At 31.5% G+C, this 144,179-nt stretch overlaps 3 protein-coding genes and 4 pseudogenes across 3 annotated transcripts; 1 reads left to right on the top strand and 6 right to left on the bottom strand.

The window, feature by feature from the left end:
• Window positions 1–6,778: 6,778 nt before the first annotated feature.
• On the bottom strand, window positions 6,779–7,291 carry LOC145961774 (uncharacterized). Its single transcript, XM_083082236.1, has one exon. It carries the CDS (start codon window positions 7,289–7,291, stop codon window positions 6,779–6,781), a length of 513 nt encoding a protein of 170 aa, XP_082938362.1.
• An 11-nt stretch (window positions 7,292–7,302) lies between these two features.
• Window positions 7,303–9,189, bottom strand: LOC145961775 (uncharacterized; annotated as a pseudogene).
• A 26,191-nt stretch (window positions 9,190–35,380) lies between these two features.
• Window positions 35,381–52,853, bottom strand: LOC145961776 (aminopeptidase N-like; annotated as a pseudogene).
• A 4,633-nt stretch (window positions 52,854–57,486) lies between these two features.
• On the bottom strand, window positions 57,487–74,811 carry LOC145961778 (aminopeptidase N-like). The gene is made up of 13 exons (XM_083082237.1): window positions 74,351–74,811; window positions 72,498–72,950; window positions 71,850–72,030; window positions 70,807–70,945; window positions 65,943–66,024; window positions 65,105–65,463; window positions 62,149–62,429; window positions 61,127–61,317; window positions 60,569–60,907; window positions 60,413–60,482; window positions 60,205–60,309; window positions 60,109–60,135; window positions 57,487–57,649 (listed from the first exon to the last, which is right to left on the bottom strand). The coding sequence occupies exons 1-13, from the start codon at window positions 74,809–74,811 to the stop codon at window positions 57,506–57,508; spliced, it is 2,832 nt and encodes a 943-aa protein (XP_082938363.1). The 3' UTR covers window positions 57,487–57,505.
• A 1,138-nt stretch (window positions 74,812–75,949) lies between these two features.
• Window positions 75,950–77,589, top strand: LOC145961779 (uncharacterized; annotated as a pseudogene).
• A 22,663-nt stretch (window positions 77,590–100,252) lies between these two features.
• On the bottom strand, window positions 100,253–100,657 carry LOC145961781 (uncharacterized). The gene has a single exon (XM_083082239.1). It carries the CDS (start codon window positions 100,655–100,657, stop codon window positions 100,253–100,255), a length of 405 nt encoding a protein of 134 aa, XP_082938365.1.
• A 12,920-nt stretch (window positions 100,658–113,577) lies between these two features.
• LOC145961783 (nuclear RNA export factor 1-like) lies at window positions 113,578–116,741 on the bottom strand (annotated as a pseudogene).
• Between the last annotated feature and the right edge of the window lie 27,438 nt (window positions 116,742–144,179).

Below are 144,179 nucleotides of genomic sequence, written 5' to 3' on the forward strand. Positions count from 1 at the left end.
AAAAATGAATATTTTACAATTTATGTAAAATTAAGAAATTATTTCAAGCCTTATAACTCGAAAAGTACTTAATGAAAAAATATTTAATTATAGTGTTTTGGAAAGCTCTCGAGGAAGGCTACAAGAATATGCAAAAGTATATAGGGTGTCCCATTAAAAAGTTGGAGGTGACCTTCACGTGATCTTCGAACAAGCACAACTTGTCAAGGTCAAACCAATGAAACCATCTTATGGCCCCTCTTCAAGCCATACAATTTTTGTTTGAAACACTTTCTAGTAAAACTCTTCCTTATCGAGATATTCGACCATGTCTAAACTTTTTTAACACCCAGTATATCCCGGCCGTAGTCGCTTCTCTATATAATTTTAATTAAATTAATAATGTACCAAATAATTGACGGATAAGACAAATACACAATTTTCGCAATTAGCGCTCGAGGAGTCCCATCGAGCGTTGACGTCGAGGAAGGTTTTCATTTTCCTGTCACAGCTGATTTATATATACAAAATATCAAAAATATTTTAAGCACAATTGCTCGTGCTTAAATAATGACACTTATTAGAACCAATTACGCTACTAATTTGCTTCGCATTATTGCTCTTCACTCCGATATTCGAACAGAGAGAATTTGAAAACAGGAAAAAATTAATAAGATAATTTTGCTTAGAAAATATTCATCTTTCATTCAATATAAGATCTCTTGGAAGGAACTATTAAATATGTTTTATATAGGGGAGACCGGGGACATAAGTAACAACGTTATGAAAGTAACAAGCCTCGTAATAAATAACACAATATGTTGAATAATTTGTACTAAATATGTAGTTAAACGCGTACGTCCCGATTCTCTTCCTTTTCAGTTAATTGTTGTAGAACGATCGAGTTGCACATGCAGGAATAAAATTAGTGTATTTGCATTATTCACCTAAGTATTTCTTGTTTTAGTTTTTTTGTATCTATGCCTAATTAAAGTGTATATATTAACGTAATTATTTGTCGGTGGATTCTTCTAAAATGTATTCATAAGTTTTTATAGTTGATTTGGCTGAGTCTTGCATCATATTTAGGTTATAATGCTTTTATTCTAAAAAATGTGTTTGGGGACAAAAGTAACACGACACTCTGTGGACGAAAGTAACATGTTTCAATGCTTAAAGTATAAGGGAGCTGATCCCATAATAATTATACCAAAGACGATTCTTATTACGTATGCCATAATTGTGATTCAGAATAGATACCAATCTCTTTTGTATAAGTAGTTATCATGCAATTTTTACACTATTATTTAGAATTAAACTATTATTTAGACTTAAAAAAGTACAAGACTGGTGTGATGTTAAGTATAATTATTTTATGATATTACTTATAATTATTTTACTTAACGAAGATTATTTCTTTAAGTTTTTCAAAGATGATAAAAATAAATATTTATTTTATTTTTTATTTTAATATAATATAATAGAAATTTATAATAAAAGTTATCTTGCTTAATAAAAGATCATAATAAAAGTTGCCTTAAATTGAAAAAAGTCATATTTATTTTATTTTCCCGAAAATAAGAACTGATACTTTTATCCCCAGACTATGTTACTTTTGTCCCAGGCCCCCAGGATAAAAGCAACAGTCAACGTACTTGCGAAAAACTATAGTAGCTCTTTAAATATCCATCATTTGAGATTGAAACATAGGTATAATAATAGAGCAATAAATGGAGTTTTTTAACATATAATCTTTTTTTTATATCTCTAACGATAATTAATTAGTGACCTATAATATAAAAAATGTTATTTTTGTCCCCGGTCTCTCCTACGATCATCAAATTCTTCAGAGTTTATTTCTCGAATTTAATCATATGGAAAGTGTTCTTATAGAAGAGTGCTTTCCTTCGTTTTCTATTTTTATATTTTTTACGCGCGTTTGGATTTTTATTCCATCGTTGTCTTTAGCAGACAGATGAATTCTTTTTCTTTTCGCCGCGAAAGGAGGAAGCTAAGGTTTACAAATATCATGGTAAGGCAAAAAAGATATGTATCAATTCCGCCATTAATTATTCAAGTACGTAACGTTCTACATTCTCCTAATCTCTACCGTACGGACAATCTTTTTTTTCATTGACATTGAGTGTTGCCGTACATTGGGTACCGTGGGAGATAAGGGTCAGAAATAATTTCTCCTAGTCGTACTAGCCTTCGCAAGATAGTTCGGATTCATGGATTCATCTTTGGAAAAGTAAGTGGACCAAAATAAAAAACCGAAGGTTTCTGCGGAGATAGGCACAAGATAAATTTTAACATATCGATGAGATTTGTTTCCTTTGCATACGTATCAATTTTGCCTGATTCCATCGGACACACTATTCTATTATATTCGCGTTTCTTGGATTCTAAATTTGTACACAGGATAGGGGAGTCCGGAGACAAAAGTAAAATTTTTTGTATTATAGGTCACTAATTAATTAGAGATATAAAAAAAGATTATATCTTAAAAAACTCCATTTATTGTTCTATTATTATATCTATGTTTCAATCTCAAATGATAGATATTTAAAGAGCTATAGTTTTTCGCAAGTATGTTGATTGTTACTTTTATCCTGGGGACCGGGGACGAAAGTAACATAGTCTGGGGATAAAAGTACCAGTTCTTATTTTCGGAAAAATAAAATAAATATGACTTTTTCAATTTAAGGCAACTTTTATTATAATCTTTTATTAAGCAAGATATCTTTTTTTATAAATTTGTATTATATTATATTAAAATAAAAAATAAAATAAATATTTATTTTTATCATCTTTGAAAAACTTAAAAGAAATAATCTTCGTTAAGCAAAGTAATTATAAGTAATATCATAAAATAATTATACTTAATATTACACTAGTTTTGTACTTTTTTAAGTCTAAATAACAGTTTAATTCTAAATAATAGTGTAAAAATTGTATAATAACTTATACAAAAGAGATTGGTATTTATTCCGAATCACAATTATAGCATACGTGAATAACAAGAATCGCCTTTGGTACAGTTATTATGGGACCAGCCTCCTTACACCCTAAGCATTGAAACATGTTACTTTCGTCCACAGAGTATTGTGTTACTCAAACATATTTTTTAGAATAAAAGCATTATAACCTAAATATAATGCAAGACTCAGCCAAATCAACTATAAAAACTTATGAATACACTTTAGAAGAATGCACCGACAAATAATTACATCAATATATACACTTTAATATACACTTTAATTAGGCATAGATACAAAAAAACTAAAACAAGAAATATTTAGGTGAATAATGCAAATACACTAATTTCACTCCTGCATGTGCAACCGGCATGATCGTTTTACAACAATTAACTGAAAAGGAAGAAAATCGAGGCGTATGCGTTTGACTATCGTTATGAACGTAATCGCGAATATCGGGATCGTAAATGAGCTGAGCCACTTATCTAAGCTTAAAAGGATATAATACTTTATTAACACTGCGTGTATACAAGGGGTCGATCTTCCTACTCGCGCGATCCTTTCGCAACTCCTCGTGCTCTCGCAACGACGCCGAGATTCTCACTGTCTCTTTACATCCCGGACCGAAAATGCCCGGCGACCTATCTGTTCTATCTCTAACTCAAGTGCTCGGCTGTTTATTTCTAGAAAAATATTTCAAGTGCTCGGGCACATTTTCTACTATCCTTGCCAGGACATCCTCCCCCTTTTCGTGGGAACGAATATCTATAACTTATCGTAAAAGCTTAGTCTAAGATTGTACATATATCGAAATAGCTCAATACAGAAAAAATGAACTCAGGAAATTATACAAAGCAAAACGCTGAATATGTTCTTCTAATGCTTGATTTCAAAACGATCAGATTTCTTACTAACGCGTCCACTTTGTGTGGTTACAATCTTTAGATCGTCGACTTTCTCTTTATAAACAGATTGCTCCTTTCTAATACAATCAATTTTATCGCTAAGTTCTTTGGAGCTCGCTCGCCTGTCTAAATCTTTGATGAGGGTCTCAGACCTTCCTCGCTTTATTTCTAACGGATAGATTCTTTACACCGGCCTCTTAAACAAACCATTCTTGATTTTTAAAACAAACACTCTATCTTGACTGTCGCGGCCCGGAATTATTTTCACTACGCGTGCTAAGGGCCAATCTATGCGCTTGTGTATGTTGTCGCCGACTAGAACGACGTTGCCGATTTCTATTTTCCGCGTTTCTTTCTTTTTTCCTTCCTTCAATAATAATTGACCTAAGTATTCCGTACGAAATCTTTTTCGAAGGTCTTCGATAATTTTCTGTCTGTGTTTGAGTTTCTTTTCTAATTTTGCCCGATATAGTATATCGCAGTCGGATACACCGTATTCTCGATTTTCTTGAAGAAATACCGACGGTGACAATGGCTTAAGATCCTCGGGATCTTCTGAGATATACGTTAGAGGTCGAGTATTAATTATTGCTTCTGCATCACACAGAAATGTGTTTAAACTTGCGTATGAAAGACTCGCTTTTCCTAGTATCTTTCGCAATAGTGTTTTCAGAATTCCTATGAGTCTCTCCCACCAATCACCCCACCACGGTGCTGCTGGCGGATTAAAATACCATTCGATTTGTAATGCCTGTGTGCCGAACTGTGTTTAGCGATTTTTTCCCAGTCTAATTTGCTTAATGCGTTAGCGGCGCCCGTAAAATTAATCTCATTATCGCTATATAGATATGGTACGTGGTCGTCCGCGTCTTGCTATAAATCTACGTAAGCATTCTATGAAACCCTAAATCGATAGTGTTGATGCTAACTCGAAATGTACCGCTCGGTACACGGCACAGGTAAAAATACAAATCCATCCCTTCCCCCCATCCCATAAAAATAGTGGACCTGCAAAATCGATCCCAACTATCTCGAAAATTGTTGCGTCGCGAACGCGATGGGGAGATAAAGGAGGAACTTCGATTTTCATACGTTTCGTTTTCTGCCTCTTGCAGACTATACAATTGGCTATCATCGCTCTTATTATTTTTCGAAGAGAAATAATCCAAAATCTTTCCCGTAAATAATTGATAATAATCTGTGTTCCGGCATGGCCCATGGATTCATGAGTTTCTTTCACTAGCATATAAATTATGTCATGATTATTATCTAAAAGAATAGGACATAAAAAATTGAGATCATCGATTCGATTAAAAATCTTAGTCTTTAAGACGTATAAATCGTATTTATTCTTCATTATCTTAAAGGCAGATAATTTTTCTTTACCTTTTACAGTCGTAAACATTTGTCTTGTAGATATTTAAATAATCTAGTTTCTGCTGCTTTTATTTCCGCGAAAGTTAAGTATAATCTCTTTCGTTCTTTTTCAGATAAATATGCTTTTTTAGGCAATTCGTGCATATCAAGATCGTCGTTTAATTTCTTTCTTTTATCGATCTCTTTTTTCCTATTTAAAAGAAACCTATGCATCCATGCCAAAAAACGTATTAGCTTATTATAAGACGAAAAGTAATCATCGACTTTAAACGTAGTAGTTTCCGTGCTAATTGTATATACTAAAGCCGACTTTTTAATTTCTCTATTTATTTCTTCTTCGACAAAGTCGCCCTTTCCTTTGGGCCAATCTATATCTGGCTTATAAAGCCATGAGGAGCCTAACTACTACTCAGATCGTACTAGCTGAGCGGGACTTCAACCACGCGACGGAATTTCCGCAGGAAATTTAAATCCTCGGGTACATATTTCCATTCCTCTTGTCTACTGAACTCGCGTATTTCTTTTATTCTGTTCCGAACGAACGTTCCCCATTGCATGTCGCGTTTGATCCACGCCAACACTGTAGTCGAGTCGGTCTAACTAAAACGTCGTTCTAGAACTCTTTCGCGTTAAAGACTTAATAACAGAGGTTGTAAGTCTGACCGCCATCAATTCGAGACGCAGAATTGTAGCTTTTTCGGGAGCTATGCGAGATCTCGCACTCAAAAGTGTAACGTTTACTGCGCTCTCATATTCCATTCTCGCGAAAACAGCTGCTGCATAAGCCGAACCGCTGGCGTCGCAAAACGACGTATGTAATGTTAAATCATCCCTGCCGAGTTTTCGCGGGATGTCGATTCGATTCGATAAAGGTTCTCGTTTACCCAGTTCACGAATTTACTTGCTTGATTATCCGCGACCTTTGTGTCCCAATCTTTCTTTTCCGTCCATAATTCTTTAAGCAATAATTTAGGCAACAACGATATGGAACACGTAAAGCCGATAGGATCGAAAATTTTGTGCGTTGCGGACAAAATTACTCTTTTCGTTATAACGCTTGAAATATTCAAATTTAATACTGACGGATTGACCGAAATAGTGTCTTTGTTTTTGTTCCATAAAATTCCCAAAACGAGTGTTGTTTCGCTAGCTCTCGAATCATGTGAACTTTCCCAGCCACGAAGTTCGAAACCGCCCGTTTTCATTATCGTCGTGAATTCTGATATAAACGTTCTTCATTCTTCTTCCGAATCTACACTCGTGACATAATTGTCGACATAGAACGATTCTCTTAATTTTTCCGCTGATTTTTTATTCGCGTCAATGTTTGTTAAGAACGTCGATAAATGGAGTTGAATGATCGCTGCTAATATAAATGGGCTGCAGGCTAGACCGAATACTACTCGACAATGACGGGAAACTATCCTTTTACCGCCTACGATCCAAAAGAAACGGAGATAATCCCGGTCCGCCTTGTTTACAATTATCTGTAAAAACGCTTTCTTTATATCAGACACACACTACTCCGATCTCTCTTTCTCAAAATCTATTCAAAGACGAAGGTACTAACTCAATTAAGTTAGGGCCCTTTTTGAGGCATTGATTTAAAGACGGATATCCTCTCTTAGAAGCAGAAGCGTCAAACACCGGTCTTATTTTAGTCGTACTATTCAATTTTATCATTGGGCGATGCGGTAAATAATGGCCTAAATTGTCAATTTCATCGTCAGGTACTTTTTCAATAATCCCTTCCGACAGCCATTCCTTGAAAACATTATCATACGCTTCTAATAAATTTTTTGAAGCAAGTTTATCCAGACATCTTTCAAATTTATTGCGCGCTATATCGTAATTGCTGGAAACAAGCTCATGACTTTCCGTCCACGGTAATCGAACTTCATATCGACCGTCCGCGTTCAATTTAGCCGTCTCTATCAAAAACTTCCGCGTTTGTTCGTCTCTCGCTGCTTTATCCGTTTTCTCGATCGAATCTGTGATACCGATAGCATCTAGACGCCACAAATCGCATAGATTGGCCTCCTGCACGAACATTGTCGTTATCATTACCATCGCGTCAGATCTCGTGGATTCTTTCTCGTGGATAATTTGCCTAACACCGTCCATCCTAGACGTGTCTCGATAGCCGTTAATCCATTCTTTAAATCGCATTTCCTACCAGTTAATAATTTACCGGCTACATCCGCACCGATTAGCACTTCTATAGAATCACTTTTACTTCCGATATCCGTTAGATTAATATTCTTTGCTTGTAATTCATCGACCCATGCATCTCGCTTAATACTCGCGATCGGAGCGCAAATAATATCCCGGTTCATGGCCGAGAAATTGCACGCGTACGATTCATCTAAATTCTGAATGTGTATCTTAAACATATTGTGAATTTCGCTTCCCGATTTGATTCCGCCGAACAGCGAATGTGAAACTTTTAATTCACCAAGCGAAACGTAACCTAATTCTCTCGCAATATCTGTGCGGATATACGAACGTTGTGACGCCGTATCAAAAATCGCACTTACAATTTTCTCTCGCGTTTGAGAACACAATTTTATTCGAAGAGTTTGTAAACAAACATCCGGCGTCTCGCAAAATGAAGCTAGGTTCTGATCATCGACAATCTTTTCGTTATCGTTCGACTTATTTACAGAAACGCTCGGTTTAATTACGGAATTGTTCTCCTTGCGAACTATACTCGGACACATTAATAGAACGTACTGTCTCGATCACCAATCGCATTTTACTTTAGCTTTACATTTTTATGAAATATGTCCGCGTTTTAGACAATTAAAGCAACAGCCTTCTTTCTTAACAATGTCTTTTTGTTCATTTAATATTAATTTACGCGCAGATTCGCAGTTTAGACTATCGTGATTTAACTTACAGAAAATGCACTCTAGCCTCCATTGGTCCTTTGCCACGAGAAGCACACTAGCACTAGCTGCCTCCTTCCGCCGTCGATTCTGTTTTACCTTTCAGTTTCTTCATTTTCTCTTGTTCCGTCGATAAACCGAAGCCTGTCAATGCCATGTCGATGCGCTCCTGGCTTTCCATTTCCAACTGCAGGAATCTAAGAAGTTTTGTGAGTCGATCTATTGTTTCACGTTGTCCGTTTGTTTCCATCGTTTTCCGTTGTCCACTGTGTTGCCATGCTCGAAGAACCTCTTCTGAGAGAGACGACTTGACGAGCGGGTACAGCATAGCGGCACAATTGTTCGTCGTCACGCCAATGAACGAATGTAGCACTTGAGCTTATCGTATAGGCTCGTAAGGGACAACTTCTTATTTCCCTTTACTGCGTTTTGCAACACGAGACCTAGTAGTTCGCGCACGTAAAATTCCACAATGATATTGTCTCGTCCAAAACGATTTTTTAGGCTCGAAATTGCTTTTTTATAATTTTCCCCCGTAGGCGGGAAACTTCGCACGAGCTCGTTCGCGCGCGAATTCGGTATCATTTCTTGTTGTAGATATTGCATTTTATTTTCTTCACTAATTGAAGGATCTTCGCTTATCTTCTTAAACTGGCTTCAAAGAGGAAGCCAATCTTTAATATTACCGCCAAATTTTGATAATTTTAACTTAGGAAGCTTCGACGTTTTCAGGGTGTTCGTCGAGACCATTCTCGATATGTTGTCCGACGTCGATGGCGTTATCTTAGATATTTTCATTTTCGCTGTTAGGTACTGAATTTTGTATACATCGCCCGATTCTAACTCTCTGTTGATATCAGTCTCGTCCGCCTCTGATTCGAACAGTGTTTCGTTATATGCAGAATGTACTGCATCCAGCTCAGTCATTTTCGTTTCAAGGAATTGCAACGCCACTATCTTTTCTTCTCTTGAGCAGTCGCTCTCTAATCTTGTTGAGAACGCAGTGAGAGCCTTTGTAAAGGCTATACGAAGCGCCTTTCTTCGTTTCTTTAGGGCATCCATCTTCACGGCGTCGACACAACAAAGATTCAAATTCTAATTCCCGATTTCGCGAACAAATTGTCCTGTCACGGTCGCCAGTTGTTATGAACGTAATCGCGAATATCGGGATTGTAAATGAGCTGAGCCACTTCTCTGAGCTTAAAAGGATATAAAACTTTATTAACTGCGTGTATACAAGGGGTCGATCTTTCTACTCGCGCGATCCTTCTGCAACTCCTCGTGCTCTCGCAACGACGCCGAGATTCTCACTGCCTCTTGACATCGCGGACCGAAAACGCCCGAGCACTTATCTGTTTATATCTATCTCAAGTGCTCGGGTGGTCTATCTATTTACTTAATCAAAAATATTCAAGTGCTCGGGCACACTTTCTACTATTCTTGCCAGGACAATTTTAGTACAACAGTACGTGCTAACAATCTATCACTTAAATCATCACTTTTTATCTTTAATTTTGATCTAACAAGGAAAGGCACAAAAGTGTCCCCCTCCGATTTTGATGAGCTTTTAATATGTTGTTTTCTAGACAAAAATAAGGGACACGTATTCTTTTATACGTGCCCATACGCGTGTCTAGGGGGTAAAACACCTCTTTGAAAAAAATCTGTTTTTTCCTTTCGAGATGAATATTTCAGAAACTATAAGAGATAGAAAAAAATTTTCAAATTAAAAGATAAATGGCTTCAAGAGTACTTTACAATAATAACAAAAAAAATTTTTAGTCTTTTAATTTTTCAAAATACCCCCACCACTAAATATATTTTTTTTTAATTGTGAAATTTCATTATCACCAAGTGAAAGGTTATTTTTTTGCGAATCCAACCATATATGATTAAGTTATGTTTCGAAAAGTTATTTTCCAGAATTAATTATAAACCTCTCTGTAATACGCTATTCGTGTCCGTCTATGCGCTCGATTTTTCGCGCAACACATCCTGTTTTTCCATCATAAAAGATAACTAACACGGATGCATTTATCTATATAATTATGTTTTTTTCGCGTGCATAGTTAGAATAACATTGATAAACATTAGAATAACATTAAAACGTTAAATATAAATAAGCTCAAAATGTATGCATGAAATGACGCACGAGACTCTAAACTTGTTTAATTTAAGATGGCACAAGATGAAATAATAATAATAATAATAATAATAATAATAATAATAATAATAATAATAACACTTATGTAAATAATATTATAAAAGAAGTAATATATATGAAAATTTTGTAATTGTAACATACAATTTTATAAAGATCATCAATAAGAGAGGAGGAGAAAGGATAAGATAAAAGAAGGTGTAAATATATATCCATTTATTAAATCATATATAAATATATAATGCTGTTTATTAAATAGACAAATAAGAAATTTTATAACATAATTGTATAATTCAATTGCACAATATAAATGTGTAAATGCATTTGATATAATTATGTACATAAATAAAATTATGGTTTAAAATTGTTACAAAGATGGTGGATGAAAAAAATGTTTTAAACATAACGTTTTCTTACACCATATATATGATATACAGGATGTTCCATCTTAACTTTCACACTCGAATATCCCGAAACCATGGCGGTTTCGGTGAAAATGTTTTAAACAAAAGTTGTATGGTTTTAAGGGGGCCATAAGATGGTGTCATTGGTTTTACCTTGAAAAGGACTTCACCTCCAACTTTTTAAATGGGACATCCTATATACTTTTGCATATTCTTGTAGCTTGCCTCGAGAGCTTTCCAAAACACTATAATAAAGTATTTCTTCATTGAGTACTTTTCCGAGTTATGAGGCTTGAAATAATTTCTTAATTTTACATAAACCATAAGATATCTAGTAAAATATTCATTTTTCGATTATCTTACCTTAATACTTTTAAGTACAAAATAATGAGAGGAATCAATTGGTGTAAAAAAACACATAGTTGTTTCGAAGAAAAAATATGTAATTTGCAATTATAAATTACATATTTTTTCTTCGAAACAACTATGTGTTTTTTTACACCAATTGATTCCTCTCATTATTTTGTACTTAAAAGTATTAAGGTAAAATAATCGAAAAATGAATATTTTACAAGATATTTTACGGTTTATGTAAAATTAAGAAATTTCAAGCGTCATAACTCGAAAAGTACTTAATGAAAACTAACTTAATTATAGTGTTTTGGAAAGCTCTCGAGATGAGCTACAAAAATATGTAAAAGCATATAGGGTGTCCCATTTACAAAGTTGGAGGTGACCTCTACGTGACCTTCAGCTGACTCTTCAAGGTCACATTAATGGCATCTTCTTATGTCCCCCTCGAAACCATATAACTATTGTCTGAAACATTTTTCCCAATCTCTTTTACTTTAAGAGATATTCAGCTGCATCACTTAAAATGACACACCCTGTATATATAATTTTAATACATTTAATACATATATATAATACATACAATAATATTAATAATCTTAAACATAATAGGAATAAATAATAATTATGGATTATGAAAATTACAAATTTGCTGAAATGAGAATAAAATCATTCTTCTATTGTACTATGTGTTCTATTATATTATGTGCAGTGTGTTGCACTATATTTTACTTAACAACTCTTTTGTTTGCAAGGAGTGCTTATAAACAGTGTTGCGCTTAGGTAACTTAAAATAATCTAGATACAGATTAGATAAATCATATACTCATGTATCTCAGATAAAATAAAGATAATTCGGTTTGAGTGTATCTAGATAAAAGATGTATTAGTTAAATATTTTATCTAGATACTTTTAAGATAATATTTAAGACAATTTAGGATATATAAAAATAATACACTCCAGACAAAAAGTTACAGAAAATAAGCATGTATTCATTTGACAATAATAACGAGTATAGGCCGTGTCCACAATGTCAATGTCAATCGACCAATGTGATTATGGCTACGTTCCACTTAACAATCGCAACGCTCGCAAAATCATCTTCTCCTTGTTGTTCGCTAAAAGTTAAACAAAGACACATTATGTTTACGAGTTCCGCGATCATTAAGTGGAACGCTTTTAAATCCGTATTACACTATAGGTTGCGGGCTCGATTACGATTGAAATGTTGAAATTGACCGATTAGAGTAGCCGGCCGGTAAATTGCTAGTTTGAAGAAATTGTACTCAGTGCACACTGATTACATTATCTTAAGTGTTTTAATAAAAGATATCACTTTTCTTATATCTGAGATACAGATAAAGATACCACAAACTTGAATTATATAGATAAAAGATAAAATAAACAATAATTGCATCTAGGTGAAAATCTAGATAATTTTATCCAGATAACGGAAAATACTGCTTGTAAATAATACTTTGCAGGTAACTTTCAACAAATAAAAATCAAAATTTAGAATTAGAAATTTCAAAAATTAAATTAGAAATTTATATGAGCTGCAGCTGTCACAGAGATAATATCATTATAATATTATAATATTATAACTGTTATATCTAGCAAGTGCATTAATTCTTCTTAACTTATCCACCTTAATTAAATATTTATTTTAGTAAACAAATGGCTCGTGTAATATTAAAGTATGCGAATCACATTACGTAATACTTTCTCAATCATATTGAAAAACATTTAAATTTATTTAACTAAGAGCTGAACATCTAGACTAACTAAGATTTAAATCTGAAGCTTGTAAATTCTCTTTTTAAAATTTATATAAATCGATTTTCACTAAAATTTTCAAGTAAAGAAATTATCTTTCTCTTTTGCTTTTGTTTGGTCGATCACTCTTTCCCACTTTTTCATTCATTAAAAATTACATATTTTCAAAATAATATATTTTCGGAAATTAGAAATAAAAATACGCTTATTTTATAAAAAAAATTAAATGACATTAATTTCTGCTTATTACTTTGAGATACTGTGACATTAATATATTCTGTATGAAAACAAAAAGATCAATGATTAATAAATGAAATATTAGTATAATGATATTCATAAAATTTACCTTTACTTTCGTATTTTTTTCTTTCACAAAAAATTATAACTTCTTACATTCATTTAATTCAACTTGCGTCACTTTATAAAATTTATCTGTTAGCAAGTCGTTTATCTAAAACAGATCATTTTGATGATATTAAACAGCAATATTTGATGTCGCATCATGGTTATTTATTTTACATATATATATGTACATAAGCACATGCAATTTTTACCTTTTCGAGTTGATTTGTGGAATACACATGATTAATAATAATAATAAACGTTGCATACTCGCTGACTTGTCTGTAACAGTAAAACAATAAATTTATTGATACACAAATAAATTGTTGAATGATAGATATATATTTACGGAGAGAAAACTGTGTTACTTAGGTTTTATATGCTCAAGATTATGTAATATGAAATTGAGTATTACAGGATCCCTTGCATGCTTCGCAATTGTAAAAAGAAAATAATTAATATAATCTTTATCGGAAAAATCTTTTAAAAACATAATCGATGTTGTACTATCATTTTTTATTAGATTTAGATAGTCTTTCATAAATTGTGAATCCTCAGGGCAAGAGAGAAATTTTAAAAGTTTAGGTTTAAATTTTTCTTTTCCCAGACGATATACTCCCCACCAAGGAGAATCTTCATTGCTAAGAGAATAGTACAATACTTTTAAACCTTGACAGTATGTCCATTCTTTCCACCATGGCAAAAGCCTACGAGATTTAACAAAAAACCAATTCTAATATAAAAGTTTTGCACATATTAATCTTATATTTTGATTAAATAATTTAACAAATTATAATTTCATAACATAACATAATAAATTTCAATTTTGATATATAATTTTGATATATAAATAATGTAATAAACATTGCACATGTATCTACAAAACAATTAAATTAAAATAACCAAGAATATATAAGAAAAATTACGTGTTCTTTTCGGGATCTGCGAGATGTCGATTTAAATTATGTCGGGCATTTTCTATGCATATGCGACCATCAAGATTACATGCCCATTTCGCAGCCTCCATTCTTAAACTCTTTGTAAGATCGTGTTCATTAGAAACTTCATCGTATTTTAGTTTATCAAGCAAATCGTATAGTAAGTTTAGCATTTTCCCCTAAATATATAAATATATATATATATATATTTATATGTATTTATATTGTTACTTGATATAAATTTTATATTTTTCGATTCTTGCATTATATTTTGCCATACCGAAAGATATCTTGCGCAAATGTATTTTACATGGTTTTATATATTAAGAACGTTTTGTCTTGGTAAACAACTCTAAATTTCTTTTTATAAAGATATCTATTAGCTATACTTATATTGTATACGTATTTACGCAAATTTGAATTTTTCTTACGTGCACATTCACATATGCTTAACACATGCACACATGTCCATATCAAAATATACATACAAAAATGCATATTTTGTAGACATATAGACATACATGTAGACATTTAGACATTATATGTATAATATAATTTAATAACTTTTTAACTGTTTGTGTGTGTATTAAACACACAAATAACTAATGTACATATATGTTTCCTACCAATTTTCTACCTAAAAATTAATGATATTTAAATCGTCATTATGAATATCATGTTGTGATTAAAAATGGTAACAATTTTCATATTTTTCTCTATTTTCCTCTGCACTTTTTATAATTATTACATACTCTCTCTCTATTCGAATATTAATTTACTAATAGATACTTATCATTCATCCAAAATATATTTAAAAATCGTAATCAAATTTTTTTATCTACATGTATTTTATTGTATGTATCTTTTCGGAAAGCACTTAATAATTATTGTCATAAATGCACACAATATTAATATGTGTAATACATAAGTAATGTGTTTAAAGCGTTTTAATATATTTAATACATCACTGTTGATATTGTTTATAATATTTGTTATTACCTTGATGTTAAAATATATTGGTTCCCGAAATAGAAAGATATTGGACAGATATTCCAAAACTTTGAACATGGGATCCATGCCACGTAGTCTGTTTCTCGTGATAGATATTTCGTAATATTCCAGAATACAATGGAATTAAGTCGGTTTGTTATCATTAAATGGAAAGCGTCATCGATAATTTGGGCACGATTCAAAACATGTATTTTCATATAATTTTCAGAATTTAGATAATTTGTAATTCTTCGCCAGTTTTCGATATCGTAATTGACTCGATAATATCCTATCGATAACAAATGAATATATAACGATATAATTCTTTTAAATAGATTTATCAATATAAGGCCCAGTTCAACATACTAAAAAAAAATTCTGGGTAAATCTATGAGATGCATTTAGTAATGCATTTTTTGAAATATTTAGGTTTTATCATCAAGTATGATAATAATAACAAAATATTTAGTAATAGTTATAAACATTTTCCAAAAATAGTTATAAATATTTTACGTTTAATTGAGTTCACTAAATATTAAAAATAATTAAATAATTTCGTCTTAATCACCTATACGTTTAGTTGAAACTATTTCACCACAGCGGTGGGTAACATTTATCAAGTTTGGATTATTATAACCAAGCCTTTTTTTCAGTGCGGTGGCCAGTTAGCTTAACTAGTAGTTAAGTAGTGATGCCAACCACTGAAACAAAATTCGGTAAGCTATTTACAAGCTATTTTAATTAATATTCAGCTTCGTTCTCATACGATATTCATCGCAAAACGAAAATGGATATCACAAATCGTATACGAACACCAAATTTTTGTCATGAGGAAAAACTGGTACTTGTATCATTAATAAAAAAATATAAATTGATAATAGAAAATAAGCGGACTGATGCTGTGAGTGTCAGAGACAAAGAAGAGGCTTGGCTGAAGATATTGGATGAGTAAACTTGTCAAAATCTAACCTTGTAAATAGCTTACCGAATTTTGTTTCAGTGGGTGGCATCACTTAACTACTAGTTAAGCTAACTGTTGAACTGGGCCTAAGTATCTGTTTTTATACATTAACACACATAAAAAGATGTATCAAAAATTGTAAATAAATAGGAAAACCAGATTGTAAAATATTATATATATGAAATTACTTTGCACTAAAATTGAGTATATATAATAGTTGTACAAGAAATTTTATATAAATTTAAACCAATTTTTTAATTATATAAATAATGATCAATTTGCATTATATTACATAACATTATTTGTTATTATCTATATATTCATATAAAAACATAATCTAAAATTAAAATAAATAAGTTTTTCTATAATCATTACATTTTGTGTTAAACGGTAGGTTATAAATGGTTTAAAATTATGTAGCTTAAAATTTACACACACATACACACACAAAATGCTATTTAATAATGCTATGTAATACAAAATGTATGTATGGCCAAAATGATAAAATTGATAATAAAATTGATCTGCAATAGTTTGTAACATGATAAATAAGTTGATTAAATTATCAAATAATAAATTTATTAATTAGATAAAAAAATTCTTATTTTTATATATACATTCATCTATATAAATTATATCTTACTTTAAAGAATTATATTATGCATTTAAAAAAGCTATTTAAGCAAAATGAAAAGAAAGTTTTTGATGTAATTAAATTTTAATTAAAATATCCATGCTTAACAATATACAACATCAAAACAAACACAATTTTATTGAAGATTTAAATGCATTGCAGAAATTTAATGAAATTCTGAAATTACATATTTAAATTTAACACAGAAGATATATTATCTAATTTACTATACATTTGTAAGAATATATAACTTTGTTATCGAATATTATACAAAAAGTAGTATTTATCTTTATTACAAATGAAAATGTACTCTCTAAAAGTGAATCAATGAAAATATCACTAATTTTAAGTAAAATAAGATTCACTGACAAGAGAAGCAAGTCAGTGAGTATTGCACTGCCCCCCCCCCCCCCACCCTTCAGTGGAAACGATTATTTTTTGTTACTTCATCTGATATCTCACTGATTATGGTCAGTGGAAGCAAAATTCACTGTAAAACCAGTAAATTTCATTTTTTGTAAAACCAGTAATCGCTAGTTCGTTCGTTTACCGCTACGATGTGCTATGCACTGAAAAAAATTGTATTCTCAACTTAAGAATATGCCACTTATCTTTAGAATATGTACTAAAATAGGTGTCAAGAAGAGATGCTCTTGGCACCTATTTTAATATATATTCTAAAGATAAGTGGCATATTCTTAAGTTGAGAATACAATTTTTTCAGTGTATCTTTCATATTTAAGTTTTAGTCATGAGAATTAAAGTTTGCAAAGGGCGACAGATAAAATTAAAAATATTACTTCAATTTAATTTCTGATACAATCTGAACAGAGGAACTTCAGATATTAAATCGATTTTATAAGTCGGATACAAATCAATATCCGGCGAATAAACGAAAATGATCCATTCATTATCTATTTAATATAACAAGTTCAACATGCATATAAATAAAATAATATAAATAGTAATATAAATAAGTAATATAAATAAGTAATATAAATAGTAATAATATAAATAGTAATATAAATAAGTAATATAACATTTTTAATATAATAAATATAAATAAAATATTACTGATACTCTGATTGAGACAGTCAATATTACTAATTCTTTCAGTAAAATGGTAGTGATTTACAGTGCTGTATTTATAACTGCTATAATGAGTGACTATTTACTGTTTTTCAGTTATAATACACTGATTCACTTTTAGAGAGTAGCAGAATACTTATTATTATATTTTACAGTCAATCGTTTTAAATATATAACAAGTGAAAAATGTTTAAATAATTTAGAAGCTTATATATAATTAAAATAATATAAAATTTTCATTACGTTAAAAACATTATAAAGTGTGATAAGTTACATATTTACCAGTTTGTTGTATGTTAAATAGTATCCAGCCATTCTCTTTAAATTTCAAACGTAATCTAAAAGTCAGAAAATAGGACAATAAAATATTATTTAAAGTAAAATTATGATACGTCTGTGTAGTATACGTTACAGGTATTTCATAATTCGCCAATTTATTTAAATTGTGCATTGATACCTGTATCCGTTCTACAGGAGAACTATATTCTCGTGTTATTTTCAATACAAGATAATATTTTTGTGATAATATTTCATTCAAACAATTAGTTATCTTCCATATAAGTACTAAATTGTTTAGAGATATTTGTGGAGACGAAAAGTGCTTGAAAACTTCATCAACATTGGCAGCAGGCTTGCTAAAGTTACAAAATTTTGCAAAATTTATTGTTAAAGTGTCAAAAGTATTATAAGCAACATATACAATTACTACAATATTACCATAATATATAAAATTGCTACGTTAATTATACTTTTTATTTAATTTAATTAGTTATATAAATAATTATGTAATTAATCATATGATTTATAATTTCCATAAATATTTGATATGCTATAGTTTAAACTATAATTTAACTATAGGAATAGCCTAACTTGATTATTTTTAAAAGATAAGTGTATGTGTAAATTGAAAGTTTATCTTGAATATTTAATGACATTGAAGGTAAAAGAAATTGTGTATGGTTAATAATAAAGTATGTAAGATACGATCTAAGTTAAAATAAAAATAACTATAAAATAACTATAAAATTTGAGACTTTTATGATATATAATCAATCATTCATCATATTTAGTTTTCTGTAATACAGTAATTATAGTAGTACAGTATATTACTTACTTATTCTTTACATATATGCGGATAGTTTCTCAAAATATTTCTTCATTAACCACATGTTGAAACACACGCAATGCATTGGATCCTACATTTACATAATTTATATCAAAATATAAGATAATAATACATATAAGTTAATAATAATTACAATTATATATATACAGGGTGTCCCGAAACTAATGCTTGATATTTTAAAAGCAGATTCTCTGACCAATTTAAAAACGATTTTTCCTCAGCGAAAATGTCGAGGGAGATCATTATTTTTTGTATATTCCCAATTTTTGTCATCATGTATCTTTCTAACTAAGTCTTAAATTAAAATTCTATTAAAGTAAACTCTACCTAAAATTAACTAAAGAATGTGACTTTGTTAATATTTTATTCCCATAAGCCTTAGTTTGCGAAAAACCCTTTATTTTCAATCGTTTATAACTCGAAAACTATTAGTGCCGCGATATTTTCGCTGAGGAAAAATCGTTTTTAAATTGGCCAGAGAATCTGCCTTTAAAATATCAAGCGTTAGTTTCGGGACACCCTGTATATATATATATATATATATATATATATATATATACAGGGTGGCCCACGTAAAGAGTTACAAATTTATATCTCAGAAACGAAGCAATTTAGAGAAAAATGTTTCAGACAAAAGTTGTATGGTTTCGAGGGGGACATAAGGTGGTTAGGTCATTAATTTGACCTTGAAGAGTCACCTGAAGGTCACATGAAGATCACCTTCAACTTTTTAAGTGGGACACTCTTTATGCTTTTGCATATTCTTTTAGATGATCTCGAGAGCTTTTCAAAACACTATAATTAAGTTAGTTTTCATTAAGTACTTTCCAAGTTATGAGGCTTGAAATAATTTCTTAATTTTACATAAACCATAAAATATCTAGTAAAATATTCATTTTTCAATTATCTTACCTTAACACTTTTATGCACAAAATAATGGGGAATCAATTGGTAAAGAAAACGTACAGTTGTTTTTAAGAAAAAATATGGAATTGTTAATTTCAAATTACATATTTTTTCTTAAAAACAACTATGTTTTTTCTTTACACCAATTGATTCCTCTTATTATTTTGTATAGAAGTATTAAGGTAAGATAATCGAAAAATGAATATTTTACTAGATATTTATGTAAAATTAAGAAATTATTTCAAGCCTCATAACTCGAAAAGTACTCAATGAAGAAATACTTTATTATAGTGTTTTGAAAAGCTCTCGAGATAAGCTACAAGAATAAGTAACAAGAAATAGGGGGTTCCATTTAAGAAATTGAAGGTGACCTTCACGTGACCTTCAAACGACTTTTCAAGGTCAAACCAATGACACCATCTTATGGCCCCTTCAAGCCGTACAACTTTTGTCTGAAACATTTCTTTCTAAAGTGCATAGTTTATGAAATATTCGACCGTTCCGGGACTTTTGGGACACCCTGTATATATATATATATATATATATATATATATATATATATATGTGTGTGTGTGTGTGTAGTTAAATATACCTTCTAGAAATATATACATGGTGTCCCACTCTAACATTCTTACCGTAATAATTCGTAAACATGGCTTTTGGAAAAGAAAAGTTTTAAATAAAAGTTATAGGGTTTGGAGAGGGAAAGAGGATTATATTAGAGAATATTAATTGGACCTTGGATGTAGGTGTTAAGGTCATGTGAAGATCAATTTAGTTTTTTAAAATGAGACTACCCTCTCTCTAATTTGTCTATATAAAATGATTCCTCATATATTCCATGTAAAAGTTATAAGAGTAAGAGTCATAAATTGGATGGTTTATGAGATATTTTATACTTTATATATGTTGACAATTTTATCTAAATTATAAAATATCTCATGAAATATTTATTTTTCAATTATCTTACCTCAATATTTTTATACATAAAATAATGTGAAGAATTTGCAACATACAGCTACACATTTTTTTTAAGAATAATTATGTGTTTTCTTTATTAATTTTAATTAATTTCTTTTATTGTGTGCATTGATTGATTTGAATAGTAATGTAAGATAATCGAAAAATAAATATTTTATAAAATATTTTATGGTTTATGTAAAATTTTGGCAATTTAAAGTATAAAATATCTTGTAAATTACTCAATTTTTGGATATATTATCCTTATAACTCTTTACGTGGAATATTATAAGGAATTGTTTTATGTAAACAAATTAAGATAATCTCATTATAAAGAACTAAATTGGCCTTCACAGGACCTTGACACCTACATTCAAATAGTCCAATATATATTAATATTTTTACCTTCTTTCCCTTTCCAAGCCCTACAACTTTTATTTAAATTTTTTCCAAAACGCACTGTTCTCGAGTTATTACGGTGTAAATATTAAAAAGTGAGACCTACACATTTAAATCTATATATAAGTTTTACATATAACGCCTAACTTTTTAAGCATATTCAAAACTCAATTTTTAATTATATCTTTACCTTTAATGTAACGGGGATTTTTGAAAGCACTGTTCAATGATGTATTATAAAGTGATGTATCATATTCAGTATCAAAATGAAGGGATTCTTGTTGAAACTGTACCACAAACAAGTCTATTATTCGGGCATTTGGGAGAGCCTATAAAAAATAATTTTAATGTATTTAGTCATTTGATATTAGATTTACATACAGCAGCAATATGTACTAGGGCTGCTACTTTCTATGTAAAAAACTTTATTACTTATACTCTTAAAATATAAAATAAATAATATTAAAATAATCTTAAAATATAAAATAAATAATTCAAAAATAATATTAATAATAGCAAAAATGGCTACACAATATAACTTTTAAATTAAATATTTCTTATTTATAAAATATAGCAAAATTATCTCACAATTATATTACACAATTTCCATATGTATACATATGCTTAACTTTATAATAACTTTATCTATAATTTATGCAATCTGAATGATAATTTCTCTTTTATTTTATATAATAACTTAAAGATGTCGAACAAATGTAATATAATAGTGACTTTAATACATAAAAGAAACACAAAAGTATAAGAATATTTTATCTACGTTTGTTACTGATTTACTTGGAAAAATTAGCATTTTTTTTTAAATTATCATTTTTCTTTGTAAATATAGAATCTTCGCGTAATATTTTAATTCACCAAAAAAATTTATACGCTCTGATAAAGCTAAAATTATAAAGAGCTTTTACATTATATATGTACATACATATATCTTTATGTTTAACTCAAACCTTGCTCACTTGCAAACAATATGATACATATATATGTATATTACAAGTTAAGTTACAAAAGTAAGTTACAAGTTTTGCGTTAAAGAATGCTTAAATTAATTACTTTATCGGTGACATATAATTCAAGAAGTGCGATAATAGCCTCATTTAACGAAGAGGATAACGACCAAAGTGGATTTTCATAATAAAGACATTCCTGTACTACTTTATGGGCTATGAAGTGAGCAACTTTAATTTTACTCGCAACAGAATCGACATTCTGAATGTAGGTAACATCTGCATCTCTGAAAATTAAAAAAAAAATGTTTCATAGAAAACTTATTACTGTTGAAAACATTTTGTGCTTACAAATTTAATATAATTAAATAATTCTATAAATTAACATATTAATTATATATTAATGTTTTATAATGTTTGCGTGTATGAATGACTCATCACGAAATAATGCGATACTTACTTAATAATGCTTCCAATATATATATATATATATATATACATATATATACATATGTTTTTTAAATTTTGGTCGATAAAGAATATGAAAACTTTAAAATAATACGTTATTTAATTTTAATTATTTTAATGTTTTTATTTTATAATTTTTAATTTTGTGATTATAAAATATATATATATATATATATATATATATGTATATACCCACACAGAAGAAAATATCTAATGGATATCTACTGGATATCTACATATCCATTTAATATCCATATCCACTATGGATAACCAATAGATATCTAAAAGACGTCTAAAATGTTTATATCTCCTGAATAACCAATGATGATATCCATTGAATATCCATATAAAATCCCTATATCCATATCTACTGAAAATCTATGGAAGATATCCACTGGACATCCATATAAAATCCACATACTCATATCTACTGAAAATCTACCAAAGATATCCATTGAACATCCATATATTGTCCACATATCCATGTCCACTGAACATCTACCAAGGATATCCATTAGACATCCATATAATGTCTACATATCTATGTCCACTGAAAATCTATCAAGGATATCCATTGGACATCCATATAAAATCCACATATCCATATCTACTGAAAATCTACCAAAGATATCCATTGAACATCCATATATTGTCCACATATCCATGTCCACTGAACATCTACCAAGGATATCCATTAGACATCCATATAATGTCTACATATCCATGTCCACTGAAAATCTATCAAGGATATCCATTGGACATCCATATAAAATCCACATATCCATATCTACTGAAAATTTACCAAAGATATCCAATGGATATTCATATATTTCCACGAGCTTCATGCCTCGCCGCTAGGTGGCGAAAAGGAAAACGTCTAACCCGAAAGTGGGATTCATCTAAGACATTATATAAGGCCGCAGCACAGGTCCCACGAGTCACGGCTTATCGGTCAAAGAGCGCAGACTATTATAGCCGCATGTCCTCTAGCTTTTGCGAGGAGCTCCAGAGCTCCATATAATTAACCGCAGACGTTTAATTTTTTTTTCCGTTATATAAATTCCGTTATATATGGTATCTATATACAGAACATTAAATCAATATCCACTCAAAAATAAATATCAATATATACGTAATAAATGTATCTATATATAATAAATATCCACTGAATATTGTATAGATATTTACAGGATATTGGTTTAAATATTCTGTAGATATTTATAGAACATTGAATAAATATCCACGCAGAAATCTGATGAATATCCAGTATACATGCAATGGATCTACAGAAATATCCACTAAATATTGTATGAATATCTAATGGATATTTATGTAGATATCCTATGGATATTTATGAGATCTCGAATGGCGGACATCTGGATATCTAAAGCACGTCTAATAAATGTTTCCTATATATTCGTGGATATTCCTAATGCCCATTGAGAATATCTAATAGATATCTAATAGATATTATGTTCTGTGTGGGTATATACATATACATATATATATATTTTAATTTTATTTTTCGTATAAGTTGATACAGATTAAAGATATAATAAACATTTAAGTATGTTTCTCTCATTGTCTTATACAATTTTACTTACTTTCTAAAATATATTTAAATAATTTTTATTTTTAAAATAGACAAAAGATATGTAGATAATTTTAGGTACAAATTATTATCCTTTTTTCATCTTTCGAAATATATTAATATTTTTTAATTATATAATTACCTATAAATAGCAAGGCCCAGATTTATGATGTTTTCGTTTTCCGGAATATCCGGAATTGCAACATGATTTATTCGCCAAAATTTATTCAGGCGTCCCCATTTACGAAACAAGTATAGAGTTATATTTTGAACAATTTCGTGTGCAAATGCGCAGTGCATTCCACACCACATATCAACCTTGACCTTACTTTCACTTGGACCAGGCATGAAAGATATAGTCCGGTTAGACAGAAATACAAAATAATTAGGCCTTACAAACGTAGTATGAAAATGTGTTATCATCGTTATACTTTCATCATTCATTTCCATTTTTTCTATCGGTATATTTGAAAAAACTATATAATTTTGATCGTGTTTTAAACTAATATTATAATAGGCAGGCCAAGGGGACAATGCAACAAATTTGAGCACACGTGGAATTATGTATTCGTTCCCACTACTACCAACATATGTTGCCAACCTATTACATTTAGAAATATGAATTAACGATAATAAATTTTCAACAATTACATAGAAATATTAAAAATTGAATAAATAGAAGATATACGGATGCAATTTATATGTAAAAATAATATATATAGAAAATTATGGCATAGGGTTCTTCTTACTCTTTTGATCTATATCTTGTATAACATTACTTAATCTAATAATGATTTTGATATTATTTTGACATTAATAAAAAGTAATGGTCATGAAATGTTTACTTTAGGACATACAGGTACAAAATAAATAATTAATATTTAATTGTTAATATTTTAGTATCAAAATTATAAATTTCAATGAAATTAAAATTAAAAAAATTTCGTTCAATAAAATTAAAATAAATTTCAATATTACACAGTATTAGAACAATAACTTCTTTTAATTGATTTTAATTACTATACTGTGATTATTGACATTGACATATTACCTAACCATTCCATACATAATTTTATACATGTTAAAGAAACTGCATATTTTAGTGATAATTTGTTAAATGAATCACATATATATGTTTTTAGTTGTTTTTAAATGGGTACTATGTGTGCGCGTGTATGTAAATGTTTAAATATATAAAACAGCATAAATATAGCTTATATATATATTTAATTTTATATATTTATATTTAATTTTATATATAAAGTGTTTATGAAAATTGAGTGATTGTTCATGATCTAATCAAATTTTGTTAGTGACTTCTATGAAATATATGAACAAGAAAATTCATATAAACTTCATACAAATAATTCATACAAAATTCATACAAAAATTCATACATGTGTCTGGAAATGTTTTCGTTCCGAATTATTATAACTTTTAAAAAAATATTTTAGATCTGTGTCATCAGCTATATTATAGATTAATTTTATGTTATAAATGCCTCGGTAATAGGCTTTATTAAATATTAATAATGATTTCTCAAAGTTTAGTATTAGCAAATAATGTGAAAATGAAATATTTGTCAAAATTTTAAATTTCAAATAAGCAAGTTCTATGAAAACAAACATAAATATTTCAGAATTTGTATTATTTAGATTTTGAAAACAATTCAAGACACTACCGGAATATTTGAATTCGTCCGACTGTTGACGATAAAATATTGTATAAGACGTGCATTATTGCTGATTTAATTAAATTGATTTTTATTTGCAGTTTACATTCATTTTAAAAACAATGATAATAATAATGATAATAATAATAAATTGCAAAATACATTTGTTATTAAAATCTTAAGAAACATATAATTAGGAATGGAAACTTTTCAGATAGGCACATGTCTATATAAGTCTTTTCTTAGAAAACACTTTTTAATAAATAGAATGCTGCACCAGGATTGTATCATCCTGTAATTACTACATATTTAATACTTTAATAGTTTAACAGTTAACTTACCATTGTTGTTCTTCTTTTTTATAAAAGTTTTTAAAAAGGCCTGTTATATCACGTATACTAGGTTAATTTTATGATGTAATGTCCCGGCCATATATAAACCAGGAATATATATTCGAGAACATCATTATGACGAGACAATTCTATCATTTTATAAACGATCATTTCTCCATCATCAGTAAATTTTGGTGGATCATTAAACATTATTATATCGTTAACATATCGTACATCTAAATACAAGCGTATTCTTCGAATTGGTTTTGTTGATACTATCCTAATACTCATATAACAGTTACCGCGAAAAGCGTAACGTTCAACATATGATGTAAAAATGATATCATATTTTTTCGGTATTATATAGAATGATTGCATGTATGTTTCATTTAGTTTGCTTATCTGATCGTCAATTGAAAAGACCGATACGATGATTGTTAAACTGCTGCATAATAATAGTTTTACAAACATGATACTATCTTCTTAAATATCTGTAAAAACATTTTTTGTTGAAAAGAACAAACGGACAAATTAAATACAACGCTGTCTCTAGTCATAGTTTAATGAGAAAGAAGAAATAAAGACAAACATGTAGCTGTACTTAATTTTTAATGACTTACTCTGTATATTGAGATATATAACAAAATGGATGCAAATGTATGTCCCCTTATAAGAATTCGCCGCAATAAATCAATGTTTTATCCATTATCATCAGTGTAATATGGAAAGTATACATATGCACAGTTATGACTTCTTAATATCTCGAGAAACTTCCAAAGACTAACAACACTTGGGGTACGCGATATTGTAATAAATATTGTTCCATGTATGGGTGAAATGGTTGTGTTTACAATAAATCACGAGCCCACTTTCTTGTTGGTTTGATATGCATATTTATTTTTAATTAATTAACAAAGAAACAGTCTTGTTTGCTCTACGCCATGAGGCCGATTGACTAGGCGACATAACTGCCACCACGCAGAGGCAGTCAAAAACAAAAGGTAGTGAGCGCGGTCAGTGCTTCGTGCCCCTGATAGTTGATTTTTGAGCGGCAGCTAGGCATGAATACTGCATAAGAGAGGATCAAACAAATATGTATGTCATGTAAACACACAACTTCTGAGGTCATACGTTTGATCGAGAAACGGTATGTAATAGCAAAGCACGGTGCCGTTTTTCCTACTCCAAATGCGTGCTAGCGGTCGAGCGCCGTAAGAAAGCAGGCCCGTCTATTTCGCGCCGGTCTAAACCAAAAGGGGCCACCGTCGCGTAGAATACAAAAATCTATAAATATATATAAATATATATATATTTGAATTTTTTTATACTATTTAAAAGTAATATATTCCTTTACCAAAGATTTGAGAATTTTTATAATTTACAATATACATTCAAATAAAATTTTAAAAACTATATTATTACAAGATTGTATCGGTAAATTCTCTCTAAACAAGTTAACGAAAAAACGTAACTTATTCACACTAGAGTATAATATTACAGTATCGTATATAGGAAAATGTAATAAATAAATATTATTTATTAGATTTTTGTTCACGAGCTCTTTCAAATTTATTTGGATTTATGAATAAAACAACAGGAAATCCCTCAAATCGATCAAATCAATAATCATGTCTTTCTTATAACGAAGCAGATTTTTAAATTTAAATTGAGAAAGGTTTTTTATTCATAATGTGGAATAGAAATATTATGGAGATAGCATGCTCCAAGAATTGTGCCATATAATTTATTATTAAATTAACCATTAAGAGTATATTAATAAAACATATTCATAAAGAATAATTTTATAGGATTTAAAATATTAATAACATATATTAATATAACGCACTAATTTGTTAATATTTATATACAAGTAGGTATATTTAAATATTAATTATATGTACAGTATTTTATAATATTAATTACACATATAATATTTTATTATATACAACATTCATAATAATTTTATATTATATTAAATGTTTATATATTGATGTTCAAAAACATCAAAAATTAATTAAGACTCTCGCAATGGCACTCGACTAAAAAGGAGAGTCGAGGGCCCGACCGTTCGTTCGGCGCCCCTGGCAGCCGATAGCGAGATATCGCTTTGTCAGCGAATATCCGAAAACAGCGCTCGCTCTTCTCGAAAGATCCAACAACAACAAATAACCCGTTAGATCGCTCAATTTAAACATTGTCTCGGTAACCGTCGAGTTCACGAAAAATCGGGATCTTTCGAGAAGGGCTTGAGTATAAATTGACGCGATCACGTAGCACTGAGCCTTTTGTCGAAAAGTCTCCAACGCGCTCATTTAGTTCTCTGAAATCAAAAAACGTTCTTTCCGTTGCTCGCGGAACAAATCGATTTTCTCCGTTGCTTGCGGATTCAAAATTCAGCTTGAATTTTCCGATCTTTTCTTCGTCGTTAATTGAAAAACTGTAAATATATTAAAATTGTATTTGTGAATTAGAATAAAAGACTGTACATAGACACATATATATATCGGGACTTATCGTTCTCTTTCTTTCGTGCCGCGCTCACTTCTCGGTCTATTCTCGCGTCCTTTGCTAACAATTGATATATTTTATTAATATAATAAAAAACTTAAGAGATGTTAAAATAAATAAATAAATATTAAAATATAATTTTATATGTATGGAGTTACTATAGTAAGGATCCAGCAATCAGCTTATTTTTATAATATTAACAAAATATATTAATCTACGTATTAAAAAATAACTCTCTCATTTGCACAATTAATAGTACGATTTAAATATTTCAGATTTGCAGAGCTATAAGAAAATTTATAATCATGCATGAAGTACCCTTATAATACAAACGCATAGAGTATCTTTGCAAGACAATTAAAACCCTACCTCCAGTATAGTTAAAACCCTAAGAAATTAAAACGCATTTTATTTTGCATATTACTCAGGGACATGACCTTGACAACATATGTCAAGATCAAAATCATTTGTGGTGGGAAGCATATATAAAGGTGAATATATTTACCAGAATTTTTTATTAATAAAATTATACCAACAAAAAATTCTAATTAAAAGCAATAAATATCATTAACTCTTAATAAATGCAGTGGAAATATTACATAACTTTTCAGCATTGTGACCGTGAAATAAGACTTCCGTGTGTCTACTATATTATCTCGTCTCCGGAATGAATTTGACCTAGTTACCTAGCTGCAGGAACATGTCACGTTATCTGTGCTGAATACAGGTAACTTATATGCGTGATCAACCGCATAGGTAGGCTTCAATGAAGAAGGAGGTGAGATGATGCAAATGTACGCGACGTTACACAGTAAAAGATTGTGCATCTATATGTTAAAATTTTCTTGTGTTACCACATTTTGATTAGAACTTAAATGTAAAATTAACATACAACCTATATATTATTATTTTTATAACGTTTTTATGTGTTACATTTATGTCACCTTCATAACTTTGTATATGTCTTTTAGAAATGGAATATTATTTTGAGTATTTTGAACATAATCATTTTAAACAATCAACATGTCTCAAAGTCAGTTTAACATTCTAAGAAAAGTTAAAGTGACTCTTCAAATAATCTTGAACTTTGACATACAAAAATAATCAAATTTACTAAAATCAAATGTTTCTATTACAAATAATTTAAATTAAAATAATTACTATTATATGTTAATATCCTCAACATTTCTTACGAGTTATTGTAACTATTTTTTCATGTAATTTTTAATTAATTTGTATGTTATTTTTATATTACACTTAAAGTTAACAAAACTACAAATTAACACAAATAAATGTAAAATATTGTGTCAATTATTTAACATTTTTAGTTTGGCAATAAAAAACATACGACGAATGAGTTATTTTAATTTAAAATTTAGAGTGGATTTTCTGGGACATGTGAAAAATGTTATAATTAACATTTTATTTTTTACTGTGTATAGATGCCGTATCATGTATATAGATATCGTATCATGAGACAAAGACTGGGTCAAGTTTAGTGGAATATGGATAGAGTAATACCGGACTCTCACTTTCAAGTTCCCGCAGCCTATGGATCACACATACACTTGCGCGAGTAAACATTTGCGACGCGTGCACACAGTTCTTTATAGGAAAAAACACTTTTTTGCTGATTTATATATACGAAATATCAAAATTATTTTATTATTTAAGCACAATTGCTCGTGCTTAAATAATGACACTATCGGAACAAATTATTATTATAACACATTATTAATTTGCTTCGCATTTTTTCTCTTCACTTTAATATTCGAACGGAGAGAATTCGAAAAAGAAATTAATAAGATAATTTTGCTTATATAGAAAATATTCATCTTTCATTCGTTAATATAAGATCTTGCACTTGGAGGGAACTATTAAATACGTTTTATATACGATCATCAAATTCTACAGAGCTTATCTCTCGAATTTAATAATATGAAGAGTGTTCTTACAGAAGAGTGCTTTCCTCCGTTCTCCATTTTTACATTTTTCACCGCGTGCGTTTGAAGCATCTTTATTTCATCGTTATCTTTAGCAGACAGATGAATTCTTTTTCCTTTCGTCGCGAAAGAAAGAGGCTGAGGTTTATAAATATCACTGCGAAGCAAAAAAAGATATGTATCGATTCGGCCATTGATTATTCAAGTACGTAACGTTCTACATTTTCCTAATTGATCTCTGCCGTACGGGCAATCTTCTTTTTTCATTGACATTCATTGGTTGTCGTCGACCGCGGGAGATAAGAGTCGGAAATAGTTTCTCCTAAAGTCCTATCGACCTTCGCAAGATTATGGATTCATCCTTGGAAGTCCAGTAGGTGGACCGAAGCAAAAAATCGAAGGTTTCTGCTAGCGCCGAGATGGGCATGAGATAAATTTTAATATACCGATGAGTTTTGTTCCTCTCATATACGTACATCGTATCAATCTTGTGCCTGATTCCATTTGACACAATAAGCTACTATACTCATGTGTCTTGGACTTTTAAATTCATACACACAGGCTATATAATAATAATAATAAAATAATATAATATAAATTTTTTAAAAATGTAATAAAAATAATAAAAAAATATAATAATAAAAAATATAACTCGTGAATAATGTCTTTCAAAATTATTCAATATGAACAAAATTCCAATTACGATTTTATATAGTTTGCATTCAAGCAGCATTTTTTTCATGTAAATTTCTTCGTAAAAATAATTACCTTATACAAATTATTTAAATAGCGTATTTTCGCGAAAATTCATTAACTAGAATATCTCTACATATTTCATTATATAATACAATCATCATCAAAACACGTAATCTAATTTTTTGCAACTATAATTATAACGTTACCATAGCTCGAACATATTTTTTATCTACAATTACATAGATTTTTGCGGTCCAGTTTTGACGAAGTGACAACGCTAAATACTTGATTGTATTATGGAACTCCCGATATATACAGGGTGGCCCATTTTAATCCATCCAATCGAATATCTCGAAAACCAAGCCCGGGAGAGAAAAATGTTTCAGACAAAAGTTGTTTGGTTTCGAGGGAGCCATAAGATGATACCATTGGTTTGACCTTGAAGAGTCATTTGAAGGTCACGTGAAGGTCACCTCCAACTTTCTAAATGGGATACCCTATATACTTTTGCACATTCTTGTAGCTTATCTCGAGAGCTTTCCAAAACACTATAATTAAGTACCTTTTCGTTAAGTACTTTTTGAGTTATGAGGCTTGAAATAATTTCTTAATTTTACATAAACCGTAAAATATCTTGTAAAATATTCATTTTTCGGTTATCTTACCTTAATACTTTTACGTACAAAATAATGAGAGGAATCAACTGGTAATGAAAACACATAGTTGTTTTGAAGAAAAAATATGTAATTTGCAATTAACAATTCCATATTTTTTCTTAAAAACAACTATGTGTTTTCTTTACACCAATTGATTCCTCTCATTATTTTGTACGTAAAAGTATTAAGGTAAAATAATCGAAAAATGAATATTTTACAAGATATTTTACGGTTTATGTAAAATTAAGAAATTATTTCAAGCCTCATAACTCAAAAAGTACTTAACGAAAAGGTACTTAATTATAGTGTTTTGGAAAGCTCTCGAGATAAGCTACAAGAATATGTAATGACAAATAGTAGGTTCCATTTAAGAAATTAAAGGTGATCTTCACGTGACCTTCAAATGACTCTTCAAGGTCAAACCAATGGTACCATCTTATGGCCCCCTCGAAACCAAACAACTTTTGTCTGAAACATTTTTCTCTCCCGGGCTTGGTTTTCGAGATATTCGACTGGATGGATTAAAATGGGCCACTCTGTATATGCGGCAGCGAAGGTAGGAATAGAAATTGAAATTTCGAGTCCCCTTGGGTACAATTACGCTATTCTATTGCTTTGCGAACTAATAACAGAAACTCTCGTGAACGACAGTTCCGTCCCCTGATTATCCTGGCCACCTGTCACAGCGATTACTCGTAGATACATAATCCGATCGCCGTTTGTCGATGACAGGCGACGTCGTACAGAACGTATCCACGTGCAAGCTATGATTACACACGATGACCATGTTTATTCGCCGCTGTAACCGGTGCCTGACCATCCGAAGATCTGGAACCGCGATGTACGTGCATTTCATCCGTAATGGCAATATATACAAGTTCACGATTGCAATCACGATCTCCGATGCTGCCGAACGCTACGATGCGCAGCATATATCTCGCTGCTTAAAAGCATCACCGAGCGCATCACGCAAATTATAGATGTAGAAAGCACATTAAATTTAATCAATGTACATGTGTTGCGATTGAATGTGCCAAATAATTCTCTTCGTATTATAGAGTATCTTTTTAAATGTATTATACAGGGTGAGGTATTTAAAGTGTTACAAGCCATTTTTTCATAAAATACGCATTATGACAAAGAATGTTTTAGATAAAAACCATTTTGTTTGTAGGAGAAAATAATAAGGATATTAATTTGATCTTGGGTATAAGTACTAAAATTTTATAAAGGTCAACTTAATTCTTTTTGTTAATGGAATACATAGTTGTTTAAAAAAATATATATATATACAATACAAATATATACAACATACAAAAAATAAAATATATACACAATATATATATATATATATATATATATATATATATATCGCTAATGTATATAATTACCACGCCGTTTTTTAAACGAACATCCAAAGATTGAACTCGGATTGAAATCGGATAGTATGCAGCGATTCACGAATATACATATTAATCTATATATCAATATATATATATATATATATATATATCTATATATCAATCTAACAAAAAGCAGTGACTTTTATGTGACATCAAGTGAAAATTGTTAAATTTGATAATTTCTATATTGTTATAAATTACAGAAAAAAATGATTCATGATTATAATTTCTTTTTTATTAAAAAATATCGCTATTTGCTCATGTAGGTGCAAAATAATTTGTTTGCATTAGTGCGCGCGTCCGTGTGTAAATATTCGCACGAATGCACGCGAGTGTATATATGTTACATTTCTTTAAATATATGTAAGAAGAAGTATAGAGAAATAGACATGTAGATGTATAAGAAAATTGTGCCATGTGACTTATTATAAATTAAAGATTATATGAAATTTACAAAGCTCATGAGTTTCAAACAATTAATAATATATATTTAAGATATTAATAATACACATTAAATACATATTAATAATACATATTAAATTTATAACAACAATTTATCATTCATATATATATATATATATATATACAATATATATAAAGTTGTTATTATATATGTATATATAAATATTAAAGAATTAAAATACAATTTAAAAAATAAATCAGGATACAATTTAAATTAGATGATACATTTTTAGTACATTAATAATATAATGTTAAATATATTGCAGATACTTTCTCATTTAATATAATTATAATTATTTATATAATACAACATAATTTAATTATAATTATTTATATATTATAATTATGAATATAATTTATATTTAATTTAATTATAATATAACATAATTTAATTATAATTATTTATATATTATAATTATAAATATAATTTACACTTTGCATTACTTCATGTAAATAAGGATATAAAAACATCAGTGCAAATATGAATTGCAGGATAAAATAAATCCTTGTAAATGCATTTAATTATATATTATTAATGCACATAAACATAAATAATAAATCGATAACTATAAACATTATAAATAGCTATTTTAATGAAAGATATATAGATATATTTGCATCATAATTATTACTTTCATTAAACTTATTATATTGATATTATTGATATTATGGATATTATTGATATTTTACAAAATTCTGAAAGTAATCCTTTTGACTTTTGATTTCGCGAAAACGTGTCTGTATTTTGCTTTGAATATTTAAAATATATTGCTTAATACTTTTGAACTCTTCGACATTTCTACCCAATTCGCTTGTCTAAAACAGATTATATCGATATTAATTAGTAGTGAATAGCAACTATCAATTATCAATAAATACTATATTAAATATTATCTCGTATATATATACATATATATATATATATATATATATATATATATATATTATAAACATTTTATTTATAACAATAATCTTAAATATAATTGGAATAAATAATAATTATAGATTATGAAGATTATATTCTCTTCTCAGAATCAAAATTTTAGTTATCCCGAAGAAAAAACGGATTTATAAGTTTGTAAACATTTTAAATTACTATGTCGATTTCTATCCAGGTTTCGTATATTTGTAAAAAATTTGTCAGCAATCGAATAAAGTGATATGAATTTTAAGAAATTAGTAAAGCTCTAAACGTGAAATATAAATTTAAATTTTTCGAACTAGGAAGAGAAAGTGAAATGCGGATGATAGTTATAACCTCAGTTTCAAAGAAAATTAATTTTTCTTTCAAAATAAATCGTTGTACATGGAATACATTTCTTTCCTCGATGCGATACTAAATAACGAAGTCTTAATTTAAGATTTTTATTAAAATAAATAATCCCTAATCCCTATAAAAAAGTGTAGGCGAAAAAATATCGAGATGAAGTTGCTGAAACAAAAATGAAATCATACTCCTATTATACTACGTGTTCTATTACATTATGTGCATAGTGTTGCACCATATTTTATTTAACAATTCTTATGTCTGCAAAGAATGTTTATAAGTAATATTTTATAAGTAATTCTTGACAAATAAAAATTCACAGAATTTATAATTAGCGATTTTAAATATAAAATTAGAAATTTATAAGAGCTACGGCTATCACAGAGAAAATATCATTATATTATAATATTATAATTGTTCTATCTAGCAGGTCATTGCATTAATTGTTGTGTTAACCTATCATTATCACAGTTTTAGTTTAACAAATGACTCATGTAATATTAGAGTATGCTAATCACATTACCTAATAACTCTCTCAATCATATTGAAGAAATATTTCAATTTATTTAACTAACAGCTATTTAACATCTGAAAGCTATAAATTCTCTTTTTAAAGTTTATATAAATCTATTTTTTATTAAGATCACTAAAATTTCCAAGTAAAGAAATTCTCTTTCTCTTTTGCTTTCGCTTGCTTCCATGTTCTTTTTCACTCTCTTATTCACTAAAAATTATGATACACTACTAAAAAAAAATAGGGAACACTTTTTGTACCCTAAAAATGGGGCTATTTTTAAACCGCTGAAATTCGTCGAAAAATCATCGTAGACAAAAAAGTATTTTGAAGCTTGAAGCTTTAACTTTAACGTGCAGTTGGTGATTTTAAAAAATTTTTTTATCTTTCTTATCCTGCGCTTTAAAAAAGAACACATTGTTTGGTTCCTTAAAATTATATATTTTTAACACACCGAAACTTGATAAAAAAATTTTTCTCGAGAAATTCAACTAAAATTTCATAAACTATAACATTTTGCCTGAAACGCTTTTTGCTAAAACGCTTTTTTTTAAATTTTCTTACGATTTTTTTGACCGAGTAATACAATTTTGAAAATAAACCAGTATTTTTTATCGAACTACAGAGTGTCAAAAATACGTAATGAACAAAACAATGTCTTTTTTTGAAGCATAGAACAAGGAAGATAAAAAATTAAAAAAACTAACGATAGTGCGTTAAAGATGAAATTTCAAGCTTCAAAATGCTTTCTTTATTTTTTGTCTACGACAATTTTTCGCCGAGTATCAACATCATATCTAAAAAATGCTGGTTTAATTTCAAAATCGTATTTATTTTTTATATTACTCGGTCAAGAAAAGTCGGAGGAAAATTTTTAAAAAAGCTTTTCGCAGGGAAAATGTAATTTATAGAACTTGAGGTGAATTTCTCGAGAAAATTTTATTGTTAATGTTATATCGTCTTATGTGGCGACTCCCGTGGCGATATCTAATAGATTCTCAGTTAAAGACTTTTTTCTTTTGTCAATCCTCCCCGGTATGCGCACCTCTTTATCTTCGTGCACTCGTCATTACGCAGTAATCACGCGAGTATCGGGTCGCTTCGTTTTCTAATAAAGTATCGTAACAGAGTTTATTAGCAAAGAGTATTTTACTTTATCTCTGACACAATCGTCCCAGTTCCACGGCCCCTTTTATATCAAGAGTTAAGTTGCGTGTTAAAAATACATAATTTTAAGGAATTAAACAGTGTATTCTTTTTTAAAACGCAGAATAAGGAAGATAAAAAAATTTTAAAAACCACCAACTGCGCATTAAAGTTGAAACTTCAAGCTTCGAAGCTTTCAAGCTTGCTTTTCTAATTTTTTATCTACGATGATTTTTCGACGAGTTTCGGCGGTTGAAAATAGCCCAATTTTTAAGGTACAAAAAGTATTCTTTTTTTTTTTTTGAGAAGTGTATTTTAAAAACAGTATATTTTTGGAAATTAGAAATAAAAATATGGTTATTTTATAAGAGAAATTAGATAACATTAATTTTTGCTTGTCGCTTTGAGATACTGTGACTAAATTAATATATTCTGTATGAAAACAAAAAATATCAACGATTAATAACGGAATATATGTATATTCGATAAAATGATATTCATAAAATTTACCTTTACTTTCACATCTTTCTCTTTCTCTTTCTTATATGAAAACCATGTTATCTTCTTATATTCACTTAATTCAACTTGTAATAGACTAATAAATATATTTGTTAGGAAGTCGTTATCTAAAACAGATTATTTTGATTATATTGAACAACAATATTTAATGATAAATTGATGTCGCATCATGGTTATTTATTTTATACATATATATAAACACATGCAATTTTTACCTTTTCGAGTTGATTTGCGGAATACACATGATTAATAATAATAATAAACGTTGCATACTCGCTGACTTGTCTATAACAGTAAAACAATAAATTTATTGATACACAAATAAATTGTTGAATGATAGATATATATTTACGGAGAGAAAACTGTATTACTTAGGTTTTATATTTTCAAGATTGTGTAATATGAAACTGAGTACTGCAGAATTCTTTGCATGCTTCGCGATAGTAAAAAGAAAATAATTAATATAATCTTGATCGGAAAAATCTTTTAAAAACATAATCGATGTTGTACTATCATTTTTTATTAGATTTAAATAATCTTTGATAAATTATGAATCCTTAGGGCAAGACAGATATTTTAAAAATTTAGTTTTAAATTTTTCTTTTCCTAGACGATATACTCCCCACCAAGGAGAATCTTCATAGAATCCTCTAAGAGGATAGTACAATACTTTTAAACCTTGACAGTATGTCCATTCTTTCCACCATGGCAAAAGCCTACGAGATTCAATAAAAAACAAATTCTGTTATAAAAGTTTTGCATATATTAATCTAATATTTTGATCAAATAATTTAACAAATTATAATTTTATAACATAATTTAATAAAGTTAAATTTTGATCAAATAATGTAATAAACATTGCACATGTATCTACAAAACAATTAAATTAAAATAATCGGGAATATACAAGAAAAATTACGTATTATTTTCAGGATCTGCGAGATGTCGATTTAAGTTATGTTGGGCTTTTTCTATGCATATGCGACCATCAAGATTACATGTCCATTTCGCAGCCTCCACTCTTAAACTCTTTGTAAGATCGTGTTCATTAGAAACTTCATTGTATCCAAGTTTGTCAAGCAAATTGTATAATAAGTTACTCATATCCATCTAAATATATAAGTGCATATATATTGTTAATTGATATAAATTTTATATTTTTCGATTCTTGCATTATATTTTGCTATATAAAAAGATACCTTCCGCAATTATATTTTACATGGTTTTATATATAAAGAACGTTCTGCATTAGTAAAAAGCTGTGAATTTTTTTTATAAAGATATCTATTATATAGCTGTACTTATTATATACGTATTTACACACAAATTTGTATGTTTTTATGTGCACATTCACACATGCTTAACACATGTCCATATCATAAAATAAACATACAGAAGTGCATACATTTTATGCATATATTGTAGACATGTAGACATACATTTGGACATTATATGTATAATATAATGCATCAACTTTTAAACTGTTTATGTATTAAACACATAGATAACTAATATATATGTTTCCTACTAATTTTTTATCTCAAAATTAATGATATTTAAATCGTCATTATGAATATCATGCTGTGATTAAAAATGGTAACAATTTTCAAATTTTTCCCTCTCCAACTTCTTATAATTAGTAGAGGAGACTGGGGACAAAAGTAACATTTTTTGTATTATAGATCACTAATTAATTATCGTTAGAGATATAAAAAAAAAGATTATATTATATGTTAAAAAACTCCACTTATTGCTCTATTATTATACCTGTGTTTCAATCTCAAATGATAGATATTTAAAGAGCTACTATAGTTCTCGCAAGTACGTTGATTGTTACTTTTATACTGGGACGAAAGTAACATAGTATGGGGATAAAAGTACCAGTTCTTATTTTCGGAAAAATAAAATAAATATGACTTTTTTCAATTTAAGGCAACTTTTATTATAATCTTTTATTAAGTAAGATAACTTTTATTATTTTGTATTATGTTATATTAAAATAAAAAATAAAATAAATATTTACTTTATCATCTTCGAAAAACTTAAAAGAAATAATCTTCGTTAAGCAAAATAATTATAAGTAATATCATAAAATAATTATACTTAATATCACACCAGTTTTCTACTTTTTTAAGTCTAAATAATAGTTTAATTCTAAATAATAGTGTAAAAATTGTATGATAATTACTTATACAAAAGAGATTGATATCTATTCCGAATCACAATTATACGTAATAAGAATCGCTTTTGGTACATTTATTATGGGACCGGCCCTTACATTCTAAGCATTGAAACATGTTACTTTCGTCCACAAAGTGTCGTGTTACTTTTGTCCCCAAACACATTTTTTAAAATAAAAGCATTATAATCTAAATATGATGCAAGACTTAGCCAAATCAACTATAAAAACTTATGAATACATTTTAGAAGAATACACCGGCAAATAATTACGTCAATATATATACTTTAATTAGACATAGATACAAAAAAACTAAAACAAGAAATACTTAGGTGAATAACGCAAATACACTAATTTCATTCCTGCATGTGTAACTGGCGCGATCGTTCTACAACAATTAGCTAAAAAGGAAGAGAATCGGGGCGTACGCGTTTGACTATATAATATAAAGTATTCAACATATTGTATAGTTTAGTAGGAGGCTTGTTACACTTTCACTTGACGTTGTTACTTTTGTCTCCGGTCTCCCCTACATACTCTATTCGAATATTAATTTACAAATAGATACTTATCTTTCATCCAAAATATATTTAAAAAAACGTAATTAAACTTTTTTAGCTACATGTATTTTATTGTATGTCTCTTTTTGGAAAGTATATGGTAATTATTGTTATAAAAGCGCATAATTTATTAATATATGTAATTTATTAATATATTAATATATGTAATTTTTGTTAATATATGTAATATTTATTAATTATTAATATATGTAATAATGATTAATAATTATTAATATATGAAATAAGTACGTTTTAGTGTATTTAACATCATTATTGGCAATTTATAATATTTACCTTGATGTTTTCAAAATTTGTTTCCGAAAATAGAAAGATATTGGACAGATATTCCAAAGTTTTGAACATAGGATACCATGCCACGTAGTCTGTTTCTCGTGATAGATATTTCGTAATATTCCAGAATACAGTGGAATTAAGTTAGTTTGTTATCATTAAGTGGAAAGCGTCATCGATAATTTGGGCACGATTCAAAACATGTATTTTCATATAATTTTCAGAATTTAGATAACTTGCAATTCTTCGCCAGTTCTCGATATCGTAATTGACTCGAAAATATCCTACCGATAACAAATAAATTATATAACGATTATAATTCTTTCAGACAATTTTCAATACAAATATCTGTTTTTGTACATTAACCCAGATAAAAAAGGTATCAAAAATTATAAATAAATAGAAAAACAGATTGTAAAATATAAATATAAGATTATTTTGCACTAAAATTGAGTATGTATAATAATTGTACAAAAAATTTTACATAAATATAAACTAACTTTTTAATTATATAAATAATGAACAAATAGCATTATATTATATAATATTATTTGTTTTTATCTATATATTCATATAAAAACATAATCTAAAACTATAATAAAAAAGCTTTTTTATAATCATTAATTATATTTCGTGTTATATAGTGGATTATAAATGGTTTAAAATGTAGCTTAAAATTTACACACAAATGCATGCACACACACACATACGCGCGCGCGCGCACACAATGCTACTTAATACAAAATGTATATATGACCAAAATAATAAAATTGATAATAAAATTGATCTGCAATAGTTTGTAACATGGTAAATAAGTTGATTAAATTATCAAATAATACATTTATTAATTAGATGAAAAGAATCTTATTTTTATATATACAATGCATCTATATGAATTATATCTTACTTTAAATTACATTATGCATTTAAAAAAACTATTTAAGCAAAATAAGAGGAAAGTTTTTGTTGTAGTTAAACTTTAATTAAAATATCCATGTCTAATAATATGCAATATCAAAACAAACACAATTTTATTGAAGACTTAAATGCATTGTAAACTCAAAAATTTAATGGAATTCTGAAATTATATATTTAAATTTAACACAGAAGATATATTATTAAATTTACTATACATTTGTAAGAATAAATAACTTTGTTATTCAATATTATACAAAAAGAAGTATATATCTTTTTTGCAAATGATAATGTATTCTCTAAAAATAAATCAATGAAAATATCATTAATTTAAATAATAAAATAAGATTTCATTGACATGAGAATCAACGAATATTTCATTGACCCCCCCCCCTCCCGCCCCTCTTCAGTGGAAACGTTTATTTTTTGTTACTTCATCTTATATCTCACTGATTATGGTCAGTGGAAGTAAATTTCATTGTAAAACTAGTAATCGCTAGTTTGTTCGTTTATCGCTACGATGCGCTATCCCTTTCGTATTTAAGTTTTAGTCGTTAGAAGTAAAGTTTGCAAAAGACGACAGATAAAATTAAAAATATTACTTCGATTTAATTTCTGATACAATCTGAACAGAGGAACTTCAGATATTAAATCGATTTTATAAGTCGGACACAAATAAATGTCCGGCGAATAAACGAAAATGATCCATTCATTATCTATTATATTTAAGACAACAAGTTTTCAACATGCATATAATATAAATAAAATAAAATTTTTAATATAATAAATATAAATAAAATATTACTGATACTGATTCAGACAGTTAATATTACTAATTCTTTCAGTGAAATGTTAGTGATTTACAGTGCTATATTAGTGATTTACAGTGCTGTATTTATAACTGCTATAATATCAGTGATTATTTTCTGTTTTTCAGTAATAGTACACTGATTCACTTTTAGAGAGTAACAGAATAATTATCATTATATTCTACAGTCAATCATTTTGAATATATAACAAGTGAAAACGTTTAGATAATTTAGGAGCTTGTATATAATTAAAATAATATAAAATTTTCATTATGTTAAAAACATTATAAAGTGTGATAAATTTGTTACATATTTACCAGTTTGTTTTATGTCAAATAGTACCCAGCCATCCTCTTCAAAACCAAGAGGTATTCCCAATCGTAGAACATCGTTCAATGAAATTTTATATGAATTACCAATATGCGTCTGTGTAGTACACGTTATAGGTACGTCATAATTCGCCAACTTATTTAAATTATTTAAATTGTGCGTTGATGCCTGTATCCGTTCTACAGAAGAACTATATTCTCGTGTTATTTTCAATACAGGATAATATTTTTGTGATAATATTACTGTCCAAGATTTAATTATCAGCCATATAAGATATAAATTGTTTGCAGATTTTTGTGTAGAAGGATTCTCCATTTCAGCAAAATAGTCAACAGGTTTGCTAAAGTTACAAAATTTGTGCAAAATTTATTGTCGAAGTGTCAAAAAGTATTATGAGCAACATATAAATATTATAAAAACATATAAAATTAACACAATATTAACACAATATATAAAATTGCTACGTTAATTATATTTTTTATTTAGTTGAATTAGTTATATAAATAATTATGTAATTAATCATATGACTTATAGTTTCCATAAATATTTGATATGCTACAGTTTTTAACTATAATTTAACTAGGAATAGCCTAACTTAATTATTTTTAAAAGATAAGTGTATGTGTAAATTGAAAGTTTATCTTGAATATTTAATGACATTGAAGATAAAGGAAATTGTGTATGGTTAATAATAAAGTATGAAAGATTCGATGTAAGTTGAAATAAAAATAAATATAAAAGACTTTTATGATATATAATCAATCATTCATCATATTTAGTTTTCTGTAGTAGAATAATTATAGTAGTACAGTATATTACTTACTTATCCCTTACATATTTGCGGATACTCTCCCAAAATATTTGTTCAGTAACCGTTTGTTGTAACGAACGAAATACACGGGATCCTACATTTACATAATTTATATCAGAATATAAGATAATAATACTTATAAATTAATAATAATTATAATTATATATATATATTTAAATATATTGAGAAAGAAAGATTAACATGTAAATATTAAATATATTTAAAATTATTTTATTATAATGTTTATTTTTAAACATATCTAATTTGGTAAATAAAATAAACTCTATATATATGTACACTACGTGTATATATATATATGTAATAAATTATTATTAATTATATGTATATATACAGGGTGTTCACAATTCGCAATTGAAATTTTAATAATATATTCCTGAGCAAAGACAGAGACGAAAGTTCTGAGACACAACAAGATTGAGGCTACAATAGTTTTTGAGGTATAAGCGATTAAAGTTTGTCAATGATATCGTGTAGAATTCGCGCGCTTAGATCCGTAACTACATTTACATGTGTACTGATGTATCATCCGTAATTGATTTTTTCATGTGATATTGATTTTTACTGCACAGCTGATTTTATTTTTTTATTTTACTTTATAATAATAATAGAATAATTTCTACAAATATTTCTTTGATTAAAAAGAAATGTATCTCATTTTTCAAATATGTTAAAACGTTAGATTGTATAATTCTGTTTAAATGTAATAGCTGAACAATTATTTAAATTTTTATTTAAAAAAAAATTAAATGTTTTCTGTATATTATTTGTAATTTGTTAATATTAATTAATCACCATAATGTATGATGTACATAATAAAAAACTGAAATAAAAAATGAAATCAGCTGCAGTAAAAATCAATATCATCTAATGACAATGATGACAACATGAAAAAATCAATAACAAATGACAGGTCGGTACACATGTAAATATAATTACGAACCTAAGGGCGCGAATTCTACACGATATCATTGGCAAGCTTTGATCGTTTATAACTCAAAAACTATTGTAGCCTCAACATTTTTGCATTAGAATTTTCGTCTCAGTTTTTACTCAGGAATATGTTATTAAAATTTCAATTGCGAGTTGTGGGACACCCTGTATATATATATATATATGTGTGTGTGTGTGTGTGTGTGTGTGTGTGTGTGTGTGTGTGTGTGTGTGTGTACATATGTAGTTAAATATATCTGTAGTTAAATATATCTATAATTATATACAAGGTGTCCCACTCTAACATTCATACTGTAATAACTCGAAAATATGGCTTTTGGAAAATAATGTTTCCAATCAAAGTTGTAGGGTTTAAAGCGGGAAAGAGGATTATATTAGAGAATATTAGTTGAATCTTGGATGTAGATGTCAAAATCATGTGTAAGTCAATTTAGTTTCTTATGAGGCGCTATCCTAATTTGTCTATATAAAATGATTCCTCACAATATTCCATGTAAAGGTTATAAGAGTAAGAGCCAAAAATTGAATGGTTTACGAGATATTTTATACTTCATATGTTGACAATTTTATCTAAATTATAAAATATCTCATGAAATATTTATTTTTCAATTATCTTACCTCAATATCTTTATGCACAGAATAATGTGAGAAATTTGCAACATACAGCTACAGCTAGATATTTTTTTTAAGAAACAATTATGTGTTTCCTTCATTAATTTTAATTAATTCCTCTCATTATTCTCCCCATTGATTGATTTAAATATTGATGTAAGATAATCGAAAAATAAATATTTTACGAGATACTTATGTAAAATTTTGACAATTTAAGTATAAAATATCTTATAAACTACTTAATTTTTAGATATATTATCCTTATAGCTCTTTATGTGGAATATTATAAGGAATAGTTTTATGTAGACAAATTAAGATAGTCTCATTAAAAATAACTAAGTTGACCTTAACATGATGTTGACACCTACATTCAAATAGTCCAATATACAGTGTGTCTGGAAATTTTTCGCAGTCCTGAAATGTGAAGGTAGATTAGCTCGAATTAAAAAGGAAGATCCTATACTATTTTGCAATATTCACAATAATTAACGAAAAATTAATTAAAGAAGATCGGCCAATGCGCGTGGCTAGAAGTATGCAGCGGCGAAGGCGGTCTCATTGTAACATAATGGCGGCGCGCGGCGAAGCGGTGATTGGAGAGGGGAGAAACGATGAGTGTGTAGGCTTAAGAAATGATTTCAAGCCTCATAACTCGGAAAGTACTTCATAAAAACTAACTTAATTATAATGTTTTGGAAAGCTCTCGAGATGAGCTACAAGAATATGAATAATAAAAAATAGGGGGTTCCATTTAAAAATTAAGTTGACCTTCAAATGACCACTAAATCGACCTCTATGTCAAAGTCACCATCAGATGTCCCCCTCGAAACCATATAACTTTTGTTTGAAACATTTTTTCGTATCTTTTAGACTTTACGAGATATTTCGATGGCAAAGTTAAAATAGAACACCCTGTATATGTATATATATGACGAAATTATTATATATAAAATTAAATTTTTTGTCTGTTATTTTGCCTAACTTTTTCAGCATTCCTATTCAAAAATTTATGCACAACCAATTTTTAATTATATTATCATACCTTTAATGTAAAGGGGATTTTCGACAGCACTGTTGAATGATGTATTATAAAGTGATGTATTATATTCAGTATTAAGATGATGGAATTCTTGTTCAAATTGTACGACAAACAAATCTATTACTCGATTATTTGGGAGAACCTATAGAAAATAATTTTAATGTATTTACTTTGTTAATATTAGATTTAACACACAGTAGCAATATGTACTAGGGCCGCTACTTTCTACGTATATGTAAAAAAGTTTGTTACTTATACTCTCTCTCTTTCTTTATATATATAAATAATTCAAAAATAATATTAATAATGATAACAAAAATGGTTACACGATATAACTTTTAAATTAAATATTTCTAAAATTATTTATAATATATCATATAGCAAAATTATGTTATTACACAATTTCCATATGCATACATATGCTTAATTTTATAATAACTTTATATATAATTTATGCAATCTCTGAATGATAATTTCTCTTTTATTTTATATCAGTACTGGGATTTACTTGCAACTTTCGACTAAATTTTTTAGCTTACGCCTACTGTTCCCCTCTTACCGCTCGCGCCGCTCGTAACTAAGGAGCGCTCAGGAACGTGCGCATCACAAATGTAATGTGGCAATCTATCTAAGTTCTCTATTGTTTATTAATAATAAAAATAATCATTCTATTATTAATTACGTATATGTTCTGTAACAATTTAAAATATTTGTGTTTTGAAACGTAATTACAATAAAGAGAACTTAGATAGACAGATTGCCACATTACATTTGTGACGCGCACGTTCCTGAGCGCTCCTTGGTTACGAGCAGCGCGAGTAGTAAGAGGGGAACAGTAGACGTAAGCTAAGAAATCTGGCCGAAAGTTCCAAGTAAATCCCAACACTATTTCATATAATAAAGATGTCGAACAAATGTAATATAATAGTGACTTTGACAAATAAAGAAACACAAAAATATAAGAATATTTTATCTACGTTTGTTACTTGATAAATATAGCATTTTTTTAAAAATTATCATTTTTCTTTGTAAATATAGAATCTTCGCGTAATATTCTAATTCACACAAAAAATTTATACGCTCTGATAAAGCTAAAATTATAAAGAGCTTTTACATTATATATGTATATACATATATCTTTATGTTTAACTCCAACCTTGCTCACTTGCAAACAATATAATAGATATGTATATACAGGGTGTAACTGAAAAAGTGCCCACGGAGCAAATAGCGTTATTCCTAATTAAAAATCGAGTCGAAAAATCCTGAACCATATTTTTCTATAATTCTTAATAAAGCGGTAATTATTGAGTAAACTTGCGCCAATAAGCACCGACTTTTAGACGGGCGTACGTCAGTGAGCCGCGCGCTTGGTAGTGTGCGTGAGCGCTCCGCCGTTTCGGCGCTATCTTATGCCGCTATCGTGCAATATTCTTATGCGATGTAATAATGTGAAAGACTTTAATTTGCATTAAAAATCATATTTCTTCCGTCAAAAGTGTTTTCTTAAAAAAAATTTCGACAAGGAGACTAAAGGTCGGTGCTTATTGGCGCAACTTTACTCAATAATTACCGCTTTATTAAATATTATAGAAAAAAATGTTTCAGAACTTTTCGACTCGATTTTTAATCAGGAAAAACGCTATTTGCTCCGTGGGCGCTTTTTCAGTTACACTCTGTATATCTATGCAAACAATATAATAGATGTGTATGTATATCTATCATATTGTTTGCAAGTGAGTTAGTTTTGCGTTAAAGAATGATTAAATCAATTACCTTATCGGTGATATATAATTCAAGAAATGCGACAATAGTCTCATTTAACGAAGAGGATAACGACCAAAGTGGATTTTCATAATAAAGACATTCCTGTACTACTTTGTAGGCTATGAAGTGAGCAACTTTAATTTTTCTCGCAACAGAATCGACATTCTCAATGTAGGTAACATCTGCTTCTCTGAAAATTTAAAAAAATGTTTTATAGAAAGCTTATTACTATTGAAAATATTTTGTGCTTGCGAATTTAACATAATTAAATAATTCTATAAATTTATATATTAATTATATATTAATGTTTTATAATGTCTGCGCGTATGAATGACTCATCACGAAATAATACGATATTTACTTTATATATACAGGGTGAGTTTTTTTATCTTGAGACATCGAAATATCTCATAAAGTCTAAAAGATACGAAAAAATGTTTCAGACAAAAGTTGTATGGTTTTAAGGGGGACATAAGATGGTGTCATTAGCTTGACCTTGAAGAGTCACCTGAAGGTCACGTGAAGGTCACCTCCAACTTTTTAAATTGGACATCCTATATGCTTTTGCATATTCTTTTAGATGATCTCGAGAGCTTTTCAAAACACTACAATTAAGTTAGTTTTCATTAAGTACTTTCCAAGTTATGAGGCTTGAAATCATTTCTTAATTTTACATAAACCGTAAAATATCTTGTAAAATATTCATTTTTCGATTATCTTACCTTAATACTTTTATGTACAAAATAATGAGAGGAATCAATTGGTGTAAAGAAAACACATAATTGTTTCGAAAAATGTAATTGTTAATTGCAAATTACATTTTTATTTTCGAAACAATTATGTGTTTTCTTTACACCAATTGATTCCTCTCATTATTTGCATGAAAGTATTAAGGTAAGATAATCAAAAATAAAAATTTTACAAGATATTTTACGGTTTATGTAAAATTAAGAAATTATTTCAAGCCTCATAACTCGAAAAGTATTTAATGAAAAAATGTTTAATTATAGTGTTTTGGAAAGCTCTTGAGGCAAGCTACAAGAGTATGAAAAAGTATATAGGGTATCCCGTTTAAAAAGTTGAAGGTGACCTTCACGTGACCTTCAAATGACTTTTCAAGGTAAAACCAATGACACCGTCTTATGGGCCCCTTAAAGCCATACAACTTTTGTTTAAAACATTTCTTTCTGAAATGCATAGTTTATGAAATATTCGACCATTTCCAGACTTTTGGTACACCCTGTGTGTGTGTGTGTGTGTGTGTGTGTGTGTGTGTGTGTAATATTTTAATATTATTTTCCATATAAGTTGATACAGATTAAAGATATAATAAACATTTAGGTATGTTTCTCTCATTGTCTTATGCAATTTTACTTATTTTTTAAAATATATTTAAATAATATTTAAAAAAAAAATAGACAAAAGATATGTAAATAATTTTAGATACCGAGAATTATTTTCCTTTTTTCATCTTTCGAAATATATTAATATTTTTTAATTATTTAATTACCTATAAATAGCAAGGCCCAGATTTATGATGCTTTCGTTTTCCGGAAAATCCGGAATTGCAATATGAATTATTTGCCAAGTTTTATTCAGGCGTTGCCACTTACCAAACAAGTATAGAGTTATATTTTGAACAATTTCGTGTGCAAATGCGCAGTGCATTCTACACCACATATCAATTCTGACCTTACTTTGACTTCGACCAGGTATGAGAGATAAATTAGCCCGGTTATCCACAAATACAAAATAATTAGGCCTTACAATTGTATTAAAATGTGTCATCGTCATGTTTTTATTATTCATTTCTACTGTTCGTCTCGGTATATTTGATAAAACTGTATAATTTTTATGACGATTTATAATAATATTATAGACGGGCGAGATGTGTAAAGATTCGGTCACAAACGTGGAATCATGTGTTGGATTCCAATAGTATCAACATATGTTGCCAACCTATCACATTTAGAAATATGAATTAATGATAATAAGTTTTCGACAATTACATAGAAATATTAAAAATTGAATAAAAAGAAGATATACGCGGATGCAGTTTATATATAAGAATAATATATATAGAAAATTATGGCATAGAGTTCTTCTTATTCCTTTACTCTATATCTTATCTTGTACAATGTATTCTATTATGTAGTCTAATAATGATTTTGATAGTATTGTGACATTAGTAAAACGTAATGGTGATGAAATGTTTACTTGAGAATATACAGATACAAAATAAATAATTAATATTTAAAAGTTAATATTTTAGTATCAAAATTATAAATTTCAATAAAATTAAAATGAAACAAAATTTCGTTCAATAAAATTAAAATAAATTTTAATATTATACAATATTAGAATAATAATTTTTTTAAATTGATTTTAATTGATATATTATGATTATTGACATTGACATATTACCTTACCATTGCATACATAATTTTACACATGTTAAAGAAACTGCATATTTTAGTGATAATTTATTATTAAGTGAATATATATGTTTTTAGTTATTCGCATATTATAGAGAAAATAATTCCTAAATAGTACTATGTATGCGTGTATGTGCATGTTTAAATACATGAAACAGCATAAGTATAGCTTATATATTTAATTTTATATATAAAGTGTTTATGTGTGTGAAAATTGAGAAAGTGTCCGTGATCTAATCAAATTTTGTTAGTGACTTCTATGAAGTATATGGATAAAAAAATTTATATAAAATTTATATAAACTTTATACAAAAACAAAAAGAGAATAACGGTCCGTAAGATAACAATTAAATTTTATAAAAAAGAAAAGGCTAAGGACCGTAGCGTAGGATGTTATTACGTAATTAAATTCAGAACATAGATCTGAGACGAGTACTTTATATATTCTTAATTAATTAATAATAAAGAAAGAAGAACATTGTCCGTCAAAAGAGTAATACAATGCAATAAAAGTTGACAGACGTACGTTTCGATCCAATGCGGATCTTTTTCAATGTCTTAATAACGGATAACATGATCAAAACGCGAACGTTACAAAGGCGCGCGCAGTACAAAATAATCTGGAGGTCAAAACAATCAAATTAAAACGATCGACAGTCTAATGTAGCGCAGAGATAATAAAGGAATAATAACGGTCGAACAAACAAAACAACGCTTGTACAAAAAATAAATAAAGATAAATAAGAATTATATATATATATGCATGGCGATGTAATATTCAAACGAATAGCGCAACGCTCACCTCGATATCAAAATCGTCCGAGTGACACTATGAAACTAGGAGAAATATACTTCGCCTGATTAAAACAAAGGGGAAGTTCGAACTATGAAAAGTTTGTTCATGTTGATGAGAGTCGTTGCAGTAAATAAATTATAGTCCCAGTTCGATAAAATATGACAACCTCTCCAACGTCCAAGTCGCTCAGATGTGCCGAAAGAATTAGAATGACTGATAACGAGGTGGAAGCCTATTTAGAAATGCGCAAAATAGAATCAAACAAATATCAATTATCGTGCCAAACATATAATATAAAGGGAAGAATTTAGCCGTTATTTCAAAAAGAAAAGAAACATAAAACGCTTATACAATATGATAGAATAAGGTCGTTAGAAAAAGAAAAAACGGACTTCCCCTTTGTTTTAATCAGGCGAAGTATATTTCTCCTAGTTTCATAGTGTCACTCGGACGATTTTGATATCGAGGTGAGCGTTGCGCTATTCGTTTGAATATTACATCGCCATGCATATATATATAATTTTTATTTATCTTTATTTATTTTTTTGTACAAGCGTTGTTTTGTTTGTTCGACCGTTATTATTCCTTTATTATCTCTGCGCTACATTAGACTGTCGACCGTTTTAATTTGATTGTTTTGACCTCCTGATTATTTTGTACTGCGCGCGCCTTTGTAACGTTCGCGTTTTGATCATGTTATCCGTTATTAAGACATTGAAAAAGATCCGCATTGGATCGAAACGTACGTCTGTCAACTTTTATTGCATTGTATTACTCTTTTGACGGACAATGTTCTTCTTTCTTTATTATTAATTAATTAAGAATATATAAAGTACCCGTCTCAGATCTATGTTCTGAATTTAATTACGTAATAACATCCTACGCTACGGTCCTTAGCCTTTTCTTTTTTATAAAATTTGATTTATACAAGAAGTTCACACAAAATTCATACAAAAATTCATACATGTGTCTGAAAATGTTTTTGTTCAGAATTATTATAACTTTTGTAAAAGTTTTTTAGATCTGTGTCATCAGCTATATTATAGATTAATTTTATGGTATAATGCCCCGGTAATAGGCTTCATTAAATATTAGTAATGATTTCCTGAAGTTGGATATTAGTAAACATTGTAAAAATGAAATGTTTGCCAAAATTTTAAATTTTAAATAAACAAGTTCTATGAAAACTTTCAGAATTGTATTTTTATTTAGATTTTGGAAACAATTCAAAACACTACCGGAATATTTGAATTCGTCCGACAGTTAATGTTAAAATGTTGTATAAGATGTGTATTATTGCTGACTACTTTAATTAAATTAATTTTTATTTGCAGTTTACATTCATTTTAATAATAGTGATAATAACAATAACGATAATAATAATAAATTGCAAAATTTGTTACTAAAATCTTAAAAGACACATAATTAGGAATGAAAACTTTTCAGATACGCACATGTTTATATAAAAATGTCTTCTCTTAGAAAATACTTTTTGATAAATAGAATGCTGTACCATGATTTTTTGATAAACACCCTGTGAAATTACTATATATTTACTTACCATTGTCGTTCACCTCTTTTATAAAAGTTTTTTAGGCCTGTATCTTCAGTTATGTTAGTAACTAATTTTATGACGTAATATCCCGGCGATAGATCATTCGTGAATATATATTCGACACTGTTCGTCTCATTATTATACAAAGATTTTACCGGTATAAAAGGGATCATTTTTTCATTACTATTTATAGAATGATATAGTGGATAATCAAATACGGTTATACCGATATATTTTACGGGTGAATACAATATTATCCTTGGTATTGGACGTATAATCTCTATACGTATGTTGCAGTTGCTGACAAGAATATTTTTTTCGATGTGTGTAAAGATGATATCATATTGTTGCGGCAATATATAATTCGGGTAGATGTTTAACTTTTCTTGAGATATTTTAAATATCGGATCGTCGGTTAAAAAAGCCGCCGCGACGATGATTGTTAAACTGCTACTTAACAATAGTTTTAGAAACATGATACTACTTTTATCTTAAATATCTGTAAAAGTATATTTTTGTTGGAAAGCACAAACTGATAAATTAAACACAGCATTGTCTCTATCATGATTTAATAGAAAAAAAGGAATTAAGACAAATACATAGAAATAAACTTAATTTTAAATGACTTACTCTGTATAATGAGATATACTACAAATTCTATGCAAGTGTATGTTTCGTTACAATAATTAGCAATAAATTAATGTTTTATCCACTATCATTGTAACATGAAAAATATATATGCGTACTTATGATTTCTTATTTCGAGAAACTTCCAAAGACTAACAACACTTGGCGATATTACAATAAATGTGTATGTCATATGTAAACACACAACTTCTGAGGTCGTTAACAGACGTTTCGATCGAGAAACGGTATGTAATAGCAAAGCACGGTGCCGTTTTTCCCACTCCAAATTCATGCTAGCGACCGAGAGCCGTAAGATGGCAAAACCGTCTATTTTGCGTTGGTCTAAAGCAAAAGAGGCCGTTACGTAGAATGCAAAAATATCTGTAAATATATATATTTGAATTCTTTTATACTGTTTAAAAATATATTCCTTTACCTTTTATACTGTTTAAAAGTATATTCCTTTACCAAAAATTTGAGAATTGTTATAATTTACAATATACATTCAAATAAAATTTTATTAACTATATTATTACGAGTTTGTATCGGTAAATTGTCTTTAAGCAAGTTGATAAAAAAACGTAACTTATTAACACTAGAGTATAATATTACAGTATTGTATATAAGAGAATATAATGAATAACTATTATTTTTTAGGTTTTTGTTCACTCTTTCAAATTTATATGGTGGACATATAAATAAAACAACGGGAAATCTCTCAAATCGATCAAATCAATAATCGTGTTCTTCTCATAACAAAGCAGATTTTTAAATTAAAATTAAGAAAGGTTTTTTTATAAGGTGGAATAAAAATATTATAGAGATAGCGTACTCCAAGAATTATGCCATATTATTTATTATTAAATTAAAAATATTAATAGTACATTAATAAAACACATTCGTAAAGAATACTTTTTATAGGATTTAAAGTATTAATAACATATGTTAATATAACGCACTAATTTGTTAATATTTATATACAGGTATATTTAAATATTAATTATATGTACAGTATTTTATAATATTAATTACACATATAATATTTTATTATATACAACATTCGTAATTATTTTACATTATATTAAAATTATAATCTATACTGTAATATTATCCACTATTAAATCACATATATATTACACATTAATATACATATATTAATTTATGTGTATTAGCAAGTAATAATTAATGCAATACTAATATACATATATTGATATACATTATTAATATAATAAAAAACTTAAGAGATGTTAAAATAAATAAATATTAAGATGTAATTTTATAGTTATTGTGTTACTATATTAATAATTCAGAATTCAGCTTGTTTTTGTAATATTAACAAAATATATTAATCTACGTATTAAAAAATAACTTTCTCTCATTTGCATAATTAATAGTACAATTTAAATATCTCAGATTTGTAAAACGATAAGAAAATCTGTAATCATGCGTAAAGTATTCTTATAATACAAACGCATCGAGTATCATTGCAGGATTATTAAAATCCTACCCAGTATAATTAAAACCCTAAGAAATTAAAACGCATTTTATTTTGCATATTACTCAGGGACATGATGTTGACAACACATGTCAAGATCAAAATCAGTAGTGGGGAAGTAAAGATGAATATTTATCAGAATTATTAATAAAATTATACCAGCAAAAAGATCTAATTAGAAGCGATAAATATCATTAACTCCAAGTAAATTTAAATGTTAAACGGAAATGTTACATACTTTTTCAGCACGATTGTGACCGTGATGAAATAAGACTTCCGTCTATTATATTATCTCCGGAACGAACTTGACCTAGTTAAGAAATATGTCACGTTATTTGTGCTGAATGCAGATAACTCTTATGACAGCTTATGTCCGCTGCGTAGGTGGACTTCGATAAAGGAGGAGGTGAAATGATGCAAAAGTATGCGAAGTTATAGGTGCCAGATCATGGGACAAAGACTGGATCAAGTTTAGTGGAACATGGATAGAGTAATACCGGATTCTTACTTTCATGTCTTCGCAGCTTATAGATCGCACATACATTTGCGCGAGCAAACATGCGACGCGTTTACGCCCACAGGGTACAGCTCTTTATATGAAGAAACGCTTTTTAGCTGATTTATATATAAAATATCAAAAGTATTTTAAGCACAATTCACGATATGCAATTATCAAAATAGACAATCCAATTTTTTGCAGCTATAGTTATAACGTTACAATATGCGGAGAGAATATAAATTATAGCTCCTACATATATTTTATCTACGATTATATACATTTATGCGGCTCTGCTTTAATGAAAATATGACAACGATAATTATTTGACTGTATTATAATGTCATCCTCTTCAAACGAATAATTAGTTCGAATATGTCAGTATGATTCTGAGAATATGGATATACGCTGAATTATCTACTCGTTTGTAGAGAATTACATAAAAACAACTTGATGGCGCATGTGAAATAATATTTCATGTAAAAATGAAAAAGAGTTTAAACATAACATATAACAAAAACATAGATAAATAGGGAAAGAAAGAAATAATTGAAAATAAAATTTTTCGAAAAAGAAAAAAAAATAAATAAAATATGTGTGTGTGTGTGTGTGTGTGTGTGTGTGTGTGTGTGTGAGAGGGAGTGAGAGAAAGTGAGGCGGGGGAAGGGAGAGAGAGAGAGAATTTAAATATTTTTCCTAAGAATATATTATGTATGATTACAATAAAATTTAATAAAGTGCATATTATCATATAGCTTTAAGTTAGAAGTTTCAATAAAGCACAGGAAACATTAATGGTTTAAATTTGTTTAATATGCAATGTAGTTGCAATGTAAAAATAATATTGAAGGGTATATCGAATAATATTAAATTTGCGAAAAAAATAAATAAATAATCTCGTATTATCGATTTGTTTAATGTTATAAACGATGCGATTATATACGTGCAAGGAGAGATCTCGTATATTTGAATGGAACAACCATACACACACATTTGGAAACAAACGAGATAACCGTTTCAGGAACCATCTGGACTGTCAAGGTTCACCTACCTCAAATGCACCAAATTAAACTTTTGTTTGCTTGGCTTCGTGGTGTCAGTGACTTCTAATATTTCGTGACACCATACGTTTACGACCTCATAGACAATGACATGTTCATGAATGAGCAATGCCACGCTGTCAAAAACTAAAATCTTCCAATTCTTTTAATGACAAAATTACGATTTTATGCTTACAAAGAAATAATTTAGATCAGTAAACAAAAGAATACAAAAATATTAAGCTATATATATACTATGTACACTTTCAATAATTTTGAAAAATAATTAACTTAGAAAATTATTATTTTGATATTTATGTATCATTTTCTGAAAGAGATTCATTACATTAATATACTATTTAATTTCTTTGTGAAATTGTGATTTATTAAAAAAATCAAAGATTATATGAAATTTAGAAAGATTATGAGTTTCAAACAATTAATAATATATATTTAAATTATTAATAATATATATTAAATTTATAACAACAATTTATTATATACATATATGTATATATATATATATATATATATATATATATATATATATATATATTGTTGGAAATTTATGTGTTCCGCCGTAATCTAACTTCTCTGTGTTTTTTGATAGATGGCATTGCCAGCAGTTCGGGACTCCGTGCGCTTTTGTTACGCCGCGTATGTCTGTTGTCGTTACCCGCTCTAATTGTTCGTCGTGTATATTAAGCCTTTTTCTTGTATCCATATATATAAAAGCTATAATATATTCATATCGTTTTACGTATCTCTTCGTTAAGAGTAATCTCACTCCAACATATATATATATATATAAAGTTGTTATTATATATATATAAATATTAAAGAACTGTAATATGTTTTATAAATTTTTAATTTTAGATGTTATTTAAATATTAATATGCATTATTATATCTATATTATACCTATAATAAAAATTTTGATTCAAGATAATATAATTAATAAATATTAACATATAAAGTTACAAATATAGAACAAATCAAATACAATTTAAAAAATAAATCAGAATACAATTTAAATTAGATAATACATTTTTAGTACATTAATAATATAATGTTAAATACATTGCAGATACTTTCTCATTTAATACAATTAAAACTATTCATATAATATAACATAATTTAATAATAATTATTTATATATTATAATTAAGAAAATAATTTACATTTAATTTAATTATATATTTAATTATAATATAACATAATTTAATTATAATTATATATATAATATTATTATGAATATAATTTACATTTTGCTTTACTTCATGTTAATAAGGAAATAAAAACATCAGTGAATTGCAGGCTGAAATGAATCCTTGTAAATGCACGTGCATTTAATTATATATTATTAACGCACAGCATAAATAATAAATCAAAAACTATAAACATTATAAAGAGCTATTTGTAACAAAGATATATAGATGTATTCGCGTCACAATTGTTAGTATTATTAAACGGTTATTGTTGATATTTGACAAAATTTTGAAAGTAATTCTGTTGACTTTTGATTTCGGAAAAGCGCATTTGTATCTTGCTGTCAATATTTGAAATATATTGCTGCATACATCTGAAATTTTCTGCTAATTCTGTTAATTTGCTTGTCTAAAACAGATTATATCGGTATTAAGTATTAGTGTGAATAGCCAATAATTATTAATAAATATTATATTAAATATTATCTCGTGTATGTGTATATACAAGGTGTGTCATTTTAAGTGATGCAGCTGAATATCTCTTAAGGTAAAAGAGATTGGGAAAAATGTTTCAGACAATAGTTGTATGGTTTCGAGGGGGACATAAGACGGTGCCATTAGTTTGACTTTGAAGAGTCAGTTGAAGGTCATGTGAAGGTCACCTCCAACTTTGTAAATGGGACACACTATATACTTTTGCATATTCTTGTAGCTTGCCTCGAGAGCTTTCCAAAACACTATAATAAAGTATTTCTTCATTGAGTACTTTTCGAGTTATGAGGCTTGAAATCATTTCTTAATTTTACATAAACTGTAAAATATCTTGTAAAATATTCATTTTTCGATTATCTTACCTTAATACTTTTAAGTACAAAATAATGAGAGGAATCAATTGGTGTAAAGAAAACACATAGTTGTTTCGAAGAAAAAATATGCAATTTGCAATTAACAATTACATATTTTTTCTTCGAAACAACTATGTGTTTTTTTACACCAATTGATTCCTCTCATTATTTTGTACTTAAAAGTATTAAGGTAAGATAATCGAAAAATGAATATTTTATAAGATATTTTACAGTTTATGTAAAATTAAGAAATTATTTCAAGCCTTATAACTCGGAAAGTACTTATTGAAAACTAACTTAATTATAGTGTTTTGAAAAGCTCTCGAGATGAGCTACAAAAATATGTAAAAGCATATAGGGTGTCCCATTTACAAAGTTGGAGGTGACCTCTACGTGATCTTCAGCTGACTCTTCAAGGTCACACTAATGGCACCTTCTTATGTCCCCCTCGGAACCATATAATTATTGTCTGAAACATTTTTCCCAATCTCTTTTACTTTAAGAGATATTCAGCTGCATCACTTAAAATGACACACCCTGTATATATAATTTTAATACATTTAATACATATATATAATACATACAATAATATTAATAATCTTAAACATAATAGGAATAAATAATAATTATGGATTATGAAAATTACAAATTTGCTGAAATGAGAATAAAATCATTCTTCTATTGTACTATGTGTTCTATTATATTATGTGCATTGTGTTGCACTATATTTTACTTAACAACTCTTTTGTTTGCAAGGAATGCTTATAAACAGTGTTGCGCTTAGATAACTTAAAATAATCTAGATACAGATTAGATAAATCATATACTCATGTATCTCAGATAAAATATAGATAATTCGATTTGAGTGTATCTAGATAAAAGATGTATTAGTTAAATATTTTATCTATATACTTTTAAGATAATATTTAAGACAATTTAGGATATATAAAAATAATACACTCCAGACAAATAATTACACAAAATAAGCATGTATTCATTTGACAATAATAACGAGTATAGGTCGTGTCCACAATGTCAATGTCAATCGACCAATGTGATTATGGCTACGTTCCACTTAACAATCGCAACGCTCGCAAAATTATCTTCTCCTTGTTGTTCGCTAAAAGTTAAACAAAGACATATTATGTTTACAAGTTCCGCGATCATTAAGTGGAACGCTTTTAAATCCGTATTACACTATAGGTTGCGGGCTCGATTACGATTGAAATGTTGAAATTGACCGATTAGAGTAGCCGGCCGGTAAATTGCTAGTTTGATGAAATTGTACTCAGTGCACACTGATTACATTATCTTATGTGTTTTAATAAAAGATATCACTTTTCTTATATCTGAGATACAGATAAAGATACCACAAACTTGAATTATATAGATAAAAGATAAAATAAACAATAATTGCATTTAGGTGAAAATCTAGATAATTTTATCCAGATAACGGAAAACACTGCTTATAAATAATACTTTGCAAGTAACTTTCAACAAATAAAAATCAAAATTTAGAATTAGAGATTTTAAAAATAAAATTAGAAATTTATATGAGCTGCAGCTGTCACAGAGATAATATCATTATAATATTATAATATTATAACTGTTATATCTAGCAAGTGCATTAATTCTTCTTAACTTATCCATCTTAATTAAATTTTTAGTAAACAAATGGCTCGTGTAATATTAAAGTATGCGAATCACATTACGTAATACTTTCTCAATCATATTGAAAAACATTTAAATTTATTTAACTAAGAGCTGAACATCTAGACTAACTAAGATTTAAATCTGAAGCTTGTAAATTCTCTTTCTAAAATTTATATAAATCTATTTTCACTAAAATTTCCAAGTAAAGAAATTATCTTTCTCTTTTGGTTTCACTTGCTCGCTCACTCTTTCCCACTTTTTCATTCATTAAAAATTACATATTTTCAAAATAATATATTTTCGGAAATTAGAAATAAAAATATGCTTATTTTATAAAAAAAATTAAATGACATTAATTTCTGCTTATTACTTTGGGATACTGTGACATTAATATATACTGTATGAAAACAAAAAAATCAATGATTAATAAATGAAATATTAGTATAATGATATTCATAAAATTTACCTTTACTTTCGTATTTCTTTCTTTCACAAGAAACCATAACTTCTTACATTTATTTAATTCAACTTGCGGTACTTTAAAAAATTTATCTGTTAGCAAGTCGTTTATCTAAAACAGATCATTTTGATGATATTAAACAGCAATATTTGATGTCGCATCATGGTTATTTATTTTACATATATATATGTACATAAGCACATGCAATTTTTACCTTTCCGAGTTGATTTGTGGAATACACATGATTAATAATAATAATAAACGTTGCATACTCGCTGACTTGTCTATAACAGTAAAACAATAAATTTATTGATACACAAATAAATTGTTGAATGATAGATATATATTTACGGAGAGAAAACTGTGTTACTTAGGTTTTATATGCTCAAGATTATGTAATATGAAATTGAGTATTACAGGATTCCTTGCATGCTTCGCAATTGTAAAAAGAAAATAATTAATATAATCTTTATCGAAAAAATCTTTTAAAAACATAATCGATGTTGTACTATCATTTTTTATTAGATTTAGATAGTCTTTGATAAATTGTGAATCCTCAGGGCAAGAGAGAAATTTTAAAAGTTTAGGTTTAAATTTTTCTTTTCCCAGACGATATACTCCCCACCAAGGAGAATCTTCATTGCTAAGAGAATAGTACAATACTTTTAAACCTTGACAGTATGTCCATTCTTTCCACCATGGCAAAAGCCTACGAGATTTAACAAAAAACAAATTCTAATATAAAAGTTGTGCACATATTAATCTTATATTTTGATTAAATAATTTAACAAATTATAATTTCATAACATAACATAATAAATTTAAATTTTGATATATAATTTTGATATATAAATAATGTAATAAACATTGCACATGTATCTACAAAACAATTAAATTAAAATAACCGAGAATATATAAGAAAAATTACGTGTTCTTTTCGGGATCTGCGAGATGACGATTTAAATTATGTCGGGCATTTTCTATGCATATGCGACCATCAAGATTACATGCCCATTTCGCAGCCTCCATTCTTAAACTCTTTGTAAGATCGTGTTCATTAGAAACTTCATCGTATTTTAGTTTATCAAGCAAATCGTATAGTAAGTTTAGCATTTTCCCCTAAATATATAAATATATATATTTATATGTATTTATATTGTTACTTGATATAAATTTTATATTTTTCGATTCTTGCATTATATTTTGCCATACCGAAAGATATCTTTCGCAAATGTATTTTACATGGTTTTATATATTAAGAACGTTTTGTCTTGGTAAACAGCTCTAAATTTCTTTTTATAAAGATATCTATTATATGTATAGCTATATTTATATTGTATACGTATTTACACAAATTTGAATTTTACTTGCGTGCATATTCACACATGCTTAACACATGCACACATGTCCATATCAAAATATACAAATATATGTCTACAAAATACAAAAATATTTTGTAGACATATAGACATACATGTAGACATTATATGTATAATATAATTTAATAACTTTTTAACTGTTTGTGTGTGTATTAAACACACAAATAACTGATGTATATATATGTTTCCTACCAATTTTTTATCTAAAAATTAATGATATTTAAATCGTCATTATGAATATCATGTTGTTATTAAAAATGGTAACAATTTTTATATTTTTCTCTATTTTCCTCTGCACTTTTTATAATTATTACATACTCTCTCTCTCTCTCTCTCTATTCGAATATTAATTTACTAATAGATACTTATCATTCATCCAAAATATATTTAAAAATCGTAATCAAATTTTTTTATCTACATGTATTTTATTGTATGTATCTTTTCGGAAAGCACTTAATAATTATTGTTATAAATGCACACAATATTAATATGTGTAATAAGTAATGTGTTTAAAACGTTTTAATATATTTAATACATCACTGTTGACATTGTTTATAATATTTGTTATTACCTTGATGTTAAAATATATTGGTTCCCGAAATAGAAAGATATTGGATAGATATTCCAAAACTTTGAACATGGGATACCATGCCACGTAGTCTGTTTCTCGTGATAGATATTTCGTAATATTCCAGAATACAATGGAATTAAGTTGGTTTGTTATCATTAAATGGAAAGCGTCATCGATAATTTGGGCACGATTCAGAACATGTATTTTTATATAATTTTCAGAATTTAGATAATTTGTAATTCTTCGCCAGTTTTCGATATCGTAATTGACTCGATAATATCCTATCGATAACAAATGAATATATAACGATATAATTCTTTCAAATAGATTTATAAATATAAGGCCCAGTTCAACAAACTGAAAAAAAAATCTGGGTAAATCTATGAGATGCATTTAATAATGCATTTTTTGAAATATTTAGTTTTTATCATCAAGTATGATAATAATAACAAAATATTTAGTAATAGTTATAAACATTTTCCAAAAATAGTTATAAATATTTTACGTTTAATTGAGTTCACTAAATATTAAAAATAATTAAATAATTTCGTCTTAATCACCTATACGTTTAGTTGAAACTATTTCACCACAGCGGTGGGTAACATTTATCAAATTTGGATTATTATAACCAAGCCTTTTTTTCAGTGCGGTGGCCAGTTAGCTTAACTAGTAGTTAAGTTGTGATGCCAACCACTGAAACAAAATTCGGTAAGCTATTTACAAGCTATTTTAATTAATATTCAGCTTCGTTCTCATTACGATACTTCATCGCAAAACGAAAATGGATATCACAAATCGTATACGAACACCAAATTTTTGTCATGAGGAAAAACTGGTACTTGTATCATTAATAAAAAAATATAAATTGATAATAGAAAATAAGCGGACTGATGCTATGAGTGTTAGAGACAAAGAAGAGGCTTGGCTGAAGATATTGGACGAGTAAACTTGTCAAAATATAACCTTGTAAATAGCTTACCGAATTTTGTTTCAATGGTTGGCATCACTACTTAACTACAAGTTAAGCTAACTGGCCACTGTTGAACTGGGCCTAAGTATCTGTTTTTATACATTAACACAGATAAAAAAATGTATCAAAAATTGTAAATAAATAGGAAAACCAGATTGTAAAATATTATATATATGAAATTAGTTTGCACTAAAATTGAGTATATATAATAGTTGTACAAGAAATTTTATATAAATTTAAACCAATTTTTTAATTATATAAATAATGATCAATTTGCATTATATTACATAACATTACTTGTTATTATCTATATATTCATATAAAAACATAATCTAAAATTAAAATAAAAAAGTTTTTCTATAATCATTATATTTTGTGTTAAACAGTAGGTTATAAATGGTTTAAAATCATGTAGCTTAAAATTTACACACACATGCACACACAAAATGCTATTTAATAATGCTATGTAATACAAAATGTATGTATGGCCAAAATGATAAAATTGATAATAAAATTGATCTGCAATAGTTTGTAACATGATAAATAAGTTGATTAAATTATCAAATAATAAATTTATTAATTAGATAAAAAAATTCTTATTTTTATATATACATTCATCTATATAAATTATATCTTACTTTAAAGAATTATATTGTGCATTTAAAAAAACTATTTAAGCAAAATGAAAAGAAAGTTTTTGATGTAATTAAATTTTAATTAAAATATCCATGCCTAACAATATACAATATCAAAACAACCACAATTTTATTGAAGATTTAAATTGCAGAAATTTAATGAAATTCTGAAATTACATATTTAAATTTAACACAGAAGATATATTATCAAATTTACTATATATTTGTAAGAATAAATAACTTTGTTATTGAATATTATACAAAAAGTAGTATTTATCTTTATTACAAATGATAATGTACTCTCTAAAAGTGAATCAATGAAAATATCACTAATTTTAAGTAAAATAAGATTCACTGATAAGAGAAGCAAGTCAGCGAGTATTGCACTGCCCCCCCCCCCTTCAGTGGAAACGATTATTCTTTGTTACTTCATCTGATATCTCACTGATTATGGTCAGTGGAAGCAAAATTCACTGTAAATCCAGTAAATTTCACTGTAAAACCAGTAATCGCTAGATCGTTCGTTTACCGCTACGATGTGCTATACACTGAAAAAATTGTATTCTCAACTTAAGAATATGCCACTTATCTTTAGAATATGTACTAAAATAGGTGCCAAGAAGAGATGCTCTTGGCACCTATTTTAGTATATATTCTAAAGATAAGTGGCATATTCTTAAGTTGAGAATATAATTTTTTCAGTGTATCTTTCATATTTAAGTTTTAGTCATGAGAATTAAAGTTTGCAAAGGGCGACAGATAAAATTAAAAATATTACTTCAATTTAATTTCTGATACAATCTGAACAGAGGAACTTCAGATATTAAATCGATTTTATAAGTCGGACACAAATCAATATCCGGCGAATAAACAAAAATGATCCATTCATTATCTATTTAATATAACAAGTTCAACATGCATATAAATAAAATAATATAAATAGTAATATAAATAAGTAATATAAGTAGTAATAATATAAATAGTAATATAAATAAGTAATGTAAATGAAATACAATTTTTAATATAATAAATATAAATAAAATATTACTAATACTGATTGAAACAGTCAATATTACTAATTCTTTCAGTAAAATATTAGTGATTTACAGTGCTGTATTTATAACTGCTATAATGAGTGACTATTTACTGTTTTTCAGTTATAATACACTGATTCACTTTTAGGGAGTAGCAGAATACTTATTATTATATTTTACAGTCAATCGTTTTAAATATATAACAAGTGAAAAATGATTAAATAATTTAGAGGCTTATATGTATATAATTAAAATAATATAAAATTTTCAATATGTTAAAAACATTATAAAATGTGATAAATTTGTTACATATTTACCAGTTTGTTGTATGTTAAATAGTATCCAGCCATTCTCTTTAAATTTCAAACGTATTCCAAAAGTCAGAAAATAGGACAATAAAGTATTATTTAAAGTACCAGTAAAATTATGATACGTCTGTGTAGTATACGTTACAGGTATTTCATAATTCGCCAATTTATTTAAATTATGCATTGATACCTGTATCCGTTCTACAGGAGAACTATATTCTCGTGTTATTTTCAATACAAGATAATATTTTTGTGATAATATTTCATTCAAACAATTAGTTATCTTCCATATAAGTACTAAATTGTTTAGAGATATTTGTGGAGACGAAAAGTGCTTGAAAACTTCACCAACATTGGCAGCAGGCTTGCTAAAGTTACAAAATTTTGCAAAATTTATTGTTAAAGTGTCAAAAGTATTATAAGCAACATATACAATTACCACAATATAATCATAATATATAAAATTGCTACGTTAATTATACTTTTTATTTAATTTAATTAGTTATATAAATAATTATGTAATTAATCATATGATTTATAATTTCCATAAATATTTGATATGCTATAGTTTAAACTATAATTTAACTATAGGAATAGCCTAACTTGATTATTTTTATAAGATAAGTGTATGTGTAAATTGAAAGTTTATCTTGAATATTTAATGACATTGAAGGTAAAAGAAATTGTGTATGGTTCATAATAAAGTATGTAAGATACGATCTAAGTTAAAATAAAAATAACTATAAAATAACTATAAAATTTGAGACTTTTATGATATATAATCAATCATTCATCATATTTAGTTTTCTGTAATACAGTAATTATAGTAGTACAGTATATTACTTACTTATTCTTTACATATATGCGGATAGTTTCCCAAAATATTTCTTCATTAACCACATGTTGAAACACACGCAATACATTGGATCCTACATTTACATAATTTATATCAAAATATAAGATAATAATACATATAAGTTAATAATAATTACAATTATATATATACAGGGTGTCCCGAAACTAATGCTTGATATTTTAAAGGCAGATTCTCTGGCCAATTTAAAAACAATTTTTCCTCAGCGAAAATGTCGAGGGAGATCATTATTTTTTGCATATTCCCAATTTTTGTCATCATGTATCTTTCTAACTAAGTCTTAAATTAAAATTCTATTAAAGTAAACTCTACCTAAAATTAACTAAAGAATGTGACTTTATTAATATTTTATTCCCATAAGCCTTAGTTTGCGAAAAACCCTTTATTTTCAATCGTTTATAACTCGAAAACTATTAGTGCCGCGATATTTTCGCTGAGGAAAAATCGTTTTTAAATTGGCCAGAGAATCTGCCTTTAAAATATCAAGCGTTAGTTTCGGGACACCCTGTATATACAGGGTGATTCTAAATAACTTTATGCTTTTGCAAAAACATAATCTTGACCGAATTATAAGACGATTTTTCCTTTGGCAAAATTTCGTCCGAAGCTTAATTTTTGAATTATTAAAGGAAGTAGTTAACGTATGACGGGTCGAATACAAGAGGCAGGCAAGGGTGGCGCGATTCACCGTCAGACGCGGGTGCTTACGCGGGGCGCCTGCTGCGATCAGCTGGTCGCTATACACATACAGACACACATGCGAACACATACATTCTCTCTCTCTGTCTGTCTGTTTGTCTGTCTGTCTGTCTGTCTGTCTGTCTGTCTGTCTCTCTCTCTCTCTCTCTCTCTCTCTCTCTCCCCCCTCCTCTCTCTCTCTCTCTCATTCGCTCACTCATCTGTATTTTTTTTTTTTTTTACGAGAGAGGGGAAAATGCATTTTATACATACCCACCGGTCGATCCAGTGAGTTATGTGGGACTCGAGTACCAAGTCGAATTACCAACTCGGTACTCCCTACCCACTAAAAACCCCTCTCTTTTCACGAATTTCCTTTGACACACTGTCCCTCTGACTTCCCGAGATCTGTTTTCACATAAATTCAAAAAATAGTTATTATTACCTTGTTCGATGATTTTTGCTGTAATTGCTTGAAGGAGAAATGAATTTTCCGATAGATCGTACGTTCTCAAATTTAACGTAGATATCACGTTGCAAAAGACAAGAAATCCACACTAAATTATTAACTGAAAGTTTTTCTTATTTCACACACACACACACACACATGAACTGTATTCTTTTATAAACTTTAACGTAATCACATTTATTTACTCACTCGATGAGACGAGAAATTTACTAATGACTCTTTCACTAATTACTATTAATCACTGTCGAATAATAACTGTTGGCGATTAAAAATCACTCGATGAAAGAAACACGCGCGGACACGTTACTACACGACGCGACGACGCGACAATGCGACGATAATTACTCGGCGATTGCAAGCAGTTTTTTGTCATGGTAGGTTGCGGTAGGTTAAGATACTACTGGCGCTATCGAACGCGATCATGTGTTCGATTGAAGAATGTGGTAAACATAATAAACATTTAACATATTAATATTATTATTATCATGAATGTGTGTGATATCCATACATCGTATGATATCTATTTAAAAATTAATTAGATTAAATAAGTGTTTTTAAAATATTTATTATTTTTACTATTATCTTAAATAAATATTTAATATTAATATTTTATATGATAATAGTAAAAGTAATAAATATTTTAAAAACACTTATTTAATCTAATTAATTTTTAAATAGATATCATACGATGTATGGATATCACACACATTCATGATATTAATATGTTAAATGTTTATTATGTTTACCGCATTCTTCAATCGAACACATGATCGCGTTCGATAGCGCCAGTAGTACCTTAACCTACCGCAACCTACCATGACAAAAAACTGCTTGCAATCGCCAAGTAATTATCGTCGCATTGTCGCGTCGTCGCGTCGTGTAGTAACGTGTCCGCGCGTGTTTCTTTCATCGAGTAATTTTTAATCGCCAACAGTTATTATTCGACAGTGATTAATAGTGATTAGTGATAGAGTCATTAGTAAATTTCTCGTCTCATCGAGTGAGTAAATAAATGTGATTACGTTAAAGTTTATAAAAGAATACAGTTCATGTGTGTGTGTGTGTGAAAGAAGAAAAACTTTCAGTTAATAATTTAGTGCGGATTTCTTGTCTTTTGCAACGTGATATCTACGTTAAATTTGAGAACGTACGATCTATCGGAAAATTCATTTCTCCTTCAAGCAATTACAGCAAAAGTCATCGAACAAGGTAATAATAACTATTTTTTGACTTTATGTGAAAACAGATCTCGGGAAGTCAGAGGGACAGTGTGTCAAAGGAAATTCGTGAAAAGAGAGGGGTTTTTAGTGGGTAGGGAGTACCGAGTTGGTAATTCGACTTGGTACTCGAGTCGTACATTACTCACTGGATCGACCGGTGAGTATGCATAAAATGCATTTTCCCCTCTCTCGTAAAAAAAAAAAAAAACAGGTGAGTGAGCGAATGAGCGAGAGAGGGGGGGGGAGAGAGAGAGAGAGACAGACAGACAGACAGACAGACAGACAGACAGACAGAGAAAGAATGTATGTGTTTGCATGTGTGTCTGTATGTGTATAGCGACCAGCTGATCGCAGCAGGCGCCCCGCGTAAGCACCCGCGTCTGACGGTGAATCGCGCCACCCTTGCCTGCCTCTTGTATTCGACCCGTCATACGTTAACTACTTCCTTTAATAATTCAAAAACTAAGCTTCGGACGAAATTTTGCCGAAGGAAAAATCGTCATAGAATTCGGTCAAGATTATGTTTTTGCAAAAGCATAAAGTTATTTAGAATCACCCTGTATATACAGGGTGAGCCATTTTAATTAACGCACGCAATTATTTCGGAAACAAAGCATTTTAGAGAAAAATGTTTCAGACAAAAGTTTTATGGTTTCGAGGGGGCCATAAGATGGTATCAATGGTTTGACACTGAAGAGTCATTTGAAGGTCACGTGAAGGTCACTTTAATTTTTTTAAATGGAACACCCTATATATTTTTGCACACTCTTGTAGCTTATCTCGAGAGCTTTCCAAAACACTATAATTAAGTACCTTTTCGTTAAGTACTTTTTGAGTTATGAGGCTTGAAATAATTTCTTAATTTTACATAAACCGTAAAATATCTTGTAAAATATTCATTTTTCGATTATCTTACCTTAATACTTTTACGTACAAAATAATGAGAGGAATCAATTGGTGTAAAGAAAACACATAATTGTTTCGAAAAAAAAAATGTAATTTGCAATGAAAAGTAGTAGGTTCCATTTAAGAAATTAAAGGTGACCTTTATGTGACCTTCAAATGACTATCCAAGGTCAAATTCAAGGTCATGGTCATACGTCCCCCTCCTTGCCCAACAACTTTTGTATAAAACTTTTTTTATTATTTCGCTTAGCGGTCGAGTTATTCTCCATTAAAGGTTAAAATGGTCCACCCTGTATATATATATATATATATATATATATATATATATATATATGTATATATATGTGTGTGTGTGTGTGTGTGTGTGTGTGTGTGTGTGTGTGTGTGTGTGTGTGTGTGTGTGTGTGTGTGTGTGTGTGTGTGTGTGTGTGTGTGTGTGTGTGTGTGTGTGTGTGTGTGTGTGTGTGTGTGTGTGTGTGTGTGTGTGTGTGTGTGTGTGTGTGTGTGTGTGTGTGTGTGTGTGTGTGTGTGTGTGTGTGTGTGTGTGTGTGTGTGTGTGTGTGTGTGTGTGTGTGTGTGTGTGTAGTTAAATATACCTGCTAGAAATATATACATGGTGTCCCACTCTAACATTCATACCGTAACAATTCGTAAACATTGCTTTTGGAAAAGAAAAGTTTTAAATAAAAGTTATAGGGTTTGGAGAGGGAAAGAGGATTATATTAGAGAATATTAATTGGACCTTGGATGTAGGTGTTAAGGTCATGTGAAGATCAATTTAGTTTTTTAAAATGAGACTACCCTCTCTCTAATTTGTCTATATAAAATGATTCCTCATATATTCCATGTAAAAGTTATAAGAGTAGGAGTCATAAATTGGATGGTTTATGAAATATTTTATATTTTATATATGTTGACAATTTTATCTAAATTATAAAATATCTCATGAAATATTTATTTTTCAATTATCTTACCTCAATATTTTTATACACAAAATAATGTGAAGAATTTGCAATATACAATTTGCAGCTACACATTTTTTTAAAGAATAATTATGTGTTTTTTTTATTAATTTTAATTAATTTTTTTCATTGTGTGCATTCATTGATTTGAATATTAATGTAAAATAATCGAAAAATAAATATTTTATGAAATATTTTATGGTTTATGTAAAATTTTGGAAATTTAAAGTATAAAATATCTTGTGTGTAAATTACTCAATTTTTGGATATATTATCCTTATAACTCTTTACGTGGAATATTATAAGCAATTGTTTTATGTAAACAAATTAAGATAATCTCATTAAAAAGAACTAAATTGACCTTCACATGACCTTGACACCTACATTCAAATAGTCCAATATATATTAATATTCCTACCTTCTTTCCCTTTCCAAACCCTACAACTTTTATTTAAATTTTTTCCAAAACGCCCTGTTCTCGAGTTATTACGGTGTAAATATTAAATAGTGAGATCTACACATTTAAATCTATATATAAGTTTTACATATAACGCCTAACTTTTTAAGCATATTCAAAACTCAATTTTTAATTATATCTTTACCTTTAATGTAACGGGGATTTTTGAAAGCACTGTTCAATGATGTATTATAAAGTGATGTATCATATTCATTATCAAAATGAAGGGATTCTTGTTGAAACTGTACCACAAACAAGTCTATTATTCGGGCATTTGGGAGAGCCTATAAAAAATAATTTTAATGTATTTAGTAATTTAATATTAGATTTACATACAGCAGCAATATGTACTAGGGCTGCTACTTTCTATGTAAAAAACTTTATTACTTATACTCTTAAAATATAAAATAAATAATATTAAAATAATCTTAAAATATAAAATAAATAATTCAAAAATAATATTAATAATAGCAAAAATGGCTACACAATATAACTTTTAAATTAAATATTTCTTATTTATAAAATATAGCAAAATTATCTTATTACACAATTTCCATATGTATACATATGCTTAACTTTATAATAACTTTATCTATAATTTATGCAATCTGAATGATAATTTCTCTTTTATTTTATATAACAATTTAAAGATGTCCAACAAATGTAATATAATAGTGACTTGGACAAATAAAAGAAACACAAAAATGTAAGAATATTTTATATTATTTTATCTACGTTTGTGTTACTAACTTACTTAATAATATTAGCATTTATAAAAAAATTATCATTTCTCTTTTTAAATATAGAATCTTCGCGTAATATTCTAATTCGCAAAAAAAAATTTATACGCTATGATAAAGCTAAAATTATAAAGAGCTTTTAAATTATATATGTATCTATATCTTTATATTTAACTCAAACCTTGCTCACTTGCAAACAATATGATAAATCTACAGGGTGTAACTGAAAAAGCGCCCACGGAGCAAATAGTGTTATTCCTGATTAAAAATTGAGTCGAAAAGTCCTGAACCTAACCTAACCATTTTTTTCTATAATGCTTAATAAAGCGGTAATTGTTGAGTTAAGTTGAGCTATTTGCTCCGTGGGCGCTTTTTCAGTTACACTCTGTATATTTATCATATTGTTTGCAAGTTAGCAAGTTTTGCGCTAAAGAATGCTTAAGCTAACCTTATCGATGACATATAATCCAAGAAATGCGACAACAGCCTCATTTAACGAAGAGGATAACGACCAAAGTGGATTTTCATAATAAAGACATTCCTGTACTACTTTATGGGCTATGAAGTGAGCAACTTTAATTTTACTCGCAGCAGAATCGACATTCTCAATGTAGGTAACATCTGCTTCTCTGAAAATTAAAAAAAAAATGTTTTATAGAAAGCTTATTACTGTTGAAAATATTTTGTGCTTGCAAATTTAATATAATTAAATAATTCTATAAATTAACATATTAATTATATATTAATGTTTTATAATGTCTGCGCGTATGAATGACTCATCACAAAATAATGCGATACTTACTTAATATATATGTAATGCTTCCAATATACATATATATATATATATATATATATATATATATATAAAGTTTTTTAAATTTTGATCGATAAGGAATATGAAAACTTGAATATAATACGCTATTTAATTTTATGTTTTTAATTTATAATTTATAATTTTGTGATTATAAAATATATACATAATATTTTCAAATAATATTTGAAAATAGACAAAAGATATGTAGATAATTTTAGGTACCATCAATTATTATCCTTTTTTCGTCATTCGAAATATATTGTTTTTTAATTATATAATTACCTATAAATAACAACGCCCACATTTATGATGCTCTCGTTTTCCGGAAAATCCGGAATTGCAACATGATTTATTTGCCAAGTTTTATTCAGGCGTTTCCATTTATTAAACAAGTATAGAGTTATATTTTGAACAATTTCGTGTGCAAATGCGCAGTGCATTCCACACCACATATCAATCTTGACCTTACTTTTACTTGGACCAGACATGAAAGATATATTAATCCGGTTAGACAGAAATACAAAATAATTAGGCCTTACAAACGTAGTATGAAAATGTGTCACCGTCATGTTTTCATCATTCATTTCCATTTTTTGTATCGGCATATTTGATAAAACTCTATAATTTTGATAATGTTTTATAATAATATTATAGGCAGGCGAAGAAGATACAGCAAATTCGGGCAAACGTGGAATCATGTGTTGAATCCCAATAGTATCAACATACGCTGCCAACCTATCACATTTAGAAATATGAAATAACGATAATAAATTTTCGACATTTATATAGAAATATTAAAAATTGAATAAAAAGATATACGGACGCAATTTATATGTATATAAGAATAATATCTATAGAAAATTATGGCATAGAGTTCTTCTTACTCTTTTGTTCTATATCTTGTATAACATTATGTAATCTAACATGATTTATATCTTAACACTGATTTTGATAGTATTTTGATATTAGTAAAACGTAATGGTCATGTAATGTTTACTTTAGAATATACTAGTATAAAATGAATAGTTAGTATTTAATAGTTAATATTTTAGTATCAAAATTATAAATTTTAATAAAATTAAAATAAAAAAAATTTTATATTACACAATATTAGACTAATGACTTCTTTTAATTGTTTTTAATTAATGTATTGTAATTATTGACATTGATATATTACCTAACTATTCCATACATAATTTTATATATGTTAAAAAAATTGCATATTTTAGTGATAATTTGTTAAATGAATCACATATATATGTTTTTAGTTATTCGCATATTATAGCGAAAATAGTTTCTAAATGGATACTATGTGTGCGTGTATGTGAATGTTTAAATATAAGAAACAGCATAAATATAGCTTATATATATATATTTAATTTTATATATTTATATTTAATTGTATATATAAAGTGTTTATGAAAAGTTAGTGATTGTTCATGATCTAATCAAATTTTGTTAGTGACTTCTGAAATATATGAACAAAAAAATTCATATAAACTTCATACAAATAATTCATACAAAATTCATATAAAAATTCATACATGTGTCTGGAAATGTTTTCTTTCCGAATTATTATAACTTTTAAAACAATTTTTTAGATCTGTGTCATCAGCTTTATTATAGATTAATTTTATGTTATAAATGCTTCTGTAATAGGTTTCATTAAATATTAATAATTTCCTAAAGTTTGTTATTAGTAAACAGTGTAAAAGTGAAATATTTGCCAAAATTTTAAATTTCAAATAAGCAAGTTCTATAAAAACGTAAACATAAATCTTTCAGAATTGTATTATTTAGATTTTGAAAACAATTCAAAACACTACCGGAATATTTAAATTCGTCTGACAGTTGATGATAAAATGTTGTATAAGACGTGCATTACTGCTGATTTAATTAAATTGATTTTTATTTGCAATTTACATTCATTTTAATAATAATGATAATAATAATAAATTGCAAAATTTGTTACTAAGATCCTAAGAAACATATAATTAGGAATGAAAACTTTTCAGATAGGCACATTTCTATATAAATGTCTTTTCTTAGAGAATACTTTTTAATAAATAGAATGCTGTACCAGGATTGTGTCACCCTGTAATTACTACATATTTAATATTTTAATAGTTACTTACCATTGTCGTTCATTTCTTTTATAAAACTTTTTTAGATCTATATCACCCGTTATAATATAATTTAATTTTATGATGTAATACTTCGGCAATAGATTATTCCGGAATATGTATTCGGTAATGTTCTTCTCATTATCATACAAACAATCTACCGGTTCATAAGGGATTATTTTTCCGCGAAAATATTGTGGATCATTAATCACCGTTATATCCATAACACGTTTTACGTCTAAATACAATTGTATTCTTCGAACTGATTTTAATATCCCAATACTCATATTACAATTGCCGACAAAAGTATCTTCCTCAATATATGATGTAAGAATGATATCATATTGTTTCGGTATTATATAGAATGATTGCATGTATGTGTCTGTTTCATTTAGTTTGCTTATCTGGTAATCAATTGAAAAGACCGATACGATGATTGTTAAACTGCTACATAATAATAGTTTTACAAACATGATACTACTTTCTCAGATATCTATAAAGATATATTTTTGTTAGAAAGTACAAACTGACATATTAAACAAAAGCATTGCCTCTATCATGATTTAATGGAAAAGAAAGAATTAAGACAAATACATAGAAATAAATTTAATTTTTAACAACTTACTTTGTATATTGAGATATATCACAAAATGTATGCAAATGTATGTCCTCTTATAAGAATTAGTTGCAATAAATCAATGCTTTATTCATTATCATCAGTGTAATATAAAAAATATATATGCAGAGAGTTATGACTTCTTAATATCTCGAGAAACTTCCAAAGACTAACAACATTTGGGGTATGCGATATTGTAATAAATATGTGTGTCATGTAAACACAACTTCTGAGGTCGTTAACAGCCGTTTTGATCGAGAAATGGTATGTAAGAGCAAAGCACGGTGTCGTTTTTCCCACTCCAAATGCATGCTAGCGGTCGAACGCCGTAAGAAAGCAGGTCCGTCTATTTCGCGCTGTTTAAACCAAAAGAGGCCACCGTCGCGTAGAATATAAAAATATCTAAAAAAATATATATATATGAATTTTTTATATTATTTAAAAGTAATATATATTCCTTTACCAAAAATTTGATAATTTTTATAATTTACAATATACATTCAAATAAAATTTTATAAATTATATCATTACGAGATTGTATCGATAAATTCTCTTTGAACAAGTTAACGAAGAAACATAACTTATTCACACTAGAGTATAATATTACAGTACCGTATATAGGAAAATATAATAAATAAATATTATTTATTAGATTTTTGTTCACGAGCTCTTTCAAATTTATTTGGATTTATGAATTAAACAACAGGAAATCCCTCAAATCGATCAAATCAAAAAGATTCTATTAATTATTAATGATTTAGTTTAGTTATTAATTTATTAATTATTACTTATTTTCATAATTAATGTGTGTGTGTGTGTGTGTGTGTGTGTGTGTGCGCGCGCGCGCGTGTGTGTGTAAATATATACCTTTTATTTGTAAACATATTTTTAATAAACATATATATTTTTTTATTTTTTTTAATCATGTACTTTTAATTATGAATTATTTTATTTATTTATATTTTATTATATATCATAACTTTAAGATTAATGTGATGATATACAGAAGAGTAAAGATTGTTGAAATTGCGATAATTTCATGAAATTTTCAGATAGCTGTTGTACATACTTGTGGAATATGTGAAACAATTATTAATGAAGAGAACATTCCGTCTCATGGTTGTGCGGAAGCTTTTCTCCAGTTGTTTATTGATAATAGTTTTAACTTCTATCCAGTAACAGATACAATATATATATATATATATATATATATATATATATATATGCAATATATATATATATTTAATTTTTGTTTCATCATTAAAAAGAATATAGTATTCTACTAAAATTTATATTATTATATGTAGATGATAATCGCATTATTCGACGAAGCCTTGTCGACAACGAAGAAGTTGTCTTGCCGGTTCATGAAAACAATCCAGATAAATAGAAACTTTGATTGAAATCCTAAAAGTAATAAATCCTGCAGTAATAAATCTGTATTTCCTAATGAATTTGATTTTAGGAACTATTGAAATACTTTCGGTATCAAATAAAGAAATCTTACAGGAGAAAAATGAAAATAGATCACTCAATAAAAAAAATAATTGGAGAGCCAACGTAAAGTCGACATTGAATTATGACAACGAAGAATTACTAATTTTATCCGTTCAAGAAAGAAGACCCCTTTGAGATTTTACAATTAGAGCAGCGATGCCAACGGCTAACAAAAAAACTTTGGGATGAAGTGTCTGAAATATTGGGAGGTTAAAAAACAGTAAAAACATTTGTGATTGAAATATTTAAATAAAAATTTCATTTACGGGTAAACTTAGCGAAGAAGAAGCCAAAAAGAAATTTAAAAATTTACATAACGCCTACCGACGGATAATACATTCCGAAAATCATCCCAGTAAATTGGCTAGAGCTCCCCCTACAAAAAAATGGCATCATTATAATTCCATGCAGTTTCTGCAAAACTTATGCTTTATCAAAAAGTAAAAATTAAATATTTTGATTATTTATGTTTTCGAACACCTTCGACTTGTAGTTTTTATATTTTTAGAGGAAAGGCTTCTAATATTGATCTTGATGGTGATATATCCAATAACGAGTCAATAAATAAGTGATGCAACTGGTGATGACAACGATCAATCAGAGTCAGAAGCATCAGATAATTAACACATTAATATTTGTCTTAAATAAAATGCGGTCGGGAAGACGCTCTGGATACTTTAATGTGTTTGAATGATCAATCAGGTTACAGAAATCTTTACTCCTAGGACGTTTAATTGGTCAATCAAACGTCCAGAGCGTCCCAATCGCATCCATAAAGTATAGAATAAGAGCGCACTCACACTTGTCAGAAAAGCAAAAAGCAAAAAAAAATAATAATAATAAATAAATAATAATAAAATAATAATAATAGTAAATAATAATAATAAATTTCAGGTACGCCAATTAAAAGAAAGAAGAACTCGGAACAGCAGTCCAGTGCATTGGAAAGAATTGCCGATTCGTTGAGTCAACCATCAACCCCATTCATATCACCGCTAGCACCAAAGTTTGATGAAATTGATTCAACTTTAGCAGTTATTAGATGCAGATTAAGACAGAGTTGAGTTGAACCAATCAGTTAGATGCTATTCAGCAAATAATGAACCTAACGTATAATATACTTAAAGAACAAAATTAAATCTTATTAATCGTTCCATTTTACTAGTCAGAAATGATGAACCATTAACTAATTGTAAGAAACAGAAGAAACTTTAACAGAAAACAACAACGAAAAAATTAACAATGATGAAATTGCCATATGGAGACATACTGCAGCTTTAATAATTGAAATTGTTTTTTCTATACTGCAATTAATTGGTCGCTGAAAAATTCTCCATTGGTTGACTAGAATACCAAATGTATTCTCTATTGTTCTTCTGGCTCGACTCAACCGATAGTTAAAAATATTTCGCTCGTCATTTAAATTTAGGCAGGGATGGCGCGATATAGGCGATTACGTGGGGCGCTCGCCGCGATCATATGATTGCTATACGCGATGAGTGTAGCAATCAGTGTGTGTGTGTGTGTGTGTGTGTGTGTGTGTGTGTGTGTGTGTGTGTGTGTGTGAGAATGTGCACGCTCACACACACGCACGTGCGCACACACACACTGATCGCGTATAGCAATCAGCTGATCGCGGCGAGCGCCCCACGTAATCGCCTATATCCCTGCCTATCTCTCGTACTCGTTCCGTAATTAGTTAACTATTTTCCTTTATAGTTTATAAAACTCAGCTTCGGGAAAAATTTGCAAAAGGAAAAATCGTCTTAGAATTCATTCAAGAATTTGACATTTTAAAGACAAATGTTTGTTCAGAATATATATATATACAGGGTAGACCATTTTAATCAATACACGCGAATATCTCAGAAACACTGCATTAAATCGAAAAATGTTTCAGATATAAGTTGTACGGCTTGAAGGGGGACATAAGTGGGTACCATTGGTTTGACCTTGGGTGGCGTTGTCAAGGTCAGGGCAAGGTCACTTTGGATTATTTAAATGGAATTCCTTATTTTTTATTACATATTTTTGTAGCTCATCTCGAGAGCTTTACAAAACACTATAATTAAGTTAGTTTTCATTAAGTACTTTCCGAGTTATGAGGCTTGAAATCATTTCTTAATTTTACATAAACCATAAAATATCTTGTAAAATATTTTTTTTTCGATTATCTTACCTTAATACTTTTATGTACAAAATAATGAGAGGAATCAATTGGTGTAAAAAAAACACATAGTTGTTTTTAAGAAAAAATATGGAATTGTTAATTGCAAATTACATATTTTTTCTTCAAAACAACTATGTGTTTTCTTTACACCAATTGATTCCTCTCATTATTTTGTACGTAAAAGTATTAAGGTAAGATAATCGAAAAATGAATATTTTACTAGATATTTTACGGTTTATGTAGAATTAAGAAATTATTTCAAGCCTCATAACTCGAAAAGTACTGAATGAAGAAATACTTCATTATAGTGTTTTAGAAAGCTCTCAAGATAAGCTACAAGAATAAGTAATAAAAAATAGGGGTTCCCATTTAAAAAACGGAAGTTGACCTTCAAATGACCTTGAAAATGACCTTTAATGTCGAATCCAAGGTCACTATTAGATAGCCCCCTTTGTTCCCTACAACTTTTATCGGAATCATTTTCCTTCAAACGTTGATCCTAAAAAGTTATGAGGGTGGAACTTTTAAAATGGGACACCCTGTATATTCATATACGGGGTGTTCTAAAAAGGTATGTCAAAAATTTAAAGAGATATTCCTCACACCTGAAGGATGAAAAACGTTATATGGACATAGGTGCGGAAATGCTTATTTCAGGAGTTATGTTGAAAATACTGTTAGCTGTATTACTTACACAAGGAAGAATTTAGGATTAATTATTGTAGACAACAATCGTTTATTTAGGCTTATTTATATTTGGTTTTAATGTGACATTGAGTATGTTACAATAAATGTTGAAAATGTTCACCATTTTCCTGAATACAAGCAGTGACACGTCGACGCATCGATTGATGGATACGTTCAAAAATGCCACCAGTGCGTGATATACAAGATCTTCGTGACCGTATCACTGCAGGTTGCGAGACAATCCGCTGTACGCCAGGCATTTTTGAACGTGTCCGTGAATCGATGCGTCGACGTGTCACTGCTTGTATTTATGAAAATGGTGAACAATTTCAACATTTATTGTAACATATTCAAGGTCACATTAAAACCAAATGTAAATAAGCCTAATTAAACGATTGTCGTCTACAATAATTAATCCTAAATTTTTCCTTGTGTAAGTAATACAGCTAACAGTATTTTCAACATAACTCCTGAAATAAGCATTTCCACACCTATGTCCATATAACACTTTCTCATCCTTCAGGTGTGAGGAATATCTCCTTAAATTTTTGACACACCTTTTTAGAACACCCTGTATATACTGATATATGTAATATGTAATCATGCGTCATCAAAGCGCATGCGTAGAAAAACATACCCTATGTACCAATTTGTACCTAAAATCGTAGACGTCTTATCACAGACGTCTATACAGGGCGATACCGAAAAACCTTCCGTCTGTAAAATGACGTATTCTTGACACCATTCTAAGACAATTTTTCCTTTACCAAAATTTGATTTGAAGCGTAGTTTTTGAATTATGAGCAAAAATAGTTAGTAAATCACGCGGGGAGCGTCCGAAATGGCCACGTTCGAAATGGCCACGGATAAATTTGCCCACGTTCGAAACGGCCACGTTCGAAACGGCCACGTTCGAAACGGCCACGTTCGTAATGGCCACTCGTTCGTAATGGCCACGTTCGAAACGGGCACGTTCGGAACGGCCACGTTCTAAACGGCCACGTTCGGAACGACCACGTTCGGAACGGCCACGTTCGGAACGGCCACGTTCGGAACGGCCACGTTCGGAACGGCCACGTTCGAAATGGCCACGGATAAATTTGACCACGTTCGTAATGGCCACGTTCGAAACGGCCACGTTCGTAATGGCTACTCGTTCGTAATGGCCACGTTCGAAACGGCCACGTTCGGAATGGCCACGGGAAATATTGAATAAAGTTCGATTTGACCACGTTCGTAACGGCCACGTTCGGAACGGCCACGTTTGAATCGGCCACACGTTCGAAATGGCTGGGAGGGTCCCGTTAGCGCACGGTGCGATAGCGCACCAACCCGATAGCACACGAAAAATTGACACAATTCCCGATAGCGCACCAACCCGATAGCACACGTCCCGATAGCACACAAAGTAAATCGCGCACAATCCCGATAGCGCACGGGTTCACTTTGCAACTTTTCACGCGAAGCGAGGGGGACGGGATGGGTGCGGGAGAGGGGGCGGAAAGCCCCTCCTTGCACCCCCCCCGTTGTGTGTGTGTGTGTGTGTGTGTGTGTGTGAGAGAGAGAGTGCGTGTGTGAGGGGATAGTGCTTCCAACATTTCGTGGCCATTCCGTGGCCATTCCGAACGTGGCCGTTTCGAACGTGGCCGTTTCGAACGTGGCCGTTCCGAACGTGGCCATTACGAACGTGGCCGTTTCGAACGTGGCCATTACGAACGAGTGGCCATTACGAACGTGGTCGTTTCGAACGTGGCCGTTTCGAACGTAGCCATTTCGAACGTGGTCAAATTTATCCGTGGCCATTTCGAACGTGGCCGTTCCGAACGTGGCCGTTCCGAACGTGGCCGTTCCGAACGTGGCCGTTTCGAACGTGGCTATTACGAACGAGTGGCCATTACGAACGTGGCCGTTTCGAACGTGGTCAAATTTATCCGTGGCTGTTTCGAACGTGGCCGTTCCGAACGTGGCCGTTTAGAACGTAGCCGTTCCGAACGAGTGGCCGTTATGAACGTGGCCGTTTCGAACGTGGTCAAATTTATCCGTGGCCATTTCGAACGTGGCCAAATTATATCCACTCAATCACGCGTCGGGTACGGAAGACAGGCAGGAGCGACGCGGTGTGCCGCGAGCGCGGGCGCAGCTGACCGCCCGACGGGTGATTACCACCGCATGAGTCGCTAACTATTTTATCTTATAACATAAAATTATGCTTTAAATAAAATTTTGGTCAAGAAGAAAATATCTTAGAATTACGTCAGAAATACGTGTTCCTTAAAATAACGTTATTTCAATAATGAAAAGTTGTTCCGGATCGCCGGCCGTCCGACGTTGCAATCAGCTGATTGCTACACGCGATGTGTGTATGGCGGAGTGTGTGCGTAAGAGAGAGAGAGAGAGAGAGAGAGAGAGAGGGAGAGAGAGAAAGAGAGAGAGAGGGAGAGAGGAAGGGTAGGAGGGACAGACATTCATACACACTCACGCACTTTTTTTCTCGCTCTCTTTTACGCAACACTCATACACTCTCTCATTCAGTCTCTCACTCACACTCTCTCGATCACTCACTCACTCACTCACCTGCTTACTCACTTGCTCACTCACCTTGTAGCAGCGTAGCGAATCTTCATGCTATGTATTGTTGTTATCTGCTGCACGGTTATGATTGCTAGAGATGCGCGACACATCGAAATTTTTTCGATTATTAGTCTCACACTCGATTGACACAATACAGATTACGCGATAACGAGTTTACTGTTTATTCACTCACTATCGATTTATCGATACCAAAAATTACTTTCAAAGAAACGCGAATGCAAACAGCACATGACTCGACGCGAAGCGACGGACCGCGGAGACTGCGCGACCACAAGAGTTATGTTGCCAGAAACGCGACACGCGACATCTAACAAACGACTTGCGCGTGGCGCGTGATTGACGCGAGATAAAACGAACGATCGGCTAAAACCTTCGCATTGCGAATGCGGTAGAAAACATGAAACGTATAATGACATACTTAAAAAATTAATTATTTATTATAAATAACTATTTCTAATTATAATAAATAATTATTATTTTAAAAAGCATGTGTTATACGTTATTACGTTTTCGAAATTATTGCATTCACGATGCGAAGATTTAAGTCAATCGCAAGAATAATGTAATTAAAATTACATTTGGAAAAATTTATTTTTATTCTGCTCACAATGAAATGTTCCAACGTGAAAATGTATTGGTCGCTCTGAAAAGAGCGGATTGACTAAAAAAAATTTTAAAGCAGATGCTCAAAATGCCCGCCATCCATCCTAATGCAAGCTCTCATGCGTTTTAATAAGTTTCTTTCGACGTTTTCCATTATTTCTTCGTCAATATTCCAAATAGCGAATCGTAATCTTGTCTCCAGATCTTCAATATCTTCGGGAAGCGTTTTATAAATTACTTCCTTGCAGTATCCCCATAAGAAAAAATCTAGAGGATTGAGATCCGGAGATCTTGCGGGCCAACGTATCGAGCCGTACCGACCCATCCAGCGTCCGGGAAAATTCTCGTTTAAGTAATTCGTAACGATCCTGGCGTTGTGTGGCCCAGCACCGTCTTGTTGGAAGATAATATCGTTTCTTTCAAATAATGGCACATCTTCTAAGAAATGTGGTAGATTTTCTGTTAATAAATCGACGTAGGTTCTTCCAGTTAAAATATCTGGAAGAATAACTGCACCAAGTATTTCAGTGCCCATTATTCCAGCCCATACATTAATCTTCCAACGAGTTTGAAAATTTCGAAATCGCGTGACTCTGGGATTTTCTTCGCTCCAAAAGTGCATATTATGCACATTAAAAATTCCTTCTTGTGTGAATAGCGATTCATCGCTGAATATCACACGAGAGGAATATCTGGGATCTCGATCGACGTTTCGCAGAAAATTTTCGCAAAACGTTCGTCTTGCAGGGTAATCTACTGGTCGTAAATGCTGCACGCGTGTATAATGAAACGCGTGCAACTTTTCTTCTTTTAATATTCTTTGTACGGTTGTATAGGATAAATCATGTTCTCGAGCAACTACCCGAATACTTGTTTCGGGATTATCCTCGAAAGTACGTATGACTCTCTCCGTGTTCCGTACATTTCTAACATCGCGATTTCTCCCAGCGTCGTGTTTGTTCGGCAGGACACTGCCAGTATCATACAGTCTTTGAGCTGCTTCAAGTATGACGTAACCCGATGGATGTCTTTGGTTTGGATATAATTCGGCGTATCTTCTTGCAGCAGGGTTTTGTTGCCCGTGACACTCGCCAAGTGCCATCAGCATGTCATAATATTCTTGACTTGTGTACGCTGCCATATCTTCTTCGCGCTTATTGATAATCGCTGATAATCGCAGGCTTATTGATTGCATCATCGATCGTGCGTCTAATTTATACGATCTTTGCTGGGGGTCTATGCCCCTCCTCGCCTTCCGCGACCAATCGCGAATGTCGCGGACGCTAATTAGTGATTGGTCGCGAGAGGCGAGGAGGGGCATAGACCCCCAGCGAAGATCGTATAAATTAGACGCACGATCGATGATGCAATCAACGCATGAGAGCTTGCATTAGGATGGATGGCGGGCATTTTGAGCATCTGCTTTAAAATTTTTTTTAGTCAATCCGCTCTTTTCAGAGCGACCAATACGTTTTCACGTTGGAACATTTCATTGTGAGCAGAATAAAAATAAATTTTTCCAAATGTAATTTTAATTACATTATTCTTGCGATTGACTTAAATCTTCGCATCGTGAATGCAATAATTTCGAAAACGTAATAACGTATAACACATGCTTTTTAAAATAATAATTATTTATTATAATTAGAAATAGTTATTTATAATAAATAATTAATTTTTTAAGTATGTCATTATACGTTTCATGTTTTCTACCGCATTCGCAATGCGAAGGTTTTAGCCGATCGTTCGTTTTATCTCGCGTCAATCACGCGCCACGCGCAAGTCGTTTGTTAGATGTCGCGTGTCGCGTTTCTGGCAACATAACTCTTGTGGTCGCGCAGTCTCCGCGGTCCGTCGCTTCGCGTCGAGTTATGTGCTGTTTGCATTCGCGTTTCTTTGAAAGTAATTTTTGGTATCGATAAATCGATAGTGAGTGAATAAACAGTAAACTCGTTATCGCGTAATCTGTATTGTGTCAATCGAGTGTGAGACTAATAATCGAAAAAATTTCGATGTGTCGCGCATCTCTAGCAATCATAACCGTGCAGCAGATAACAACAATACATAGCATGAAGATTCGCTACGCTGCTACAAGGTGAGTGAGCAAGTGAGTAAGCAGGTGAGTGAGTGAGTGAGTGACCGAGAGAGTGTGAGTGAGAGACTGAATGAGAGAGTGTATGAGTGTTGCGTGAAAGAGAGCGAGAAAAAAAGTGCGTGCGTGTGTATGAATGTCTGTCCCTCCTACCCTCCCTCTCTCCCTCTCTCAATCTTTCTCTCTCTCCCTCTCTCTCTCTCTCTCTCTCTCTCTCTTACGCACACACTCCGCCATACACACATCGCGTGTAGCAATCAGCTGATTGCAACGTCGGACGGCCGGCGATCCAGAACAACTTTTCATTATTAAAATAACGTTATTTTAAGGAACACGTATTTCTGACGTAATTCTAAGACATTTTCTTCTTTACCAAAATTTTATTTAAAGCATAAATTTATGTTGTAAGATAAAATAGTTAGCGACTCATGCGGTGGTAATCACCCGTCGGGCGGTCAGCTGCGCCCGCGCTCGCGGCACGCCGCGCCGCTCCTGCCTGCCTTCCGTACCCGACGCGTGATTTACTATTTTTGCTCATAATTCAAAAACTACGCTTCAAATCAAATTTTGGTAAAGGAAAAATTGTCTTAGGATGGTGTCAGGAATACGTCATTTTACAGACGGAAGGTTTTTCGGGATCGCCCTGTATAAATTCGCATTTGCATAAGTGTAATTTCGAAGCTTCGAAGCTTCGAAGTTAATTTCAAAATTCGAAGCTTCGAAGCTTCGAAAACACCTCAAACTTCGAAACTTCGAATTCTTTCGAATCTTTGAAGTTGTCAAAAGTAACAGCCCTACTTTCTAGCCTCTCGTGGCAGAAAGCAGTAATGCAACAAGACTAACGGGCGCCCGCTTTTTGTGAATGTTATACTTGCATATATACATATAGGGTGATTCAAAATAACCCTATTGTCCGTGAAATGACACATTCTTGAGTCAATTCTAAGGCGATTTTTCCTTTGGCAAAATTTCGTCCGACGCTTAGTTTTTGAATTATTAAAGGAAGTAATTAACTTATATCAGGTCGGATACAGGAGGCAGGCAAGGGTGGCGCGATTCACCGTCAGACGCGGGTGCTTACGCGGGGCGCCTGCTGCGATCATCTGATCGCTACATACACACACATGCGAATACATACATTCTCATTCTCTCTCTCTCTCTCTCTGCCTCTCTCTCTTTCTCTCTCTTCCTCCCTCACTCTCTCTCTCTCTCATTTGCTTACTCACTTGAAGTTAATATTACTCTTACTTAAATTATTATTTACTTTTTATTATTATACATTTTCACTTTAATTATTATTATTTTTTTATATTGTTTTTTTTTACGGGAGAGGGGAAAATGCATTTTATGCATACTCACAGGCCTGTCCGGTGAGTTATGTGGGACTCGAGTACCAAGTTGAATTACCAACTCGATACTTCCTACCAACTAAAAACCCTTCTCTTTCACGAATTTTCTCTAACACTGTTTATTTGACATCCCGAAGTCTGTTTTCACACAACACCAAAGAATAGTTATTATTACCTTGTTCGATGCATTGCTGTAATTTCTTGAGAAATGAATTTTCGGACAAATCGTACTTTCACTCAAATTGAACGTAGATATCACGTTCTAAGGGACAGAGATTCACTCTAAATAATTAATCGAAAGTTCTTTTTTGTTTTATAAACTGTATTCTTTTATAAACTTCAACATACGTAATCACATTCATTCACTCACTGAGATGAAAAATTTACTAATGACTCTATCACAAATCACTATCAATCACTGTCGAATAATCACTGTTGGCAATTAAAAACCACTCGAGTAAAGAAACACACGCGCACATACATTATTACACGACGCAACGACGCGACAACGCGACGATATTTACCCGGCGACAGCAAATAGTTTTTGGTTACGGTAAGTTACGGTAGGTTAAGGTACTAACAGCGCTGTCGAACGTGAACATGTGTTTGATTGAAAAATTAAGCCGACGGCACACAGTACGATTTTTCGTACTGGATTTGATAAGATTTAGTAAAATACTAAAAATGCACCAATCAGAATGCAGCATTTCTAATATTTTACTAAATCTTATCAAATCCAGTACGAAAAATTGTACCGTGTGCCGTAGGCTTAAGGGGGGAGAGTCATGTAAACGTACGTTTCTTTAAGATTTTTTTATAAAGAAATGGAAAAGTTTATTGAATTAACATAAAGCATATCTCAAAATATACGATGTAAAGTATATCGACAAATTTTTTTAGACTAAAATATTTCAAAATGGCGGCGCCACAGCTGCTGGAAGTCGGCACCTCAGATTTGCGCCGTGCAGCCTACAGGTCTCAAATCTCAACTAAAATCAAAAAATCAAATTTTTATCGTTAAAATACATTAATACGCTTTGCATGACGGAGAGAAAAAAAAAAAAATTAAAAATTCAGGACCATTTTGAAAAAAAAAATCACTTATTTTTGTATAAACAATCGGTAAAAAACAAAATAAGTACTGTTATATTTGTTTTTTACCGATTGTTTATACAAAAATAAGTGATTTTTTTTTTCAAAATGGTCCTGAATTTTTAATTAATTAATTTTTTTTTTCTCTCCGTCATGCAAAGCGTATTAATGTATTTTAACGATAAAAATTTGATTTTTTGATTTTAGTTGAGATTTGAGACCTGTAGGCTGCACGGCGCAAATCTGAGGTGCCGACTTCCAGCAGCTGTGGCGCCGCCATTTTGAAATATTTTAGTCTAAAAAAATTTGTCGATATACTTTACATCGTATATTTTGAGATATGATTTATGTTAATTCAATAAACTTTTCCATTTCTTTATAAAAAAATCTTAAAAAACGTACGTTTACATGACTCTCCCCCCTTAATTTTTCAATCAAACACATGTTCACGTTCGACAGCGCTGTTAGTACCTTAACCTACCGTAACTTACCATAACCAAAAACTATTTGCTGTCGCCGGGTAAATATCGTCGCGTTGTCGCGTCGTTGCGTCGTGTAATAACGTATGTGCGCGTGTGTTTCTTTACTCGAGTGGTTTTTAATTGCCAACAGTGATTATTCGACAGTGATTGATAGTGATTTGTGATAGAGTCATTAGTAAATTTTTCATCTCAGTGAGTGAATGAATGTGATTACGTATGTTGAAGTTTATAAAAGAATACAGTTTATAAAACAAAAAAGAACTTTCGATTAATTATTTAGAGTGAATCTCTGTCCCTTAGAACGTGATATCTACGTTCAATTTGAGTGAAAGTACGATTTGTCGGAAAATTCATTTCTCAAGAAATTACAGTAATGCATCGAACAAGGTAATAATAACTATTCTTTGGTGTTGTGTGAAAACAGACTTCGAGATGTCAAATAAACAGTGTTAGAGAAAATTCGCGAAAGAGAGAGGTTTTTAGTGGGTAGGGAGTATCGAGTTGGTAATTCGACTTGGTACTCGAGTCCCATATACATAACTCACCGGACCGGCCTGTGAGTATGCATAAAATGCATTTTCCCTTCTCCCGTAAAAAAGAAACCAATATAAAAAAATAATAATTAAAGTGAAAATGTATAATAATAAAAAGTAAATAATAATTTAAGTAAGAGTAATAATAACTTCAAGTGAGTAAGCAAATGAGAGAGAGAGAGAGTGAGGGAGGAAGAGAGAGAAAGAGAGAGAGGCAGAGAGAGAGAGAGAGAGAGAGAGAATGAGAATGTATGTATTCGCATGTGTGTGTATGTAGCGATCAGATGATCGCAGCAGGCGCCCCGCGTAAGCACCCGCGTCTGATGGTGAATCGCGCCACCCTTGCCTGCCTCTTGTATCCGACCTGTTATAAGTTAATTACTTCCTTTAATAATTCAAAAACTAAGCGTCGGACGAAATTTTGCCAAAGGAAAAATCGCCTTAGAATTGACTCAAGAATGTGTCATTTCACGGACAATAGGGTTATTTTGAATCACCCTGTATGTGTATATATATGTTTAAATTATAGTTAAAATATAGTTAAAATTATATATGCGATTAAATAGTATATATTGATGAATAATAACAGTAAGATTATATAGATAATAGGGTGAACAAATCTATAATATGTAAGACACGGGTGCCTATTAAATTTGATAATTTGTTGCTTTCTCATATTATCAATACTTCATATATCATGTTAGCGAGGTAGAGAGGTAGTATGATGTCACTTTTGTTTTGATTATTTTTTAGCAACCATAATCATAGTTTCACCCATACAGCACAACAAGATTGCAGAAACAATGTTTTATCGCAATATTGCAACGTTGCATAAACGTTATAAAATGTTGCTGCAAGATTACAACAAGGTTGCAGCAACTGTAAAATGTCCTCTTTCAGAAATATTAATACGCAACGTTGTAACAATATTGCACTAAAATATATATGTAATATTACTTTAGAAATGTGTCAGTATACGATCGGATTGAATTTTTTGTGTCTAATATTTTTCGCGTGAATTTATGTACATTTTTCCTTTAGCAAACTATCCGCTGTTATTATCGGTCTTAAAACGCATTTCAAGCTGAAGCTAGAACAGCAATCACATAAAATTTAATTTATAATTGTACTATTTTAGCTTTAGCTTGAGATTGCATTTTAAGACCGACAGTAACGGCGAGTTTGCTAAGGGAAAAGTAATGTATATAAATTCACGCGAAAAGTATTAGGCACAAAAAATTCAGTCCAATCATATATTGGCATATTTTCTATTTGATGATTGATATAATAGAATTTCCGAATAAATATTATTTTTTACATCAAATACAAATCTTCATTTATCTCTTTAGACACATAAAAAACTATATAAAAAATATATTTTATAAAAATGTGTATGTACATTTTGTTCGAAGTGTTCTTGCATCTTACAGCAGTTTCATCTCAAGAAGTTCGATGGTAAGAACTTTCAGCTATGGAAGTACCAAATGGAAATTATCTTTAGAGCCGAAACAGGCATGTTTGATCTAATGAACGGCGTCACAGCACGTCCAGCAGAAACGGACGTTGCGGCGAGAGCAGCATGGGATTCCTTAAATATAAAAGCAATGTTGCTTGTCTTATTGGGAATGGAGTATGAACAGCTCCAGATAGTAGTTACATGTCAGACAGACCCGGAAATGTGGACTCGGCTGAAGGCAGCTCACGAGCAAAGATCGGCAGTGAACAAGGTAAGACTGATGGCAGAGAACGAGATGTTAGCGCTTACGTCTGTCGTAGTCATGGACATAAAGTAAGACAGAGAAAAACGTATACGTAAGTAGCATATATATTTTTCTCTGCCTTATTTTACGTCTATGACTACGACAGACGTAAGCGCTAACATCTCGTTCTCTGCCATCAGTCTAACGCTGAAACAAAGGTTTTTCAATTACAAGATGACAGACACTGATTCAATCGCGCAGCATGTAAGTAAAGTTGAAGAGATAGCGCAAGCGCTGTCAGATGTTGGTGAGCCGGTAAAAGACGTCGACAAGATGGCAAAATTACTAGGAGGATTACCACCTAAATACAATGCATTCGTGACAGCCTAGAATTCTTACGATGAAACCAACCAGACGTTCGATAATTTGACAGCACGATTGTTGAAAAAAGAACAAAAACTAACACAATCGGAGGATATGGCAACAGCATTTGCAGCAATTAAAATTAAAAACAAGCAAGCAAGTTCGTCAAAACCGAAGAAGAATGAATCACAAAAGGATAAACGGAATATTGAGTGCTTCTATTGCAAGAAAAAGGGACATTACAAATCGGATTGTCGATTAAGAATAGCGAAGTAAAAGGAAAGTGAAGAAAAAGAAATTAAGTGAAGAAAAGAACCATCGAGCTCTATGTATTGAAACAAAGAATTTATTAGACACAAACAATGAATACGATTGGTTGGCTGACAGTGCCGCTTCAAAGCATATGTCGCATCGAGAAGAGTGGTTTACTGAAATAAAGAAAAGCATAAACGAGTGTACAGTCCAAATAGGAGATAATTCTCAGTTCTGAAGGTAGAAGGCTATAGTTCTATTTGCTTACATGCATGGGTTGACGGTAAGTGGGAGCCAAGAACTCTCGAGAATGTGCTATTTATTTCAGGATTAAAGAAAAATTTACTATCAATCGGTGCAATGACAAGTAAGAATTTAAAGGTAACGTTTGATGTTGATAAATTAGAGGTTCGTGGTTCAAGATTGATAGCCACTGGTATAAAGCAAAAAAATGAGTGCTTCAGGATGCTGTTCAAGATGGAGACAACTCAAGAAGAAGCTGACATCACATGCCAGTAGGAGCCCTGTTGTGGCATGAAAGAATGGGACATATTAACTTTCATTCACTGAAGAGCATGGCCGACAATGGACTTATACCAGGTCTCAAAATAAACAGTCCCGACACACTGTTTTGTGAAAACTGTCAATATGGAAAACTACATCGAAAACCATTTCAGAAGAAGACCCAAGAGAGAGCATTGAAGCTAGGTGAGTACGTGTACATGGATTTATGTGGGAAGATGAAACATCTATCAACAGGTGATTCAAATTATTTCTTACTTCTCAAAAATGACAGTATATCATATCGGTCAGTGTACTTCATCAAGCATAAGAGCGATGCATTCGCAAAGTTTGCCGAATATAAAAAGCTAGTGGAAACACAAACAACAAACAAAATAAAGAAGGTGCATAGCGACAATGGTCTCGAATTCAGCAATGAACAATTTCGACAGTTCTTCAAGGACAACGGCATAATACATGAGTTCAGTGCTCCCTATACAGCCGAACAGAATGGAAGGATCGAGAGAGAAAATCGGTCAATTGTGGAAAATGCCAGAACAATGTTGATCACAGCAAATCTTCAACCAGAAAATTGGGCTGAAGCAATCAACACTAGTGTATACATTCTGAATCGGAAACCGCGCAGTCTGGACAAGAAGATTCCCTATGAGCTATGGACAAGAAAAGCAGTAGATCTCAGACATTGACGCAAGTTTGGCGCCGATGTTTATGTACACATCCCGAAATAATTTCGAACTAAGTTTAGCAGTAAGGCGAAGAAAATGGTCCTAGTTGAATATGAAAACGACAGCACAAACTATCACGTACTAGATACAACTACCGAAAAAATCACTATTACACGTGATGTCAGCTTCAATGAAAGTGTACACAGTGAGGAAGACAACAACAAGAAAATCGATAACACCTTCTCTGTATATTTCAATAACAAAAGAGCAGAGCCAGAAAACGAAGAATTAGAACAAGAGGATGAACCAGAGAATGAAGTGTTCGAGGATGCAGTAGCCGGACAAGACAACGAAGACATTCAAATAACGCAGAAACGAAGATTACGTGACAGGAGCAAACTACGTAGACCATCCCGTTATGATGAAGAATGCTACATAGCATGTTCAGCAGTAACTATAGATGAACCACAAACATTCGAAGAAGCAATAGTTGGTGATAATGCCGAAAAATGGAAACAAGCAATGACAGAGAAGATAGAGTCACTCAGAGCAAATAATACATGGACTCTAGAAGAACTACCAGAAAACAGGCAAGCTATAGGAATACAAGTGGATATATCGAGTCAGGAGGAACATCGATGGATCTATTGAACGCTACAAGGCTCGGCTGTGCGTAAAAGGCTTTCTGCAAAGGAAACGTATTGACTACGGAGAAACCTTCTCGCCAGTAGTCAGATACGACTCAGTACGCATTTTACTAGCTCTTGCAACAATCAACGAATGGAAAATAAAGCAATTCGATGTAAAGGCATCTTTTTTGTATGGTGATCTGAAGGAAGAAGTGTTTATGAGACAGCCAGAAGGATTCAGTAGCAATAATCCAAATCTAGTATGCAGACTGAAAAAGAGCCTATATGGGCTGAAACAAGCTCCACGATGTTGGAACGAAAAATTCAGAAGTTTTCTCAACAAATTTAATTTCAAACAACTCGAATCAGATAGAAGCGTCTACAAGACAATATATGATAATGTTGTTGTTCATCTCGTTTTATATGTGGACGATGGACTCATCATGTCTGAAGAAGGAAAGGTAATCCAGAAGCCACTAAATGAACTCGGATCCATGGTGGAAATAAAAATCAGAGAACTCCAATATTTCGTCGGATTGGAAATAAAATGGAATCGAAAGGAGAAAACAACATTTACAGTCAAAGAAGCTACATATCCAGAATTCTGAAGAGATTTAATATGGACAACTGCAGAGCGATTTCAGTTCCAGCAGATCCAAATACATATCTAACAAGCAACGCAAAGTCAAGAAGACGAAGAGGTTGGAAAGAGCAAAACTCTTTATCGTGAAGCAGTGGGCAATTTAATGTTTGCAGCAATTATGTCACATCCAGACATCATATATGCAGTAGGTCAAGTCAGCAGATTCTTGAACAATCCACGAAAAACTCATTGGATAGCCGTTAAAAGAATCTTAAGATACCTGCAAGGAACTCAAGATGTCGATACAGCAAGAACTCTGACGAACTAAAAATGTACAGCAACGCAGACTTTGCAGAAGATGTCGAAACACGGAAATCTACATCAAGATATGTGAGTATGTTCGCAAACGCACCTGTAACGTGGTGCTCACAAAAACAAAAGTGTGTGGCACGCTCAACAACCGAAGCCGAATACATCGCCGCATCCAACGCAGCACAAGAAACCATGTGGCGGAGAACATTTCTCAAGGAGACTCGAGGAATAATAATGTCACCTACGAAGCTATTGATAGACAATCGAAGTGCCTTGAATCTTGTGGAAAATACGGAGCATCATAAATTCACAAAACATATAGATGTAAAATATCATTACATTCGTGAGCTTGCAGCAAGAGGAGAAATTAAAACAGTATATGTACCTTCTGATAAACAGTTAGCAGACTTTCTGAAAAACGTGACAAAACCATTGTCACGTCAAAAATTCAGCTCAAACTGCAAGTCATTGTCTATTGGCACAATTAAAAAGATTTTAACAAAAAATTAAATTAAAAATAGGAGTGTTAAGAAAAGAGTTTAATTTAGTTTCTTTTAGTTATGTTCTCTATGTGTCTCATTTAGATATTTTTCTCTCTATAATTATTTTAAGTTGGCACTAGGCAGAAGTTTTTTTTGTGCGGTTTGTAGCACTTACTTTTTACTCTCTCACTAACTTGTCTCATCTAAGTTCAATTATTCTTTGTACAATAAATGAAACTACAATCTGAAATAAGTTCTCTACGAAGGCTCACCTTTCCACAGTTAAATACAATCAAAGTTCAACAGATACAATTAGCCACAAGTACAATAAATTATATATTATTAATTTATAATTGAATTTGAACGAGAATTAGGATTCCATTAATTTCTAATACATTATTGATATAGTATAAAAAAATTCTACGTTAAGTTTAAATCACAGTTAAACAGTTTTAGGTCGAATTTATGAAAACTTGACGTGTCTGGGTTCGGTATATTTCACAAACAAATATATCTCGCCGCTAGAAGGCTCCGTGGCGGAAAACTTACTCGCACTGAAAAACCACTTTTGAAGTGTATATAAAGCAAGCATGTTTGGAGAATTAGCTAAAGATAGAGAAAACATTGGGGAAACTGTTAAAAAAGATGTTAAGCTTCGATTTTACTTTCGGCGTATGCTACGAAAGTAAAATTGATTTCATATATGCACTGCCACCGGAAATATCAAACATCATAATGGCGATGTTAGACAGCAGATCTCTTCAGTACGCTGCGATGGTCAGTCGCAGCTGGAGACGCATATCGGAATACGAAAATCGAAGAAGACTGCGACAGATGAACAAGTCAAGACCAAGAAGGTATGCTGCGGTTAAGTCGAGGAAGAGAATGCTTCTCTTCGATTTAATCGGAAAAAATCAAAACAATACGGAGCGGATATATTGCCAAACACCAATGTATGCCGCTTCCAACGGAAAATGGAAAAATGCGGGACGAACACGTAAAATAAGAATATAATGGTAAAATGTAATCAAGTATTCGATTAAATCGTTCGTGAGAACAAAAATGTGACAAATATAGTCGATGTAGACACATGTAATTTATCATGTTGTTCTTAAATGATGTAGACACATGTAATTTATCATAATGTTCTTCTTAACCTTGATTATATATATTGCCTTTTACTTAATTACTAAAATAAGCATACATATTTATGTGTAATCTAACTTCTTTAATTTATTTCTCTATGTATGTATTTTCTTTAAGGTAATATACTGTAAGATTAAATGGGTGAGATCGAAATAAAGAGAGAGATAGGGGCAGAGGTGAGGAAGGAGATATTACGATTTGTAATTATTACGGAAATAAAATAGATTGATAATCATGTAAATGTGTTACGACCAGGAGACACGATTCTTTGCTTTCCCATGACACAGGCACACGCGCAAGGAGTCTTTAGGAATTATTAGCGTCAATAAAATCGCAACAGTATACTCGGTAGTGTTCCAATAATGTCAGCTATATACTTTCGACTCATAATATTCTAAAATTAGGGAGATCGTAGCATCCAGTCACGTCTAAGTTCACTTATAATATCAATGCACCAGAGCCTGAACGGTTATAGTAAATTGATACCTAACCATCACGGAATCAACTTCACAGAATCTAAAGAACTGTAACATGTATCAAGAAGACGGGCGCTCTCCGGAAGGTGACTGGATGTATCGATGCCTGATCGTCGCGACATACAGTTTATCGCAGGCACAAGAGGGTGGTAAAAAAAAGTCAACTCATTGTTTTTAACAAATTTGTCGAGCACTTAATAAAAGGGATGGATTATTAGAACAAATGGCCATCAATACTGAGAATCCTGTCACCCTTTTGGAAGACGCTTTCTTCTTTTTGCGGACGAATCTAATAAAATTCTGATTTGTTACATCTTTCCTAAATATCCACAAGGTGAGGTAGAAAAGACTGAATAGAAATTCTAATGGGGGAGTTTCTATTTGTTGGATTCTTTCGAAATTTTACGCAAATCGTAAACCGAAAAACAGAAACGAAAATTTTTCGCGGGGCACAACACTATTATTATCGATACGTTGTCAAGATATGTTCGATTATTCTCGTCTTCGCGATTTTGGCTCGACTGCCACTTTAATTTAAGTGTGACGCGGAACGGGGTGAAATCTATTCTCCTGCAGTGGCCCCATCTTCGCCGCATCGCCCAGTCTTTACAACAGCCCACAGAGCTGTTTGCCAAGCCTCGCTCGATTGCTGCTGAATTCAACGCTGAAATCAACAACTAAATAGAGTGGGTCAAGTTATTTTTGGTCACTTTTCCTTATGCTTTCTAAATTGCCTCCCTTCTGGTAACTATTTTTACGTCATAATCAAACATAATCAACTAAACATTCAATTTCATAATGCCTAAAGTTTTACATTTTTTCTCTAGATATGTTTTGTTTGTGAAATAAACGACCCAGACACGCCAAGTTTTCATAAATTGGATCTAAAGACTACTCGTATTTATGCGATTTTATTTTACGTAGAACCTTTTTTATACTATATCAGAAATGTACTAGAAATTAAAGAAATCTTAATTCTCATACAGTTTCATTTACAAATAAATAGTACATACTTTATTGCACTTGTTCCTAATTGTATCGATCTCGTATCTGTTTTTAAATATTTTTAGTTAGATTTTTTGTTATGTAAAATGGAAATTTTTTATCACGTTATAAATGATGTACGCGCGCACTTAATATACGCTTGTTCAATTAATGCGCATCCGTGCCGTTAGAAGGCTCCGTGGCGGAAAACTTACTCGCACTGAAAAACCACTTTCGAAGTGTATATAAAGCAAGCATGTTTGGAGAATTAGCTAAAGATAGAGAAAATATGAAAACATTGGGCAAACTGTTAAAAAAGATGTTAAGCTTCGATTTTACTTTCGGCGTATGCGACGAAAGTAAAATTGATTTCATATATGCACTGCCACCGGAAATATCAAAAATCATAATGGCGATGTTAGACAGCAGATCTCTTCAGTACGCTGCGATGGTCAGTCACAGCTGGAGACGCATATCGGAATACGAAAATCGAAGAAGACTGCGACAGATGAACAAGTCAAGACCAAGAAGGTATGCTGCGGTTAAGTCGAGGAAGAGAATGCTTCTCTTCGATTTAATCGGAAAAGATCAAAACAATACGAAGCGGATATATTGCCAAACACCAATGTATGCCGTTTTTAACGAAAAATGGAAAAATGCGGGACGAACACGTAATATAAGAATATAATGGTAAAATGTAATCAAGTATTCGATTAAATCGTTAGTGAGAACAAAAATGCGACAAATATAGTCGATGTAGACAAATGTAATTTATCATGTTGTTCTTAAATGATGTAGACAAATGTAATTTATCATATTGTTCTTCTTAACCTTGATTATATATATTGCCTTTTACTTAATTACTAAAATAAACATACATATTTATGTGTAATCTAACTTCTTTAATTTATTTCTTTATGTACGTATTTTCTTTAAGGTAATAAACTGTAAGATTAAATGGGTGAGATCGAGATAAAGAGAGAGATAGGGGCAAAGGTGAGGAGGGAGATATTACGATTCGTAATTATTACGGAAATAAAATAGATAGATAATCATGTAAATGTGTTACGACCAGGGGACACGATTCTTTGCTTTCCCATGACACAGGCACACGCGCAAGGAGTCTTTAGGAATTATAAACGTCAATAAAATCGCAACAGTATTGTACGTCCAGGCCCGAGGAATGATGGGCCGAAGGAAGGACACTTGTGTCCCGAGAACAGGTGCTTTAAGGGCAGATGTCTCGGGTCGAGCGAGCCTGCGGGAGATCCAACGATAGGTCAACGACCGCAAGGGTCGATCTTACGCTATTTCTGGTCCAAATGACCACTCGACGGTCCTCTTTTTGGTAAAGGAATTTAATCCTTTTTACCCGGGACGGGACCAATCGCGATTCAGGAGCGTGGGAGAGATGATGGATCGATTAAGTTGAACGCGGAAGAATAAATTTAAATGAATTTATTATACATTATAAAGAAAGGTTATATAAAAATTTTTATCATAAATCGATACGGTCTAGTACATGATTCTGTATCAATATTAAATGAGTATGTGTATGTACACGTGAGTGTGTGTGTGTATGCGAGACGAAGAGGATCTAATCAAAATCAGGAGGATACCTTTCCCGGAAGTATTCTATGGGGAAGGCTATGGGCTTATCGGTAAAAGGGGGTGAAACAGGGGATAGAAATATCGGGAGGAGCGGTGCGGAAAAAAGCCTTAAGGCTGGGAATGTGTATGGAGCCAGGTCCCAAGGTGAAATAACCTGGAGAAATGGGATCTGTGTATTCAGGGTAGGTTAAGGAGAGAATTGTTGCGACAGTTCGATCGCTAAGATCGATCCAGGAGAAAATAGGGGGTCGAAGAGCGGGAGGAGAAGAGATGAGAATCGGGAGCTGGTTCGTGGGGTGAAGAAGGAAAGGACGACAATGGCGGAAATTCGGGCGGATGGTCGGGTTCCGTGTCGTACACGGGAGAGTAGCTAGGAGCAAGGGTTCCAGGAGACAGATACGGGGAGTAATTGGGAGGAGAGATTTGAGGGGACAAATATGAGGAGTCTCGCGTATCTTCTTCGATGTTACTCAAGAAGATTCGAGTGATAGGAAGATTCGTATTTATTTCGTTTAAATCTAATGTAAAAGAAGGGTCAGCCACAGCCCGAGCCAGTAGTCTGCGGGTTCGGCGATTGCGACGGTATCGGAGTCGCTTTGCTTTGGCTTCAGTGGATTTTTTCGAAGCGGGTTCCACTAGGGAAGCGACTATAATAAGTAAAGAGAAGAAAACGGAGGAAGTGCGTAAATAAAAGAAAAGACTTACTATTTGTTTCAGAGAACGCGATTGCGGTTAGCGCTAGCTGGTGGTGTCTGTTGCTGGGCCTCTTGTCGTCGAGAATGACAGGATACTTGCACTGTTATTTAGCAAACACGCACAGACTCGATGGAGTTACTGACTGTTTTTTTTAATACAATTAATCCCGAGATTTTCGAGAATAGTAATTTAGTAATGCAAAGAATGCTGAGATGCTGAATGAATAGCCGATTAACTGAATAACTGATTAATCAAGACTTAAGAATGAAAAATACTTGAGAATGCTGATTTGTTCGAAGTTCGCGCTTATATATCGTTTTTGGACCCTCTTCTAGAGTGAGGAGCTAGGGAAGTTAACGAATAGAAACTCTCATTAGATTTCCATCGTCTCTTCCCTGCCCCCTCTTATGAGCGTTTAGAACAAATGTAACAAATCGGAATTTTATTACATTCGTTCGCGAATAGGAGAGCATCTTCCAAAACGGGGAGACTTAAGATTCTCAGTATCGGAGGTGGTAGTAATTTATGTCTTGCAGGATGCGTCTGCTAAAGACAAGGGATGACTTTTACTACCCCCTTGAAATTAAGATGGGTACGTGTGTCGCGTCGCGACATCCGGTCACTCGCGTTTTCATGAATAGTTTCTTTTATTTTCTATAGCTTCTTTAGATTTTATGAGTTTTCAAGTGATAGGAAAATATCAAATTCAGGTGACTGGCTGGCGCCTTGACTGTGACCGGATGCTACTCTTTATGATTTTATAGCCTGTTAATATCTGGCTGTCGTATTTGGAGCACTTACTGAGAATCCTATTCCAATTTAACTGACATTAACGATTTTTTGGAAGTCATGCACGTGTGCGCCAATTATGGGAAAGAAAAGAGTCGTGAAGTCCCTTGGACGTAACAGAATACTCGATACTGTTCCAATAATGTCAGTTAAATGCTTTCGACTCATAATATTCTAAAATTAGGGAGATCGTAGCATCCAATCACGTCTAAGTTCACGTCTAATATCAATGCACCAGAACCTGAACAGTTCTAGTAAATTGATCTTTCTTTTACATGGGGAAATGTCCTAGAGTATAGCGGGGTTTATGCAGGACTACGAAAGTCCTCTCGACTCTCCGCTATAACTCCATGTTTGCCTCTATCGCGCATGATTATGGTCCACGGAATCGCTTGCGCATTCGGCCGCGAAGCACGCAAGATCCCTCTCATGTGTAAATAGAGTATTCCCTGTCCCTTGTTGGGGTATTAAACCACCCCATTTCCTGAACAAGTATGGCGACTAGACGCGGCCGCGCTATCTCGTCGCTCCTCCGGGTTGGACAGTATGTATGAGAACGTCTGAAGCAGAATGTCACTCGCAGTCCCTAACCGAGAGTTATTTAATTCTTCTCGACTCGCCACTGGAAGAAGTGCGAGCGTAAATTCCCCTGCAGGAGACATTAGTGTAACCGGACATACTCCTAGCGCTTTCCTTCCTGCTGCGGATGGGAGCGGAAAACAGTTTGTCCTCACGCACCACCATGACGTGACCTCCTTTCGCGAGATTACGTCCTCGCAGAAGAAGACCATGGCGCCCCAGGCATTCTCGCTCCCAACCTGGGCCTTGACTGCGGCCGGGAGCGAGAGATCATCACCGACGATTTGTCCGAGAACACGGCGCTGCACATCCCAGGACATATCTCTAGGATATTCTGAACGTATCCCTCACCTTCGCACAATGGTAACATTTTGTTTTTATTTCGTACTTTGCCTTCTCGTGCAGGTACTCACTAAAGGAGCCATGCCCGGTGAGCACCTGTACTAAGAGATACTCCACCATGCCGCCGATCCACCCAGTCCTTCAAGACCGGGCGGATGGCCCCGACTCGGAGGCCGGCATTAGCCAGTCTCGCCTTCCATTTTAATATTGCTAGCTGCCGGGCCTGGTGCCTTGCAACTTCTGCCACTTGCGGTGTTGGGACAACACCCCATTGGCGGAGAACGGTACGCCACTCGTATAGAGAGCGTACATTTCCGCCAGCAGGTCCCATGGAATGGACCCCGACACACACCGCTAGGGCCGCCTCGTAGGAGGTGGTCCTATACCCCCGTGTGATCCTGATCGCCAGCCTTCGCTGCAGGCCAAGCAGCACGGGTGTACTGCCTCGGCTGATCATCAAATCTTTGGAGCACATGGGTGCCCCTTAGAGTGGCCTTCACTTGGACACAGTACAATTGGACACAGTGCATTTGGACACAATCATTTTGGACACAGTAGCTTTTGAATACAGAAGAAAATTCATTTGGACACCGTTCAGTTGCACACCGCTCAGTTGCACAGCGCTCAGTTGAAAAAATATAATCAGCTATTTTATTGCGTTTCATGATTGTAAATATTTATATGTTTGTAGTATGAGTGCTGGCGGATAGGGAGTACAGGGCAGAGCCCCTCCCCCATCTTTCATAAAGCTAACATCTATTATAAAAGCAAATATATATACTAAAAATACCGAAAAGATTAACAAAACCTATACGCAAGGTAGGACGCTCTCATTAGCGATTCATAATACACTCTACCTTACGTAAGGGCCTCGCTAATCTTTTCAGTATCTATCATTTTTAGTATAATGTAGACTCATCAAGTATTTAGTAAGGCGAAGATTTATGCAATAAAATTCTAAAAAATTAAATATGCAGCAAAAATCTAATCACATTAATAAAATCACATTTCTAATTTTTTCAAGTAAACCGTTCGCCTTTGTAACATATCCAAGCAAACAGTGTGCAACTTAACGGTGTGCAACTGAGCGGTGTGCAACTGAACGGTGTGTAACTGAACGGTGTGCAACTGAAAAGTGTGCAACTTAGCGGTGTGCAACTGAGCGGTGTGCAACTGAACGGTGTGCATTTTTATGTGTTCAACTGAATAGTGTCCAAATGAATTTTCTTCTGCGTCCAAAATTATTGTGTTCAAATGCACTGTGTCCAATTGAACCATGTGCAAAGTTTCGTGTCTATTTGCACCGTGTCCATTTGCATTGTGTTCAATAGTACTGTGTCCAAGTGAAGGCCACTCGTATATTTTATGTAAAATCCTTTTCAATACCGAAAGGCAAGAAATAAATAAATCTATCTATCTAATCCCGCGAGTGCTATCTGCGACTATACTATGAAACTCTACTAAATCTAAAATTATGTATTTATAAATGTTGACAAAAAATCAAATGTCGCAAAGAAAAAGACGCTGTATAAAGAATGTAATAAGAGAGAATCGCGCAACATAAAAATAGGAAGTTATCCTTGCAAATGTGCTTTACTGGAAATGTTGCAATAAAAGAGAGTTTAGAAAGCGCTTTAAGTGCACAGCCACAACACTAGCTCAGAATTTTTGCATGTCCAAATATCCAAAGAATAATGAATTGTGATGCAATACACATAGAAAGTAAATCAAAACTGTTGAAATGTAAAAGTTATAATTTTTTGTAACAGTAATATGTAAATAGTATTCCTGTAACATAAATAATTTTCTAACAGGAAATTATATTTCCTACATTTTAACCGACTATTTTATTATTATTCTTCCTATTTTTTGTTATATATTTTTTGTTCGAAACGATTAAATAGTATTATGCGTGCAAATTATTTAAATTCAAATTATTTGCTAAATTTATTTTCCTTTAAAGAATTAATAAAATAATTTAAAAATCAAGAAGATTTCGTTTGGAAAATTTGAGATTTTTCTATTTGACAAGAGAAATGTTAACTGCTTCTCAAATCCAGTTTTTTTATAGAAGAAAACATATGTACATATAAACATATTGTTATGTATGTACATATGTACATATAAACGTATTGTTACGCCCGGGGCGAGGGACTTTGAGATTTATCGAAGCGCGAATTAGCGGACTACCGGCACTCGCGGATCACGTTAAATAAATTAACACTTTTAAGGATAACAAGGAACTTTAATACGAACACAGAACACACACATAACAGATTAACACAACGGATTAATAACACAATAAAGGCTCGTAAGAAAACGCGTTTAGCTTAACAACTCGGCTCAGACTCAGCTGAGTATCGTTGTTTATCAACATTCTTCTTGTCAACGGGATCCGGACAACGGCAGGGCCGTAACGACTCGGGCGCGCGCATAACACTGCCCCTCCTCTTCAAGATTGTCGTCCCGACAATCAACAAGGGGCTTCATAACTAATCCTCGCGGACTTCCAGGGACCCCAAACGATATCCTGCTCTCCCTGAGCTGCTGCTATAGGTTACCGAGCATCGCTCCGACGAGGCCCCAATCCACTGGGCAGACTCCCATTCGACTCCTTCCAGAGAGTTGGCCAATCCCTCAAGAGCCGACTCCAAGGCAGCCTCCCATTCTTTTAGTCTTCTTCTTTGTGTTCGGCGCAAGTCTATTCTTCTGTCCTTATCTTCCCGTTGCCTCTCTTCGGACAAGAGGGGGGTATTCACCGTGAATCCATCGTCCTAAAGGACTCCCCAAGTCCCTGCCTCGGCATTCGCCCTCCGACCCACGGGAAAACCACGGTTCAAAAACCGTGGGCGAGGCAGTCTTCTATTAAGGGGGGAAGACCCTCCAGACAACAGGTTTTTCAATAATTTTTTACAAAAAGCTGAGAGTATTTATTACATTGAATGAAATTACATATTGACATTGATGTTCAAATGTATACACACAAATTTTTTTATAAGAAAAAAAAACAAAATGGCGGCGCTACAGCTGCTCAAACTTGGCTCCTTCAATTTGCGCTGTGGAATGCCCAGCCCCTTGTAGTCAACTGAAATCAACCAATCAAAAGTTTTTCATTAAAATAAGTTATTTCGCTTTGTATGTACCTATTTTTAACGAAAAAAAAAAATGAAAATTTGAACACAAAAAGAAAAAAATTACACTTTTTTTTTATAAACAAATTGTTAAAAACAATATTTTTAGTAATAATTATTACTAAAAATATTGTTTTTAACAATTTGTTTATAAAAAAAAAGTGTAATTTTTTTCTTTTTGTGTTCAAATTTTCATTTTTTTTTTTCGTTAAAAATAGGTACATACAAAGCGAAATAACTTATTTTAATGAAAAACTTTTGATTGGTTGATTTCAGTTGACTACAAGGGGCTGGGCATTCCACAGCGCAAATTGAAGGAGCCAAGTTTGAGCAGTTGTAGCGCCGCCATTTTGTTTTTTTTTCTTATAAAAAAATTTGTGTGTATACATTTGAACATCAATGTCAATATGTAATTTCATTCAATGTAATAAATACTCTCAGTTTTTTGTAAAAAATTATTGAAAAACCTGTTGTCTGGAGGGTCTTCCCCCCTTAAGATCTCCTCTTCAAATGTTTATCACAGTAGACCACTCCGACACGTCTCCAAAATTTCTTTCCTTTACAACAAAAACAATAAAGCGAGTAACAAGTACTAAACTTTTCCATCCATAACTTTCTCCCCTCGAGCCTCGGATGTAGAACCATTCCCTAATCAAAATAATTTGGTTGTCCCTCCCACAATACTTCGAGGATATCTCTACCAATAACAATTCATTCAAAGAAACAATTGGAACCAATACAACCATCATTAAAACAAACATCGAAAGTCACGAATATTGCCATCCAGGCATTCTAATGAAAGAATTATCCCCTGTTCAAGATACATCCGAGCCCGCTTTAATTCCAAACACGTCAGCTCATTCTTTTAAAGAAATTTTTTTAAAGGAAACATTTTTAATGTTTTTTTAAAACAAATTACGCGTGCGGATCTGACTGTGCGATTTAGCTGCATTTCTTTTTAATATTGGAGCGACTTAGCTGTGTGAAGGCTGAGACCGGCTCCCTCGCAGAAGCTGCAACTCCTCGTTGTGCCGGCGAAGCATTGCAGTGATTTCCTCGCGCATTCGCCGCATCTCAAGCAACATAGTCTTTAGAGCTATCGACTCCGTCGCTGCCGATTCCATCGCTCTCGATTCCGATGGCGATTCCGATAGTTTTCGCCTTCTCCTTTTCGCAGTTATCGTTGCCATCACTTTCGCTCTCTCTATCCCGAACGAGCCCCCAAAATGTTACGCCCGGGGCGAGGGACTTCGAGATTTATCGAAGCGGACTACCGGCACTCGCGGATCGCGTTAAATTAATTAACACTTTTAAGGATAACAAGGAACTTTAATACGAACACAGAACACACACATAACAGATTAACACAACGGATTAATAACACAATAAAGGCTCGTTAGAAAACGCGTCCGTTTAGCTTGACAGCTCGGCTCAGACTCAGCTGACTACCATTGTTTATCAACATTCTTCTTGTCAACGGGATCCGGACAACGGCAGGGCCGTAACGACTCGGGCGCGCGCGTAACAATAACAATAACAAGATAAACGTTGCAATAAGCCATACAAGCATGCACGATCACCTTTGCAATTAGCCGATCGAAAAATGGTTCGCGCATGGCAAATATGATTTTTCGCACATCAGATCTCGTTAGTGGCCTACAATGCGCTCCGGCCTGAGGACGTGTGTGAACTTAGCATTCGACATTTACAAAATAGAAATTTAATATAAGCATTCGATTAAATATTGTTTGTACTCGTTTGTACTGCTTTTTGTTTCGTTTGTATCTTAAAGGTGTGAAAGTTATAAGGAATTGAAAAATCACCAGCACCCCATTTTAAGATACAATTTTTAAAATGTTATTCGATTAAACATCGTTTCTACTTGTTTATATAGTTTTTCGTATCGTTTGTACTCTCCGGAATGGAAACATTGAAAATTCCCCTAAGAGATAATTTTATTACTTTTAAAGATTTTCCAAATCAGAAAGCAGATGCTGCTTCGTAATCGTTTATCAGTTTACCAGTTTCTATTGTTTTTCATTTCTATTATTTAAGGGGGTACGCCACCTTGACAGGTTCAAAAAAATGGAAAATTTTTTTTTGCTTTATTTTAATGTTTGAAGTGTCTGAAATGTTGGGCCAAAAGGATTTTTCAGGATACAAAGTTTTTACAAAGTTACAGCACTTTGAAGGGTCGCGCGTCCGCGCAGGTAGAAAGCTGCAAGCGGAAGGGGTAAATCTTTACTTTAACTTACCCACCTCTAATGACTTTGACCTTGACATATGTTGTCAAGGTCACTACCCTGAGTGACCTCCAAAAAGTTTTAGCCGTCGGTCACAATTTATTAAAAAGTTAGAAACAAATAGTTTCATGAATTTCACGTAATTTTCGAACATATTACGTACTTAATGAAATGTATTTATAAGAAATATACGTTTATTTAATTATTTTTTATTTTTAATAACAAATTTAATAAATTATTTAGGCAAAATAAAAAAAAAATAAAAACAACAGTATCTCTATCACAAGTGAAATAAGTAAGCTAAATCAGAAATATATAAGCATGTTATTACACAGTGCTTCGCAGTATATCAAACATTCAGTATATTCAAAGTTGTCAAATAGTGAACATGTTGCTTATGAAAAAATTACAAACCCATGAGAGGTCCATCAGAAACGTGTGTGTACACACACAAGACGCACACACACACACACACGCGGGAGGTGCAAGGGGGCCTTCGGTCCCCCCTCCCGCACCACCCCGCCAATAGGCAAGGTGGACCTCGTTTTACAATTTACAATTTACGTTTACAATTTACAACATCTGTCCATTGTAGCAAAGCAACGGAGGGTGGTGCGGGAGGGGGGGCCGAAGGCCTCCTTGCACCCCCCGCGCGCGCGCGCGTGTGTGTGTGTGTGCGTGTGTGTATATGTACACATACATTTCTGATGGACCTCTCATGGGTTTGTAATTTTCTATGCTAAGCGATGTATCCATTGTATCCATATAATTCGTCAAACTTTATTTGTTTATAACTTTGTAATAAACAATGACCGACGGTTAAAACTTTTTGGAGGTCACTCAGGGTAATGACCTTGACAACATATGTCAAGGTCAGAGTCATTGGAGGTGAGTAAGTTAAGGTAAAGATTTACCGCGGAAGGGATCGGAGCCTGTTTCTCGTCGCCCGAATGAATTCTTTTATGCTTTATGGCTTGAGATCAATATGAAAATTGTATTACCATCACAGTTTGATGTTTATCTGGTGGCAATTTTTGCTTGATGTTTATAACACTGATTTGTTTCGAGGTTACAATTCACGTACCGTGCGCATAAAGTCGACTTTTTATCGTGACAATGTCGAGTAAAAAGCGTCCTTACATCGATTTAAAAGGAACTCATGAAACTAAAAATCGACAAAATAGTTTCAAAAAGAATCGGCCGAAGAATAGATATGAAATGGAGCAGGAAACTGCAAGTACGAGTGCGTCGGCGAAAAAGCTGAGTAGCGGGCAAACGGTTGATGTGGAAATGAACGCAATTTTCGGTTACCGAATTTTGAATTTCGTAACTGTATTTTCTACTATTAGCAGTGTTGTGAAGTGTAAAAATTGTGGCGGTGACGTAAAATTCCGGAAAACGAGCATACGAAGACTTGGATTCAAGTTACTAATTGTTTGTGATTCGTGTGAACCAACAAGTGTCAATTCAAGTTCCCTTATAAACGATCATACTTGAAATAAACAGGCGATTGAGTTTTGTTTTTAGATTACTAGGAATCGGTCTTACTGGAATTGAAAAGTTTTGTGGACTGATGGATTTGCCAAAGCCTGTTTATCATTCTATGTACGATAAAATCATGATGAACGTTTATACCGCGGTTGAAGCTGTTTCCAAGAGATCCATGAAAAATGCTGTTGTTGAAGAAAAACAAAACAATCTTGACGCGGGAAATAGTTCAGGATTAACGGTTTCGGGCGATGGGACGCGAATGAAGCGGGGATTTTCGTCGCTTTTTGGCGTTTCGACACTGATTGGCTACTACTCCGGCAAAGTTACAGATTTTATGGTAAAATCCGCGTATTGCAAAGCTTGTGAGACATGGGAAAAACTTTCTTCGTCCGTTGAATCTGCATTATGAAAAGAAACTCACAAAGAAACATGCAATGCCAATCATGAAGGATCATCCGGTAAGATGGAAGTAGACGCAATTGCGGAAATGTTTGCCAGGTCGAACGAATTATATTCTGTACAATATACAAGATATGTAGGAGACGGCGATTGTAAAATGTACAACGGAGTTGTTGCTTCGAAGCCTTACGGAGATACAAACATTGAAAAAAAGGAATGCATTTGCCACGTTCAGAAACGAATGGGCACTCGCTTGCGGAATGCGAAAAAGAACCACAAAGGTTTAGGAGGTAGAGGAAAACTGATCAACAAATTGATTAATGAACTGGCTGTTTATTATGGACTCGCAATCAGGAGAAACGTAAACAATAAGGACGAGATGAAGAAAGTAATATGGGCTACGTACCTCCACAAAATTTCAACGGACAAGACGCTGCAGCACAAGAACTGCTCCGAAGAATGGTGTTCGTGGAAGAAAGCAAAGGCGAATGAAACATTGAAGGACTACAAGCACAAGGACCCACTTCCCGAGGACGTACAGGACGCAATTTATCCTATTTATTAGGACCTCACTTCGGACGATCTTCTGAAAAGATGCGAAGGCGGGTTTACGCAAAATAATAATGAGAGCGTGAAATAATAATGCGTCCGTCATTTGGAATATGGCTCCGAAAACCACTTTCTGTGGTAAAAAAAACTGTTGATATTGCCGCAGGTATCGCCATTAGTACATTCAACGACGATTATATGAACATCCTTTTAATGATGCAATTAATGAATATTACTATTGGCACACAAGCTTTTGAGTACTGCGATAAAATGAACGAGCGCCGCGTCAACCATGCCGAGATTCGAGCGCAGCAGTCATCCAGAGAGGCCCGCCAGCTTCTCAAGGAGGCCCGGAGGCCAGTGTTGCCAACTTGGTGGTTTTTCCGCTAGATTTGGTGGTTTTCGAAGATGTTTGGCGGTAAGATTTATCGGTTTAGTGGTTAACGGGAAATTTGGTAATTTTAAGGTAATTTTAGCGGGAATTTGACGATTTAAAAAAAAGTTTGGTGTTTTTAACGGGAAATTTGATAATTTTAATGTAATTTGATATTTTAGAGATAAATTTTATAATTTTAAAATAATTTAGTATTTTTAATGAGAAATTTCTTAAGGGTGGGTAATATGGAACATTATTAAAAATATCGGATATCGATATCTAATTTGGTGGTTTAATAATTGATTTATTTTTATGCACATGTAATTTCGACAAATAAACCAAATTTACACATACCAAAAATCTCGCCTAAAATCTCAATTCAAATTCCAAATCCCAAACTAAATCCTAAACCAAACCACAATCTAAATAACCTACATTCAAACTGAAATTTCAAATTTTTAGCAATATCTGTTAATTTATAAAAATTTCAATCACCTACATCTCAGTATAGAATCTCTCGCAGAAGAATCGTAATCTCGTAATTCAAACATAAATGAAAACAAACTTAAATAAACTTAAAATTATTTGTTTTATTATGTATAATCAGTCTTATATACTATCACATTTCTGATAAAATAAAGAACTCAACATTATTGATTGTATAATCTCTGAAATAAATTAAACAACGTTTATAACGAACTAAATAAACTCAAATAGATTAAATAAACTAAATAAACTCAAAATTATCTAGTGGCATATGTCTTTTATAAACATTTTAAAAGTAATTATGTTAATCGAAATAAAAATCGATGATATCATCGTCATTCCCGTCAATTGCTTGCGAATACGACTCATCAGCTGTTTGTTTGGTGTAGGCTTCTTTGGAACCAATTTTCCGTATTACTTCTAACGGCAGAACGTAGTTGTGACAGCATTTGTTGTTTCTTCTTAGTCCGAAACGAATCGTTAAAATTGCATTTGTCATTTCGACCGACATCTTATTTCGTACTTTATTTTTTACAAGATTTAATTGACTAAATATCCGCTCAACTTACGCGTTTGAATATGGCAGAATAAGCATCGACAAAGCAAAAGTGGCCAATTCGGCAAATGGGTTATTTCCAGATGCGTCCTTGTATTTATTCACCTCATCCCAAAATGTAATGGTATCAGTTTTGTTCTGCCAATCAATCAAATTGATTTTTGAAAGTTGTAATTCAATAGCATCGATATTACTTGAGGCGCCCATGTATTCCAGTAATGGTTGTATTGGTTCTTTAACCTTCAATATATTGTCCACTGAGAGCAGCGATATTTTTTTAAGAATAACTACATTCTCAGGTAATCGTTGTTTAAGCTGCTTGAAAAGGCCGAGTAAGAATGATTTGCATCGTTCGCGGATTCCTTGCTCGTCATGAACATTAATTTTTCCGTCCTTTCTAAGCTGCTCAATTTTTTTCTCAAATGAATGTCCCAAATATGGCTTAGGATCGAGATAATCCTCGATGGAACTCAGCAGAGGATCTACTTTACACGTTGGCAACACGAGTTTTTTCGAAATTCCTTGCACGACGATGTTAAGATCGTTTAAAAGTTTCACGTGATCGTTTTTCTCACTTTGAAATGCTTTATTCACAACTTGTATCTCAGACAAAATTGGCTTTAGAAATAACAAATACAACATGTTTGTTTCATCACAATACATGTTGTATAGAATCTCCGCAGAGTAACATTTCTCCGAAAGTCTCGTCATATTGAAATGAGTTTTCAACTCGAGCCATTGGTGCAACGTTCTATCTACAGCCGCCTCTATAGATAACCATCTCGTGTTGGAAACCTGTAGTATTTGTAAAGGGCGTTTACCACAGTTCATCGTTTCGTAAAGCTGAGTGTATTTTATTTGACGCATAGAGGATTTTGAAAACCAATTATAGGTCTCGTGAATTAAAAACTCGAGATTGCGCGGAAGAGTATCGGTCATGGCATGTGACACGGCGAGCTGCAACGAGTGGCAAAGACACCTGATCAAAATCAGCGACGGAACTTCCGCTTTCAATGTTGCATAAACGCCGTTATTTATCCCGATCATAACCGAAGCATTGTCAGTTCCAATAGCCAACAAGTTTTTTAAATCCAATCTCATCTTCTCAAGAGTTTTCTTTAAAGCGTTGACGATACCTTCGGCATTACATGTTTCCAGTTTGGTCAGTGCTAAAAAACTCGCGATTATTTCTCCCTGTTTGTAGCTATAGTATATTATAACGATACCTAACAACTTGTTCACGGACACGTCGTTCGACTCGTCCAATAATAGACTATATTTTCCGTCTCCAATATCGCTGAGCAGCTCGTTGTTAAAATAAGGACCGAGTATATTTTTTATTATTTTACTGCATTTTGTTCTATGCATTTTTATACCTTTTGCTGCCTCACTGTCATTAAAATTATGCTTGCACATTTCACCCAAATGATCACACGAAGCGATTGCGCTATGTGCGCAGAGAAAAAGTGCCATCGATCCTTCGGCAGCTAACAAGCTCGACGATTGTTCGCAAAAAGACAATTTTTGTTGTCGTTGTAAAGAAAATGGCTCTGCAGCTTGAGTGTGTTTATTTGTTTTGCTGTGATTTATTAAATCCACGTATTTGGCCGCTAAGTCGCATCTGCAGAATCTGCAGTGAGCCTTCGTATCGTTGCCCGCTACCTATTTTTCCATTAAATTTTGTTACAAAATATATAACCTTGATGTAAGATGTAACAATATTTTTTCTATGACAAACTTTATCAAATTGTCTAGACATATAAAGACTATCTACCTGAACGATCCATTCTTTCAATTGTATGTCCGTGAGCCAGACTTTTCTGAATTTTTGAGTATATCGCTTATTTTTTGAGTCTTTACTCATCTCGAAGGAAATTTATAAGAACTTTTCGTAATTTTCAATTGATGAAGAGGAAGTAATACTCGAGTCAAATTACGATTTCGCGGACAAAGTGGGGACGTGAGGAGAGCGTGACTGTCGCTGGACAAAATATATATACATGCAGCGGTTTTTGGTGGGAAAACATGTACCGTTAGTGATTTCTGGTGGAAAAGAACGCAGAGGAGTTTAGTGGTTTTCAGCGGAATTTACGAAGCTCTCTAGTGAGATAACGACGATCCGAGTTGGCAACACTGCCGGAGGCAAATGAGGAATTTGCAAACACAGAAGGATCCCTTTATGGCTCAGGAATAGCTGACTAAAGGTAAATTTTAAAAAATTTGGTTTTATTTAACCTTAAACTTCATTTGAAACTTTAAACACGTTTTTCTCGAAATCACATTTTTTGACCTTGCCACCAGCAGAATTTTGGCGCTGTTCATTCGATTGACTTGAAATTTTGAGGAATCATAGACAACAATATTCTCTTTCGTGTAGCGTAGCCGATTTTTGATATGCTTATTTATAACAATTTTATGAAAGTTTAAAGTCAATTTTTATATAGAAAAAAATAATGCTCAATTTTAAAAGTACCGCCATTTTGTTAAAAACAAAATTTTTAAAAACGGTTACGCTACACTGAAGACAATCTATTTTTAAACAAATTTCACACAACTGGACCTATTTTTTATGTTTCAGGTCCATTTGATGCTGGTGGCAAGCGGACCGTGCCACGCGCTGCACGCTCAGCAGTCATAGTAAATAATTAATTATTGTTATTATATTTGTATCAGATTGACGTGTTTAATAAAAGTCTAAAATATACTTATTAATCCCCAAAAACTGTTATTTGATTCTATTGATTAGTCTCTGAGGAATATCACTTCGAATTTGACCCATTTTTTGAGGCTGTCAAGGTGGTGTACCCCCTTAATTTGTATCCTCACGAGAGTAGAAGTGTGGAATATTGAAAATTCGCGTAAGGAGTACTTTTGTCATTTTTAAAGATATTCGAAATCTAAAAATAGGTGCTGCTTCGTAATTATTTGTATACATTTATACTCTTTTCATTTCGTTTGTATTCTCTGGGAGTGATAATATTGAATATTGAAAATTCGCGAAAATAGGAAAGTTAGGAAAGGGGTAAGTTTGCTATGTTTTTCCGACAGTTCCCGACAGTTCTCAAAGTTTTCACTGTTTTGATAGATTTTAACGATAGATCCGGCCTTTAAATACTTTTTTAAAATAATTTTTTAATTTTAGCGGTGGCCACTTTTTTTAGACTTAAGAAGTGCTAGCAATTATTTTTTAAACCTACGCCAAGTTTAACTGCTAATTTGAAGAGCTAAAATCTATTTTATAATCTGTAACTCTTAAAAATTAAATACAATCAATATAATGTTTAAAATCTTAAATATGAAATAAATATTAAATATGATGAATAGATATTAAATACATGTAGCGTCGTGTGAAGTGTTGCGAAAGGATTTTTCGAAGGATCAGCCACTAAAATTAAAGAGAAAGAAGAAAGTATTTACGATAAATCTGAATGGCGACTGAAAAAGAAAAAAATGGTATCCGTCCACAAATTAGATTTATGGAACAAGAAATAACCGAGGAGGAAATGCAAATGACAATAATAATATATTATTTTTTCAACGATTTGGAATTATTTTGCTTACTTAATTAACCATCCATTGCGCATTTATCTTATTTCGTTAATCACTATTTCTACGAGAAGAATTTATAAAATCACAGCTATTGCACGGATTACCTACTTACGTGTTTTTTTGTATGGTCTCGATCTCGGACATTTTCGACAGGTGAGCGATTCACATCTTTGAATGATTTCAAATATTTATTTCAATTTTTATTGCGTCTGGCTACAGTTATATATTTAATAATTTGTATTATATTGATATATGACCATTTTTAGCGACCGTTATATTCAAATATGCGTCGTTTTTATTATTCAACATTGTTTCTGTTATCGTTTGCATTTGAACTCCAAAACTCTTTACTTTTTATTTTTTCAACATTGAGAAGAAGAATCAAATAGATAAAATAAATCAAATAGAATATGTTGTGCCCGCGCCGTGGGGGACGGGACTTCAGGGTTTTTCGCCCAAAGGATTAGGACCCAGGCAACAAATGTAGACACTCCGTACTTGATAGTAAAGGAATATATTTCGGTCGTTCTTCTTACACTGGCCTTACGCTACTCTTGTGTTTGTCTTATACGCTAGGGTTAAGCGTAGCGAGCCTACTTTAGTCAATGCGGCGGCTTATATTGTTGATGACTTCAGATTTCTTTCTGCCACCCCGTCGTGGTGATCGGTTTATATATCGTTGGGTACAGGAAGGATGAGGTGTCCCTGGGCCGGAGCGCGGTTCGTGCTCCGTTTTGTTATGCTTATTCAGCTTTGGCCGTGACTTGCTTTTCTTTTCGTCACGTTTTATTTTTATTTCTTAATATCTTAATATCTTATTTCCTAATCTCTTTCTTTTAGTTTAATTAAATTATTATTTCGTCGGGTTACGACAAATAGATCGGAACGTTTATCTGTCCACTTTACTGAATTTGTAATCTTCATTATCAACATCAAATTAATTATATTTTTAATTTATATTTATGCATACGTTCCGCGTTTTTGTTTTTTTGTCCTTTTTTATTTTTTATTTGATAGTTTATTGTACGAACCAATTAATACTATAATTATTATTTAAATATGAAATCTAAAATCTTCTAATATTGTGTATTTTGTATATAAAAGCTAAATATAATGCATAAATCTATGTCTGAAATTTTTGAAAGCTAAACAATATCTATATATAATCTGTATATCTATATATTTATAATCTATATAATATCTATATGATCAATAATAAAATAATATAAATAATAAAGTAATACATCTATCTGGAGAATAAATCTATCTACATTCTTATCAATCTATTCTACATCTCGATTCAATTTTTTTTAAATTTTATATAAGACTTTTTTAAATCTATTTAATAATTTCATATAATTTTTTATAATTTTTTTGCTTGCATTTTATTTTATAGTTTTTTTTGTTTTGTATTTTATTTTATTGGTGTTTTATTTAATATTTATCGATGTTTTATTTAAACTTATTTAACATATATTCTAAAAGATTTTTAAAAATACATGTACAAATTTATTTATAGAAAATTAAGTATTAATGTAGTTTAAAAGAAGCCTATTCTACTTAATAATAAATGTGACATTGAGAAACTTCATAAAATAAAGAAAAATTAAGAAGAGGTTCAAAAAATATCAATCAAAACAAATTACAGAAGGCTAAAAACCAAGCGTCTATGTAAGAGCGTATACAAAAGATATGTAATTATTATTAATTCACATTAAAATATAATAAATCAAATAAAAGATCGAAATACATAATATAAAATAGAAAAGCGTGGCAAACGTTTCGTTTCCTACTCCAGGCCCTTATCAATGTCATTACAAAAATATTATAAAGTGTGAGCGAAAGTACAATAAAAAAATTGAAAACATAAATCAACGTGTGCTACGATTTTTTATTTTATATTATGTATTTCGATCTTTATCTAATTTATTATACTTTAATGTGAATTATTAATAATAATTACATATCTTTTATATCTTTGTTCTTACATTTAACTTCATAAAGCTGGATATCGCCTTTCGCATATTCTATTGAGCTTTCGACAGATACGATTTGTACCATTGTCATCCTGGTGATTTGCCTCATTCTGATGATCAGTATCGACTTTATGCTCGAGCTGAAGAAAACTGGCATGATCTCATCGTACGCATTATATATTTCACTACTATTTTGTCAGGTGTCACATGTGTTTCTCTGGTGCTGCGTATATGTGATACTTATCATTTAAACTGTGATACTCATTGTCCAGGGAACCCGATAATATGAACGTTCTGGAGGACATTCGTGCTGGAACTTAACTTCTGGAATAAACCCGAGACGCAGAATATGACACAATTGTCATCGTCGTACATAACGTCGTATGTGAAGGAACTCTTGTCATAATAGGACTTGAGCAATTTGCTCAAAGCCACCACAATGTCCTCTTGAGTATGATAGAGTAACATATTTTTCTTTGAGCCTTTCTTCAGAAGATTCCTATTGCTGTGTACAAATTGAGTCCAATTTTCTGTGTTACAGAATTGGAAATGGCGAAGCTCATAGAATAAAATGCGTCTTTGTGATTGTGTCTGTAAACTCATCTTCTCTAGTTGATCATGCAGGTTGAAGAAGTGATAGCCGAATTTATACACAAGACGCTGCGTCCTTTCGTCTTAGAAGTGGTCTTTGTACATTAATAGCATGATACGCCACCTAATTCTTACAAATGCAAACAATATTTTCTCGCAGATTCGACGTACGATTCGATTACTACGTACTACGTACTAGTTCACTGTTGAATAATTTTTGCAAAGTAGATTTCTGTCCAACCAAAGTTGAACGACCTTTGGATTCTTCTAGGAGATCCAGTACGTTCATATTTAATAAAATGTTATGTCTCAGGTCTCTAAGAATTTGATGGATGTTGAATTCGAATTCTCTACTGCTGATAAATTAAATAGTTCGTTGCGTTGTAGATTTAGATGCTCAATAATGGCTATAGCATTTTTCATTCATCTTCAAAATGATTGGACATTCTGAGCTGAGATAATGGGCAATAGTCAGACAGACAGGATAGACAGTCTTGTTTATCCAGATCTAAGTGAAAATATTCCAGGTTTAAGATTTTCTGATTTGAATCGTATCTTTTGGTTTGGTGCGCTTAATAACAGACACTGTATATGGATTCTTAGATCATTGATCGAGGCATATCCCAAAGGATGGCATCACCATATTCTGATTTATGATGATTTGTTTTGTATAACTTTTCGAGAACAGGATCGCAATTTCTCGATATGAAATATGTATCCTCTCCATAAATATTTCATATCAAATTGGATGGTGGTACTGCCTTTAAAATAGCCTTCAAGATTGTCTTTTTGTATATTGAGACTACTTTTAATAACTCTTTTTGTGCCTACTGCATCTTAATAGTATATTTTAGTATATAATAGTATATAATAGTATTTTTAGTTTATTTTTGAAAAGCAAACAAAGTCTTAAGTAATTTGAAAATTTTAAAAATGTTAAAACTAAATTACTAATTTAATATATATTTCTTTAATCACATCTGATATATGTATTAGGTGTATAAATTAATTCTCGGCCCCTAAGTTTATTCGATGACAGTATCTATTTAAATTCGTATATCTTTTCCGCCATATAGTTGTTTTGAAGCGGCATACTTCAGCTTCAAAACGAGCCATAGTACTTGATGCTGCTGCTAATATAATCTCGAAAAACAGTAGTGAAAGCAATGTCGTTCGAAAAGCAGCACCTGAGGCATTATCTTCTTGAAGCATTGCGTTATTTATTATGAGATGCTCGAACCTGGTGAAATTGTTACTTCGGCACGTTACCAGAAGCAAATGATCAAATTAAGTGATGCGATTGAAGCAAAAAGGCCTTTTACCGGCAGTCGAACGAGGCAGGTGATTTTGCTGCACGACAACGCACGGCCCCGCACAGCAAAAGCGACCATGGAAGTCATCTCCAATTTGAATTGGGAAGTTCTCCCTCATGCGGCGTATTCTCCAGACCTCGCTCCTTCCGACTATCATCTGTTTCGGTCGCTACAACATCACCTTTGCGATTCGCACTTTCGATCTCCCGAGGAAGTCAAAAAAAGCATTGATGAATTCATTGAGTCAAAACCGCCATCTTTTTTCCGAAGTGAAATTCGAAAGTTACCTGAAAGGTGGCAAAAATGTGTAGAAAGTGAGGGAGATTACTTTGAAGACTAGGTGATTACTCATTTTTTTAATAATAAACAACAAAGTTTCATTAAAAAGGCCGAGAATTAATTTATACACTTAATATATTATCCCATGGATTTATTTTTGTATATTATTATATATAATGTAGCTATATAATGTAATGTATATAATAATGTAATAATTATATATTTACTAGAATATAATTTATATCATTTAAGACTATGTTCTACGGAATTAAGTTTAATTCATGTTTAATGTCTAGTCGATTAATATATCATTTGTAAGCATAGATGTATGCATACCTAAAATGAACATAATAATGGGTACATCTATAATAATAGATACATTTATAATATTAAACATCTGTAATAATAAAAATAATAAATATATTAAATCGAAACTAGACATAGAAATAATTTAAATTCAATTATGAAGAATTTTTTGCAATTTTCTTTGCAATTTCTCTTAAATGATATAAATCACATTTTGGTGTGTAGGATAGTACATTATACATATATATAATATAAGAATAATAACAATGAACATTATATATATCGCATTTGCAGGTACATACTGGTACAAATATAATTTTAAAAAATTGTAAAATCCACTCAGATCATAAATCCATATGTGATAATATATGTCAGAGATATGAATAAAAAATGTATATGTATTAAATTAATAATTTAGCTTTTATATTTTTAATTTTTAAGAGTTTCAAATTAATAAGATTTTTTTTCCAAAAATAAAAACATACCATAAAGATTTTGAATTAAATTAAATAAAACATAGACGAAATAAAATACAATAAAAAAAAATAATGAAAACACAAGTACAATAAAATGAAATACAAATACAAAAAAAATTACAAAACATATAAAATTATAAAAAGATCAATAAGATGTATAGATAAGATAGATTTCAGATTTTTAAATTTCAGATAAATTTATAGATTGTTACACATTTATAGATTATAGACAGATCTATATTTTCCAGGTAGATTTATTACTTTTTTGAGATTTTCTTATTTTTTCTATTTTATTATTTTCCAGATATATTATTTTGAGATATATTATTATATAGATATATTATTTTGAGAGCCTCTTATTTTTTATTAATTTATTATATACAGGGCGTTTCATTTTAATCCGACCAGTCGAATATCTCGAAAACCAAGCCCGGGAGAGAAAAATATTTCAGACAAAAGTTGTTTGGTTTCGAGGGTGCCATAAGATGGTGACAATGATTTGACCTTGAACAGTCATTTGAAGGTCACATAAAGGTCATCTTAAATTTCTTAAATGGAATACCCTATATATTTTTGCACATTCTTGTAGCTGACATCGAGAGCTTTCCAAAACACTATAATTAAGTACCTTTTCGTTAAGTACTTTTTGAGTTATGAGGCTTGAAATAATTTCTTAATTCTACATAAACCGTAAAATATCTAGTAAAATATTCATTTTTCGATTATCTTACCTTAATACTTTTACGTACAAAATAATGAGAGGAATCAATTGGTGTAAAGAAAACACATAGTTGTTTTGAAGAAAAAATATGTAATTTGCAATTAACAATTCCATATTTTTTCTTAAAAACAACTATGTGTTTTTTTTACACCAATTGATTCCTCTCATTATTTTGTACATAAAAGTATTAAGGTAAGATAATCGAAAAGTGAATATTTTACAAGATATTTTACGGTTTATGTAAAATTAAGAAATTATTTCAACCCTCATAACTCAAAAAGTACTTAACGGAAAGGTACTTAATGATAGTGTTTTGGAAAGCTCTCGAGATAAGCTACAAGAGTGTGCAAAAATATATAGGGTGTTCCATTTAAAAAAATTGAAGTGACCTTCACGTGACCTTCAAATGACTCTTCAATGTCAAACCAATGATACCATCTTATGGCCCCCTCGAAACCAAACAACTTTTGTCTGAAATATTTTTCTCTCCCGGGCTTGGTTTTTGAGATATTCGACTGGTCGGATTAAAATGAAACACCCTGTATATTTCAGATTTATAGATTATAATTATATACCATAAGATAGGTTTTAGCTTTTAAATTTCAGATATAGATTTTAAGAATTATATATAATATTTAGCTCTTTTAAGATTTAAAGATTATAAGATAGATTTTAATTTTCATATTTAAAATTTTAAGATTTATATATACCAATATATGTGTATAGGCTAAACTATATATTTAAAACCCGATTTCATCAACGTCGTTTATCTTGATTTAATTCCCTCTTTGTCTTTTTTGCACACATACCTGTATGTACATGATATTCATCGTAATTTTTTATTTTAAATAAAGAAACTTATGAAAAGGGAATCGAGAAATTAGTCACGGCACAAGATACATCTAATATTGAAAACAGTGAAATTTCATCTAATGAGATAAGAGAAAAACAAAAACAACAATGGCGCAATAATGCAAAGAAAAGAATTAATTCACCTTCTTCAGATGAAGAGGATAAGGAAAATCGACAGATCCAAAATAAAAAACGATTACCTTCTCTTCCGAAATTACAAGATTTTGCATTAGTAAATAAAATTATGGGAAATATTACGCAACATATGTTTAAGGGGTAATTATGCATAAAAAGGGCCCACCTTCGCACAAATGTGTTATTGATGTATGTTGTGAAGATGTTATCCCTGAATAACATTCTGAAGGTTTTAGCCGGCGGTCGTTCTTTATTCAAAAGTTATTAACAAATAAATGTGAGAAATATTGAAATAAAGATTCTACTTTATTTGTTCACCGATTTGCTTTATTTTTAAATATGTTATAGGGAAGATTTTCCCGAGTAATTTCGTATATATATATATATATGAAATTACTATATATTATATATTATATATATATTATATATATATATATATATATTATTAATTATATATATATATATATATATATATATATATATATATATATACGATATTATACGATATTAATATATATATATATATAAGGGTCGGACTCAAATAGTTTTGGAGATACAGGCTGAAAAAGGATAAAAATAATAAATACAAAAATAAGGTAAACCTTCGGAAAACCTTCGGAAAACCTACCTACCTACCTACATGAAATAATGGGTAAGAGTACCCAATTTCTACGTATTTTTACCTCCTGAACACGAATATGAAACTTAGAAATAGTAGTCGAACTCGCAAGTCGAAGAAAAAAGATAAATTAGAGGTAAATAAAAAATAGGTAAACAATTTAAATTTATATAGAATTTATTACAATTTAATACAATTAAAAAATATCACAAATGTATGTGTACACACACACACACGCGCGCGCGCGCGCGCGCGGGGGGTGCAAGGGGGGCCTTCGGCCCCCCCCTCTCGCAACCACCCCGCCGGTAGGGACGCATTGCAAAGAGTTCAATCACAATGGATATATGCTGTAAGTTGTAAAGCGAGGTCCACGCCTACCGGCGGGATGGTTGCGGGAGGGGGCGCCGAAGGCCTCCCCTTTGCACCCCCCGTGTGTGTGTGTGTGTGTGTACATATACATTTGTGATATTTTTTAATTGTATTAAATTGTATTAAATTCTATATAAATTTAAATTGTATTAAATGTATTTAAAATTATTATTTTTTCATATAACAGCTAAAATAGTAGGTTTATGAAAAAAATGCATATAACCTTTTTTGTAGAATTTCTCAGCGGTTATATTTTTTGCTTAAAATTTTTTTTCTCAAATCAATATTTGCGGAGATAAAAAGCATTAAAATTGTGAAATTCTTTTGTTAATAACTTTTTAATAAATAACGACCGCCGGCTAAAACCTTCAAAATATTAATTAGAGATATGACCTTGACAACATATGTCAATGACACATTTGTGCGAAGGTGGGCCCTTTTTATGCATAATTACCAGTTTTTTTTTATTGCAAAAATATAATAAAATTTTTTGTGTTGTAGTGTGGGAGGGGGGAATTTCGCGGGTGTTACATAGGTTCGGGGGTCGTCAGCCAGGATAAATAGTGGGGAATCTAACCTTAATTAATTAATCCTGGCTGGATTATTACAAATTTATTTCCTTTTATTTCAAATTTTGCTATCTAAACATGCGCATATTATAAAGCGAAATGGGAGAAGACGAAGGGTCAAGGGTATTCAAATTGGATAGTGGACGGAGGGAATTTTTTCCACAGAGCTTGAATTGGAACTCCTAGTGGAAATCGGGAACCGGGGACGGGGAATAATTGAGTTGGAAGGGGCGGTGGTTAGGTAATGCAATAATTCTTTGTGGTCCACTGGACCAGGGCCCACGCAGAAGGCTCTTTCTGGTAGGGGGAGATCGAGGAGGGGGAATTGAGATAGGAAATAATTCAATGGATCGGGATCGGTGAGTTCAGGGGTTTCGTGAAGGTAAGAGGGGTCAGCGGAACTAGAGGAGGGCTCGGAATTACACGAATCTTCGTCTAAATCGGGGAGATCTCTCGCGAAATCTTCGAGAGCCTCACCAATTTCGGAAGAATTCGAATGATCATGGACTGAAGGAGAGAGGGAATCGGAGTCGAGGGTGATAACTGGTATGGGAGGGGTACGCTCCCGGACAGGAGGTGAGGGAGAACGAAGGGGTTCGGGAGAGGAGTCCGGAGAATAGCTAGGAGGTGGAGATGTATCTTGTAGGGATTTTGTAAATTATTATTACTAGTATTACTATTGTCACTATTATTACTATTATTACTATTGGTGTGTGGGATAGAAGGGAAGTCTGTTACGTTATCTGTTTCTACGTTATTATTCGGGGTTTGGTTCTCAACGAAGGGTGTGATTCCCGTAGTCAATTTCTTTTTTAGCGCCCGATTCCAACGATTCCGACGCCGCAACGCTGCTCGGCGTTTACCGTGCCCCGGCACTAATAATGATTCAACGGTGAATGAGGGGGTTTAAAATATAGTTAAGGGGTTGTCGCTAACTAATTACCGTTAACTCTATTACCGTTGTCATCGGGAAAAGATACTTGAATCTTAGACGGAATAATAGCCCGTTTATATTCTTAAATTTAACTGATCTTAATTTGTTGATTATTGATAATGAAATTATATAGGTGAAGGGATGGTTAAGACTAGGGCTGTTACTTTTGACAACTTCGAAGGTTCGAAGATTCGAAAGAATTCGAAGCTTCGAAGTTTGAGGTGTTTTCGAAGCTTCGAAGCTTCGAATTTTGAAATTAACTTCGAAGTTTCGAAGCTTCGAAGTTACATTTATGCAAATGCGAATTTATATAAAAAATGATGAAAATATTCTGAATAAATGTGAGTTAATTAATATATATGCTCACACACACAAAATTATTCTTGAATTATAATTTTGAAGTATTAAGAAATTAATGCTCTTCGAGACTTTTTACCCACTCTGTATGTATTTATTAATGTTTTCTTTTGCCTCTTTAACAATTTCTTAACTTCAAATTTTATAAATTTTTCATATATTCTTATTTTTATAAAATTTTTTATAAAATTTTAATATAAAATTTTATATATTTTTTATACATTATATATATATATATATATATATATATATATATATTCTATTATATGTTTTACTATTTTTATTTTTATCTTAGAATAATATCAATTATTTTATATTATTTAAGCCTTATAAATATATATATATATATATATATATATATATATATATTTCTTGAATGACACACATATCACATCTCGTATATCACTCGATATTTATTTACACGCGTTATCATGCGATTGTCTTTCTTCTCCTTTGTAAGAGGGACTTGATAGGACATTTTGAGAACAGTCCCAGTCGCTTGTGGTTATTGTATGCATATCTCTGTACAGCCTCTTTGAAGTAGATTCGTGTAAATTTTCGAATGAAATAAAGTTGCAATCGAGATTTATAGTGTGAATATCAGCAAACTGAGAAAATGAAGAGTTGGGTATGGCAGTATTGTTTGAAAGCTACTGACGGCCAGTCAGCAACTAGTGAAATATGTGATACCGTACTTCAAACACATAATTCTACAAGCACTTTAATAGATCATTTAAAAAAAGTTCATTCTTTAACACTAAACGAAAATGCAAGGCAACAACGCGTTTACAAAAGAAAGTAAGTACTATTTAATTTTCAATCTGATTACCATTTAAATAATACAATAAATAATACATAATTTACATGTTTTTAATAATACTATAATACATAATTTACATGTTTGCCTCATTTATAGCGTACAAGATAGCACGGATATGGATGATCCAATGGAAGGATCTTCTTCTAACACAAGCAATCTTTCTTCCATTGATCCCGCCACTGTACCACAAAAACGCGCACGCACGGTTACATCTCTTAGCAAAGAACGCAGCGAGAAGATCACACAAGCGCTAGTTAAATTAATTGCATTTAACCGATTGCCTTTTAGTTTTTCTTCAAATCCTGCTTTTAAAACATTCATGAAAGAAATTGAATCTAGATACAATGCCCGTGCAGTCAAACAATACTTCGCCGTTTACGTATTCTTGAAGACGAACTAAAATCGAAGATCCAGCACACATTAGATATGTGTGAATTTATTGCTCTGGATACGGATTGTTCTCGATCTCAAGAAGGTTACATGAATATAAATGCTCACATTTTAAATAACTTATGGGAGCCAAAAATCTTCACATTAAACATGCAAGAACTTAGTGAAAAGCATACCGCGGAAAATTTAGCTGACAGCTTACAAAATATTGCTGCTGAATGGCAAATTGACACTAAAATTGTATCTATTGTCCATGATAATGCAAATAATATTGTTGCTGCAGTGAACATGATGAATGTTGAATTCAATTGTAGCTGTGCAGCACACACGATAAATTTAGCCGTGAGAGATATGTTGAAGGAAGATAATATTTCCATCGTGCTTGCTAAAGGAAGCAAAATTGTATCTCATTTTCATCATTCTGTTATTGCTTCACAAGCTCTAGCAAAAAAACAAGAACAATTAGGCTTACCTTTACGAAAGCTGATCCAAAGTGTTCGTACTCGATGGAATTCAGATTTGCATATGATTGAAAGACTTATAGAGAATCGTGGCGTTATTACAGCTGTTTTTGCGGATCGAACGCTGATAACTCCTTTGCAAACCAAAAATTTAGAGATATGTAAATGAAAATGAATGGAGTATGCTCGAAAATTTAATACCAGTAGTCCTTAAACCACTTGAAATTTCAACTACGGTATTATCCGGAGCCCCATTATCAATGGTGCGTCCAGTAATTCGAACTGTGATTGCTAATCACCTTTCTTGTCAAACTGAAAATATATCAAAAGCGTTGACAGAGGCACTATCTACTCGTTTTCAGATGGAGTCGCAAGGAGATATATCAATATATCAAAAAGCATCGTTTTTAGATCCTCATAAAGATCTCCAAGCTGAGCCAATTTTACAACGAACCGCGATTAGAGAAATGATCGAATTAGAAGCAAGATCTTTTACTCCAGTAGATTCAGAATCAAGTGCACAAACATTATCAAATAGTGCATTAGACTTTCTTTTTAAAAAGCCTGTAAATACGTATTTAATATCCGCAGCTCAGCAGATTCAATTATATCTTTGTGAGCCACAAATTGATATTAATATGGATCCTTTTCAATGGTGGAAATCACATGAAAAAAAATTTCCACACTTAGCTCGGTTGGCGAAAAAATATTTATGTATTCCCGCGACATCCATTGCATCGGAGAGAATTTTTTCAGCTGCAGGCAATATTGTTTCGTCACAACGGAGTTGCCTTGCTTCTGAAAATGTTTCAACGAGTGTTTTTGTATTTCAAAATAAATTCTTATTAGAATAAGTAGTCATGTATTTTTATTTTTAATAATAAAATAAAATATATAATTTTGTAATTTTTCAAAAAATTAATTGTTGGTTGTATTATATATTATTGAAAAGAATCCATATTATTATATATCAGAAGAATATATAATATAATTAGATTTAAAAAAGTATTACTTTTGGAGAGAAATATGGAGCAAATAATCACTATATGTCACAAATATAATAATTCAATAATTTATATATACGTCACTTTCTACGCAACAGTATCGATAAAATAAATATTCCCAAAAAGAAATAAAAAAATTTGCGTGGCTCGTTATTAGATTAGATGTGTGTGTTCTACTCGCTCAATCCTATTTCACACTTTATATTTCACCTCTAAGAATTCGGAATCACGAGTTCCGAAAAGCAACATAACGTCACATGGACCTACAAATATTTAAATATTATAAATGTATCGCGGTATTATAATTATTATTATTTTAAATTAATAAATTGTATAATTTTAATTATTCGAAGCTTCGAAGGTTGAATTATCGAAGTTTCGATCTTCGATGATTTTAATATCGAAGCTTCGAATCTTCGAAGCTTCGAAGTTCGAATGTCGAAGACTTAGAAAGTATATCACTAGCCCTAGTTAAGACAAAAAGGGAAATGAAAGAAAATAACGTAGTTTGCAAATTCAAAGAAAAGGTTTCAAATTTAGGAGGGTTCAATCGGGAATCGGTTTTCGGAGATTTGAGCCGGATTAGAAATCGTTCGCGAACCGCCTTGCGGAGATTCTAGGCGAACTGGGAATCGTTCGCGAACCGCCTTGCAGAGATTCTAGGCGAGCTGGGAATCGTTCACGAACCGCCTTGCGGAGATTCTAGGCGAACTGGGAATCGTTCGCGAACCGCCTCGCGGAGATTCTAGGCGAACCGGAAATAGTTCGCGAACCGCCTTGCGGAGATTCTAGGCGAACTGGGAATCGTTCGCGAACCGCCTTGCGGAGATTCTAAGCGAACTGGGAATAGTTCGCGAACCGCCTTGCGGAGATTCTAAGCGAATTGGGAATAGTTCGCGAACCGCCTTGCGGAGATTCTAGACGAACCGGAAATCGTTCGCGAACCGCCTTGCGGAGATTCTAGGCGAACGAGGAGGAATGAGGAAGATGATTAGGAAGATGATCTTTCCAGAGAAAGATAGGGATGTATGTGGGAGGAGGTCGGACGTGTCTTTACGCCCATTTGATCAACGAGCGACAGAATCCATCCGTGGCAACGACATTGACGCATATCCTGTGGAGAGAGCATTCACACATTTTTCAGCCTAACGAATAATTGCTAGAAAACAATATTCGCGGACTTCAAAAATATGTGAGGCGCAAGTGGCTGGATCGGGAATCGAACCCGAATCTTTCGCTTTCCGGGCAACTGCTCTAGACCACTGAGCTATCCAGGAAAGAGATAAGGAGTAATTAACGATTATTAAATTATTGAAATTTATTTTCCAGAAAATGGATGTTGATAAATTCTTTAATTTATCTATCGATTAAAGTAGCGATTGGAGATTAATTGGTCAAGGATCATTCCCAATGACAATCAGTTAACAAATGGGGAGGAAGAGAGAATAAAATTAAATCGGACTTATACTACTTATAGAGAGCGTTGATATGATAGAGAAAAAAAACAATTTAGCCAAGACGGATCTCGAATCACGGTCGGAGAGTTGGATGGTCCCGATCCTGGAGAACAGATGACTCAGTTGATGTTAGGGCTAGTGATATATTTCGAAGGCTTCGACATTCGAGCTTCGAAGATTTGAAGCTTCGATATTAAAATCTTCGAAGATCGAAATTTCGAAGTTTCGAAGCTTCGAAGGTTCGAAACTTCGATACTTCGATAATTCAACCTTCGAAGCTTCGAATAATTAAAATTATACAATTTATTAATTTAAAATAATAATAATTATAATACCGCGATACATTTATAATATTTAAATATTTGTAGGTCATGTGACGTTATGTTGCTTTTCGGAACTCATGATTCCGAATTCTTAGAGGTGAAATATAAAGTGTGAAATAGGATTGAGCGAGTAGAACACACACATCTAATCTAATAACGAGCCACGCAAATTTTTTTATTTCTTTTTGGGAATATTTATTTTATCGATACTGTTGCGTAGAAAGTGACATATATATAAATTATTGAATTATTATATTTGTGACATATAGTGATTATTTGCTCCATATTTCTCTCCAAAAGTAATACTTTTTTAAATCTAATTATATTATATATTCTTCTGATATATAATAATATGGATTCTTTTCAATAATATATAATACAACCAACAATTAATTTTTTGAAAAATTACAAAATTATATATTTTATTTTATTCTTAAAAATAAAAATACATGACTACTTATTCTAATAAGAATTTATTTTGAAATACAAAAACACTCGTTGAAACATTTTCAGAAGCAAGGCAACTCCGTTGTGACGAAACAATATTGCCTGCAGCTGAAAAAATTCTCTCCGATGCAATGGATGTCGCGGGAATACATAAATATTTTTTCGCCAACCGAGCTAAGTGTGGAAATTTTTTTTCATGTGATTTCCACCATTGAAAAGGATCCATATTAATATCAATTTGTGGCTCACAAAGATATAATTGAATCTGCTGAGCTGCGGATATTAAATACGTATTTACAGGCTTTTTAAAAAGAAAGTTTAATGCACTATTTGATAATGTTTGTGCACTTGATTCTGAATCTACTGGAGTAAAAAATCTTGCTTCTAATTCGATCATTTCTCTAATCGCGGTTCGTTGTAAAATTGGCTCAGCTTGGAGATCTTTATGAGGATCTAAAAACGATGCTTTTTGATATATTGATATATCTCCTTGCGACTCCATCTGAAAACGAGTAGATAGTGCCTCTGCCAACGCTTTTGATATATTTTCAGTTTGACAAGAAAGGTGATTAGCAATCACAGTTCGAATTACTGGACGCACCATTGATAATGGGGCTCCGGATAATACCGTAGTTGAAATTTCAAGTGGTTTAAGGACTGGTATTAAATTTTCGAGCATACTCCATTCATTTTCATTTACATATCTCTAAATTTTTGGTTTGCAAAGGAGTTATCAGCGTTCGATCCAAAAACAGCTGTAATAACGCCACGATTCTCTATAAGTCTTTCAATCATATGCAAATCTGAATTCCATCGAGTACGAACACTTTGGATCAGCTTTCGTAAAGGTAAGCCTAATTGTTCTTGTTTTTTTGCTAGAGCTTGTGAAGCAATAACAGAATGATGAAAATGAGATACAATTTTGCTTCCTTTAGCAAGCACGATGGAAATATTATCTTCCTTCAACATATCTCTCACGGCTAAATTTATCGTGTGTGCTGCACAGCTACAATTGAATTCAACATTCATCATGTTCACTGCAGCAACAATATTATTTGCATTATCATGGACAATAGATACAATTTTAGTGTCAATTTGCCATTCAGCAGCAATATTTTGTAAGCTGTCAGCTAAATTTTCCGCGGTATGCTTTTCACTAAGTTCTTACATGTTTAATGTGAAGATTTTTGGCTCCCATAAGTTATTTAAAATGTGAGCGTTTATATTCATGTAACCTTCTTGAGATCGAGAAGTCCAACAATCCGTATCCAGAGCAATAAATTCACACATATCTAATGTGTGCTGGATCTTCGATTTTAGTTCGTCTTCAAGAATACGTAAACGGCGAAGTATTGTTTGACTGCACGGGCATTTGTATCTAGGTTCAATTTCTTTTATGAATGTTTTAAAAGCAGGATTTGAAGAAAAACTAAAAGGCAATCGGTTAAATGCAATTAATTTAACTAGCGCTTGTGTGATCTTCTCGCTGCGTTCTTTGTTAAGAGATGTAACCATGCGTGCGCGTTTTTGTGGTATACTGAGAAAAAAATTTTGTAAAAGCATTGAAAATTTTGTTGAATTAACTAAATCTGGCGGTCACGGGCTGCCAACAGCATATACAGGCCGAATAATAAGATTACATAATTGTTTGAAATAATGAAAAGTAGTTAATTGAACTAAATATTATTTTAGATCAACTGAAATAGATATAGTGAGAACTAGAAATCTGTTTGGGCGATGTAAATGAGTTGTTCTTCTGTGTATATGTTTCAATGTTTTGAGCGAATATATAATCCTTATGACAATATATCCATTAAAAACAGAATAATTTTTCGTCAAGTTAGCTAACTACTAAATTTTTATTTTAATGTCATTTCTCAAAAACTTGATCGATTTAATGTTCTCTGTATATAGATACATATATGATGGAATTAAAAGAAAATTAACCGTTTGCTTAATTACATGGAGCTCTGGAGCTCCTTGCAAAAGCTATAGGAGATGCGGCTATAATATCGCTCTTTAATCGATAAGCCGTGATTCGTGGGACCTGTGTCGCGGCCTTATATTACTGTCTTAGATGAATGTCACTTTAGGGTTAGGCGTTTTACTTTTCGCCATCTAGAGGCGAGGCGTGAAGCTCGTGGAAGTATATGAATATTATCGTATTTAATTCAATTAATTTTGGTCTTGAAATGATACAACAATGTCGAGAAAATTCAATACAATAATTGATTCAATTAACTAAATGTATAAATTGTATTTAATTGTTTTATGATTTCTCTCAAATCATTATTTCGTTACATCAAGTTCAGACTATTAGTTGTAATATATCTTGTATCTAACTGAAGATTTAGTTCATCGTAACATGCGAACAAGATTAATAAAATGGAATATTTGATTGTTTCAAACCATCAAAATTGTTTTTCCAAATTTTTTAGTTTAACAATATGTGCAGTTACTCAGATTTTGATTCAGTTCATTCAACATATCTTTTTAGTTCCAGTAACACATAATGGTGTTCATGCAACTATACCCATTCAACTAATTGATTCAAGTGTCTCAATCACTTATTTTGTTAATTAAAACACATTTTTTGTTATTTAGACAATTTTAGCATTGAATTAACAAAATAGAAGTCAACTAAAGTTATTTATTTAATTCAATAATTCCTTTTTCTCAGTGTACAGTGGCGGGATCAATGGAAGAAAGATTGCTTGTGTTAGAAGAAGATCCTTCCATTGGATCATCCATATCCGTGCTATCTTGTATGCTATAAATGAGACAAACATGTAAATTACGTATTATAGTATTATTAAAAACATGTAAATTATATATCATTTATACTATTTATGGTATTATTAAAAACATGTAAATTATGTATTATTTATTGTATTATTTAAATGATAATCAGATTGAAAATTAAATAATACTTTCTTTTGTAAACGTTGTTGCCTTGCATTTTCGTTTGGTGTTAAAGAATGAACTTTTTTTAAATGATCTATTAAAGTGCTTGTAGAATTGTGTTCGAAGTACGGTATCACATATTTCACAAGTTGCTGACTGGCCGTCAGTAGCTTTCAAACAATACTGCCATACCCAGCTCTTCATTTTCTCAGTTTGCTGATATTCACACTATAAATCTCGATTGCAACTTTATTTCATTCGAAGATTTATACGAATCTACTTCAAAGAGGCTGTACAGAGATGTGCATACAATAACCACAAGCGACTGAGACTGCTCTCAAAATGTCCTGTCAAGTCCCTCTTACAAAGGAAAAGAAAGACAATCGCATGATAACGCATGTAAATAAATACCGAGTGATATACGAGGTGTGATATGTGTGTCATTCAAGAAATATATATATATATATATATACATATATACAGGGTGACCCATTTTAACTTAGGCAGCCAAATAACTCGAAAAATAAGCAAGATAGAGAAAAATGTTTTAGACAAAAGTTGTATGGTTTCGAGGGGGCCATAAGATGGTATCATTGGTTTGACCTTGAAGAGTCATTTGAAGGTCACGTGAAGGTCACTTCAATTTTTTTAAATGGAATACCCTATATATTTTTGTACATTCTTGTAGCTTATTTCGAGAGCTTTCCAAAACACTATAATTAAGTACCTTTCCGTTAAGTACTTTTTGAGTTATGATGCTTGAAATAATTTCTTAATTTTACATAAACCGTAAAATATCTTGTAAAATATTCATTTTTCGATTATCTTACCTTAATACTTTTATGTACAAAATAATGAGAGGAATCAATTGGTGTAAAGAAAACACATAGTTGTTTTTAAGAAAAAATATGGAATTGTTAATTGCAAATTACATATTTTTTCTTCGAAACAACTATGTGTTTTCTTTACACCAATTGATTCCTCTCATTATTTTGTACATAAAACTATTAAGGTAAGGTAATCGAAAAATGAATATTTTACAAGATATTTTACGGTTTATGTAAAATTAAGAAATTATTTCAAGCCTCATAACTCAAAAAGTACTTAACGAAAATGTACTTAATTATAGTGTTTTGGAAAGCTCTCGAGATGAGCTACAAGAATGTACAAAAATATATAGGATGTTCCATTTAAAAAAATTGAAGTGACCTTCACGTGACCTTCAAATGACTCTTCAAGGTCAAACCAATGATACCATCTTATGGCCCCCTCGAAACCATACAACTTTTGTCTAAAACATTTTTCTCTATCTTGCTTATTTTTCGAGTTATTTGGCTGCCTAAGTTAAAATGGGTCACCCTGTATATATATATATATCTCAAGATATTTATATATATATATATATATATATATATATATATATATATATATTTATAAGGCTTAAATAATATAAAATAATTGATATTATTAATTGTAAGATAAAAATAAAAATAGTAAAACATATAATAGAATATACATATATATATATATATATATATATATATATATATATATATTTATATATATATATAATGTATAAAAAATATATAAAATTTTATATTAAAATTTTATAAAAAATTTTATAAAAATAAGAATATATGAAAAATTTATAAAATTTTAAGTTAAGAAATTGTTAAAGAGGCAAAAGAAAACATTAATAAACACATACAGAGTGGATAAATAGTCTCAAAGAGCATTTATTTCTTAATACTTCAAAATTATAATTCAAGAATAATTTTGTGTGTGTGAGCATATATATTAATTAACTCACATTTATTCAGAATATTTTTATCATTTTTTATATAAATTCGCATTTGCATAAGTGTAATTTCGAAATTCGAAGCTTCGAAGCTTCGAAAACACCTCAAACTTCGAAGCTTCGAATTCTTTCGATTCTTCGAATCTTCGAAGTTGTCAAAAGTAATAGCCCTAGTTGATGTTGCACTTCGTTCACACTTCGCGTTTTTTCGATCAGTTAATTTAACCCGAGAAGAGAAAATTTCCTCGTAGTCAGACGCACAGATTTTTTTTCTAATACTGCGGAGAAAGCTAAGTGTTGTCGGAAAATTTGGATACGAAAAACTGTGTCTCGCGTCTTGCGCTCGAGTTTTTAAAGTTATTGCTCCTCCTCTTTTCTGGATAGTGGGAATCTCTTTTGGGCGAATGAGATAATTTTAGTTACTCCCTTCTTAAGGGCAAGGAGGCTGATTTTGGAGGGGGAAGCGTTTCTAAGATTTTAATTGGCTGGCCCTTTTGGTTCAAGATTTGGCTCTATCCAGCAGAGAGTGGGAGCTTAGTGGACAGATTTATGACTCGCGAGAGTCTTTTCGCGTTTCGGCTTAAGGGTGGCCAGGCGAATTGTTTAGTTTCCCTTTTTTTTGATAACCCGCCTAGGATACTGCAGGCCTGAAGTGTTTTCTGATTTCATAGCTCCACGTGTGGAGCGCTATAAAATTTTTATTGCGGCTCTGGTTCCGATTTTTGTTTAGAATCTCTAAGTTCCAACGACTGGCCATCCTTAGCTCTAACATTTTTTGTTTATTTATTGCTTCAAGTCTCCCGGTCTCAGATATCCGCTGCAAGGATTAGATATACATACAGTGGGTGTAAAAAGTATTCGTACACTAGGAATTTTCTCAAAAAATGGATTATTTCTGTGTAACAATAAATAATAAACAAATAATTATTTGTTTATATTATAAATTCTTCTTTTCTTAATAACATTTAAAAAAAACTCATAAATTATAACATTTTATATTTCAAAACAATAAAATAACAAAATATAACGATTTTCGAAAATACAAAAAGTATTCGTACACTATGATATCAATGACAACAACTGATCTTAGGTAGGGAACATAGTTTGTATGTTTGTTTACATTTTTTTGATTGATCTCCCCCTTATGTATTGACGTAAAATTTCATAGTTTCATTCAGTCGTTGTTCTCAGTTTTGTAAAAATGGGTCGAAAAGGAAGCGAGGAAGAAAGAAAAATTATTATTAGGCTGCACAATCAATGTAAAAGTCTCGCGCAAATTTCGAAGATTGTTGGTCGAGCCCGCTCAACGATTCAATTTATTATTGATCGATTTTGTACACAGAAAACCGTAAAAAATGCGTCCAGAAGTGATCGACCACACATCTTTCAAAGACCGATGAAAGATTTATCGTGCGTCTTATCAAAAAAGATCCCAAAATTTCGGCTCCGACGATTGTGACTACAATGGAAAAACGAGGTATACATGTTTCAATCAGTATTGTTCGGAATATGTTGCGCAAGAACGGTTATCACGGTCGAGTAATAAGAAAGAAATTTTGGGTCAACGAGACTAATCGGAAAAAACGACTTTAATTCGAAAAAATACGTCAATAAGGATAGTGATTTTTGGAGTAAAGTCAAATTCTCAGATGAGAGTAAATTTAATATTTTTGGTTCGAATGGAAGACGCACAATGTGGCGAAAAAAAATTGTGAATTAAATCCGAATAATTTGTTACTCACTGTGAAACACGGCGGTGGTTCAGTGATGGTGTGGGGCTGTATGAGTACTGGAGGGGTTGGAAAATTACATTTTATTGAAGGTACAATGAACCACAAAATGTATATTGACATTTTGAAAAATAATCTAGCCGTCAGTGCGGAAAAACTTGGACTCGAAAATAAATTCATCTTTTAACAGGACAACGACCCGAAGCATACAGCCTATAATACCAAAAATTGGCTGTTATATAATGTACCCCAACAATTACATACTCCCCCACAATCACCGGACTTGAATCCCATTGAACATTTGTGGAGTATTCTTGAAAATGCAGTGAGAAAAAGACAAGCATCGAATCGTGCAGAGTTTATTAAAATTTTATAACAAGAATGGGATGAAATTTCACCTGCCGTTACAAAAAATCTTATTGATTCGATGCCAAGAAGACTGAAGGCAGTGATCGACTCTAAGGGATACCCGACAAAGTATTAATTTTGTTTCTATTATTCAACAATTAGAGTGTACGAATACTTTTTGTACTTTCGAAAATCGCTATATTTTGTTATTTTATTGTTTTGAAATATAAAATGTTATAATTTATGAGTTTTTTTTTGAAATGTTATTAAGAAAAGAAGAATTTATAATATAAACAAATAATTATTTGTTTATTATTTATTGTTACACAGAAATAAACCATTTTTTGTGAAAATTCCTAGTGTACGAATACTTTTTACACTCACTGTATGTTTATCGTTGGCGCGATTCTTAAGAAGGATCGCTTTGTTTCTAGAGTTCCAATGGTTCTAACGGAAGTCCCAACTGTAAACATATGCGAGTTCGATTTTATTACAGCTCTTTATTTTAGTGGAATTTATTATTTATAACGACAGGCTATCCGCGTAGTCTAGGCGTATTTATTATTTTTCATTTCCTTGGTTCAGATATCGCCGAGAGTTACCCGCGCACGTGGTTATCGTATAGCTTTGTATAGTTTCGAAGAAAGAAAAGAATCACGACGTCCATCGGACGTAACAATGGTAATTATTTACTTATACAGATCATCTCCCGATTTCAATAATTCTCACATATGTTATCAAGATCATCACTCTGAGTAATGTTGTGAAGGTTTTAGTCGGCGGTCATTGTTTATTATTAAAGTTATACACAAAAATATCTAATGAATAATATATAACTTTATGACACCGTATACAAACTATGTTGTCGTTTGACGTTGTTTATATTGAAATCAGATAGTGGAACAATAATAGGCTTCTATGTTTTTGATATTTCTTATGACTGAAAATATTTAAGAAAAGGTGAGTTAGTACAAGACAGATTGTTGTACAGTTAACATGAAGTTCTACGAGTTTCTCGCTTTAACAACAAAATTTGATGAATTATTAAACTATTTATGCGCGAAAAATGTTACATTTGTAACTTTTTATGCAAAGTGAAGTGTATCCCGCATCACAAACACGGGTTGGGTTAGATTATATCTTCTGAAAGTGGAGCCCCCCGAAGGGGGCGGAACACACTGTCCACGCATGTACTTTCCAAGATGAAGCAAAGTTCACTTAATCTTGACCTCCATTAAGAGTAAATTTTGCTTCATCTCAGGAAGTACATGCGTAGGTACAGTATGTTCCGCCCCCCTGCGGCGGGCCCAACTTTCAGAAGATATAACCTAACCCAACCCGTGTTTGTGATGCGGGATACACTTCACTTTGCATAGAAAGTTACAAATCTATGTGAAGTTATGCAACAATTAACTTTTCTTTCGATAAATGTATTAATGAACTTATGAAACTTCTTTTGTTCATATCTTTTTAATAAACAATGACCGCCGACTGAAACCTTCACAACATTACTCGGAGTGATGATCTTGATAACATATGTGAAACTCGCTTCGCGTGGAAAAGCATATGCGTGGACACAGTGGGTTCCGCTCCCCTGCGGGGGGCTCCACTATCAAAAAACTAGACACATAGGTTCGGGTTGCACCTCGCTTCGCGTGGAAAGTTGCAAACCCATGTGGGACCTTGCTTCGCGTGGAAAAATGTATACGTGGACACAGTGGGTTCTGCCCCCCTTATTTAAATGTTTTTAGCAAAAATCGGTAAAAATCCATTTAAGGACATTCATTTGACATTATTTATAGTGTTTCTACAAAAATTCATTGCAATCGAGCGTGGGTCGTTTTCGGAAGTTCAGTCTTTATTATTGCGTATTTTTACGAGTATTTTACGTATTTCGTATTTTGTGTGTGGACAACTGTGCATTGCTTTTCTTTTGATACTTGTTGAAAATGGAGAGAAAAGAAGAAGAAAAAACGAAACAAAAATATGACAGAGGCAGAGAAAGCTAGATTTGTGAAGCTAATGAAAAGTTATATTGGTATTATTGAATCTAGAAGACATGATGTTATGGCATTAGAATCTAAAATAAAGCTTGGCGAAAGATTCATGTTGAGTATAATGCTGAAGCACAGCAGGGGTCTGAAAATCAGTTGCGAATTTTGTGGAAAGATTTAAAAGCAAAGAAACCCACACAGCACAAAATTCAACAAATACCTTTCAGAGACCTTCGCAAAGTGTTACAAAAAAGATCTCAAAAATGTCTCATATACGTCTTAGATACGTGAAAATGTCCGCTATTTTGTCACAAATACGTTTATGAAAGGTTGCTTAAACATTTCCTAGAGATTTTGCAAACGTCTCTGTAATGTTTTGCGAAACATTTTGATTACATATATATATAAAATTTTATATAAAAATTTCATATAAAAATTTTATTTAGTAAAAATTATTTTTATTATTTTTTATTTTCCAAGATCGGATATCTTGTGGACGTCCAAATATTGGTCGTTAACAGATGTCTCAAATCGGATGTACGATGGATGTTCATTTCATATCCATGGACGTGCGAACGTAAAATGGACATAAAATGAATGTCCATAGGATGTCCTGTGCTGTTTGGGATTATACTAGTAGTTTTTTCGTATTCTTTTGTATAGAGTTTTTTCCGAGGGGGAGGTGGCATTGTGTAACAAGATTATTTTTATATGATGGAGAAACGAATCAATATATATTTATTAAATATTTTTTGTCATTCCTTTCCTTATTTTATCAGTATTTATAACGTAAGTATACAAATTTATAATTGCGAAAGACAAAGATAAGATATTTTCGAAAGAGATGATTTTATTATATAAGATCATTAAGTCTAATAATATATAAAATATAAAATTACAAAAAATATAAGGTGATACATAAAAATATTAAATAATTATTGTTGCACATGGAACATATATAATTTCTAATAAAATGCGCGTGGTACTCGTTGTTCATCCGGAACCGTTAATAACGCAAAATCCTTTTACAATGAAAATTTTCTCTGGTCTTGAAAGGAGAGTACACCAGGATTTTCATTGTTTATTTTTATTTTAATTGATTTGTATGTAAAAACCTTTCAGAAACATCGTGTAAACGTTTCAAATGTTACGTTTCTATGTTATGTTTCTTAGATGTTTTAGTGACGTTTCAGTATAACTTAGAAACTGTTTTGAAACTTTGAAACGTTTCTGCAACATTTCTGTTGAGTTTTGTGCTGTGTGGGAAGATTTGAAAACATAGAAGGCGAAATCTAAACAGAACAGAATGAAGTTCAAAACTGGAGGCGGATTACCGCCAGATCGCATAGATTGCTTAAGTGAGATGGTTATTGATATTATAGAATTAAGGGAGTGACAGATGATGATGATAATGAAGATTTTGATGATAACATTTTGGATGAAAAGAATGATATTGAAACTCAAGCTAACTCTGGAGAAAAGGCACAAAAAATGTCATCTTTCATGAGAATCCTAGACTTGAGACCAACGTAGAAGAACAACATTCCCCTCCAAAAAATGTACCAAGTAAATTTGTTTTTTTTAATTTTACTATTTTATTTTGTTTTTTTTAAATTTATTTTTATTTATTTTTAAAGTAACGTAAATTAATTTACAATAAGTAGAGATAGTATGTCTGAATATCCTTAAAGATTAGAAAAATGAAAAAATAAATAATTAAATTGAAATTGATAAGAATTTAATAAAATACAATTGAAAATTCACACTATTTTTGGAGATTAGAGAAATTAGAAATTATATATTGGAAATATTTATTACCTCTAAAAAAAACCTTACAAAGGTAAAAAAAATACACCAAGTACATAACAAATATTCTACCTTGTATACATCTTTAATAAAAAAATTCTTTAAAAATAACTTTATACAGTAATTTTCCCTCAAAAAATCATTTTCCTAAAAAACAAAACCTCAACAAATAATTTTCATAAAAAAATATTAAAAAATAAAATATCAAAACTAAATATGAAATTAATAATTACCATCAGCCAAGTACTTAAGAGCAATTTGTAAATTTGATATAATATTTGCCGTGAAATATCAATTTTATACAGAAGAAATATTATACATAAATTCTCCCTAAAAAATTAAAACGCATTTTATATTTATTCAGAGAAAATTGATATTTAAAATATTTAATGAGAATTAGGATTCTTTTAATTCTTAAAACACTTTTTATATAATGTATATAATTTTATAACTATAAGAAATTAGGCTCTGTATATTAAAATATAAACTTAAATTTAAACAGGCCATCAGAGCTAAACGCGGATGGTAGTGCGTAAGTTCAACGAGAATTAAGTTTTCGTTGAAATTTATTTGTGTGCACAGGGCACAAAATTTTCTTGGTACGATACCAAGCAAATTTTTTAAATAATTCTCAATTCGAGAAATTATTTAATTATTATCCCTCTATTTCCCCCCTGTAGTGTTGTAGGCGAGAAAAATATCGGGCTGAAAGTCGCTGAATCGGGAATCGAACCCGAGTCTTTCGCTTGCCGGGCGACTGCTCTTACCACTGAGCTATTCAGACCCCTCAACTCGATACTTCTCGGTCGCCTACAAATATATATTAAATTAAAGTATAACGCCATCTTCCGCCGGCGTGAATTAAATAACTATAAGAAATTAGGCTCTGTATATTAAAATATAAACTTAAATTTAAACAGGCCATCAGAGCTAAACGCGGATGATAGTGCGTAAGTTCAACGAGAATTAAGTTTTCGTTGAAATTTATTTGTGTGCACAGGGCACAAAATTTTCTTGGTACGATACCAAGCAAATTTTTTAAATAATTCTCAATTCGAGAAATTATTTAATTATCAGTGGTAAGAGCAGTCGCCCGGCAAGCGAAAGACTCGGGTTCGATTCCCGATTCAGCAACTTTCAGCTCGATATTTTTCTCGCCTACAACACTACATGGGGGAAATAGAGGGATAATAATTAAATAATTTCTCGAATTGAGAATTATTTAAAAAATTTGCTTGGTATCGTACCAAGAAAATTTTGTGCCCTGTGCACACAAATAAATTTCAACGAAAACTTAATTCTCGTTGAACTTACGCACTACCATCCGCGTTTAGCTCTGATGGCCTGTTTAAATTTAAGTTTATATTTTAATATACAGAGCCTAATTTCTTATAGTTATTTAATTCAGGCCGGCGGAAGATGGCGTTATACTTTAATTTAATATATATTTGTAGGCGACCGAGAAGTATCGAGTTGAGGGGTCTGAATAGCTCAGTGGTAAGAGCAGTCGCCCGGCAAGCGAAAGACTCGGGTTCGATTCCCGATTCAGCGACTTTCAGCCCGATATTTTTCTCGCCTACAACACTACAGGGGGGAAATAGAGGGATAATAATTAAATAATTTCTTGAATTGAGAATTATTTAAAAAATTTGCTTGGTATCGTACCAAGAAAATTTTGTGCCCTGTGCACACAAATAAATTTCAACGAAAACTTAATTCTCGTTGAACTTACGCACTACCATCCGCGTTTAGCTCTGATGGCCTGTTTAAATTTAAGTATATAATTTTAAAAAAAGTTTTACGCAAGTTTTAAATCGCACAGTCTTTAAATCGAAGTAAGTTATGAAAACTTGGCGTGCCCGGATCGTAATCAAATACAGATTAAATATTTAATTACATAATGTCTAATATTTTACATTTTATTGGAGATATATTTGTTTATAATGTAAACAATCCGGGCACGCCAAGTTTTCATAACTTACTTCGATTTAAAGACTGTGCGATTTAAAACTTGCGTAAAACTTTTTTTTTAAATTATAAACATTATATAAAAGTGTTTTGAGAATTAAAAGAATCCTAATTCTCATTAAATATTTTAAAAATCAATTTTCTCTGAATAAATATAAAATGCGTTTTAATTTCTTAGGGAGAACTTATGCATAATATTTCTACTGTATAAAATTGATATTTCACGGCAAATATTATATCAAATTTACAAATTGCTCTTAAGTACTTGGCTAATGGTAATTATTAATTTCATATTTAGTTTTGATATATTATTTTTTAATATTTTTTTATGAAAATTATTTGTTGAGGTTTTGTTTTTTAGGAAAATGATTTTTTGAGGGAAAATTACTGTAAAAAATTATTTTTAAGGAATTTTTTTATTAAAGATGCATACAAGGTAGAATATTTTTTATGTACTTGGCGTATTTTTGTTATCTTTGTAAGGTTTTTTTTAGAGGGATATATATATACATATGTGTGTGTGTGTGTGTATGTAGAAATTCACATATTTGACTGCGCAACCATAATTATAGTTACATAGATATTTATTACATTTGCCTGCGTAAACACAAATATAGTTACGCAGAAATATTCCCTACATGTATAATTATATATATATAAATTATATATACAGGGTGGGCCATTTTAATCTATGCACCCAAATTTCTTTGTACCTAAGACAGATACGGAAAAATGATTCAGACAAAAGTTTTATGGTATCGAGGGGGCCATAAGATGGTATCATTGGTTTGACCTTGAAGAGTTATTTGAAGGTCACCTTTAATTTCTTAAATGGAACCTACTATTTGTCATTGCACATTCTTATAGCTTATCTCGAGAGATTTCCAAAACACTATAATTAAGTACTTTTTTGTTAAGTACTTTTTGAGTTATGAGGCTTGAAATAATTTCTTAATTTTACATAAACCGTAAAATATCTTGTAAAATATTCATTTTTCGATTATCTTACCTTAATACTTTTATGTACAAAATAATGAGAGGAATCAATTGGTGTAAAGAAAACACATAGTTGTTTTTAAGAAAAAATATGGAATTGTTAATTGCAAATTACATATTTTTTCTTCAAAACAACTATGTGTTTTCTTTACACCAATTGATTCCTCTCATTATTTTGTACATAAAAGTATTAAGGTAAGATAATCGAAAAATGAATATTTTACAAGATATTTTACGGTTTATGTAAAATTAAGAAATTATTTCAAGCGTCATAACTCAAAAAGTACTTAACAAAAAAGTACTTAATTTAGTGTTTTGGAAAGCTCTCGAGATAAGCTACAAGAATGTGCAATGACAAATAGTAGGTTCCATTTAAGAAATTAAAGGTGACCTTCATGTGACCTTCAAATAACTCTTCAAGGTCAAACCAATGATACCATCTTATGGCCCCCTCGAAACCATAAAACTTTTGTCTGAATCATTTTTCCGTATCTGTCTTAGGTACAAAGAAATTTGGGTGCATAGATTAAAATGGCCCACCCTGTATATATATACAGGGTGATTCAAAATAACCCCTGTGTCCCTGAAATGACGTATTCTTGAATCAATTCTAAGACGATTTTTCCTTCGGCAAAATTTCGTCCGAAGCTTAGTTTTCGAATTATTAAAGGAAGTAGTTAACGTATGACGGGTCGAATACAAGAGGCAGGCAAGGGTGGCGCGATTCACCGTCAGACGCGGGAGCTTACGCGGGGCGCCTGCTGCGAGCAGCTGATCGCTATACACATACAGACACACATGCGAACACATACATTCTCTCTCTGTCTGACTGTCTGTCTGTCTGTCTGTCTGTCTGTCTGTCTCTCTCTCTCTCTCTCTCTCTCTCTCTCTCTCTCTCTCATTCGCTCAATCACCTGTAAATTTTTTTTTTTTTTTTTTTTTTAACGAGAGAGGGGAAAATGCATTTTATGCATACCCACCGGTCGATCCAGTGAGTTATGTGGGACTCGAGTACCAAGTCGAATTACCAACTCGGTACTCACTACCCACTAAAAACCCCTCTCTTTTCACGAATTTCCTTTAACACACTGTCCCTCTGACTTCCCGAGATCTGTTTTCACATAACGTCAAAAAATAGTTATTATTACCTTGTTCGATGACTTTTGATGTATTGCTGTAATTGCTTGAAGGAGAAATGAATTTTCCGATAGATCGTACGTTCTCAAATTTAACGTAGATATCACGTTGCAAAAGACAAGAAATCCACACTAAATTATTAACTGAAAGTTTTTCTCCTTTCATGAACTGTATTCTTTTATAAACTTTAACGTAATCACATTTATTTACTCACTCGATGAGACGAGAAATTTACTAATGACTCTCACTAATCACTATTAATCACTCTCGAATAATAACTGTTGGCGATTAAAAATCACTCGATGAAAGAAACACGCGCGGACACGTTACTACACGACGCGACGACGCGACAATGCGACGATAATTACTCGGCGACTGCAAGCAGTTTTTTGTCATGGTAGGTTGCGGTAGGTTAAGGTACTACTGGCGCAATCGAACGCGATTTATCGCTATTAGAATTATATTATCGTTATTTAAAAATTAATTAGATTAAATAAGTGTTTTTAAAATATTTATTACTTTTACTATTATCATAAAATATTAATATTAAATATTTATTTAAGATAATAGTAAAAGTAATAAATATTTTAAAAACACTTATTTAATCTAATTAATTTTTAAATAGATATACGATGTATGGATATCACACACATTCATGATAATAATAATATTAATATGTTAAATGTTTATTATGTTTACCGCATTCTTCAATCGAACACATGATCGCGTTCGATTGCGCCAGTAGTACCTTAACCTACCGCAACCTACCATGACAAAAAACTGCTTGCAGTCGCCGAGTAATTATCGTCGCATTGTCGCGTCGTCGCGTCGTGTAGTAACGTGTCCGCGCGTGTTTCTTTCATCGAGTGATTTTTAATCGCCAACAGTTATTATTCGAGAGTGATTAATAGTGATTAGTGAGAGTCATTAGTAAATTTCTCGTCTCATCGAGTGAGTAAATAAATGTGATTACGTTAAAGTTTATAAAAGAATACAGTTCATGAAAGGAGAAAAACTTTCAGTTAATAATTTAGTGTGGATTTCTTGTCTTTTGCAACGTGATATCTACGTTAAATTTGAGAACGTACGATCTATCGGAAAATTCATTTCTCCTTCAAGCAATTACAGCAATACATCAAAAGTCATCGAACAAGGTAATAATAACTATTTTTTGACGTTATGTGAAAACAGATCTCGGGAAGTCAGAGGGACAGTGTGTTAAAGGAAATTCGTGAAAAGAGAGGGGTTTTTAGTGGGTAGTGAGTACCGAGTTGGTAATTCGACTTGGTACTCGAGTCCCACATAACTCACTGGATCGACCGGTGGGTATGCATAAAATGCATTTTCCCCTCTCTCGTTTAAAAAAAAAAAAAAAAAAAAAAATTTACAGGTGATTGAGCGAATGAGAGAGAGAGAGAGAGAGAGACAGACAGACAGACAGACAGACAGACAGACAGACAGACAGACAGAGAGAGAATGTATGTGTTCGCATGTGTGTCTGTATGTGTATAGCGATCAGCTGCTCGCAGCAGGCGCCCCGCGTAAGCTCCCGCGTCTGACGGTGAATCGCGCCACCCTTGCCTGCCTCTTGTATTCGACCCGTCATACGTTAACTACTTCCTTTAATAATTCGAAAACTAAGCTTCGGACGAAATTTTGCCGAAGGAAAAATCGTCTTAGAATTGATTCAAAAATACGTCATTTCAGGGACAGGGGTTATTTTGAATCACCCTGTATATATATATACATATGTATATACATATATATATATATATATATATATATATATATACGCAGGCAAATGTAATAAATATCTATGTAACTATAATTATGGTTGCGCAGTCAAATATGTAAATTTCTACACACACACTATATGTGTGTGTGTGTGTGTGTGTGTGTGTATGCACACATACATATATATAATTATTATTATATATGTAAAGAATATTTCTGCGTAACTATATTTGTCTACGCAGGCAAATGTAATAACCCAGACAGCACAATGACATCTTAAAAACGTATTAAAAATAAACAAATTGGACGTTTCATACGTATTTAAAATATCCAGATTAGAGCCTAAAATATCTTTAGGATGTTTTATGGATATCCAGTGTTACTATTTTGGACATCCCAAAAA

Source organism: Camponotus vicinus, unplaced genomic scaffold (assembly GCF_025532165.1).
Source record: "Camponotus vicinus isolate PSW18456_S1 unplaced genomic scaffold, iyCamVici1.0 SCAF_11, whole genome shotgun sequence".
Taxonomy (NCBI): Eukaryota; Metazoa; Arthropoda; class Insecta; order Hymenoptera; family Formicidae; genus Camponotus; species Camponotus vicinus.

Excerpts from the sequence above, each read along its gene's own strand:
- LOC145961774 (XM_083082236.1), bottom strand. The coding sequence starts at position 7,291 with ATGTTCGTGCAGGAGGCCAATCTATGCGATTTGTGGCGTCTAGATGCT.
- LOC145961778 (XM_083082237.1), bottom strand. The coding sequence starts at position 74,811 with ATGTTTGTAAAACTATTATTATGTAGCAGTTTAACAATCATCGTATCG. Across the intron at positions 62,430-65,104 it reads ATTTAACATACAACAAACTG|GATATTATCGAGTCAATTAC; the intron begins GTAAATATGTAA and ends TGTTATCGATAG. Across the intron at positions 60,136-60,204 it reads AAAGAAATACGAAAGTAAAG|TATATATTAATGTCACAGTA; the intron begins GTAAATTTTATG and ends GTTTTCATACAG.
- LOC145961781 (XM_083082239.1), bottom strand. The coding sequence starts at position 100,657 with ATGTGCTCCAAAGATTTGATGATCAGCCGAGGCAGTACACCCGTGCTG.